Source organism: Barbatula barbatula (genome assembly GCF_947034865.1).
Source record: "Barbatula barbatula genome assembly, chromosome: 15".
Lineage (NCBI taxonomy): Eukaryota > Metazoa > Chordata > Actinopteri > Cypriniformes > Nemacheilidae > Barbatula > Barbatula barbatula.
Genome location: NC_136778.1, coordinates 10529396 through 10673574, shown reverse-complemented (window position 1 = coordinate 10673574; position 144179 = coordinate 10529396). Strand labels below are relative to the sequence as shown.

Sequence of the window (144179 nt, the reverse complement as noted above, 5' to 3'; positions counted from 1 at the left end):
TAGTCAAGCAATTTCATGCATTTTTGAAAAACATCTTACAACAGTACAGTTACTAATAAAATACACATGAACCAGTGCCTTCCACTTGCCGGCCTTGACGATGGTCAACTTTGCTGGACTGACCCCAGCTAAGATCTCTCACACTTCCAGCTGCAGCTCCAGTGCCCCTCTCTATCCCTGCAATGCTGTCCTCATCATTAACACACAAAGCATCCATCTGCCGGTGAGCCTGCAGGGATGTGAGGCAGGAGGCCACTGTACGCAGATGCTGCAGTGTTAAAAGCTGCCCTACAGCAGGTGACACGGAAGACCAGGACTCTACAGATGCCAGAGCACAGAAACCTCTAAAATGTGTTTTAAATGAGCTGGGCTGCAGATATGTGTATGCTGTGCTAGTGAATGGGATTGCAGATTCCTAACAGATTTAAGAACGTGTTGAAATGAGAAGAAGGATAAGGACAAACTTTCTTATGTTGTTAACAGACAGTAAAAAGGTCTTTTGAATGCCAGGTTACATCACTAAATATTGTCGCTCAATGACTTTACTTGCAGTACATATTTGTGAGAATGGGGTGTCAGATTTGATTAATTAACATTGTGTCATACCATCACTCTATTCGACAATTGGTGATGATATATTGACATCCCTTAAAAACTGTAAATGTCTTTGCATTAAAAACAATAGATATTTCATTCAAATTTAAAGTTACCTCCCAAAAATGAAAATTCTGTCATCATTTACTCAAAGTCGAGTTGTTCCAAATGTGTAAACATTTATTTGTTCTGATGAACACAGAGAGAGAGATTTGGAAGAATCCTTATAACCAAATAGAACTCAACACCCATTGACTCACATAGTAGGAAAAAAATTGTTACTCATACTCTGTTTAACACAAAAGAAGACATTTTGAAGAATGTCGGACAGCAAACAGTTCTGGGGCACTTTGACTACCATTGGATTTTTCGTTGTCAACGGGTGTTAAGATGTGTTTGATAATAATAATTCTTCCAAATATATTTCTCTGTGTTCATCAGAACAAATACATTTATACACATTTAGAACAACTCGAAGGTGAGTAAATAATAAATGATGACAGAACTTTCCTTTTTGTGTTAAGCATCCCTTTATATCTAAAAACTTTTAGGTGGGCCTGGTGAAACTTTGCTATTTTTAGCTATTGTAATGAAATACACATGGGTTTGGTGACTTTGCTAGGATGCCTGTGTGAAAATAATTAAAAAGCCATTTTATTAAAATAATTGGCGGAAAATGGAAAAATCTTAATAAAATTTGCAATAACAATCAGACATCTTTCGATGTTGGCAATGTTCAAAATTGTCCTAATGTTTTTTGGGTCTTATTGGGCATATTTTAGTTTGATTTGTGTACGTAATGTGTCATTCCTTGGCAGTCTTTCTGGTAGAAACACTTTCTATAAGGTAAGGACATGAAAACGAGCAAACACTTTTGGACTGCAGCTTTGAAAAATGGATGAGATCATTCAGTCATATGTGATATTGGATTAGGATTCTCTTCTGTGTAAAACTGCGGGGATTCGAGATTAAGGTTCATCCTCTCATTGTAAGACATAAACCAGGTATTGAATAGACTTCAGGCTCGTGTGATCTGATACCTGACCCAATCTCATTTATTTTTCTCTCCTTTCCCTTTCACTTTCTCAAAACAAATTGTCACTCAGCCCTATGGAATCCATGGTCAAATTTGAGATTTTCATAAACAAACAATGTCCAAAACCCACAGGTCATTAATTCTTGCTGTCACCCGTTTCTCTGTCTAACATCAGAGAAACTCTGCTCATATTTCCAGTAGTTGCTTAATTTGTCAGGCATACATTAATCATAATCGCGATGGCACTTTTGACTTAGAACGGTGGAAGGTTTCAGAGGAACACACGTCTGTGTGCCAAAGTTCGGATTTGTGTCCAAGATTCAAACCCTCCTGATCCTCTCAGCAGATCTGGACCCTTACATTTTAAACCAATAAGGGGTTGAGAAAGATTATGAGTAATGATAAATGGTAGAAGAGTGATCCCCCTGGATGTGTCCCAAGAATTTTGAAAATTGGCAAAACATAAATAAGAATTAAATGTCCCCAGCTGCTGGAATTCTGCTTGTGGTAAATTTCCTTTCCTCGGGTTTCATGGTGAGTTGGTCGCAGCAGCCAGTTCTTAACAAAGTCCAGTTGTGTTTATGAAACGGCAAACCCAAGCTGCAGGTCAGAGAACGCGGAGGCATGATGGATTGGATCCAATGAGAGAGGAAGCTCGGTGATGTCTTCAGGCCAAACTGAGTTCAGAGCGGCCTGCTGTGATTATACGGATGACCAATCGACAGGGATGTGTTTATGTGACACAGGTTGGGTCACTGCGAAAGAGACCAAAAAACCATCGGCGAGCTTCATGCGCAGTTCCGCTCGAACTGAGAGAAACGTTGAACATTTCAGATGGAGGTCATTCTTGAGAAACTGACTAACACGGTTTACGAATTTAGTCCTCAAATTCCCCACGAGCTTCACCGGTGATGCGCAATGTGCTGAATCGACTGTCCCTGCTTCTGCGAAGTCATGGATATGTGCATGAAGGAAGTTTAATCAATGTCACCCTAATCAAATATATTGTCATTGCGGTATTAAATTTGAACAGATACGTTCTGACCGCCCGCCCTTCGTTTCTCGAGGAGCGCTCGGGATGAATTGAGGTATCCCTCGCAAAAGAAGCAAATGCGTCCAGGTTTCGCCTGGGAAAGAGAAACAGGCTTTAGTTCTGCTCTCCGTGTGAGAGAAAATCGGTGAGACCCTGTATCCGCACTATGCTGATTTTATCAAACCAGTCATTTCCTCTAAACCTTTCAGTAATTGAGAAAGACCGGTGCCTATAGGAGACCTCTTTGCTGCTAAAACATATTTTATAAACAAATGCGAGCGATATTTGATTAGTGAATAGTCTGTTGTTGATATAATGAGCTGATCTAATCTCAAAGGCACTTGCACACACACACACACACACACACACACACACACAGACGAGACGCAAACTCATCAGGTTCATAAATCAAATGCAAAACTAATATGACATGCTCACCTGCTATAAACAACTGCTATCAAATATTAGGTCTCAGATGTGGATGTGAGTGAAATATTGAAGTGGACCCACAGAGGCTTCAGATAAGAAGAAAATGATTATGTACTTGATCGAGAAACATTGCTTGGTCACGAGGAACGGGGTTATTTGTCTGAGATGGAAAATGAAACACTTTGTCTCATTTATTTTTAGTTGTTTCCTTTTTGTGACATTTTAATTGACATTTTGTGTGTATACAGTCGTGGCCGAGAGTGCTGTCCAATGAATGTGTATGCTTTTTATTTAGTTGTATTATCAAAGATGAATTAAAAACATTGCATTCATACGGTGCAGATGTAAAGCACAGCTATGGGAGGAATTAAATTTTCTTCACTCAACACATGTAGAAAGTTTATTGAGTCATGACAAATGGCTACAAAATATTTGTACAAAAGAGGACCAACTAAATATAAATGTATAATGTATGAATGTTATTTTTTAGCTTTTTATTTTTCTGTAAATTTTTTTGTTAAATATTCTAATTTAAAATCCCTAATATGCAGTTGTTTGCCTTTTACTAAAACATTGTGTGTAATATAAACCTGAGTGTATTTTGCTGTACCATCGTCGAGTGATCAAAACAAAACACAAACACAACTTTGTTTACTCGTGGGAAAGGTGGTCGAATGAGCTGCCAGGAGCCTATGATTTTCACATCATCTGGGCCTCTCCAAATCTGCTTGCGAGATCATTTGCAAATAATTCAATCCATCAGCAAGTTTATTTCACTCATGCAGAGGTTTTTAATTAAATAACATAGTGAAATTAATTAAGATTACATCCCTTAGCCACGCTGAATGAAACTACTGCATCTTCCTCAGCGCGCGTGTCCTGGAAGCGCAATTTTCCGAAAACAAGAGGAGGTGGGGGTCATGGACAGGCTTCCGGATTCTAACCTTGAACCGGGCAGATTTGCAGTGTGTGTGTGTGTGTTTGTGTCTGTCAGGCCACTCATGTTGTTCTGGTCGTAATTTGCTTTTTAATCCTTCATGGATGATAAGGCCTTATGAAAGTGTAGGGGATGAGCAGAGAAGTTTAAAGATTTATCGATTCAGTAAGGTCAACAAGAGTGTGCAAAAGATCTAAGAGAAGTATCTAAGATCAAAAATATAAAGTATGGAATATGAAAAATTAAACGAGATTTTTAGGCGTGTGATGAATTCCAAAGGTGTTTCATCATGATATTGCATTCTAGCACTCTAATCACAGGAGACTGTAAAATATAATAACCTTTAAGTATAATAGTATGCTGAATAAAGGGTTATCAGGCAGATTGTGGCACAGAGGGTCTGCAGAGAGATGATTAATAAACATTGGGTCTGGTTTTTGTTCATTAATATGCCTGCCTCTGATTTTGATGAAGGAGCATAAGCTGAACTTTTAATTTGCGTGTGTGGAGGGAGAGAAAGAATGAAAAAAGAAAGAAAGAAAGATAAGTGTGTGTGAGTGTGTATGTGAATGTATTTGTGTACGTGTGTGTGTGTGGAGAGAGAGAGTTTGGCATTGTCAGCTTTGTGCTCAGTGCTCAGCCTGTCTGTTAGTTTCAGATGGCTGCTTACACTTCATCTTTCATCACCGTGATCTCCATCTAGAGACGCGCTTCGCTCCTGACGACTGCCACCAAGTTGGCTACCAGCCTCTCCAATGAGCCTCCGCTGTTTCAACTTCCTGATTCTGGCAACACTACATGAATATGCATTCACCTTCACCACCAAGAATCCGCGTCCCCCTCTCTCATCTGTTCGTCATCTTAATGTGCACTCGGAGGCCTGCCTGTAACCGCTCGGCCTAGCATGCTTCAGTCGAATCAGTGAAGCGAGAAAGTCTATAGACGGCTAAAGAATGATTTCCCAGGTGGTCGGAGGCTTCACGTGGACACCGTAGGATTGTGGTGAAGCGATTGCCCAAATTTATGTTGACTCATCACATATTTTGTTCTCTTTGTTAGCTGGAGAGCTGGGGTGAGGAATACAGTACGACACACTTGTGAGAATCGATTGTTGTGCATTCAGCCTCAAATTAAAACCTGCAATGTCTGTCCTTAAGGAGAGAGTTCACACAGGAATAAAGATTCTGTCACCGTCATGCGGTTTGAACTTCAGCATTATTTTGAGGTATTTTGAGGAATATCTCATTTTTGCTTAACAAAGTAAATGGAGCTTTTAACTTTGAAGATCCTTCAAGGATGTAAAAGTAGAATTACTTATTAGAAAAAAACCGTATTGTATAATAGTGTATTTATAAAAAACTAAATATAAAAATGTCACATTTTGAAATATTGTTTGCAAAACGTAATATAGTCTTATAATGCAATGCAAATATTATTATTTATCATGCAGATGATGTTGTGTTGTATGTACATGCAAAAAGTCAACAACAGGCTGCACAGATATTGACTGACACTATGAATCAAGTTGCACGATGGCTTATCATTTCACGTTTACATCTTAATGTTAGAAAAAAAATGTGTATGTTTTTTACTAAAAGGCCAAATTATGATGTGAAAGCAGATGTATTTGTTCAGAAACAAAAACTTGAGGTAGTAGATGCATTTAAATATTTAGGATTATTATTGGACTCTCAACTTTCTTTTAGAAAACATGTGAAGAAAGTGGTGCATTTTTTGTTTATTAGAAATACTTTGACTTATGAAGTAGCAGTTTTATTCATGAATTCAATGATTATTCACCATACCACAAAGTGCATGACTGGATTCAAACGTGTAGGTCTTTTCTTAAACCAGTTGAAAGAATTTATAAACAAACTCTTAAGGTCTTGCATAAAAACTCAACAGATTTAATCTTTGTAGCATATTAACTAATTTTTCTATCTTGAGTTGGGAACATTTCATTCAATTTGCTGATTCGGTACATATTTTTAAAGATAAGTTTGTTTTTAATGATAACATATATCAGATTACAGGAGGATATGCACGTGCCGGTATTAGTGGTGATTGTAATGTGCCATTAAGAAGAACTACCTTTGGTCAATAATCTTTTGCTTTTAGAGGAACACATGAGTGGAATAGACTCCCAGTGGAGCTAAAAGAACGAAAACATTTAACAGGACCCTATAGTTTCCCGAAATTATGGCTATTGATACATCAAGATTTAAAGTGATTTATGGATATGGTATGGTAGTCTGTAATATTGTTTAAATATTCTTGGTAAATTTTTGGTGTATTCATATTTTGTTTATATTTTCTTTCTGTCCTTAACATCAACCTGCCAAAAAGAGACGGATGAAAATAAGCCAGTGTTGGCTAAATCTGGTGCATTTGACATATTCTATGTGTCATAAATGTGCATTGTCCCTGATTAAATCAAATGAAATGAAAAGGAATCATTATTATTATTGAATTTGTTGCTTGTCTAAGGTTGATCTTGTTGTTTCATAAAACATTTTTTAATAAAAAGAATACTTAAGGGAGATTTTGTCCAGGACACATGGTGCAAAGCCTCTGCTTGTCCAAAACAGCGTTTGCAGGTACTGCTGTATGAACTGCTTTATCTGAAATGATTTTATATTTTCGATGCTTTTAATATTAGATGTGAAATTGACATCATGCAACAAAGAAAGAAAATATTCCCTGCAGCTTCAGTTTGCAGAGGTGTAAAATCTGTTGTTTTGAGGGGTACATTTTTGTTTGTCTTTTCAGCATATAGACACACAAACTTCCTCTTTATGCTGTATGGATGCTTACTGCTCAAATGTAAACCGGACCACCTCCAGAATTTTCCCAGTGGAAAAGTTATTGCTAAAAAGTGTTTTTTTTTCCATAGCTTTGGAGAAATTAGACTTAATAGACACCCACAAATACAATTTGATAGAATTTCTCAATTAATTTCATGCTGACTTCGGCAAATCTCTTCATGTGAGATTACCAGGTGTTTTTTTAAGAGACACATCTGAGAAACAGGAGTCTAAAATGTTTCTCAATTTAATGTCTCCATCTGTTTATGAGAAACAACTGTGATAATAGAACGATTAAATTATTTGTTTCCTGTTGGTTTGTACTTTTCACTGGTAAACACTGAAAGTTTCTGACCCCGTCACACTTCTGGATATGTTATAACTGGAGATGACATGTCAAGTTCCTTCCCATGAGTCTCTCGATGATGGCTCTTTTGATCCTAGTCGTTTTCATTGTATCCAAGGTTCACTGACCACATGTTCTCACATACTTGTGTGAGTACGAGACTCAGGGGAGCAATTACAGTCAGTGAGAGATATGGATTACAGTACAATTGCTTTTTTACCACACCACAGAGTCTGACACATAGCCACTTTGCTCAGACTATCCAGACTGAGGTTTGTAACTGAATGATGTCCTGTAAAATATATACAACACAGTGTATCTCTGTAACTGCATTCAGAGGGCACATCTGTTTCCTGTGCGCATATAATTGCTGATGATTTTCACATTAAAGCAGTTCATCATTTTAATCTGAAACAAGAACCGATCTGGACTCCACTTTCTGTTTTAGAGGACTAGAGTGGATTGTTTTAGAGCCTTCTCACTACAGATGAATTCCAATCCACCTCTATTGGATTTTAAAGTCGTGATTTCATCCATGTTGAAAAGTTCATTGATATGCCTTTTCTGAGAAACTGCCTTAATCAAGGCAAGGTTACCTCTGAGACAACAAATATTGCAATATGATAGGCCTTCAAACAGCCATGATTCCTCTGGCCCGGAGCAGTTAACCCATAGACCTGCATGTGAATTATTTAAAGCTAAATTCATGCAATGTGACCCATTGCTTCACCTGCCCTCATGCCCTGAAAAACTGAGAGAGAAGAAAAAAAGAAATATATAGAGAGAAGAAAGAACGCTTGGATTGTATAGACGTTGTAGAAACCTTGGCAAGAGTTATTGTTAACTGTATTTCATTACACAACCCCTGACAGACATAAACTTACTTCGGAAAGAAATTAGGAAATTCCAGAAGGCTGTGTCCATCACTGGAAGTACTTTTGGAAGGAATTGAATTGCTTACTATACAAGGAATGAATGTGTCACTTTTAATCTAAATAATCTAAAAAAGTTCATGAAACGAATGGCTGCTAGTTTGGAGAAATTGGATAAAAGCAAAACCAAATGATTGCAACCAACGGCACACTCCACCCTTCACTTTCAAAGCACTCAGGTGGCTGACACAGAACTAAGATGTTGTTCCAATGTCGCTTGTTTGCTTAAGGCAGGGGTTGGCAACCTGTGGCTCTCGAGTCGCATGTGACTCTTCTGCCCCCCTGCTGCGGCTCCCTGCAGTCTTTATATGATGTGTTTTGGTCGATCGGATCACAAGGGGACGAAAGAGACACACACCCGTTTACACCTGCTGCTTTAATCCTTCTATTTTGTCCGCTTTTGACCACTTCTGTCCTGATTTCTTCAAGAAATATCTGAAAAAGCATACACGTTTACCCAGCCATACACCTCGATTAGACGAAATAAGTGCATGCAATGTACATCTAAGTGCGTCCGGAGATGACAGAAAAAACGTACAGAAAGCAGCGGTTTTATTTCTGCTTTGACAGATGTTAGACAGCGCCGAACAATGTATGTGTGTATTAGAAATTGATTTGTGAGAAAACCTTCTAGTTGGTATGTTTTTCGTCTTTAAACCAAACGTTTAGGTCCTTAGCCGGCATAGTTTAAATCCTGTCTGGCTAGCGCGCTTCTTATAATGTTTACGCATGATGTCCATATGCGGAGAGGAACCGTCTCTTGTGGCTGTTCATCAAACACGGCAAAAACAAAAGCCAAAACAAAAAGTCTAACTAAAGCAGTGCGTGCATAACCACAACACTACTCTCCTATTGCAACACTCCCACTTATTGCCAGGGATAAAACTTAATAAATTTGCTAAGATCTAAATACAATAATGCACCTAGTGGTGCATCTGGGTAACTACTACCTTACATGTCTTACAACCTGTTATAGTAATTTAAAGGTTACATATATTTTGCAGCTTCGGAAAAAATATATTTGGTGGGAGATGGGCCAAAATGGCTCTTTTGTTCGCAATGGTTGCCGACCCCTGGCTGAAGTAGATTGCATTTTTTATGAAAGGCGCTCTGTAGAGAGGTTTGTCAGTTTACGGCTACAACATGGCCAATTCCATGTAAGGGGACCTGCGGTGTATGTAGATAAAACTAGCTCAATGTCAAATAATAAAAACTTAACACTGCATAAAGTTATACATCTATAAAGATAAAGTTATATCATATTGCATTTCTGTCAATAGATCCTGCAGAAAAATACACATTGTCCCTTTAATAAAGCAGCTATTTCTTCTGATGAAAGTGCTGTCTGTAAATATTTGTTTAAAAATATGGCAGCCTGGGGAGCTGAGCTCCCACCGCAGCGTATGAGTTCTCTTATGATTTCTCACACATCCTATCTAACCACCTTTAGGGGGTTTTTTTTCTAGTCACTGTCGCCTTTCGGTGCTCACCGGAGTTTTTTGTGGCATGTTTATTTGTAAAACCACTTTGGAACCTTGTTTTGTGCAAAGCATAAAATATTACATCAGAGACTTGTGGCGTGATTTGTGATTTATGCTATAAGATCTTACAGCGCGATTGCTGTAAGGTATAGCATCTGTTAATGGCTGAGAGTTGAGCGTTCTTTAAACACAAAACATACACAATTACATTACATAATGAATAAGAAAAAAACAGTGGACTTGCACATAACTACATATATGTCATCCTCTACTGTTTAGCATGAAACTGAGTTTAAGTAACGGAAGAAAATACACATAATGATACAAGATTCAGTTTAAGTGTCCCACTCTACCTCTGCTCACCCCTACAGCCATGAGAGTTTATATATTTTGGCTTAACTTATCCCGAGCTGCTCAGTCAGTTTATATAATACATTTTTTCTTCACGAGAATCATCTGGAGTTCTGCTCTGATCAAGTCAAGCTCTTGTTAATCCCGTCTGCTGAGGTGTTGATTTGTTTACCACCGGAATTCCCGCCGACAACATGTCACTTCTCTTTTGGCAATCAGACAAGGGCAAGCCAGAGAAAACAATCTTTAATGGCTTTCCTGGAAAGGGGCCGACTGTAAATTGAATTTAAATAATTTCTTCTGAAATCACATATTAGCATCTTAGCTTACTTGAATCAACTGTGATTTTCTCTTTCTGTCTGGTAAAGCAGTTTCATCTAGCGCTCGGCGCTTGGAAAATATGAATTTTATCTGTTTTGTTGGTGTTGAGTCAGAGTCTATGAATTAGAGATGCATTTGATAGTGGAGAGATGAAGTATATTAGAGGCCGGCGCAACATTCCAGTTAATTGTCCGTTGAAATTTAGACCCCTAAAAACATTTTTGACCCAGATCCAAAAAGAGTATTAAAGGAAAGGAGAGTCGCTCCCAGCAACTGCCCTTAAGTCATGAGTCAATCAATCATCCATGCTGCTTTCTCGTGCTTCTGATTTATATCCAAAGCATCCATTTTAGGGACATTTGATGAAAGGTCAGTGTACTTCCAAGTAAGGGATTCGGACGCTAGTGTAAGCGAGGTGCATTCAAATTCTCTCAAACTGAAATCGAGCCGGTCTGCTGTAGATTTATAAAATGTATGGCTAGTGAACCCTTAGCTCCTAGATGTTGTAATTGTCTTCATAAATATGGGGAATATGTTTTTTTTGGACTTCTGAGTTTTCCCTAAAACAGAAGCTACCATAGACTCTTTTGATTTTATACACATTCACTTATTGTGCTTATCTGTGTCATGTTGTTTGTTAATGCCTTATACTTGCTTATACTATTAAGTCATACAAGTGATGTTTTGTCAAGTCAGCTCTTTTGATAGGCCTACTGTGTTCAATGCTAGTGGTGTGTGCTAAATACAGCGTAACAAATTGTTGTTTCGCTCGACCTTTTTATAGTTATTGTTCAATTCTGTGGTGCTAATTATTGTGGAAATATTTATTTTCATGTAGCATCAATGTTGTAGTGTATATTTAACCCAAGTACATTTTGAGCATATATCATTCATTACGATATAGTGTATTATTGCAAAAAACTAAAACATTTTCACATATTTTTAAATAAATTCCAAAAAATATTATAATTTTGGAAAATATATTGAGTACCATCAATGGGAAAAAACATAATGGGATGTTTGTATTCAGCATGAAAAACATGAAAAAAATTAAAGTAAAACACAACTTTAAAAAAAATTGTTACATTGTGTTATCATTTTCTCATACTTGGGCTTATGAGATTTTCAAGACCAATTCTTAGTTTTAACATTTACATTTGTTTATTTGGCAGATGCTTTATACCGTACGTGACTTACTCGGTATACAATTTTTTTTTATCAGATTGAGTGTTAGCTTGGAATCGAGCACTTGGATGCCCACATAGAAATGCCATGTCAAACACCCACAGCGCCCCACATTTCATCTTAGTGTAGGGCAGCACTCACTTCAGAATTACTATGAAAAGTAGTTTTAATAAAAGCAACGCATTTAGGATGGCAATAACATGTTCAGAGAAGACATGAACACATTCTAATCTACCATTACCGAGCCAATTCCGTTCAATACAGCTACGTTGATATGGTGCTACAAATCATATAAAACAGACACTCACAAAAACCTCAGCATTATTGAACCCATGTATAGTTTATGTACCAATTAATTGTCTGTGCAATCGGAAAAAAACAACTTGACATTCGTTCCTTCCCTTTATTAATTTGTTCACACCCGTACCATTAAAAACACACGGCACATCTCCTCGAGTCCCATGAAAGAGAGCAGTGAGTGTTCCTGTGCATAGAGAATGAGGAGGGGCTTGAGGTCCTTCTCCATTAGCACCACTTTGCTCTTAATCTCTCTTCCCTGGTGTGTCTGTTACTGCAGGAAGAGATTACAACACTTTGTTTATCTCACATCCCTAATATTAAAGCACAATTAAAGCGCTGCAATGAAAGTTTAATCTTCCTTCTCTAGAGACTGTGTTCAATAACGTGTACATTTACAAAGACACGCATGCAAACACGTGTGTACATAGAGTACATGTAGAAAATAATGCTGCATTTTACTAGTCATTGTATGTGATTCACATTAGTTCATATAATTTATCAAATTTAGCGCATGTCCATTTTCATAGCTTTGAATCTGTGACCCCATGGATGAGTACAGTATGAACAAATTTAGAGATGGACAAATGAACTGCATTCATATGTTGTTTTTATTGTATTCATGATAAATTAGATGAATTTACATACTTAACTACTAACTGGACATTTAATAGTTTAAAACAGTGTTGTGTTTTGGTACTGATTGAAATCATAATGAAAACACATTAGAAAAATAACATGTCCTACAATAATATGCTAGTGGACTGTATTTAACATAGTTTGTACCCACACATACAAAAATGTACATTATGTATGTACTGTGTATTATGTGGCTGAAATATTTCCATCTCTTTCTTCCTCGCTCGCACAGTAACACCACTGTCTGTTTAAACATCTTCGGCCGAACCCCTGTATCCAACAGTTTAAACATATCTCAAATGGAGGATTTACATACGATCCATAGCAGCAGTTTGCATTATTTTACATTATCTGCAACATTTGTTCCATGTGAAGGGTGTGTTTTGACCCAAAAAAGGAGGTTTTATCTTTTCATTCAAAATCATTTAATCACCAACTCACAAAATGTATTTCGTGGCAAATTAGGTTAGAAATAGTTTATTTCTCTGTGTGTAGAACCCTGACCTTGTGTAACGTGTGTGTGTGTGTGTGTGCGTGTGTGTGTGTGTGTGTGTGTGTGTGTATATGCCTGCATGTGTGCGTGCGTGTACTGTGGCCATCAGTACCTCTGAGTTTCATCACAGCTGACCACGAGGCCATTCGCCACCTCTCCATGCAGGTGTGGAATAGGCCAATGAAATTAGTATGATATGAATGTTGATATCAGGACTTTTGGACACACTCCAAGCTAAGGTGTCCACTGCTTCCATCTGTCAATTTTCGGTTCTTACTGATACTGATCATACACACACACGCACACAAAGAGCCCAAACACCTATTATAAAATGACGTATTTAGTTTAAGTGTGTATTTTGGAGTTAACAATTTACAACAATTTATTTTGGACCAGTTCAAATGCACAATGTCATTAAATAAATGGACCAAAAGACTAGTTTAAGTCTAGTTAACCTGGAGATGCTAAATTGCCCTTTCCCAGCTTGTGTGTAGATAAACTTGTATTAACTTTTACAGTATCATTCACAGTATATACAGTATATTTTGCAGTATAGACTAGGATAGAAAGGGTATTTTACACTATACTGTAGGTACAGTATTTTACACTAGATACAGTGTCTTGTAAAAGTATAAAAACATTGTTCAACTACCTGTGACAGATTTTTGGACCCCACTGTTACACGGGTCAGAAGAGGCGTACGAATTTGTTTAGTGCAAGCTACTTCAGTCCCCAGGGACACACATCAATAAAAACACAGTTTACATGCTTATCCGATCAATCTTAATTCAGTTATTGAATGTTCCTGTACAGAAGAACCGCTGTTATGAAGCGCCATGTCCTCGAAAGCGAAAACAAAACCCCATAATTGTATTTCTCTTGATCTGACCAATGGAATATTAAACACTTTTCCCAATTACAATACCATCAGCTAATTTTACAAGCTTACAGTAGACCATTAGCAAACATGACCACAGGGCCTCAACAGTACGTGGCTGTTGTACGTCCTGTCAAACACAGTGACACATTTGTATTCCGCTCACCACTTTAGCCCTTTGTTGCCCACATAAAGTCATTCGGATTCCTTTCGCTCTTTTGATCAGGCCTCGTTTCTCTGCGTTACAATGTGGAATTAATAATTAATGTTCCCCTGGTTCGCTTATCATTTTAAAGGAACAAACAATGGTCTTGAATCGAGGGAAAATGCACAACCTTCTCAGGGAACCAAAGCGATGAGAGTGTCTAACAAGAGGAAATAACAGAATAATCTCCCCTGAAATAATCTTGTGCTCAACATTTTTCTTCCAGATGACTTGTTTATTTTCCTCATTTAGAACATAAGGTGAGAAAGAATTCCACTGAGAAAATAATTTTGGATATGTCTGGTTGGCTCATCGCAGTATGAGATGGAGGGATGGCAGTATGGCATTTATCAAATGGCTGGCTTGACAGCACATGGGAAATTGTAGTTTGATTGCTGGCAGAATGCAGATATCAAGATGGCGTCTCTCTCATTGGATAGACATGTCAAAAGGAGACTTGTCAGTAAGTCACTCAGGAAGGGACGGCTGCACCTGGTCCTGAAGGGGTCTGTCTCAGAGTAAAACTGAGTCAAATGCAGAGATGCAAAGGGCAGCTGTATATAAGGTGACGAAGCTTTTATACATTTTATACATTTATATTTTGTTTTATTTTTGATAATACATAATATCTCAGTTGGATACTACTAGTATGTTGTTCATAAACTATGCTATGTTTTGCCTAGCCGGGGGGGCTGCTAGAATTTGGTAGTCTTATTTAATTAACACTGCATATAGGAATTTATTGTGTGTCTGATATTTGACCTGAATTCCATAACCTTTTATGTTTTACTTATAGTCATTTTTTCTTGTACAGCTGCTTTGTAACAATGAAAATTGTAAAAAGCGCTATATAAATAAAGCTGACTTGACTTGACTTGACTGGATTGTTTGCATTCCTCAAATGTTATCTATGATGAGGAAAACAATTAAAAATGTTTATACAGTATATACAAATACAAAATACAAAAACAGATTATACGAACTCCAAATACTGCTAATACTGCAAATCCCCAACAGTGACCATCAATTAACTGAAAATGATGTATTAAAGCATAATGATATAATTTCCCTAAAGTGTCTCTAATATTCGAATGAAGGAGGATGTGTAACATAAATCCTATTAGATTTGCTTAATCCATGAACCCAAGCATTTATCAGAGTTCAAACATTCACTGGTGTGAACTGAAATGCACAAGTAACAGGATTAAAATAGCTGAAATACATTGTGCTCGACTTTCTCTCACTGAATGAGGCAAAAAAAGCAGATTACAACAAATTCAAAATATGTTTTTAATTAATAAGAAATGAAAGCATGAATGTGGGTAGGGACGGCTTTATTAAAGGATAGGTCACCCGAAATAAAAATGTTTTACCCTCACGTCATTCAAAACCTGCACGTGACTCTTTTTTGTATGCAAAAGAAGATATTTTGAGAAACGTCTCTGTGGTTTTGTGTCCATAGAATGGAAGTCAATGACCTAATTGAAAATGATGACAACATTTTTATCTACAGTCCACAGTGGATCACAGTATATTTGTTGTTGAAAGTTGGGAACATGTTTTGAATGCAGTGAACATCCATTGAACTGGCGAGGAACAGGAAATAAACAAGTCCATTTTTCATCATCCACCGCCTCTTCCACTTGTATCACAAGGTCCAACATCAATCTTTATGAGTCCAGTGCAGTAGGGGCTGTATACGTAGGTAAACATGCTCCATGATGAAAAGGAATACAAGGCACGTAATGATGTCAGTATTGTTGTGGGAGAGTTCTTACTTGCTCTGCCTTTTGGTTTCTTTTTTCTCTCAGTTTACCTTGTTCTCTCTCTCTCTCTCTCTCTCTCTCTCCACATAAATATTTCATATCAATATACTGATACACTGGCATTACAAGATCAAAGGCGAAACAAATTTCCGCAATGAGACATGTTCTCGTGTGTCCTTGGTTGCATTTCCTGCAAGTCATTTTTTTCGAACATTCAATACATGTTCAAAGAATTATGTTTAATCTTTACATTTTGCTGAGGATTTTCTAGCTGCCATCTTTGTCTAGAATCATCTGCCAAGCTTTGAACTTCAGTAAAGTGAGTCTGCAGAACTTCTGTGAGTAAATGTTTTTTGATCCTACACATTTCAGAGATAAACTTCAGGAAGACCCTACAGGCATACTGCGAAACTGTGCGCCACGGATGAAACAAGAATGAGTAGTGAAACCAGAATATGATGACCTTACTTTGGCTCCGAGCAAGAGGAATGAGCATCACTTACAGTTAAACATATAATAAGCTGCTTCACTGTGTAAAAAGGCCAGTGAACCAGAGATGGGAAGGCCAGATCACTGTTTAATGTATATCAACGAATGGATGCTGTATTATTGATCCTTTGCTAATCTATTTCTTACATTTTAAAGCCTGTTAGAGGTCGCATGCATACAAATACACAAATACATCCAATTTTCTTGCTTGTTCAATCGTATTATATATTGTGTGTTTGAGACCTGTTTGAGTTCTGACCAGAACTCATGTTTTTTTGTTACAGATGCTCACCTTGACAGCACATGGCTCTCCTGAGACCCTTAGGCAGGTTCTCGTGCCCAAGGCGAAGCTGAAAGTGATAATTCACCCTGAAAAGCATTTTAGGACGTACATTACTGGACTGCAAAGATTGCTACGTCTGTCTCTGGGTCCAGTGCACCAAGACAATTACTAAAGTAAGCCATGCATATCAGTCATCTATTGGCCTGGAATAAAAGTGAATCCTCACCTCTAATACATGCTACCAATAACCTTCTAACTAATTTGGGTGTACATGAAACATTGGCATTGCCCTTATTGTGGTTTCGATGCTTGTCTTTCAAAGTAGGCCTTATGAACGTAATGCTCCAAAAATTATATAATTGTAAATTTCTTTTGGCTGGCTGTTTTTATGTGTACGTGCACCTTCATCCTAAGCAGCAAAAAACGTAACGCTCACTGTCACTCGTGTTGCTGGAAGTTGATAAGAGTGGAAAACAGTGGGATCATGTTGCTGTCACGAGTCAAATAGGTTTAAATGTGAGAAATATACAGAGCTAATTGTGTCAGTCATTGAGTGATCTTATAAAACTGAGGATTGTTGTTGCAATGCACAGGCTTGTGTCAACCCTGCCACATTTTGGCGAATGGGAGTAATTGTTGTCCCCACTCATTTCCAGAACAAAACACCAGTGGATTGAGGCTAATTACCAGATATTATGATGAGAAAATCAAAGGGCTCAAAAACCCCTCGTCACCAGTCATGAACGATTTATGCAAGTTACACCAGAGAAATTCGGCACAGTTGGAGCTCTGCTTTGAGTTTCCACGGAAAATAGCGGGAGAAAGGAAGGGTTTTACATTTGATTTATCTGACTTTGGAATTACTTGGGCAATAAGATCCCAAATTCTGTCCAGATACATGACTTGGTTTATGGGATGCATTAATCTACAACCGCAAGAATAGTTGACATGCCATACTTTAAGTCTAAGACTACAGTCTTTTTTAAAATTGAATAAGTCTAATTGAATAAAGTAATTTTTGAAGAGTAACTGATGTTGAAATGTCTGAAATGAGTGCTACTTTAAACGTGAAGTGTGTCATTTTATACGACGTTAAAATACGTTTTCCTGTCTGAGCTTATTTTATAACATCGGCTATTCAGATTCAAGTCTGCCTTTAGTAAATGTCTGAAAACGAAAAACAAGTAAGTATTCTTTTTATGTACTGTACAGAACTTTTCATCAATATACTGTATATATACTGTATAAGTGTATTTCGCCTACTTGTACTTAATCTTTAAATATTTTTTTATTATAATTAAGATTTGTAAATATACTTGCCTTGTAGTCAAGGTGTACATTCATAAACTAAAACGTGTGGATCACATATGATCTAGAAAATTATTAGTATATCCTGTAGTTACTTGAAGTATAGTTACAGTACAAATGTAAAACATACATTGTAAACTAGTCGCATACTCAAGTATACTTGTAGAAGCCAATAAGTACAGTAAGCCAATTTAGTAGAACTTAGTACACCTACAAGTATACGACTAGTACAAATTAGTATACTTACTACCAAAAGTTAGAGTTAAGGTTGAGTATGCTTACTATTTTACTAAAGTAGTATACTGTGGTGTACTTAATGAAATGAGCTTGAAATATACTTACTGTATGTGAAAGCCTGGACATTTTACTGAAAACATTTACTCCCTCTCTCTCTTTCACCCAATAAAAGCTCATCTGAAGCTTTCTAGTATTCCCTTTGGCTGCATATAGGCTGCAAAATCTTTCACAACATCGGCCAGAGGGGAATATCCTCTAGTCTAGCATTGAGACCGGAATGGTCAATGGGGACGTAAGTACCAACTAATTAGGATTAATATCTCACTCCATTCTGGCCCTCAATAAAAATATCAGATGTCAGGGGACATGAACCAAATCCAACATGACCAGATAGCAATTCGGGTCACGTTGACCCAAAAGTATCAAGACAATTGCAGGGTTGTCATTTTTTGCCCTTCTGTGCATGGCAACAAATGACTCTTGGAGGTCTAAGCAAGGACAGCTGTGCACACAATTAAATAAGCTAATGGTTAATCTCAGTTACCTCTCTGTCCTGTCACGCTTTCTCTGGACAACCGTGGGATGGGGCAAAAGTTCATCTTACGGCCCAACTCAATGTGTCTTGTTTGAGCTGCGTGTTCCCAGAATGGGGGACCGAGGGAGTTTGCCATGAATACTTGGCATGCTGAGCGAGGAGCTGGCAGGGACCCTGCTGAAAGCAAATAGCAAGGAAAAGACAGGTTAGTCTTTATTTTCTGTTATCTGGCTGGATCTTCACACACATTCCCTTACCCATTTGTACAGCTGGGTATTGACCTGGATGAGGACCAGATTGGGCCTTGTTGCTAAAGGGGCTGGTCCACAACCACAGGGAAGACTGCCAGGACTCGGACACCAAGACCTTGTGATCTCATTTGATCTGGTGGGTCCCACACTTGTTCCTCACTGCCTGTTTTAGTAATCCCAGTAGCAGAATAATGGAACGTGCATAGTGTTGACCACAGATTTGGAAAATGGGCTTTGCATCAGCTTCAAATAATTCTGGAGAAAAATCCAGGAAAGGGGTGTGAACTATGCTGGGAAGGTTTCAGACGGTAGATAAAAGCCCAAAGTTTTTGCCATAGTGTGCTAACATTAGTGGAAGTTTCATAAACAGTGAAGTGCATTAATTGTAAACCCATTCGGGAAAGTTAATTATAAACACCCGGGGCGAGTCAACGTCGATCACGCCCCTTTTCTCCAACTCCGAAGTGTCACCTCTCATTTCATTCTCCCAAACATTAAATAGTGCACCGCACTTGTTGTCTTCGCAACTCTGCGTCAATGTCAGCGTGCACATTACAAGTGCTCAGCTTTCCCCCATGTTCAGGCCAGACCTGGCTGTGCATCACATCCCCACAAACTTAATTATGGGTCGTAATTACCAAGATCTCGGGGAGCTTGACTGAAAGTCAAATTACAAAGGCAACAAAACACGAGCTGAATCGAGGGAGTACTTGACAGGAGTCATTAAACCGTCATTCACATTCAAATGTCCGGAGCGTTTCGACATCAGTGTTTAGGTTTCGGCACTTTGACTCCATCTTCTCGGGTTGTTTGCTCAAGGCCTTTCTGATGGGATTGAAAAAAAGCCGTGTGGCCTTTCTCTGCAGGTCATGAGAAAAACAGAAGTTAGTCCAGCAAACCAGGAGCGCAATTATCATATCAGTTTATTTGTTATGAGAGAACAGCAATTTAAATTGTATCATAGACTTTAAGGGGGTAGGCATCCTTCCAAGAAATATACGGAAACATAATACAGTGTAGATTAGGTTGGATCAAAAGTTAGAGTTGGTAAAAATCCATAGGCGTTTTTAGATTAACCCCACTCGGTTTTACAGAATACATTTAACGTAATTATCTTTTTAAAACATATTGTAAATGGGTACCATCATTATTAGTGGTTTACAGCTATTGCCTATATTGCTTTAAACTCTTCAGGCATGTTTTACATTAAGAAGAAATCATCTTCAAAAGAAGCTGCAAGCCAGCTATGTGATGATTGAGCCATTATGCTTTAATTGGAGGAATATTAATAATGAAAAACATTCATGCCCATAGGGACCAATTCGCTGTGGAATATTCGAAAAACAACATCTCTGTTCCATAATTCTCAATCGGTTCCTTCTTTGCTATAGTTTTCATATGGATACAAAGTTTTAAAAACAAAAGGTGACGATAAAAGGGAGTAGATATTGCATATTAGCATTTCGTTTTAATTACACACCCAGAACAAAGCTACAAAAACTGTCACTAGGACGGTACCTATTTAAAAAGGTAATAATATGCTCCCTTTAGGACCAAAACTATACTTTTTGAAAGGGCCCCGCCCCTGATCTTTTTAATTAGAGTATTTCAGTCGTCTATTGTGTATTTCAATTATGTTGTTATGTTTGAACCTCTTCTAATGTAAATGTACAATATTCCACTTAAATCAAAACTAATAAATGCAAGTTAAACCATGCAATTATATGATTTGTGTCTTAACCTTAGATTAATGGCAAACTCTGTGATCGGAAATCTCTAAACTGATATGTGAAAATATAACTTTATATTTTGAATTCAAATATGAGTCAGAGTTTAACATATTTAATCTGAGGTGACAGGCGTGACACACACGTAAAATAATAATTTGAATGCATCTCATAATATTATAGTAGATACAACATTTTATTTAGTTTTATATCATGTTTCATATAATACATTAAATACACAACACACAATTCTGACATTTATTTAATCAAAACACCATGTATACAACACACATTATACTGTATATGAACTTGCTATCAAAATAGGCTTTCTACATTTATTTACATTTAAAGCTGTCCTGTCTTTCTTTTGGGCACAAATGCACTTGGAACTAATTCCTCTCGTAACCCTCAATGCCCGTAAAACAATTCTGATGCAAGAATGTAAGAACAAACCCATTAAAGACCCATCTCATGAGGGGAAACAGAGATGCATACTGTAGCACAAAAACATCAGTTAGGCCCATTTTGCTGCAATAATTGGCGCTGGAATTTATTGTGCTGTGACTGTTGTGGTGGGCTGACAGGCTGACGACTTTGGTCAGAGAAAAATAAACCATGTAGAGTTAAGCAGTTTGGAAACTCTTAGATGTGGCATGTAGCATTCCTTCACAGTGACTGCGCCCTTATTCTGCAGTCTGTTCTTAAACTAACTAACAGTCTCATTTGGGACTTACAGCACACCACATCCTTCCCACTGCCAAACAGACGCAAGAATTTTATGAAGCAGAGCTTGTGGTAAATTCATTATTCTTTCAATAAAAAAAATCTCTTAAGTGCACTGGGAAAGATAAACTGATACTGGGAGTTTTACACATTTTCGGCCCCTTTCTGTCTTGCCAGGTGTCACTTTTGAAAGTAAATGTGATCTCATGAACCAATCTGATGTTTTCTTCTGCGCAGCTGTTTCCTCTCTGTTGTAGGTACAGTACGCTCACCTATAATATCTTGCTGGGCCACCAGGGACCGGATGGCTTATCACCTTATGTTTTTTACATATAATTTAGGTGTTTTCTGCAGTAACAGCTTTTAATAAGACACACATACAGGTGTTCCCAAAGGGCTGCAGTAATCTGATTTATATGCAGCACGCTGGGTCATTACCGCATGCTAACCGCCGCAGGACTCGAGAGGAAAGTTGCGGCCCGTGTAGACGTACATGAACATGCAAAATGCATAGATCTGCCTGCAGCATGTCGACCTTGGGGTGAACGTTGCTGCTGCAGCACTTCTTATGCATGCTTTTTCAGACTGCAGAGATGCATGCAGCAGCAGCTGGCTGACCCAGTTTCACAGCTCCGGCAGAGCATCTGAGTTTTTGCTGAGCACTTCTCGGGTGGCCGAGGGGCAGGAGCCAAACTCCTTTGAGACCCATCCCTCTCTCGTCCATTCTGCGTCTTTGCGTTAGTGAGAGTGAGCTGTCATTCTCACGAGCCGGGCAGAAGTTAGTCTGGCTCTCTGAGACCGCGGGCCATCATCACTGTTGTTTTTTGCTGTAGGTAGGATTCCAGGGCCCTTTATAAAAATAAAATGCATGAATTGTCGGGAGTTAGGTTTAGTGTTCATTCCCACATTTCACCACTTCTCTGTTTGTACTATTTCTCTGTATTTCTCCAATGTTGCTTGTCATTTCCCCATGTAGAATCCAGTGTTGGGTTTCTGTGCTTAGTAATGAGTAAAGAGGGAGTAGGGGGAGGGTTTCATTATTGTCAGATCCTAATTAGTTTTTAATTAAAAGCTAGGGGATATTAAGTGTAGTTGAATCGGTTAGCTAAAGTTGTTTGCTAAGGTTCCGTAGTTCTTAGATGCAAAGCCTCAGATAAAAGACTGTGGAGGTTTTGGCACTTGAAAAATGTCCGAGCAGAAATTTTTCCTCCCTACTCAATAAATTTCGTAATCACTTTTTTATTGCATTGTTTAATGTATTTTTTGTAATACATCTCACAAAATTAACATTCAATTGATAGCTGGGATTGATTTCTAATATCAGGGCAAAAGAATCATTAAGTGAAGAGAGTGACGTATCACTTTTCTTAGATGGGAAACATGATAAAGCATTTATTTTATAACACATAAATAAATTTTTTTGGATCCACAAACCACGACTAATGATTTGGTCTTTGTTTTTCAATAATATTTTACATTTACATTTGTGCATTTGGCAAACACTTTGATCCAAAGCGACTTACAGGTTATCTAGTGCATGGTTTTCAAACTAGGGGCCGTGGCCCACTGGGGGCCCCAAGATGGATTCTATATTTTTATGAAGTATAGAAATGTATCATATATTGTATGCAATTAAACATCAGGAAGAATAAGCCCACCAACCAAAATAGTTGATTTTTCAGCATCGTACAACTGAATATGTTATTGGTTTAATTACATTTTAAATTTTAAGATTATAAGTCTTTATTTGGGGGCCGAAAATCGATGCACCCTCCGCAAAGGAGACCTTACAACAAAAACAATTTAAGAACCACTGATCTAGCGTGTACATGTCTTTAACAGTATGCGTGTTTCTGTCCTTATCTTTGCATCTCAAATGAGGGCATATTGACATGTACGTTAAAATCTGACAGCTGGATTTATAATCAGTTTAGACTGTTTTCAACACAGGTTTGTTTTGTACTTGCAGATTTTTTAACACGATCCGTAACTATTTTACGACGTGGCTGATTCACATAAATTTGTAAGATCTATTTAATGCGTTGTATTACAATTTGCTTATATGCATTAAAAAACCCTCGTAAAATAGTTACAAATTCCTGTGAGATTAGGTTGGATTCCTTTTTAATTTTACCCAAAAAGATTTATAACGCTACTTACAAAATTTAATGCATTTAGTGAATCCTAACTTCTTAGAGTATATTTTTGATGTTACTCATTCACATCTATTATTTTCGCAATTGAACCATATTTAAGCAATCCTGAGCGAGAGATAAAATGTCAAAAAAAGATTGCCTCAGGCATAAATCACACTCCACATCGCACACACTCTGGCTAAGGCATTTAATTCATTTTAAGCTTCTGGGCCAAGCTAAACTATGATTGAATAATGTCCAAGAAATAATTAAATGAAGTCGTCCCAAGGATTACACAGAGGCATGTTTTTAAAAAGAGCCCCGCCCTTTGCCTTAAACCTATTGTGAGGTGGGGGGCCTCCGCAGGGAAAAACAAGGCTGTGTAATTATGTTTCCTGCAGGCAGGGTGAGTGTGCCTTTGACAAAGGGCTGATTCTCTTGGAGACATGTGAGGAACGTCGGGGATCAGAGAAATCCTGGGCTAATTATCTCAGTTCTGCCTGGTTGTTGGGGCTCTGGGATGGACTCTCTCATTGGTCAGCTCAGTCAGCACAGCCTGAGATTAGAGCGAGGTGAGAGGGAGGTGGAGTCTGCCCCTGCGGTGGAGAAGACCCTCGGAGCATCGTAATTGAGGACATTCCAAATATTTCCAAGGAATCATGCACAAATGTTCGGGTGGCAGACAATGGAGCTGTCGGTTTGTCTCCACACACGGGTCCAAAATCTTCTATGCCATTGTTACCCTCGCCTGCATTAAATTTCCCAGCAGTCCCCTTTAGATCACAGTGTCTAAGTCTTTAGATGTGTGTCTGAAAAGGCTATTGTGGAAAGAGGTGCATGCTGGGAGCAGGGACCCTGGGTCCTGTCTATGGTCAGCTATTATCCTCTCTTTTGTTGACAGCATTAGGAAAGAAGGTGGTTGCGGTGTGGGCAGCTTTGGATTTCATATTTTAATAATTTTGGTTATGGCTGATTTAAAATGGGTTTGGAATCCTTCAGTGCACTTGACATCTTCATTCAACAAACTCGGCAAGACTTACAGATCTCCAGCGGCCGACAGCAACAGGTCATGCAGCGCTGGTGCTGAGCTCAATGGCTTTGCCAAGTCTGACCTGCTAAGCTGTACAGCGGTAATGAGCTGGGAGCTCATGCAAGCAGGGTAATGTGCTTTTATTGTCATGGTGCACCTATTAGAGCTGTGATGCCTTTCAACCCACCTCCAACCTTTAATGGAGGTTGACAGAAAAAAAGTCACAGTGAATTCCCCCCCAGAGGAAGAGAGGTTGTCATTGGACTAAAATGTACCTGACTGATGAAGCAATCTGACAGAGATATACAGCTAAATACTATCCGAATTTAAATTCAAATCTTTTTTTATTTGTTTCATCCAGCTTATTTCTGGACTGTTGGTAAATTTAACATAGCTCAAGGAGAGAGTGCTGAGAAAACGGAGAAATGGCACCTCGATACATCACCACCCCCATTGCAAACGTTTTATTAATGATTTAGCCCATTCTGGAGCTCGGAGACCAAACTCCCACTCACTCGAGCACACTGAACTTTACTCTAATGCACTATTGATTTATCATAATGATTTGCATCAGTTGGATCACAAATATATGCTTTTCTCAAGCCAGTTAATGGGATTTACGCGAAAACTGCAACAGCTCATCAAATAAACAACTTTTGAAACATTCCAGAGGCGCATTTCACATCAGTAAGTGTATTAGCTTAAATTCAGTCAAGCTGATAGACCGTTGATTATTTATGTTAGTTTGCATGAGATTTAAGAGCGCTTCTTAAGACCAATCTACAGGAGCCACAACAATCTGACAGCAGGGTTATTAATGATAAATGCAGGTTTGTGGAACCTCATGTGAAAATACAGGGCTATAGTTCAGGGCATATTTGATATTTTTTAGCCCATATAGGTAGAAAATGGCCCTTTTTGTATGTACAAATGGTTGACTTTCAATGCAATTTCATAAATAACATAATTATCGTGTTATCCCCATCCCCAATTTCACCCGAAATTCAGTTTCCACACTATTCCCCCATTTCCAGTCTTCGTGCTATGAGGTAACAATACAAACACACCCAAAAATATGTGATAATGCAATTTGCATGTGGTATTTGCTTATCTTGTGAGACGGTTCTGAATCCCACATCACGGATAGTAGTAAACTTTCAATCAGGGACTATACAGCATTTCTCCAGTACTGCCATACCCACACTTGTATGAGCTTCTTAAATCATACTTATATAGACATAATCAAACCAGGTAACAAGACACACCTGGGAGAAAATCAACAGGGAAACAATGAATAAAAAGAAAGACAAGGTACCATACAGGAAACAGGAAGTGACAAAATAACTTGAAAACTTAAAGTCCACATCAGACAGGGAAAACAATGACCGGATCGTGACAGCGAGGTTATTTTAGTTTACTAAAATACACATTTTGAAAAGTTCTTTCTGTTTCTATTCAATGTTATTAAATAAAATTGACCTAAAACTTATTTGGAAAAACTTCAATTAAAAATGAAAAATTTAAATGTTGCCTTAAAATTAACTGAAATAAATTTGATATTGCTGTGTTTAAAAATATAAACAAATCAATTACAAAATGAAAAAAAGAACGCAGAAATTGTTCACTAAAATGAACATAAACTGTAAATCTTCAAAACTATATAATAATAATGGTTGGGTGTAAAGAACTATGAAAAACAATATTTTACGGTATTTTTCTTGTGCCCCAGCTGCCGTGATTTTACCGTTTTTATACGCAATTCTTTACACGTGTGTAAGACGCATGAAAAATTGCCACAACTGTTTTATGAATTCATCCAAACATGTCCCTTTTCACCCCTAGAGCGCTCGCAGATGTCCAACAGAAACAAAATGAGTTAGTTCGAAAATATGTGTTTTAACCATTGACATATCCATCCAAATTACTCTTTGATTGGTTTCAGCAAAAGATGCATGCGACGATTTTCAAGTAATACTGCAGTGCTTTTTGTTGTTGTAATCAGATTGGAATGCGTTTAATTTGAGGCTCACAGGGTGAGGCGTAATATGTATTCGTATAATTAAAGCAGCTCCCGCCAAGCAGGGCAGCGTTGTGCATACCGCATCCAGCTGTCTTCAAATGTGTGTCCATAAAACCATGGTTCTTTCGCACACTTATCCACCCTAGGCAAAAATGCATGGAATATTTAAGGGACATTTGCATTCCCAGCCACTCACCCAGAGACTGATCCCCAAAAACGCTCTAATTTGATCAGAAACCCAAACCGTTTGAGTTGTGTCCACACCTGGTTCCTCTTCCAACTACCCTGATGATCAATTCAATAGGCGTGTACTTCTATATTCACATGCATGTTTCCATGTCCGTGCTAAGCTGTGCGGAGGTTAAATCTGACATTTGTGTTGTGCAATCCATGAATGAAACTTGAGTGTTTGTTTTGAAACAATCCTCCAACCTACTGTTAAATTCTCATTGCAGTTATAGTCCCAAAGCAGCAAAATGTTTCATTCACTTTGCATTCTGACACCTTGGCTTCGCTCTGCAGTACCCATGTTTCAATCTTCTGAGGAATTCCTCTCCACTAGTGGCACTGAAAGTGGTAATTGTGAGAAGAGAAAAAAAGGAGAGAAAAAAACTAAATCTGTTTCTCTCATGTTTGCCAGAGGTCTCCTGCTCCCTTCCATGCACTCCTGTCCAGAAAAGTAGGATTACGTCTCCACTGAGGCCAGTAAATCTCTAACCCCCAATTAAGGCACTATTTTGTGATTTATGGGTTTATTTTAATGACACATTAAAATGCAATTAGTATTTGTATCCTGAACAAACTGTGTGCATCCAATGAAAATCCAGCAGTGTAAACGACAGTCTCTCTCTCTCTCTCTCTCTCTCTCTCTCTCTCTCTCTCTCTCTCTCTCTCTCTCTCTCTCTCTCTTCTCTCCCCATGTTGAGTGGCTGCTTGGCAGGGTGGATGGTGGTGCTATGCCTGTTGGCTTCAGTCTAACAATACTTAATGGCTGATCTCTTAAGCCTACTGGGTTTGTACTTTGTTGATGTTCCATGGAGAGAAATTTGAGCCATGTTAAGTTTTTGTTACATTTCGGTTTTAGGTCACATTTCACAGATTACCATGGGAATGAAATTGTGATTGCAACCTTAAAGGGATAGTTCACAGCAGAAGGAAATCCTGTCGTTATTTGCTTATTTCTTTCAGAGACGAAATGGTCAAGGGGGATTGAAATGAGACGAGGGTGAACAAATAATAGATTTTTCAGGTTTGGGTGAACTGTGCCTTTAAAAGGAACTGGGGAACATTTTAAAAAAAACATATTTTAATCACACATTGCTACGCAGAGGCAGAGACGTCCTGTGGCACTGACCTCTGAAATCGAGGAATTTACTCTGCTTATGTGTGAGGAAACATTTTCTGTCGATACCTACCGTGACCTACAGATGCCAAACCAAAGACTGTCTCCCCGCAGAACGATAGACATCTTTACACACGGCACATACAGAAATAGCTCAGAGATCGGCCGATTACATTCTGAGATGCCCCACAGCATACTGAATACTATTCCTCTCTGAGATCAGCGACTTCCCTCACTGTAAACACAAGACTGTGAAATTAAAAAAACTGTATGTGATGCATATTTTCTGCTATAATATCTGTTCACCGCGGATATTGCATTGATTTTGCAATGTGTGAACATGCACACGAGAACGTGTTTATGTAGAGGCTAATGGGAGTTGTGAATGCCACAAAACAGATATACGTATATCAATGATGCAAAAGACCTCTGGCGGGACCCATTCAGGGGCAGTCGCCCGGGGCGGCATTTTATCATGTCACATGAGGGGCGGCACCGGCACGAGCAGTAAAAAAAAACACTGGGCCGCCGCGAAGGGGTTTTCTATTATCTATTATTCATTCATTGTGTGGGGAATTGGCAAATTGGCGCCCCTGCATACTGCAGGTGCCGTGTGTTTGAGAAAGGGATAGTTCACCTCTGGGTGTGTTCACACCGAACGCAAATGAAGCGTTAAGCGCGAGTGATTTACATGTAAAGTCAATGCAAAGATGCTCAATTCAATGTAGAACCGCCACTGGTTTCCCTTACCAACATTATAAAAAATATCTTCTTTTGTGTTCTGCAGCAGAGTAAATAACCACAGAATTTTCATTTTTGTATGAACTATCCCTTTAAGACACTTTGTGGTGTCTACCAGAAACCACTGGAATACTAATACATTTTCATATGAGTATTCCAGCGAGCAGCCGAGGAAAGCAAAAGTTTATGAAGAATGCATCTACCCACTGGGTTAAAGGCAGTCGGGTCAAGGTTTCTTTAGAAGGACGGATAAATCCAGAACAGACAAATGAAACAGGACACGAGAGAGTCAACTACAGAAGGCAAGAGACGAATCAGACACCCAGCATCAGAGATCAGCTTGCTTATGGTGACAGCCTGGATGAGAGAGATGACCCATCAGCCAACAACCAGACTCACTTTGACACATCCATCGGACTGACCACAGATAAAGCACCAGCAACAGCGTCTAATCTCATTTCCTTTCATTTTAGATTGGCTGGCGAGTGACTTTTAACCCCCCCCCGTCTACATGTTTATGTTAGAAAGGTTTCTTGGACAGCCAACTGTTCCCTTGCAGCAGTTTTCCCTCACCATCTCTCTCCCATAAACTAATTAACACGCGTAGAACATATGGCCGCAAGCACGGGGAAGTAATCATATGCAAATCTCCGAGATGTATTATAGGGGCTTCATTTTGCCTGGGATGCATGCCATGAAAACTGTCAGGACAATGCGGTGAGAAAATATCCCACTCTGTGGTTTTTGTGTCCATGGAGACCGAAGACGAAGAATATCAAATTATGCTTCTCTCTTTCATGGATGGTAAGTCTTTGGATCATATGCTTTATTTAGTGAGAAAGGGAAACTATTTCACCAGCCACTGCACTTCAACGTCACATATTATATAGTCCTGTGGAACAAAAAGTGTCTGGTTTGTTTCGGAGGATAATGAATATGAAGGTAAGAAGTGCGATGTTCTCAATGATCTCACTCAGTGCTTTGATAAAAAGTCGTTAATCTTAACCATATGAGCTGTTTAGAGTCGCCTCAAAACCATTTGTATTATTTTTCAGAACATTCCTTCACGGATGCCCATGCACTTACTGTGCCCCGTGTCAACCCCGTCTCCAGCAGATGTACAAAACAGCTGACAGCTGTGTTACTCGCCAGTACCGCATCAACAGTCGCAACTGAAATCAAGATTTCTCCTGAACAATTACGTCTGAATGGAGACCAAGAGGTTAATTTAGTAATCACGGAATCTGCATAAATTGGAGATGGATGAATTACGTAAACTGTTGGTGATGTTCAACGCATTAAAACACCCGGAATGTGTTTCAAGAGGGAATATTGGGAGATGTTGGCCCGTTTGCATATAGACATAGATTTGGCAAGAAAAATAACCAAGTAATGGTTGAGCTCTTTTAACGTAATTGCCTTGTTCCAAACTCTAGTCTGCAGAAGCAACATTTCCAAACATCGCATAAGAGGCTCACAAACAGTTTTTTTCATTATTGACTCACCAGCTTGTCATCCAAGCCTGTATGACTTTCTTTCTTCCGTAGAACACAAAATAAGATATTTTGAAGAACATTAGTAACCAAATAACTAGGGCTGTGTATTGGCAAGGGCCTTGCGATATGGTATATATCACGCTCGTCACTGTACGGTAATATATTGTAATATATTTCGGTACGCTACATATTGCAATACTTCTTTTAACAAAAATGTAAAAAGGAAATAGAGCTGAAAATACAACTCGCTGTGGCCCACAAAATATCTTCATTGACTTGTTGTTTTTTATTGACTATTTATTCAACTTTTTCTAAATGTATTCTGGTGGGTTTCATGAAAAAAAAAATTTGGCTAACAAAAATATTGCTTGACAAAAATAGACGAGTGTATTAAAACATACTTTTTCTGCGTACTGTTATTCAACCATGGTGCTGTGAACACACTGTCAAATTTTATATCTAGTTTTCCAAAGGAGGACAATACACCGGAGGTCGACAAAGCACAATGCAGAAAGGACTTTCATGTTGTCGTGGAAGCGTGGAAATGTCGTGGAAAAAGTTTCTGCAATACTTCATTTGCATTTAATTTAATAATATTATTATTATAAATTTGATTTTAGATTTTATTGCATAATCTTTATAACATTTTTACATGGGATGTCACCCAAATTTCAAAATGTAATCAAATAAAGATTTCAGAAAAATGTCTTTTAAATATAAGTACAGATTAATGAATTTCTCATGAATAAATTATGTTTGTATCGACGCCTAGGTACAGATTGATGTTAATACGTCATAGTATTAGAGCATACGGGTCACATGACAGAAAACATGGCGACTGCAGTACGTCCGAAATCTATTCATACTACCCCACACACAGCGAGAGTTTTATCGTCATAATTGAAATCAGATGCTATTTAAGGTTTGGATTCTTACAAGGAAGCTGCATATAAAGGCTTTAGGCAGCGTTGGTAGCTCACTAAGATTTGGAAGAGAGTTAATGAGTCATAGCCAAATCATGAGCTGAGAGTTTGCCTTCTTATAGCTTCCACAGTGATACTGAATGGTGAACAGCATTGCTGGAAAATGTCTTCTCTGTGTCTGTATCTCCCAAAGGTCCAAGCGGAGCATGTATTCACTGATCTGTTATATGTACTGTAACTGTATTGCTTAGGTCAGGTTTTAATGCTAGACCCAGAACATCATGAGCTATGGTCAAGGGGGACGTGATTTCCCATGATCCTTATCACCGAGAACAATACGCCACAGGTACAGGTGACAGTAAGCTAACCTAGTTTACAATGAACACACTACATAAGGTTAGAAGGGGCTATGTACCCCATACATCATCAAGGCAGTTTTCCAAAGGAGGACAATACACCGGAGGTCGACAAAGCACAATGCAGAAAGGACTTTCATGTTGTCGTGGAAGCGTGGAAATGTCGTAGTTTCTGCAATACTTCATTTACATTTAATTTAATAATATTATTATTATAAATTTGATTTTAGATTTTATTGCATAATCTTTATAACATTTTTACATGGGATGTCACCCAGGCTTCATGAGCACTTCGGCCCAACGTTTTTGAAAAGCTAGCTTTAAGCAACGTAATGTTGAAGTGTGTTTTAAGTATACTTCTAAAAACAAAAATAACTTTTTCTACTCTTTTGTAAAACGTACCTAAGATTACATTTCAAATACTTGACTTTTCAAGAAACATGCAAAGCCGCTTTCCAGTAAATACATATTAATACAAATAGCGACAGAAAGAAAATGTTAACACACCTTAAGGTGTATTATACGTATATAACAAACATAAAGGTGCTGTCACACCCACAAATCACATTTGTGCTTAAAGCATCACTACAGCAGAACCAGCACACAGTAACATGCTCAAAATCACATGATAAAAAGTTTGAAGTGACACCTTCAAAATGACAATTATGTCATCATTTACTCACCCTCTTGTCATATCAAACCCGAATGGTTTTCTTTCTTCCACAGAAGACAAACTTAACTTGCATTGATTACAAAAACTGAGTGGGGGGCTGTGCTGTTCTGTTACCACCATTTTCCAAAATATCTTCTTTTGTGTTCTGCAAAAGAAAGAAAGTCATACAGGTTTGAAATGACAAGAGGGCATGTAAATGATGACAGCTTTTTCATTTTGAAGGTGAACTGCTCCTTTAAAGGATGAAGCGATTTATCATGCTACTGCGGCATATTGAATAGCCAACATGCTCCCATACTTATTAACCAGGAAAACATACATCACTGATAACAATGAGCTGCATTTATAGCATGACACTTCAATCCCTACGAGCTATAATAGTCCAGCCTTGATCTTGAAGATAGCTCAATTTAAGAGAATGTTATAGAGAATTCCCTCGTGCTGAGGTGGGATTACACTGCCTCATACCCCTGGGAGCAATCAATAGAGAATATCTGTTGTTGCCTCTTAGAACTCGGTTTCCTTTCTTAAAGTTTAGCTGTGTTCCCATTTAAACACATCAGTAACACACTGGGACCCAATCAATAGCGTCAGTATCATCACCCCCTACAGAGGCATCAGGGTATCGACCCAATCTGCGCAATGGGTGATGTACCAGCATCTGCTTTTTCTTTCTTTCTTCCATTCTTCCATTGTTTCTTTCATTTTGTCTTTCTTCATAACACTGGCGTTATTACCGTCTGATTAGGTGACTGTTACATTACAGTTAGCTGTGAATATTTGCTGCGGTTGAGTTGTTATCAGAGCAGCGGCTAAAAATCTGTTAGCACCTTTGTTACTACTATAGATAAATAGTTTCATATTCAAGAGTCTCTCCGTTGTTTTCCAGCATGTCATTCATTCAGGCTTATTGTTGTGTGGTTTGTTGAGCGACGTGTAATTATTGAGATGGCTTAAAACAAGGCAAATTGCACCGGGATGGGAACAGCAGTAAGAGCTTGTCAAACTGTTATGTGTCAATGTACCAGATGTCTTTTCATGACTGCCATCCAGTACGAATGAAATGAATCAGATTGGGTTTTACATTGCACTTTACATGGCCGATTGGTCAAATACAGGAACTGTGAACATTTTGAATCAAAGAAATGAATTGATCGACATATATTTCGGAATATGTGAACAGTGTATTAAAATGTCGGGTTATGTGTCTAAAAATATAGATGACTAAAATTCATATTAACGTACCTTAACATAACATAAATATGTGTTTTACAGTGCTAGAAAACTCGACTGTGAGTTTAGAAGTGAAATAAATGAGAAAACAATCCAGTCTTGCATACTTATTACAGACCTTATATAATAAAGTTTAGGTGATGGATAAGTGTACTTATATGAAAGAAAAACAATAAAGTATTATTTTGGTCTTATTTCTATGTAGTTGTCAGAAATATAGTTACGATGACACTTAAGTATACTGAAAGAAAAGTCTATATTTGGCCTAAACTTTTACTTTTTTAATATATCTTGATCAAAAGATTGGGTCACACTTCAGTATAGCGGCAATTCTCGCTATTAACAAACCATTAACTACGACTTTTCTCCCAATAAACTGTTAATTTGTTGCTTATTAATAGTAAGTAAGGTAGTTGTTAGGTTAAGGTATTGCGTAGGATTAGGGATGTAGAGTTTGGTCATGCAGAATAAATGCTTTATAAGTACTAATATACAGTCAATGTGCCGATAAAAGCCATACTAATAACAACTAGTTAATAGTGAGAATAGTGAGAGGTGTTACCAAAGATTGATAGGACATTCACAATAGTATTACAACTCTTTTGACTTAGTAGCTTTTTATATACTTTATAAGTATATACTTCAGTTAAAATTAATACTTAAATAGAGGAACATAGAAGTATACGCAAGGTACATAAATAACACAACATAAATAAACTATAAGTATCCAAACTATTAAACTGCTAGTGTCTGCTTCTAGTTGTACGCAAAGTAGTGTTAATAAAGTTTATTACTGTTACACTTATGTTATACTTACACTAAAGCATACTCTTATACATGCAATTTAGTCCCACGTTTTTAAATAGTACACAACAAATAACTTCTAGGTAGTACATTGATATTAGTATACTAAAACTCCAAGTTAATCAAAAATAATGATTATGCTCAGGAACTTAAAATATTTAAGTTTACATTACTTAATCAATTTGATCACTTTGAGCATTTGGGTTGTACAATGTGTATCGATGGTTTCAGCGGCACCAAAACAGTTACGTGGCCCAGCGTAACTTCTGGTTGACCTCTGCAAAGAATCAATAACCGTTGGTTAGTTTTAGATGAATTTAATATAATTAATATACAATGAAATATTAATGTAAATTAAATAGAAAATACATTTTTATATTACTAGCCAGACCGATAAACAAACACGGACCAGAAGGTAACTTCAGGTCTGGCGTGTATGTCTGATGAAGCCCTCTATGGTCACACCTCACATTGCCAAATGGAAAACATGTTTGCAATACGTAATCATTTACTTGAATTTTTTATTTTTTACTTATTTACTTATTATATCACAAAATGTAAAGTGTACTCAAGTTTTTTATTATCTACATTATTAATTTATCCGTTCATATGTGATCAAATGGTACTGAGACTGACAGATCTTCTCTATTCATCTCATATCCACGACCATCAAAGCCTCCGGGATTCTCCATGCTCTGCCTATTATTATGAGTAATATCCCACATCTTTCGCGAGATGAACTGATAATGGTGTCACAATGCTGTCACACATCTCCACAATGGGCTATTCTCCCATCTGTTGAGTATTTCGTGCCTTGCATTATTGTCTGCTGAAGTCTTATGCGGAGCAGACACTTGCATGTCCCCCATATCTGACCCTCCTCGTTCAGAGAGCCCACGCAGATCCAGCCGCTCGACCTGTGCATATCGTTGAGGTCAGATCTGCCAGATATCTTTTGCTGTCCAGCTACTGCTATTTTGTCCCCCAAAATGGGTTTCTTACAATGTTTAATTATGAATCCAACTTATATCACTTAATAATCCTTTTTAATTTCTTGAATAGAACTTAAACTATCACTCGACTGCATTGTGGTAGAATTTCAAAGAGAGGAAATCAAATATTTCGAATGAAAACCACTTCCCGCAGTCGAAAATTATTTTGGAAATAAAATGCTAATACAGTACATCTTTCTTGCTGACCTTTCAAGCCTCTTCGGGTCTCAGATGCAAGTGCCATTGTTGTGGCGGCCATTTCACATCCAGCCACACCTGCAGTCATTTCACTATCATAAATGAAATCTCTGTCCTTCCAAAGATGAGCTGTCCATGCCACAGGCCGGATAATGCTGGCAACCCCATTACTCATCCCGGTCTTGCATGCCTTTGAGGGAACCATCACATCTGGCAGATCCATCAGTGAAGGCATCAGGCAGCCTGTGAAATTGATCATCTGCTCAGGAGATGGGAGAAGAGAGGCGAGGGGATATATTTTACTGGTTCCTTTAAATACTTAATGCCAGAAGGTGCCACGAGAAAAAGGAAACTTGCAGACCTACGACAGCAAAAACGCTTGGACTAAAAGCCTTTAGGTGTAGTGGCAATACGATAAGAGCATCTAAAAGGTTTTTAGTAAACATACAACAGTTAGTAACGGTTCTTGAATCTGATTCGATGCGAAGCGTTTCAAGAATACTGACGCTTTACTGTTCTGTTTCATTCAACGACAGTGAAACAATACTATGAGAAAGTTGCTATCAGTAGTCATTGTTCCTCCTTGCAGTATGACATATATGACTTTTTTCAGATTTTCTTTTTTTACCGTAACCAGTGAATGTTCTCCCAAAAATGAAAATTCTGTCATCTTTTAGTCACCCTCTTGTCATATCAAACCCGTAGGACATTCTTTCTTCTGCAGAACACAAAAGACGATATTTTGAAGAATGTGGGTAACAGAACGACAGATTTATATTGTATGGACACAAACCAATGCAAGTGAATGGTTAAGGTCATTTGTTTAACATTATTCTTCCAAATATCTTATTTTGTGGTCTGCAGAAGAAAGACTGAATATAAAAGACCGAAACCATAACATTGACTAATACCACAGGGAGAAACATCCCGTTTGCATGGTTAATGGATATGTCTGTCATCTTTGCACGTGCCTCAAGATGAGTGGCTTGGTCCGGCACATGACAGTGGGGAAAGATGCTTCTTTTTATAGGAATGATATTATAACATGCGCTCTGGATCCCTTGGCAAAAAAGAGCAGTCACTATCATTATTGCATCATAGTGCATGGGGACGGTAATTACTACCCAGAAACTTTTCTGCACCTTGCCAATTATACGCTACATCACATTCCCATGGGTATTGTATAACCAGCGCAGAATGAGTATATTAAAAGGGAAAACATTATAAAAGAAGAGAGGACAAAACACACACTGCATCAAACCGTATTAGTGTAGTTGGACCTTTAGGGTTTCACATGACAATGACATTAAGGAAACTGAATGACTGATGATTAATTTAATTGTGCTCCTTGAAATGTATGATCAACTGCTCTTTGTATACTATAACTTTAAATGTCTTTGTGCTGTGTTGTAGCGCCAAGTTGGTTTGATTCTCTTGGGAAACTTTCAGCAGGTTTCACGCCGAGTTGTTTTCATTAGTTGAATCTGACATCTGAATGCGTTAAAGCCGTGTAGCTCTTGTACACCTGACAGAATGAACAGTTTACGTCAGCTAGCCAGTTCATTAATGTCAAACACACACGTACCCTTATGTCTAAGCTTCAGCGCTGTAAACTGTTTCAATTACCTGCCCTTCTCTTTCTTACGGGTATATACATTAGATGTCACAACACTAAAATATTTTAAGAACAGAAGTCCCACAGACATAATGGTAAAATAAGTCCAGAGTTGGCACTTTTGAAGTTTCTTACTATTTTCCTCTATAATGGACAAGAAGTAAAATGTTCCTAAATGCCCACTATTGTCAGACCAGCAGAGCAATGTTTTGATAATGTGTATACGCTTTTAGTGGCGAGTAAGGCTATCAATGGATTATTTCAAGTTTACCCAAAAATAAAATTTGTATTATTTTTCACCCCATTCAAAAGCTGTGTGACTTTCTTTAAAGGAAAAGTGGTTGCGTGTCCAATGGACAATCAATGGGCACCAATGTTGATGGTTACCAAAGTTCTTCAAAATATCTTATTTTGTGTTCTGGAGAAGAAGGAGAATCAAGTTTAGAAAGAGGTTTTCTATTTTTAACCTCAGATGTCTTCAAGTGTTTTCTTTTTGTATTTTCATACAGTATTGTTCAATGGCTTTATCCCCTCCTACAAAATAGACAAACTACAATACAATAAAAAGCAGCAATGTGTCATTCCATTCACATTGTTTGAGAGACTTCAGTTACTTTTCTATGCCAGTTTTGCCCAAATACCAAATACACAGGCCAATGTGCATTTTGTTATCTATACCGAGGATTGCGATCTGTTCTTTAAAAGACTCGATAAAAAGCAAGGAGTAGTGTTTTCTCTTCCACGATTTTCAATTTTAGCTTCTAAAATTATATCTAATTTCTGAGGGTTTTATTAGATGTAAATTGCAGGCTAATTATTTGATTGTTGAAGGGTTAATAGTGTTGTTTTGTCCATCTATTCTTCCCTCCCATTATCGTTTTGTTTGGAAATGTTGTTCTCAACCGCAATCGCAGTTTTACATGATAAGCCTTGATCCGCGGGTCCCCTGAAGGTACGTGAAGATGTGGAAGTAAAATCTTGACTCGAATTCTACATTTGGAGTGTCACGAAATCATGTGCTCTGTTGTGTTCACATCAGAAGAGTAAAACAGAGTCTGGTAATGTTTAATGGAAGAAGGATTAGGGTTAGATCTTGGTCAGAAAAACAGCGCAAGGATCTGCCAAAGCAACCATGTATAGCCTACAGTGAGTTTCGGCTGTGTGTTTTCAACAAGATGAGGTTAAGATTCACCCAAGTTAATAAAATAAATATCAGACTATCTGCTGAGATATAATCTTTGTAAATCCATTAGGGCCTCTTTGTTTAACTCCCAAAGGAGGCGCAGCTTAATCTTCCCACGTCGGGGGCTTTGGATAATGTCTTTATAATGACACAATCCAGGATACTGTCATGAGCAGGGTCATCAAACTCTCTCTCTCTTCTCTCTTTCTCTCGTCAATACGTAATGTTAATATTCAAAAAGGCTGTAGCAGGGGAGCATAAAAATCCCATGCGGTATATGAGCTCTTTGAAATGTTCTTGAATATTTGATAAATTGCACAACGGGGAACTTGTACTCAAGTTATTGTACTCAAATCATAGGGGCCCTATGAAATCCAGTACAGAGCACTAACGAAATCATTCAGAGAAATGAAACACACAGACACAGCCATAGAGATTGCATTATATTTCCAAAAATATATGTACAGTCTATTACAAAGGTTACAAAGCAACAAAAAAAAGGTAACAAGAAATCGTCTAGGTAAATGACCATTCAGTTTCTCAGCTGGGGAAAATACTTTTTTGACCAATGAATACTCTCCATTCTCTTGCCACGGAAAAATAAATAATAAATCGACAATTCAATTTCAACTGTACAATTTTAACCTAAAGAGAAAACCGTAAAGCAAAAAGATCATTCTAAAATGGAAACCTATTAACTCTCTTTGGTCCTAAATGAGAAATTATGTACAACTGAAATAGTGAGGGTAACAATAATCAGCTGCGTGTGAGATAGAAAAATATAGTGCATTTTCAATGAGCTCACTACAGAGTACTTGAGTGAAAAAAGAAACGGCAATTATAAATAAAATATACAAGTTTTACAGTTAGAACATACACAAATTGTCCTCTGGTTTCGTGATTACTCCGACACAATCAACAGTGCTGAACTCTTTGGAATATTCCATTTCATTTTTTCTCAATGTGGGGTCTCTCTATACCTCTTTCTCTTCAACTTCATAACAGGATACCCTGGTGCACCGTGAACTCAATCAATCCACTGCACCGACTGTCATGACAAAACCTCCGCTACCGTCAAACCAAAAAAGTCTAAAATGGCATGAAGCGCTAAAGAAGAAAAAGTTGACAGATTTGTCATTGACCCGTACGATGGCCTCAATGTGGGATTGATTGAATCCAGGCGATAATCTCAAATTGGCTCAAATTGTTGTCACTACAGGGGCCCGGATCCATCCGGAGAGGGTAAGGGCCCGCGAGGGGCCCCGGAGTGTGAGATCAGAGCGTGGGGAGAGTGAACTGAGTGACTGCAGCAACTGCTGAAGCTCGGGAGGTTTGTGCTGACCAAGAGCCTTTCCGCTTGCGTTCAATTCAAAGGCCTGGCACGGGCTCAGTGCTGAGGTTAGCGAGATAGAGCGGATGGGAGATGGGCCCCTGAGCAGGGCATGGTATGAGCCACGGGGGACACGCGCGCACACACATAGGCACACACGAACCAGCTGGATCTTAACGCTGGCGTTAAATGAAAATAGCCAAACATTCAGTTAAATCCTCTAGGACGCTGTGTCTTCTTACAGTCGAATACAACATGGCAGGTTCGCACAGCTGTTAAACACGGGTCAAAATAATGAGAAACATTCCACTGTGTTGTGTACATTTCAAATGGCACATATTCCTTATTTCAAAATAAATAAAATACTTTTGTGCTCCAAGCTGAGTAAAACGGATAAACATTACAAAATGTATTGTGTGAAGTAAAATGCAAATGAATGAACTCTGGACGCAATTCAATGCTCATTTGTTAAAGTGGAAGGCAGTTATGGCACTAAAAGAAAAGATTAAACCTCTTGAGCTCAGAACATCAGGGAGGTGGAAGAAACAGGAAGAGAACATATAAAGTCAGCATTCAACTTCATAAGAACAACTTATTAAATTGTACAGTACTGCCGTTGATAAGTGACTTTCAAGCAGTACATAATAAAAGTCTGTACAGCACCTCAAATGTCTCAGCCTTGAGTAATTATTGCTCATATTGGTCAGTCTCTCCCCAACCTAGCCATGATCTCACAAAACATCCTAATACCTTAAAATTAGAGCGATAGTTGACTTTTTTAAGGCAGTATCACTCCTTTCTAACCAGTCAGCCACTAGGTATAAAACAGAATAATAAAGAAAAAAACCGAAATACTTCTTGCTGAAAAAGATTTTGTTTCTAAATTAAAACAGCCTAATTTTTTTGCTTGTTTTTTCTTTATGGAAACTTGAATTCATGGTAAATAATATCAATATTAAAAAGTACACATTCAACAACAGCACTGATAAGATCAACTCCATTCATGTGGTAGATATAAACTTAGAAAGAATATTGCCACTGTAATAGTTGTTCTTACACTTACAAAAATCCACCTGAAGTGGTTCTCAATTGTCTTTGTACTAATTCACATCTGAATTGTCAGTTAGGATCGTAAAATAAACTCTCCGCTCGGGCTATGCTTAAATGCAACCAGTGGGGAAAAAACACCCTCGGGAGCTTCATATAACCGTAAATGTAAAAAGAAGTGGGATATTTTCATTCAATATAAAAAAACTACTGCAGGTCAGATGGACTCACAGCCAATGCAATTCAGTCTGGAGAGAGCTTCATGTAAATAGTGCTAAAACCTCCTCGGCTGACTTTCAGCCTCTGGTTGCGTCTCTTTTCCCTCCGATGAGGCATTTTACCCTGTTGTCAAGTCCGTAACACAATCCAAAAAACAAGCTGACACGATATGAGCCACATCGTCCAAATGTGGTTATTCCAAAACAAATCAAATCTCTCCAAATTCACTTCAGATATTATCTATAAGAATTAGATTTGCTTATTTTTATATTCTCCCTTTTCGATATAAAAAAAACAGAAATCTGTGAAATCTATATCAACTATGAGCAAATTTGCAAACGTTTGTGACGGTGAAGTGAGGACAGTCCGTACAAAGCATAACAATCCCCTCAAAAGCTCCGTCTCAATGTAATGCGAGTTCTTTGGAGCTTTGAGAGTTCATGTAGGATTCTCCTTTGTCTGTCTGCTGCGTCCTCTCCGTTTCTCGGTTTCCAGCACCCTTGCCAAAAATCCTTCGCCAAAAACAAAGGAATGATTCTGTTCTGTTGGTTCTGGAAGGTTAATTGCACCCGGAAGGATGCGGCAAGTGTTTTCTTAGTCGTCGATTTGTCTTCTAGTGTTTTTTTCCTGTGATTATCACCGTTCACGTGCTCTGCGGTGCTGTCCTGGAGAGTTCCGATTGGTCGGAGCGGGCGGGGGGAGGGGCCGTCCACGCCCATTACACCTGAATGCCTGTGCCGTGAAGATGAAACATCTGGGCTCTCATAGTCTGTATACTGCTCAAGATCTTCTTCTGATGGCCCACCAAGGAGATTCCCAAACTCATTACATCCCTAAAGCAGAAACACAACGTTCATAAATCACAGCAATGGAGCATGAAGCGCCTTAGAGGTATTTCATTAATGGAGCAAAAGGAAATGGAAAAAAGGCCCATATTAAGTACAACATGACAAGGCTGAGTATGAGTCAAGTGCTCTGATTAAAATTCAGCGTGATGCCAGATTCATATTGTGAACGAGAGCTGAAATGACTCTTAGAAGGTTCTCTAGAGGTGAGAGTGGGAAAGATTGTTCTCTTACTCGATAGTCATTCTAGCGACGGATTCCAGAGAGCTGTATCCGGCAGCTGTGAAGTTGTCCACGTATCTCTCCATCTTGATGGCTTCCAACCACTCGCTGACCAGTCGGAAAGAGGTGAAATCTGGAGTGTTCTGGTCTAGCAGTGGGCTTATGGGTCTGAAGAGCAGAAAGAGACAATGGTTGTTATAAAGGAACGCTGCCAACATATAAGCACTGGTACAGTATGTAGAACTAGGAATGCGTCAAAACAGACTGTCCCACTAGTTAAATCATGAGTCTTTGCTTACATTTTTTAATTATTTTTAGTTATGATATTTTTTCTGGCTGTATTTTGCAGTACAAACTGATGGATCTTTTAAAATTGGCAGTTTTTTTATACATACTGTCTATCTGTAATGTAATGTCACAAGTCGGTCGGTTCTGATGGCATCTGCATAAATGTTAGTTATTATAGTTTTTTTTATTTATTAATATTTTAAATGGGCTTTTATATTTAGATTTTTAGTTTGCATGTTAATTTCAGGTATTTTTTTGCAATTTTGTTATATGCTTTCGTAATTGTATTCTTTATTTTTTTTGTTGCTATATAATAATAATTCATTTTTATTTAGTTTTTGTCTATTATTAAAATTTTTGTGCCTTAAAATTATTTCAGTATATTTCTGAGGCATTTACATTTTTTTCGCTTAGTTTAAGTAATTTGATATCAATAAACAGAAACATTTTCAAAGTTTTGTTTTTAGTAAACTAATATAACCTTGATTTAAATGTAGAAAATACATTTATACATTTATTGTATGCGTCAAAATATCACGGTTATTGTTGATTCTGGCATATTAAAAACATTATCATTTATATTGTGTTTATGCTACACATTGGAAATATCGCCAAAAAGAAAGAAAAAACACAAAATAAACAAAATTAAAGATAGCATTATTCATTTATAGAAACATTTTAATGGACATCGCAAGAATAAACTTATCGCATATTATTTTTTCATGATAACTGTAACGTGAAAATCTGATATTGTGCCAGCACTAATACTGACAATGAGACATAATTATTGTAATCACAGTTCAGTGATTTAGGAAACTGTAACTTTTACATCTTTTACTGTTCATCAAGTGATGAAAAGTAGACCAAAACTTTCCATTTTTATGTTAAATATTTTTCTTAAATGTGACGCATTCTGTGTTTTAAAGGTAAATAACCTCGCGTACAAGGTGCTGAAGTTCCCACAAGGCTTTAACATCTTAAACACTCATTTATTTTAAAGTCCTTGTTATTGAACATAAGGGCATGGAAGCCATTGATTCTCTGAGATTCTTTTTTCATCTGTAAACCCTAATAAATAAATAAAATGCCAGACAGATATACATTAATTTATTTATATTATCTTAAAACAAATTTGCTCACAACCCTATAAAAGGCCTGTAAGAAATTATAGCCAGGTGTATAAAGTAAAAACCGTACCAAGCAACATCCAAACCATAAAAGCAAATCTGTGCCGTAAACAGCGTCGTTTTCCTTTAGAGGAGATAGATAATAGCTGGGTGTAAAATCGAATGGCCGTCCTCACCGTGTACACGTCCCCATTGGCGTCTTTAAAGTGTTGGGATTGCGGATCATTTTGTCGAGGATGCCTACGATCTGGTCAAATTTGGGTCGGTCGGCTCTGTCTTTCTGCCAGCAGTCAAGCATGAGCTGATGGAGGCCAGGAGGGCAGTCCATGGGGGCTGGAAGACGATATCCCTCCTCTATAGCCTTTATGACCTGCGAGATCACAGCGAGAGATGGAAAAATGAGTAAAAGTGTAGACAAAGAGTAGAAAGGAAAGAACCAAAGACAGGGTCGAAGTTGCTAAGAATGAATTACACCCAGTAATTTTCCTGAATCCGCACAGCTGCATGCAAAAGCGGCACAAACGTTTTCAGAATCCGCCCCGGAGAAAAGGCACAAATACAAAGAGAAATGGGAGCTCGCCATTAGTATCCAGATTGAAATATACACAAAGACGAATCCTTTCCTGCACCTCAAGCTCTCTCTTTACATCCTCTCTCCATTTTGCTCATCCTTTAATCAGGATTCTGTAAACAGCAGCTTTACTGGCTAAATCTTTCTGCGGTTTACCTCCAGCATTACCAACTTCAACAGAGGGAAAGTAGGCTAACCAGATGTGATTATTCTTGCTCCGGTTATTAGACTTGCCTGAGCACACGGAAAGGGCACAGACTGCTGAAATTCTATAAGAGTGAGGTGCCAGTGAGACGGGTCTGTCGAACAGCTGTCCGTGACCGTCATACCACCACGAGCCCGTGTAATTAAGCAAGATAACAAGGGTACGTCTAAACCAGGGATGATTGCATCGGATGCTTGGATGTCTGTGTAGTTGACTAGCTCCACATGTGTGGGTTTACGAATGCAACGGGACCATGAAGTAATAAATCCACCTGCTTTTTCACTCAACTGATTAAACAATCTGAGTCAACTAAACTGGGAATTGGGTTGTCCAGAGCCATGCTTTCTTTCTCGTCTACTCCCGAGGTATAGCAGACTGTTTATTTTCCCCGAATCCTCATCTGCTATTCTTGTCTTGTCTCGCCAAACAGGGCTTGAGCTATGGAAAGAAAAGTGTCAAAACAGAAAAAGTTGAAGAAATGTAAACATTTCTTTCTGGAGCCCTCGAGGAGTTCTTCGAATCCCCCCGACGGGATAGAAAAACCGGCGCTGAGGCGAGACGAGTATCAACACTTCTCAAAGGCGCGTGTTCCAACGCAACACAATAACACTTACATTTATTAGCGAATTACAATGCTCTGACTGCACATCAGGTCTTGTCCAGTTTTGTAAAAAATGTGCGGTTTCTGAATGTAGCTCGAATTCATCATCAGTCCCACCGAGAAGGGTTGTTTACCTTCTCTGAGGTTGTTTAAGCCTGTGTAATTTTGACAAAGAATCACAAGAGCAGCGTACACAAGACGAGTGCCAACATCCAGCGACGGATTAACAACACTTCTCCTCATACATCTCATTAACCCAAACAGTATCTGAATTTCAATCCAGTTCGAGTGGAACACCCCGGACGGCTGTGATAGGAATGATGAACAGCGCTCCGCTGTACCAATTTCTTCCAGACAAAAGCTTGGCCTACAGATCATTCGGAAGGTTTTGCATGGCTAAGCAGATATCTTTGAATTGATTGAGTTCTGCTAATGATGAATTTGGCTCACATAATCATTTCTCATTAGAAAGGTTGAAGGTGTACCGGAATACAAAAAAGAACTGTACAAGCAAAACACTATTCTTTTTCCGAAACCCATTAAACCGTTTTATCCTCAAAATGTACGAGTTCATCGCTGACAGTGTTGACATCTACCTTGAAAAACGTGTAAAAATTATTGTCTTAATACCTTAAAACCATTAGATTACCTCCTTGTTAAGGTGATTTGAATTTTAAGACTACCCTTAGTTTTACAAGGCTATAAAGTAGAACGAACTAACAAGAGACTTCTTAAAACTGCTTCAGTTGCCTTGATGATTTGAAAAGGAGCTGAAATAGATGTAAGTTTTCAACATTTTGTTTAAACAAAATGTAAGAGAGACTTAAAATGAATTTAATACAAATAAGAAAAAAGTACATGCAACAATATACAGATCCTCACATGCCTTCAATAGTCATTTTAAGTAATACAGCCGTGATCTGATGAACCTGGTTTGACACAGGCATGATGTTATAAAACACGTATAGCCTTCTTTTCATTTTCGTTCGCTATGAAACTGTGACTTACATCCTGGTTGGACATGTCCCAGTAAGGTCGTTCTCCATAGGACATGACCTCCCACATGACAATCCCGTAGCTCCACACATCGTTGGCAGATGTGAATTTACGGTATTGGATGGCTTCCATTGCTGTCCACCGAACTGGGATCTTGCCCCCCTGAAAAATGCAAATCAGAAGGATGAGTAAACTGAGATTCTGTTAAAACTGAGATTCTGTTTCAGTTATATTTAAAATCTATTCTTTATAGTCTTTTAAATTGGGGAGATTAATGGACAAAAAAAAATTATTATCTTACATGGTGCTGTAATAAATAGTTATATTTATTATATAGAAAATATATAAACACTTTGATGTATGTTTTTTGGACAACCTTGGTCAGGAACTTTTTCATTGCCCTTAGGGCATGTAAAACAAGATTTAACATTACTTTATGTACGCTGTGTTCATATGTTCACGCACATTTTGTTGACCTCTATGTTTAAAAGTTTAATATATATATATATATTAATATAGCTATATAAACGTACTCATACCCTGACATAAAAATTTCGCTCAGAAGTATAGATGTTCAATACCGTTCTTAGCATTTCTACCACAGACAGCCACAGGCAGCATCTATATTTGCTCTCCTCTGATGCATGAGTTGATTTGTTTATTCTGACAGCGCAGTGGGTTTTTAAGACAGGTATGCCGAGACAACGGCGGCTTAATTGACTCACCGTCGTTGTGTAGACAGCCTCGGGATCGTCGTCAATCACTCTGGACAGGCCGAAGTCGGACACTTTACATACGAGATTGCTGTTGACGAGGATGTTCCGTGCCGCTAGATCGCGATGGACGTAGCCCATGTCAGAGAGGTACCTCATCCCCGCCGCGATGCCTCGCAGCATTCCCACCAGCTGGATGACGGTGAACTGCCCGTCATGCTTCTGCATGAGAAGATAAACACGATTGACTATCCATCTCAGCCGCGCCTCCGTTGCGAGCGGAGGAATGGTAAAACGCGGTGGGTGTAATGAACAGAACAGAAAAGATATTGTGTTCGCTGACCAGATTGTCTAGGGTGGTTTATACGTACCCTGAGGAAGGCGTCTAATGAGCCGTTTTCCATGTATTCAATTATTATCATGACTGGTTTTCCTGAAAGAGCAAAGAACAGACTCTATTAAAATGAAGCGCGGCCAACACATGCTGTATGAAAGCGGTAATGAGAAACAATTCTGAGACCATTCTACAACTGGGGAGTTTTTATTAACGTTTTTGTGAAGGACATACGGTCGCTTTAAAACTAAGATTTTATATTATTATGAAGGAGCCTTGAGTCAAAAACAACACAATCCTAATTGAAACAGAATTCAGAAAAGCTGCATTCACACTAGATTTACATATACTAACCTGTCGATCTGTATAGCAAAAAGCCACTTGACCGAAAGAAGATCTTAAGAAATAATTTTATAATCTTAAAAACCTAACGTTACCACATCATGAAAACTGAAGTATATAAACTGCTCACCTCTGGTGACCACGCCCTCTAAATGAACCACATTTGGATGATCGAACTGTCCCATTATGCTGGCCTCGCACAGGAACTCCCGCCTCTGTTTCTCGGTGTAGCCTACTTTCAGCGTTTTAATTGCCACGGAGACGTCCCTCTTTCCGGGCAGCTTCAGCCGTCCGCTGCACACCTCTCCAAACTCTCCTGTGACACACACAACCACCCACAAGCTGAGTTGCAGCTCTCCGCATCGACTTTAACACTGTTACCTGCGCCGCGTTACCTAATGCGTATCAGTCAAGCTGGCGGCAGGACTCTGCATTATATGATGCTCTGCATCAGTACACAGGGGAGTGCAACCGAGAGAGCAGGTAATTGGATATGCTATATAGAGGACACGCTAACGTACTTATAGGGTACGTAACTAAAAGGAATGCGGTGGCAATTTATCAACGGTGATACATTTATGTGCACGCTGGCCTTAAGAGAAGACATATTAATTATAAACCAATCCTACAGCGGCGCTATCAATAACCAGAGGCCAGAAAGATGTCCTGCCTGCTATCGAGAGTGTAAATATTTGCCTGTCATTGTGATGAATGACAGAGGTGTGTGACTAAAGTGAGGCGGCGAAGAAGACAAGAGGAGCTCACCTGCACCGATAACCCGCTCGATCTTAATGCAAGATGCATCTAGCTCCTTGGCGAACTGATGGACAGCCCGGTTCGGGTCCTCGTACGTTTCAGGGTCGATGTAGGTTTTGGTGCCTGGAAATTTAACTGTAGAAGGGTAAGAGGATTACTGTTACGATTAAATATGCATGCAGCACACACACAGACGCCGTGATGGACGGATGCGATTACCGCAGGGTAGAAACACAGGGGCTAAAGAGCCCGGTGTGATGGAAGACAGCATGTCAAAAGGTCTCTTTGGTCAGATGCTTTCTGCACATATTTTAGAAAAGCCACGTTACATTTTCTCGTTAGCGTTCTCGGAATTGAGCTGAAAGATATTAGCTGTATTGCATGGCAACAGAATTTGTAGCTGTCACTCAACGTGTAATGGGTTTTATGAGCCGCAGCTATTGTTTGAATGTGACGAAACTTCGGTTCGGGTATTTTACTCTGAGTCGAAGAGTGAGAAAATATCCATATGCGACATCGTGACTTCACTCTAGACCCAATTAATGTGTTCACCCAGTCTTACTATCTAATCAAATCCTATAATTACATCGCTACCTGTCAACTTCAGCGTTAAGCCCCATTTAATGAGATGCAAAAACTAATAGGCTACATCACGCTGCGATGAAAACGACTAAAACGGACTGTTGTTAACGCGTAATTAAATTACTAATTTGCAACAAAAGCCACGCTAAAGAACAGAGAGAGAGCATTCGCCTCATATCTCCCCGCTCTCGCTTTCATGACCTACGTAAGCAGACGGGTGGCATTGTGCTCCAGTCACATGCGGTGGCATCTCATATTTGCTTTTTTCCTCACATGCTATAATTGCTTCGTCCATCTAAGCCGTCGGTGAATCTGATACGACACGTGTTTGTATCGGACGCGACCGACAAATTGGGCTTACGAGGCAGGTGTGCGCCCCTTATCTGCCTTTGGTCAACCCAGCTAGAATATCACGGCTTTGCGTCTTAGACGAGATTCCCTTTCTAAGCTCTGACAGATGTTATTTGGAGCTTCTGGTGCTGTTTTTGGCTATGTTTTACCACAGCGGAGATATGGCCAGAAGAGGTGCTCGCCGGGCAAGGAAGCAAGCGAGGTTGCACTGCCCCGTACAGGCAAGCTGTGCCTCCTTGAACCTTTGTTTCCAAATCAGCACTTTGCCTACAGCGCTGATCATTAGCACAGCAAGTGTGGGAAGGCCATCGCCGGCTCTATCTCCAGGGGCTTCATTAGGGACTGCTGAGAGGAAACATCATACTGGCCGAGAGGCCTGGGTGAAGGGGTTTAGAATCCGGAGGAGTCGAACACCTCGAAGAACGTCTGAGAGGTCTGAGGGCTCTCTTTAGATCTTAAGCGCGGGGACTTTGCGGTTCGATATCTGCTAATGGCCCGTTTTTATGAGGGTTGTGACCTAGCTTTTCACCACAGGCGAGTCTATATCCTTTTCGGAGGCGATTCATTCCCCCTTTCGCCTCCCCTCCTCTAAAAATTACGTAACAGTTTCCACCGTAGCAAATGTTGTATGGCGCACTGTATAATAGTAGTTTAATCATTTTCTAACTATAAGAAACTGTATGTTAATAAAATCCATTTACTAAGGAACCTTTTGACACGTCACCAAAAGGTGAAGCTGCAGACTTTCTTTTTTATATTTATATAATTTAAAGTTTTACATTTGTATACCATTTGGTAATTGATTCTAAAATACATTTCTAAAAAATAAAAGGTGTGTTTCTATAATATACATGTATGCGTGTTTTATGCAAAAGGAACAGCCATACATATATACGTAACAAATTTTGTACAAACATTTATTTTGGAATCGATTAATTGCGATCCATCGATTTGACAGCCCTAATTCTGTATTGTTTGATAACTTGCTTAAAGTGCTCTATAGGCATGATTCAACGACGTTATTTTAGATACTGCATTTAGACTGGAGCTTATTAGAGAGTGTTAAACAGTTACAGTTGATCTGAACACTGGTCAGTGCTTTACAGCATGACTGCGTCCACACTTCTGTGCAGTTCAGTTCCAGCTCTGCTCCAACACACCTGCCCGTAATTCAAGTGTGAACCCAAAGACCCTGATTAGGTGGTTCAGGTGTTTGATTAGAGTTGGCACTAAACTCGGCAGGACGGCGGGTCTCCGGGAGCTTCGCCTGAGCGTGTATGTGTATGTGTATAATGAGCTGATGAAAACTGGCACTCACATTGAAAGTAAAGCTCTTCGTCTCCTTCCTGATCTGCCTTACTGTAGCCACAGTGTCTGTACGTGAAACAAAAAGAAGCTAATTAATGACACGCAGTGACCAGGAGAATGATTTCATACATCACAGGGCTACGGAGGGCAATGTATTTCTGCTCAAACTCAACCTGAAATGGCCAGAAAATATGGATACTTGGAGTCGCGGAACAGAAATGCTGCTAATTTATTTCTGTTCTGTGAGCTTTGGGACAAATCGTTCAATTAAATGCAAAAATATTTGTGTTGGCTCATTGTGTTTCAGAAAGACTGTTTGAAAGTCTTGGGGAGAACTTCAGGAATATATAAATAATCTTGCATTTGCCTACAGCTGGAAATGATCTATCCATCTGAACATTGAGAATAACTCAGTAATGAATTAAACTGACATGGAAAACCAAAGCATTCGGAGCATTTGTGTTGACGGACATGCAGGGAAGCGATGTGCGTGTCCGTGACCATTTAATGTGTATTAGTTTACTTCAATAATATGACGAACAGCATGAGTGATGAGATTTTTTACATGACAAAAGGCAGTTTTGGTTTATCCACATGCACTGCGAACCATTCTTTTCTTATTCAGTGTTGTTGTTTTGTGCATTAATATCTAAACATCCATACTTTATAAAAATATCTGTGTAACACAGTGTAAAAAATTAACTAAATAATTTTAAATAAAAAATATCTTAAGATTATAGATTGATCTGAAATAATAGTTTTTTACTGTAATGTAACCAAATTTACTGAGGTTTTTTTTTTAACTCACACCCACACACACGAATTACCAATAGACTTGAAAAAAAATTGTAATACAAGATAATACACTTCTCAGAGAACAAATCGTATTATTTAACATAATTTTGGGTCTAGTACATTTATCTTGTAAATGATTGTACATTCATCTTGCTTGGGGATGTTTAGATATTTTTACTGGAAAAACAAAAATTCATACACACAAAAATATTTCCTCTATGGCAAGTAACAGGTAAACAGGTGTGATTATTTGTGAAGGGAGAATTCACAGTTCTGAATCTCATCCTAGGCAAACAGCATGAGCGTGTGACAGGGGAAAATGCATCAGGGGTCATTCCCACAGCGTATGACATGATGTTGGGTGTGATAACACGCAGTGGGACGAGGGTGTGACACGTGAACTCCACCGCTATGGTGGCCTTTAAGGGACAGAAAGTCAAACCGAGAGGGCGTATGAGACTCACAGTAGCGGAGAGTCAATGGGGGCCGCGAGAGCGTACCTTCTCCCTATGATGAAACCGAAAACCATGAAGACCAGGATGATGGTGCCGGCCACCGCAACCACGGCGATGATGATGACCGGATTCTGCTCGCTCGATATGACTGTGGCTGCGATTGAAGCACAAACACAACACAGAATATGGAGTGAATGAGAACAAGCTGTCAAAGGTAATCCTATGATCTTAGTTTAGAAAACACAAGACGAGAGGAGACAGCAGGATAGCTTTGTTGCGAAGCATAAAACAAACATTTTCAATTTTTACTGTGTGCTCTACTGAAACCAGTAATACAGGCGTTTGAAAGGCACAGGGCAATGCGGCAGGGAGGGGCCGGCTCTATTTTAGGGTCTCGCTGAGCGCACGGTTCTACTGTTTCTGAAAGTGGGCTTAATAGTCCCCGATGGTAATACAGTTCCCTGCATTTGAAACAATGACACATTCAGGTTGGATTGTTTCTTGTTAACAGAACAGAACATCTTATCGCATAAAATACACAGTGCCTTAGTGTTTAGACGGCTTGGTTTGTCAGCCATAGTTAATAAGAAACATTTAAGACACGGAAACCATTTTAAAATGATATAAAGTACCTTAAAAATAGCATTTTACATACTCTTTTGCTCACCAGATCCAGCTGACTCTTCTTTGGTGGTGACCTCTAGTCTGGGACCGAAGGTGCCGTACCCGGCTGCCGTAAACGCCCGGATCTGAAAGATGTACGCTGTGCTGGGTTTCAGATTATTGACTGTGGCTGAAGTGGACTTTGACTTCACCGTGGAGTAAATGCGATCCTTCTGGTCCTTCAGGTTAAAAAAAGCAAAACAAAATGAAAACTTAGTCCCAGGATATCAAAAGAGCAAATTCTTCTGACAATGGCGGATACGGCGAAGTGCTTGGCAGCGAATACCGCAGCATTTGGCCCTTTTCACACGCAAAGAGTTCAAGCGGAGGCAATATCACAGTATTTCATCCGTAACCAAGGTAACCGGAAGCAAGCTGTTTCAGAGGAGCTGGTGCTTCATTTACAATTGGAATGTCAAAGAGAGCTTGAGGAAACGCAAACATGCGGCGTAAGGCTGCATCTCAAATTGCATACCGTCCGTTTTTATAAACTGGGCAAGATTAGGCGATTCACAAATCATAATGTGTTAGAAATAATTTGCGAGTGGGTTCACTTTGACAATTTCCAGGAGGAAGCGGCTAAGCTGCAGTTGTTTTTAAAAGTAATTGAAATAATTAATATTTCTAATAATTAGCAGTTGCATGTTCATTGCATCACAAGTGCTTCGAACCTGCATCAACCGCGGATCATGTATTTATCCCTCGATCTGTAAATTATCTCCTTGGACTCTGAGCAGGAAAAAGTCTCAAATGAAATGCCACAGGCTGTTAGAAGTGAAGTCAAGCTTGTTCCTAATTTCCAAACTGGACCAAGCTCAGGAAGACAGAGAGCTGCTCTCGAGACCGGTTCAGAGCAGAACCCAACAGGCCAAGCGCTGAGACCCGGTGAGCAAACGATCTGGACCTTTCTGCTCATGCTTGGCTAGTTGACGTATGAATTTGAGCATTGTTTACACTATGAAGCTCTGCTTTATAATGGATGGAGTGGAAAGAAAATGCATGGCTGATGTGAAGGAAATTAAGCGAGTGTGTGTGTGTGGGTGTGTTTTGAGACTACACTTCTGATTAATGTTTTAGTGACAGTGTGTGTGTGCCTGCAAGGGATTGTTGGTTGTTTTTCATTGAACAGATGCTCGGGTACAATCCCAGGCATTAAGAGGTACGTGCGGCAGTCTGCGTGTGCGTTATAAAGTGGTCTCAGACTTGTGGCTGCGGTCCTGAAGAAGATCTTGTGTACGTTATTGTGTATGTTTGTGAAAGACCTCAGTCTAATTAAAGTCTTTTGAGTGGCTCATTCATTAAAGCAATTAGGCTGGAAGAGTCCACTCATGCCAGAGCGTTTGACTGCGAGCTACGTGCGCGGAAACGCGAATCATAAAAAAGATGAAAAAATCAGGAGGTTGCATGGGAAATGAAAACCTGACAGACACACGGTCTCTGTTTCTTTTCCAGTTCTGTCTATCATTTCCGGAACACACACACACGGATTGATTAATAGCTTGTGTTGTGGAGCAGGTGGTGTGCACTCACTTTCTCATAGTACTTGATCTCATATTCGGTGATGACGCCGTTGGGCTGCTCTGGTTCCTGCCAGGAGAGCTGAACGCTGTGCTGCTGTACTCGCTCCTTTATCACCTCGCTCACCTGAGACGGTGCTGAAAGAAACACACAGAAAGAAGTCGCTTTTTTACTTTATTTCATTTTGTTTTTTATATATCTTTTTTATATTTGCACTACTGGGATTTTGTATTATTTGCTAATATTACGTGGGCGTTTGCTCTATTGTTGCAACATCCGTGCTGCAAAGGCTTTGGGAGAAAATATAAAATGAAAAAAAGAAATATAAATGGCTTGAAAATTGAGTTTTTTATAAAATACTTTTTCTAAAAATATTTGTATGTGCATTGCATCAAAACTGTGTACTACGTTGTCTTTTTTTAATTACAATATATCTGCTCATTTTCATTTATCAGATCATTTTCTGTATTAACATTGTCTAAACCTGTATTAACGAAACACATAAATACATAATTTCAACAAACAATAATATTGGATGTATTTGCATGAAGTATATAAAAAACCACACTAAGCCAACAAGAAGATAATATATTCATAAACGCATTACAAAAACAAAATAAAAAACTATTCCCTTGCAGTAATGCAAATTCAGTACCTGTACGCATGCACACACACACACACGGATAATGTTGTGTCTCTCAGTCACTACTCCAGCTCTGATGAATATTCACTTGGTGGCTCCTAAATGTTTACACCTCATAATGGAAATTTCAATTACTGAGCAAACAACAGAATACAGCCTTTTCCCAGCCAGAGTAAAACCGCAATGTCTGGCTTATGAATGTCAATTAAGTCAAATTAATTCTGCCGACGCGTGCGGAAAGCATCGCTCAAATCTCCCACATGAGTGAGCCCATCCGAGTACTTTTCACAACATTACACGCGTTCAACGCCGCCATCCACTTTCCGCCATCTCCTTTATTCTCTGCCTTTTGCGTTTCTTCGCCAACAGTGCCTGTGTTTTTTTCAGTGTGCTGTAATTGTCTTTAAATTACAAAGTTATTGCACACTTTGTACGTTGACTCGCTATAGCTGCCATTTCCAAATGCTGTATGAATTCGAAATGAGAGGCTTGTGGGTAACCCAAATTAAATTTCTTGTTTTTAATAACCTCAGAAATAAGATCCATCTCAAATCTCAGAAGGTAACCTTTGGCTGAGGACATATTGGAATGAGCGGATGGAAATGTAGCACTCATGCATACACCATTAATGAGATGTGTCCACTCTCGACGGACATCTGTTAAAGTAAGAAAAGACAGAATTCCCACAAGTAGATGGAATGGAAAAAGAGAATTAGTCTTTGAGAGGAATTTAACCGATGTGTGCGTGTGAGAGAGAGACAGTCGGCGAAGAAAATGAGTGAGAGATCTGGTAATGTGTCCATATCGTGCTCAGTGAACCATCGTGGGCAAGGATCTGAGGTCGCGACCCCGTTTGACCCTGGATTTTGTTGGGCACTGACCTTGTGGTAATGAGCGGTTAAGGATTAAAACCTCATTATGGGTTATCCGTGCCTCTGATGGCACCAGGGATGGCGATGCAGATCCAAAGCCACAACAACGATTTGTGTTTTGACATATTTAGTGTAATCCAACTAAAACAATCTGATTTACCATCTAGATCAGCCACACCACACACATGTCTGGTTTATTATCTCTGTGGGGACAGTTTATAGGTGTAAGGATTTTATACTGTACAAACTGTATATTTTATCCCCAACCCTACCCCAATCCTAAAGATCATAGAAAACTTTTAGCATTTTTGGATTAAAAAAAGATATCATTATGTACAATTTATACACTTTTTTTGCCCACAATTTTGGTCCCCACTGTGACACGAGTCCCCCCCAAACACACATGCTTCTTATAAGTCTTTACACAATTCCTCCCCTCAACTAAAAACTACAGCATCATGACCGACTACTCAAACAGGAGCGATTTTCCACATTCAGCAGCAGTCAAAGTAGTCTGAACTTCTCAGAATCTGTGTTTGTTTTTCGCCTCTGTCCACATTCATTTTATGCATAGTGTCAATTACCCATGAGGAGTGGGGCAACGCAGTCAGGACACAGCAATTTAAAGCGCACACTTTTACGCCACCGAACCGGTTGTACTGGAGTAATTGGATCTTTTGGCCCTTTCAACCGATAGTTGGTTTGTAGGAGATGCAGAACTGTTTCTGGGAGTAATAGTGTCAGTCCTTTTAACCCGATCTGGGAAATGAAAGTTGCGAGTATGTCCGTTGCTGTTACTTTTCCAAAAGAGGTTCGCGAGTGAAGTGTTTTCTTGTTATTTCTGTATATCTATTTCCATATCTGAGTCTAGTTGTGCTATATAACCACACTGCGCTCAGCATCTGTAAATTCCAGCCATACTTATCATTACCATTTACTAGTTTGGAGAAGTCATAGAAGCTTCTTGTATTACTGTAGGTACACTGAAAAATCAACTAGTAGGATTGACTATTTTGCACAAAGTTTTAAATTTAAATTTAGTTTGTCAGGTTTTTGTACACATTTTTTTAAGTAAATTTTACTTTATTTCTATAAAAACTTTTTTCTATAAAAACTTTTTTGCACACATTGTTTTGATTAAATTTTACTTTAGAATATGTGTCATGTTTTTGCCCACAGTTTGGGCAAAAATTATGAAAATCAATAAAAGAAAATTAAGTTAATCCTACTAGTTGTTTTGTAGTGTAGAGGAACCAAAATAAAAATTGTGTGCTGTCAAATTAATTTGATTCCAAAATAAAAGTTTGTGTTTATATAATATACGTATGTATGTGCCACATAAACAAATATTAAGGTATATATAAAATGTATTTATTTAAATATAGTTTACATTATAAATATAAATACATATTACTTATATTTTTTAATATACAGTATGCATGCATTTTTGTGTGTTTATATACTGTACATATAAATATACACACAACACACATACTGTTTATTATATAAAAATAAACATTTATTTTAGAATCGATTCATCATAATTAATGACTAATAAAATTCACTAATTCGACAGGTATTCAAATTCTTCCAAACATCTTATTTTTCACTCCATGTAAGCAATTCAGATTGTGACAACATGTACAATTCCTTTGTAAAGAATTCTTTGACAATACGTCTTTTAAACATGTGCTACTTTCAATGTGGAAGTGTTCACAGACCACCTGCACTTGTACCACAAAATCTGCATGTTTCCGGTCTCATCTGTGCTGTAAAGCCTCATTGAGATTAACTGTTTAATGAGACAACGTTCCACTTTCCAGATGTTCCTCGGGTCCTTCTTTAATATATCACAGATCTTAGTGTAGAATCTATGGCGGCAGAAAGACGTTTTAAAGCAGACCACAGAAGGAACGTTTACAGTTCAGATTTGTAGCTTCCTTTTAGATTCCTAAAGTGATAGTGACCTTACAAAAAAAGGAACTTTAACAAGGCCAGATTTACCCATAAAAATGTATTGATCTGGTCTGGAAAATGTAAAATACAAACATCTAACCACCGTTCACATTAAACACACCTGACAACATTTAATACCAAACTTTCATTATAAACCTCTGTCTCTCACTGCAGCGAAAAAGAAACGGCCGGTGCCCTCTTCTCCACTGAGAACTAACCGGGTAATTGCGAATCGAGCGTGGTGACAGCCCTCATATCGACTCAAATCTGCGAGCTGCAAGAGAGACCCTGAGTTCAGTGTTAATATGGAGGAAATGTGTCCCTCACTCCCTCTCCGTGCCACTTTCCCCGTGGTATGTTTAACCACTGCCCTATAACAGCCATTAATGACATGCTTACTTCAGATCGAGTCGACTCCCGTATTTATCGCATGTAAGGGCCCAAGCACAGCAGAAAATCGCATAATTGTTTCGTCTTCTAACGTGACGTGTAAGGCCGTTTTCATATTTGGTGGCCGGAAGATATAAAAGCAGATATTAGTGACCTTCTAGAGCTTCTTAATGCATAAGTTAATTCAAGCAGAAGCAAGCTTCTATCATGTTCTGCATTAGAATACATTAGGGATACATTATGCATGTTTTTATATACTCTTGCCTCCTTTTCTCTCTCTCTCTCTCTCTCTCTCTCTCGCTCTCTTCGTCTGCTGTTGGCTGGCTGAGTATCTAGAGCATCTGAAAGCGAAAAGCACTAGAATGTCATTTCATTATAAAAGACAAATCGTTTCCCACTCTGCTTTGCTTGCGTGGCATTAGCTTTGAAGTATTTTAATTATCGAGCCACTTAAGTCAAGGTTGTCACACTCAGGACCACCACTTTTTTTATCCATCTCAAAATGATCGTATTACAGTGGCGCCGAGCGTCGGCTGAAATGAAACCACAGGCGAAACCGAACTCGAAGGCGCTCCGCTGCCTTTCTTTGACAGAATCCAGGTGAAGGACAGGTACAATTTTTGGTTTAGCTGCATGATGTGTGATGCAGATTATGCAGTTTGATGCATGGCTAAAGACACGCCGCAGACACGCAGGGTGGGCCCGTGGGGGGATAGGGTTGTCCTCTGTGCGGATTCCAGTCATCAGGTGGATTTTCTATTTTAACGGACATCACTCGGCTGGAGCACAATATTTTAATAGAGCTGGGCCTCCCACAGACACTTTTCCAGAGGCCTATGAAAACATCAAGATGGGCGACGGAGCCCTCGCCGGACGCGCACTAACGAGGGCTGACGTATTCCAAGCTCCATAGCTTGACATTTTGACTCCGAGGCAAAGAAAGAAGGGTTTCGATTCAATGTTCGCCGTTTCCCATGAAAGAGACGGGGAAACAATATTGCGAGTGTGTGTAAATGAATATGCGAGCAGGAAGACAGACAGCGTGGGTGTTAGACCTGCCTCATTATTGCCTGTGGCTACCAAAGACTATTTGAGTGCGTGTATCTGTGTGCGCATGAACGTCCTCTTGTTCCTCCTGACTGCTTCTGCTTGCTTCACAAGTGTTTGTGCATCTATTTAGACTAACCAACAAAATGAATCTCAGCTATGGGACTGCGTGTATGTGTGTTATCTACATCCAGTGTTGTTTTCATCGTTAACTGAAAGTAAAAACATTTTTGGTAACTGAAAAACAAAAACTTGCAACGCAAGTATTTTGTTTTGATTTAAGAAGTAGCGCTGTCAAACGATCTATCGAAATGAATCGCATCAAGAGTAAAAGTTTGTGTTTACATAATAATGTTTCCTATGTGTCTGTGCACTGTGCATATTAATGTTGTATTTATAAACACATACACATACATGCATATATAGAAAAATGTTAATTACAAAATGAATAAACATTTATCCATCATTTGAATTATTTGTAAATATAAACAAACACATGTAAATATTTCCTAAATATGTATACATGTACGTGTTTATAAATACAAATCTAATATGCACATATACACATTATGTAAACAAAAACTTTTATTCTGTATGTGATTAATCACGATTAATCGATTTACAGCCATATTGGGAACCTAATTGATCAAATGTGTGCTATAGAAAGCACTGTTGCATTGAAAACTGCAAAAAAGAACTTCAAAGAAAAGAAGAAAAAAATGTCCAGACTCCAAAGCTGATCACAAATCTACTTGGTTATCTTATTTTAAAGGAACATTTTTTTAACACAATTTACAGAAATAATTAAATTGAAATATACTGAAAAGTGAAAACACAGGCTGAACTAAGAAAAACAGCCACTGGCTGAGACACAAAACATATAATAAAATAATAATACCATATAATAAACTTGACTATATGATCTTTAGCAAAACTTTACTCAATCAACGAACAATTTGGTTTAATGCAAATAGTACAAGGTGAGAAAAACGGTAAATAGAAAACAAGGCCGAAATGAAAAGAAGGAAAACGATGGCTAAAAAAGGAAGTAAGCAAGTGGAGAAAATAATTCAGTCCGTCAGAGTAAAGGCTCAGTGATTCAGAAAATAAAGTAGGCAGAAGATGATGGCCGGGCGTTCTGATCAATGTTGAGGGAACCGGTAGAATTGCCGTGACAACCTTTTCTCTTTTGCTGTCTATCTCTCTTTCTCTCACTTTCCCTGCGTGTCGCTCCACCCGCTGCCCTGGCGTCCTCCCGCTGCATGCTACCAAACAGAAATGTGCTTTTCCAAGCACCGTTACTGAGAGCTTTGTCACTTTCGGTTAGAGGGGGGGCAGGGGACGCTCCGATCCAGCGTTCCGCGCGGGAACCGCTCAAGCTGCTAAGTAACGCTTTCATTTCTCTCAGGGATCAAAGCCCGGGCTTTTCGGCGCACCGCTAGACGCTTTAAAAGTGAAAAGGCCACTGCAGCTCGCACTTACAGCTAAATCTGAAAATATAGTTAGATCAAGTCGGTACTGGTTTGCCTGGCGTTTCCTTTAAACAATGTAAATGTAAAGAACAGCAGCATGCTGGTTTGTGCCTCGCGGCCTTTATAAATCCTCTGCAATGTTTTTGCTGTATTATCTGACAAGCTGAACGATTTCTCCCACAACGCAGATTGTGTAATATTAATGGCAAGGATCCCTGAAGCCCCTTTTGACACATTGTGATTTAAAAGGGTGTTTTTGCTATTAGGGAAATGTCTCAGGATTTGAAACTCTCTAAGCGGGCTTTGGAGAAGAGAGGAGCACTTCAAAAGCAGCAAGCCGTGCAGCGAAGTCTGGTCATCCTGGAATATGCTGTTGGCAGGTTTGACTGAAAAAATTATACATCGAAATGAACTGACATCCTCTCAAACCTAACCACGTGAAGCTGTCTTTTCTTATTGTTCATACACACACACATGTTGTGAAAAATGCTTCACTCGAACACAAAACAAATCTAAAAATTCTACTCAACTTTTTACTTCTCAAAACGGTCTGTCCTGAAAAATGCACCAACTTCTTTCACTCTTGTTACTGCCCCCTTGATCGCATATCAACATCTCTAGGTTCGTAAAAAACTAACCAGCTGTCCCGTGCACAAAACCCTCTCTTAAATTTGGAATGGAATTCACTTATGTAGCAGACGCACAAACGGGAAGCAAGTGCAGACCTACTCCAAACATCCTCACACAAGTCCAACAATGGCAGCCCATTATAAGCCATTACCACTCGCACAGCACCCTCCAAACGCAGAGCTTCCTGACCCTACATCAGACTCATTCATTTTCTTATGTATTGCTACAGAGAATGTATTGCTTAAAGATTTCTTTGCATCGGATGTTCATAAGTTGGGTAGAAGGAAATAAAAATAGACGCAAATATAACAATTTTCAACATACAGTAAGAGTATAGACAGAGCTGTACAATTAATATAGCTGGAATAAAACAGATGGGTTCTTTTTCTCAGAAGGAAAATCTGAGATGCAAAAACTTAAAGAGAAAGACTTTCACGGAAGTCTCAATGCCATCTGGGAGATAAAACTGACAAATTAAGCTGATCTAAATGTGTTTTATTTTTCTGTACGTATAAAATGTATGCAAAAGCACCCTGAGTACCCCCATTATTTTTTCCCTTTGTAAGAACAGCAGCAGTAGTTTGACTTCATTGGTCTTTTTTGATACGTTACTATTACAAAGAAGATATTTTTCAAACACTTGGACATCTGATCGATACAGACTTACAAGAAAGCAAAAAGATCAGGAAGATTATGTACAAAATCATGATGTGAACCATTACCAACAAAGAGACGATACGAAACAAGCAAAATTATGTTCTCATTTCCAGAGATGAGTAATCGTTAAGGGAGACAATGAGAGACATCTTCGGGCATCCCTGAGTCTCTGCTGTGGGTGAAGAGAGGACAAACAGAAATCATGCGATTATGACTTTACTCCCATGTGCTGAAAAAGACAGCGTTCTGGATTTTAACAGCCCCTCCACTCAAGCGTGATGGCCACGGCCATAAGCACCTCATCATCTCCACAATACACACATCAGCGCTCCACGTCCAATTCCCAACTCCGCCACAGCCTCCGTTCGAGAAACCCTCAGACCGCTTCTGACATTATACGGCCCACCTGCGGCCAAGAGCCGCCCACGTTATCTACCAGCGAGACACCATTCAACATCTAACTGCCAATAAACAGGACCACGGTTGAGGCGGCTTAAATGTGAGTTTGTGTTAGATCTAACCATGATTTCTGCAGAAATAAAAAATGACTTATTGTGAGTTTCTTTTAAGAATCAGTTTTTTTAAACTACACTTCACTGGAAGTTCGCTCATGTTGGAACTGGCTTCACATTAGACAGATAAACACGCACAAAGTGCCTCTTTCGAATTGCTAACTTTTCGGAGAAAAACAAACCGTGACGGTGAGGTGAGATGTTGCAATGTCATCCTAAAAGTATGTCGGTGCATTCGCACAATAATTCTCACCCGCAATCCTGAGCAAGGCTCAACCTAAATGAGGGTTGAACATCCCGGGACAGAGGCCAATTTCCCCCTGGTCCTCCAGCTTTCTGCTGCCAATCTAACCTTTGGCTACACAAGAAGCAACAAGTTCTCAGCCGCACGGAGGCTCGTGTTAACACGAGCTGTGTTTTTATCGTTTGTCTTTATAAAACAAGGGCTGTGTGACGATTCGCATTTGAAAGGCTCACTAAACAGGCTGAAGGACCTCAACCTTCTCATCTCAGCGAAATGTCAAAGTAATGCCTCGGGCCGGCGCGTCATATCCACACCCGCACAGAGCTGATTGCATATCTGAGCAACGGCGGAACGGGAAAGCTGCGATTATTCGCGAAACAAGCTGCGCTTTAAACTGATGGGTTTTTCCAGGGTCAGAAGCACATAGCAAAAGCTATTATTTTAGATTTTGCATGCGTTCAAGGCCACTTATCTCACTTTTACCCACAGTTCAGTTCAGTTCCACAGACTCTCTATTTTTCTCAATTTCTAGGTCTCTTTGAGATATAGTTCCCAAAGAAGTCAAAATTCTGGCACCATTTACAGAATTTTCTCTCATGTTCAATTAAATAATCCAGTTTACAAATTTCTTCACCAGTTCTCTCGTTCTCGCTCTCTCTCATGCACGCGTTCTTTCTCTATTTTATATATATATATATATATATATATATATATATATATATATATATATATATATATATATATATATATATATAGCACCAGTCACATGTTTGTAAATACTTGTTCTCTCTTCACATATTTCACAGATAATAGTAGCTGTTAAAACTGTAACAATTTTAAATTGTTGTAACAAAATGATCGAAATTAAATAAAAACTGTTATATTTTAGCATCTTCAAAGCAATCACCCTTTGACTAGAATTTGCTAAATTGTTTTCTTGACAATCTATTAGGAATATCAGCTGATTGATCCAAGTCATCCATTTAAAAAAAATTTGAACAAAATTGGTTATAAATTAAATGTGTTCAAATTGACAGATTTTGATATGTTGGCACAAATTATATTTTTGTCTACACCAGTAATTGCAAACATTTAAGCATACACCTAGAGATGAAACAATTTTGAAGATTATTTCAACCATTTTAGCCAAGTGCTACTGTGTAAAGCTGCAGATGCAGAAAAAATCTAGATACATGTTCTGTTTTCCTGAATTTATTATTTATAGGTAAAAATTTGAGGACTAACAATATTTCTCACACATTTTCAAATAAAACTATTGTTTCTATTTGCATTTATTTGCAGAAAGGGGAGAAATTGAGAAACAGGTCAAAATAAATGAAAACCTGCTCTGTATTTTTCCAGACCTCAATTACTGCAAAGAAAAACGAGTTAATAGAGAGAGAGAGAGAGAGAGAGAGAGAGAGAGAGAGAGAGAGAGAGAGAGAGAGAGAAAGAAAGAAAGAGTTAACCAATATATACTATACTAGCTGCAGCTGCAACTTTATAAACGTCATATACTTATTTATACAATACTATAGGTGGAATTGTGGCATTTGAGTGATCTGGGAAGACCCATCGTAAACAACCACTTATAATCCCAAACTGTCTGTCGTGAGGAATCTGATCATATTAATCAGCTCTCATATGCTCTTTAATCACAGGTTTGGATGCCGTCCACACGGGTGGAACTGAATCCAGCTTACCGGGGGGGAACAGGTCTCACTGTATTTGCGCTGGTTACATGCATTCCTCTGATTAAGGCTTGTGTTAGAGCCAAGGTTTAGTCACTCATCGAAGGCTGACTAAACTGAAAATCAGGGTCGTTGATCTTACTTAAGAGAACACGCAGAGAGACTTGACATGAGAAAAATTGTCTTGGACACAAAATCACGCACACCCGAATACGATCATGTGTTCTGATCAGACCATATCACACGCACAGATGCTCGCGCTCCCCGATGGGAGGCGAAATTACTAACATGGAACACGCGTGTGCAATTAATAGATGCTTTGTCATTTTTTTTAACATGACTGCTTTCTGAGACGCCGAGTGATGAAGAGGAAATAAGAGGGAGAGAGAGAGAGAGTGAGATATGCCTGTATCCTGTACGTGATGTTTTATTTGGCCTGAACACAGCAATCAGAGGCAGGGAGAGGGACACATCTGCAAAGGCCTGGACATGCTCCGTTACAGCCAAATTGGCATCAAAGCGAGCGAGCGAGGTAAGGAAAATGAGAGAGAGAGAGGGAGAGACAGATGAGAGATTGAGGGGTAAGAGAGAGCTGCTCTTGTTCAACAAACACTCCACTTTTGCTTGTGGCCAGAGAAAATATGAAATGAAAAACAGAGAAGGCTGCCTGGGCCTTAAAGCCAAATAAAGAAAAGACTTTTTTCCTTTCACAAAGTGGCCAAATTTATTTTCCAACCTATGGTCTTCGACCCCCCTCCACTCGTGTCCATTCTCTCTCTCTTTTTAATGACCCCTTATTATCTTGCAAGTGACAGAGGGAACATTTGCTCAGGTTGTCACGGTTATTTCACACAGAAATGCACCGACGTACTCGCTCGGGTCTCGTGGTTAACATGCACATGGGCATGCAATACGGGCACTCGTTCATGCAAACACACCAGGACGCGCCTGTGTGTCTCCGGCACAGCGTGTGTGTGTGTGTGTTCAGCTGGTTTTAAACAAACAAAGAACAGCTATTAGTAAATGTTTTGTTTTTGTACCCAACACTCACTAAACATAAATACAGCCGTGGAAAAAGTTAAGAGACTGTTCCGAATTTTAATTTAATGAGCATTTCTAGAGGTTTTGTGGCCTTTCCAGTCCACTGTCTGTTGAATTTCAACAGAATCAAACCTCAGGAATGACAAAAATCTAAATTTTACTTTTCCTAAATACAAATATTACTTCTGTATTGTTTAAAAGTGAATATGAGCTTGTTTTCTTTGCAGTGTTTGAGCATCAGAGCATCTTTTCTGTAATGTTGACCTGTTTCTCCAGTTTTCATTTTCTTCAAATAAATGCAAGTACAAACAATATTTCTATGCAAACTATAGGAGAAATGCTGTAGTAGTTCACAAAATGAAACAAAGATGATCATTTTACTTATATATTTTGTTTTTCAACAGCTTTTTAAATAGATTATGCAGAACATACGGACTAAGAAGCTATAACATTTTATTACTCAAACCAAACAAATATGCATAAGAACAGGAACATTGCCCACAGCAAGCGATTTCAAGGCCGACAGCAATTTCCTTGAAATGTATTGTTGAAGGTGGGGGATGTTACACAAGTGGTGTTTTGATGGATACGGCAGTGTTTTACAGGGCATCCATTTAAAGACAACTTCACAGAGAATATTTTACAGTCCTTACAATTAAACAACACTTTAAAACTCTCAGCAAGCTAAAATCCTCTCTGAGCGGTTTCGTCTGTAAATGTATCCTCTTTCAAGTACCATAACAAAAATACTAAAGGTAAAATAAATATTTTGATACTCATTTATCCACTAGATTCATCCCTCTATTGACAACCGCCTTGACTTGTGATGGAATTTCATGTTCAACTTCATCCCATTCTTTCCCTGGGACTCAAACCCATGACCTTAGCGTTGCTAGCACCGCGCAATCGTCCTACAGGAACGCTCCTTAGATGCGTCTGGCTTTGTTCATCCTAACTCTAGTGAACAGGCTCTGATGGAGGTCATTTGGACTAACGCTAAACTAATTCCAGACACGCTCGCACACAACCGCCAGCTGTTCGTCTGTCACTGCGGCTAACATTGCGCAAGACTTCTGCCTGAGTCATGCGGATGTGAATCGTGTTTGTTTGCATGTATCTGTCATTGCAGGTGTGCAGCCCTGTCATTTTGATGGCTCATCTGGTCTTGACGTCTTCGTAGACTCATCCTCACAAAAAAGGTGTGAAGAAATCCCCTTTATGACACACAGCTGTGTACGAAACACGCCGTGTTTTCTCATGAATGAAAGTAAGACAAAGGGCGGTTAGGAGCTTGAATGTATAGCTTTTTGGAATTTATTCCAAACGATCTTGCTTCTGTTGGCCTGTGACATTACTCAACGGTGACAGTCCATCGGATTACAAATAATGAGGCCCGGGAAGACGCGCTGCTCTGTTCTGTTAGCGTAGAGAAATTGTGCGTTGATTGTGATTAATGTTGAGTTGAAATGGAACTAGAAACAAACAGATTTGTTAATCAGACTTTCGGACTGGAAAACAGATACTACGCGAGTTTTCGTTGGATGGTCAGTAGATCGTGATTCTCGCACCTGTAATGATGATTTGTTATCAATTAACGGGATGTATACAATATCCTAAATGAGATGATTCATAGCCCAATTCATTCGGGCGGTGGGAAACAGACGTCTGAGGGAACTGCGCTGCGCAACGGTGGCTTAAAGTTCAAGCTGATTTCAGTGGTTTTATTCTTCCTGGTTTGAGAATAGGGTGATCATAGTGAGAAAGAGCTGATTATTGTCTCTGTCTAAAAGAGAAGAGGATTCGAGTATCCATCTGGCTCTTTTTACTGTGAGAACCCGAGGACTGCTGACGGATTCTCTGCAAGCTAAAACAAAGCTCTCTCTCTTACTCAGCCGTGGTTTACTGAACCTCTCCTCTTTCATTCTTTCCCAGTAAATGAGTCAAAGCAAAAACATGAAAGCCAAAACTTTGTTGCGTTTTAACTTTTTCTTCGATAACCTGGAAAATTAGGTGTGACCCCACAGGTGAAATTGGTTGTATTCTATATTGCACCTTTCATACAGTATGTAAACCTGTGTATATGTAAGCAATGCTATTAAAGGAATAGTTTATTAAAAAATTTAAATTTAATTGTTTATCATTTACTCACCCTCATGCCATTTTATCGTTCTTCTGCAGAACATAAAAGAGATTTTGAAGAATGTCGGTAACCAAACAACATCAGCCCCCCCCCATTGACTTCCATTATATGGACACAAAACCACGGAGGCAATTCTAAAAATGTTGTCTTTTGTGTTCCCCAGAAGAAAGAGTCACATAAAGGTTTTGTACAACATGAGGGAAAATAGATATGACAGAATTCAAATTTTGGGGTGAACTAGCCCTTTAAGAATCTGAAGATTTCTACTATTTCTAGTATTTTAATATCAGCACATGATCCTTGTTATCTAAATACGATTCAAGATATTAAACTTGATTTCAAGGACATCTTGCTGACATCTGAGTTTTTGTACAAAGGCACTGTCAATTTGGTTAGTGACGTCAAAACAGCACGAACCCTAAAATATTTCCTCCTCGTTTTACGTCATAGTCCATAAATCCATAAACTTTGTTTATTTCCCATTTCCAACTAGATTTGTCGTCCCAGATTTTCACTGTGGTCTCAAATGCGTGTATAAACCAAAGATCTTTTTCTCTCCCTTTCATGTATCTTACCATTCTCTTTTCTAGGCCAAAACCATAATACTAAAAAACCAAACCTGGCTTACAGTCGGCACACAGTAAAGTATGTTCCCCTGCTTTTCTCTCTCTCGATTCCTTCATATATCCATATCTCTCTCTGTACATTGCAGATTCTGAAGACTTAATCGCTCCAATTCAAAGTGCCTGTGAGCAGTCCAAGCTCCCTACACACAGTACAGAGATAAAAGAAAGGGCCAGTTGACTCTCATCCCCAGAATTGCTGGCCCTAATCCTATTTGCTGTACCTTTATGAAATGAGAATAACAATTGTGATAGATAAAACAGTGGCAACTGTTTTAGACTGAATTGGATGACCTGAACTTTGACTTGTCTATGATTTAAGTTCACCCAAAAATTTACATTTTGTCATTTATTCGCCCTCATGTCATTTAAAACCTGTGTATGGCTATTTCTTGCGTGGAACAAAAACAAGATATTTTGGCTGTTTTGGGACACCAACATTCTTCAAAATATCTTGTGTTCTGCAGAAGAAAGCAAGTCTTACATGTTTGGAATGACATGAGGACGAGTAAATAATAATAGTTTTTTGGGGGGGTGTTAACTATCTATTCATGTTTTCTCTTTTTGCTATTGCTGCTGTATTTGGGAAAATATGTGCATTATTGTTTCTGGTTGTACAACATTTTGTAGTGACGCTACCAGAACTTTGCTTATAAAAACCTTATCTTGACACAAAGAGAATCTTCTCGCAAAAATGTATTTTCCCCCCGCCGGTCTGTTTTTAGCACACAGGCTCTGCAAACAGCCGTCGCATCAGTTTTCCATAATGCAGCGGAACGCCGAGTAGGTTTTCTGACATTTTTAATGGTTCAAGACATGAAAGCCTTTAGTGTCAAATTTCACTAGCATCATTATTGTATAATAACTCTAAGCGCCGTATTAACAAAGCAGTCAGAGTCAAGGAAGACAATAAACGTAAGCTTTTAAAGCCTGTCGCCGCTAATGGACTAGATACTAAGTCTAATTTTCAAGTACATTTATGTTTTTCATTATCATTAGTTTCTTTTATAAGGACTGAAACAGAGAGACCCTTTTTAAACTGTCAGGGAGCCCAGCAGACTTCACACGACAGGTACAATGAGGTACGATCAACCGCCCCATGTGTGACATAGTACAAACTGGCTGAACTGACACCAGGTAATGACTGGCCTTAGCACGTCTAAAGCACAAAACTCGCCCAGGGTCAGCAGTGACCGGCTTTCAGCTCGTCCACTTAATAGTCCACAAAGAGTACTATAAATATGGTGGCCTCTAGATAACATACTTGGTGTCATTAAGTAATTATTGGAGGTACTTGCTGAAATTGCTCCATTAAATAGATAATGCTTTCTAATTTAAGATCAAAGCCAGCCTCTCTTACTGGACGGCGCAGGGCGTTAGTGCGAGATCCTTAAAAAGTCAAATGCAGGGAGAAGTTAAATAAAACTTGTCCCAGACAAAAAAATCTTTCTTCAACCCCTTCCTAGTCATTCTTCCTTCTCCTCCCTTCTGCGTTCCCTTCGATCTCTTTGACTTTCTTGCTTCATCTATAATTTCTGGAAGACAGTAAGTAGAAAGTATTGAGATGTAGGTGGAAAAACAGAGAAGATCCTTTGAAGTCCCCATGGCTGATTAAAGTCTGGAGTCTCGCCAGATAAAAACAAATTCAATTTAACTGTTCAAAAAGCTTTACTTTATATTTTTAGCAAGTAAAACATAAAAATGCAGAGACCACGGCGCACGCATTACAAAGATGTTTTCTGAATTTCCGGTCAAGTGAACTCTCCATCCATATGGAACTAATAAGTATCCGAAGCCTTGAATCACTCTTAATGGTGCTGTCTTTTAAAGTGGTCGGCGTTACACAAGCACCATTAATCAAAGTACACATCTTTAACAAAAGCCGCTCTTGTCTGCTCTTTGTTTATTGTCCTGGATTGCTATAATCCTTCACTATTAAACCGGACCAATAGCCATTCAAATCTATAATCCTGCCCGATTCCAGAATGGGCCAATCAGGGGGGAGTCTGTGATGGGAGAAGTGGAGGACCACCATCACAGTAGCTCCTGTGTAACAATAGACACTGGCTGGATAAAGGGTCAGCGTTCGGGCTACTCCAAAGGGCAACAATCAATAAACAGGTGTTTTCCTTTTTTAAGGAACTGAACAGCTTTAGAGATTTACTGTAATTGGCGATTTTACATGTCGGAGGACATAGCCGGGTCGTAAGTGGGGACCAGCACCACTGTTTGCTTTTAAGAAGCTGAATAAATTGTCACCAAGCCCACCCCCGACTTCTCCGAGCACAATGATGGTTACGACGAAGCTTTGGCCTGCCTTTATGCTCTCGACTTGTTTTCTTAAGGGAACAAAATCGACATTGTCAGCAGTTAATTGGGAGGATGCTGCTTTTGTATTATGCAAATGAAAAAGTTTTCACTGCTTTTTAAAGTGAGCCACCTCTTCCATTAGTGAAGGGTGAAAACACCATTAATGTGAACCTCTGTTCCTACACCTGCCCACGGAGGCATTGAGGCTTTCTATTTCTAATAACGAATATCAGTCTGGGTGGTCACAATGTACTGTCAGGTTCAGGCAAACATGGAATTTGTACTGAGGCACTGAAACGTTGACAAGATTTCTTATTTGCTGCCATCACTTTGAGAGTTTGGAATGGAGGATTCTGGGGAAAAGAAACATGTTTATGACATTATGGGAGCTGGAAGCCTGCAGCCTGACAGATTGTTTCAGCCCATCTTTTGAAATGACATGGCGTTTATCACACTTTCTGCCTTGAAAGGAGAATTTGTGGTTGAGTGATAGTGGGTAATGGTTGATGCTGATGTCTGAAATACAGGATTACGTATGGCTGATATAATGCTGATATTTATATAGAACTTAAATGATGTATTACATTTTATAATAAACAAATGAAAAATAAAGGAACCTTATTTTTTTCTTAGAATTTATGTATGTTAAATAAATAAATAATTAATTAATTTCTATGATTTTTTTATACTATGATATTATAATAAATTGTAATATTATATTTATATGTATATCATATTATATCGTGTTTAATATTATAATGACAATATATTCTATACATTATTTAATATGATAGTCCAATATAACATTTAATTCTAAAATCTTTTCAAAAATTGTAAACCAAAGACAAAAAGAAAAAAAGTCCCATCTAAAAAATTAACAGAGTATTATCTGAACTAGTATGTCTTGTCCATGTCTGGCACAGGGCTATGGTGAGGGCTTAACCTGTTTACCGTTTGATCTCTGAAAGAGGACACACACCTGTCTAGACCACGCCGAATCTCTTTTTCTTCCCCACAGAGAAAGAGGAAAAGGTCAGCAAAAACAGACAAAGCAACACAAAGGCGGCAGTTTGTGTTTTGTTTTGTTTTAACAGCACGTGAAAACGGACGCCTACTCAAGCAAGAACAAACTAATGCTCTACATTTTCGCAATTTCAGGTGTTTTCCTCTGAACTGTCAAAGAAAAAAAGATCACATTCTTCACGGCAAAAGAAAGTATCAAAGAAAAGAGGCCTATAAATAAACCGGATAGCTATAGAGCAAGCAACCGAACATTCCCTTGAGCCAGAAATTGTTCTTTTGCTAGGATCTGCACAGGTAATTTCCAACCATCTGTCAGCAGAATCTGGTTTCTTTATCTGGTACTATTGACCAACGAAGCATAATGCTTAATGCATAATAACCTTTATTCATTATTTATGTCCCAAAGAAGAAAGTCACACAATAACAACATGAGCGTGAAAAATGAGTTTTCATTTTGGATGAACTATCACTTCAAAAGGAAAACATTCTGGTTTTAATCAAGTACAAAAGACACCAATCTAAAAGATGAGCCTTCTGGCATATATCAAAACTAACAGATGATTTTCATATCAAAGTTTGTCCGAAACGCAAAGGGGCACGTTCATCTGTCCACTGCGATGACAGGACACCTGATGTTGGATAAGATTGCAGTAAGTTTTTCATAGCTGGTGGTCACTACCCGCCCAGCATCCCCTCTGCCTCCTGTTAACACTTTTACAGTGTCCACTCCAGCTGTTTTCCCCATCTGGCATTAGTAAAGATCTCTATCTCTGTCTCAGTTCGTGGATGCTTACATTTTTTTATTATTGTTTTATACTACAAACCTTAAAAGTCAGGAGACCAGATGGCCCTCATATCACCCTACGGCTTTGATGAAAAAATGGCTGAAAGGGAAGGTGTTTGTGCACCTGTGTGTGTTATAATATAAAGAATAGCTTACAGCAGGTGTGGCTTGATGAAAATCAAGTTAAGGGTCACGCGATGCTTATGAAACAGCTAAAAGTTGTCCGAAAAGTGGCAAATTCCACACAGGTGCCAAATGTTTTCCCTTTTCTTTTCTTTTTCTCATTCGCTTATTCCCATGCCAAAAGTAGTTGGTCTAAAACTCATTAGAATTTCTATGGCTAACTGAGAGAATAAGAGGAGGTGTGAGCAGGAAGAGATGAAGACATAATTAGTTTCCTTCTCCACAGGAGACGGTGCGTTGATGAGACAATGAACAACAGAATAATGAGAGAAAAGAAAGAACTTTCCATCATCTTCTGGCCTTTCATCACGCAAAAAATAGCCCAGCGCCATAAAAAACGAAAGCATGACATGGTTCTTCTTGCCACATCAGTAACCAAAAATGCCAAATGCATGTTAACAGATAATATGCAGAAAGCCAGCCATTCGGTTTATTTAGCAAAAATTACTAGACAACGGCACTCACAGAATACATAGAATACATTTTCTCATTATTACGTGAGAGAATACCGAAATCCGACCAATCAGAACCAAGTATTCCTAAAAGCCACATAACATGGAAAACCAGACTTACTTCAGCCAAAAGAAGTGTGTTTATAAGTCTGGCGCCTTGACTGTGAGTGTTTCTTATGTGATTGAAAAGATTGCTTTCGAGAGGAATGATATCAGATGGGCCCAACATCAGCAGACTAGAGAAGCTGTCCTGTTTGGCACTTAGATATGCACTTGTCACACGAGCGAAAGACTGGGTTCAAGGACTTCAGCGCTACATCTGTATTTTACATCCAAACACACAGCCGGCACACACTCGCTCTGACACTTACTATAAACAGGCGCGTGCTCCCCTCTCCCCTTAACACGCACATGCACACAATTTGTGAGCTGTTAAGGTGTTGAGTTGGCTCTTGAGTGGTAGGTGTGGCAGCTGGTCTCGGGGATGGCTGACATGTATTTCGATTTAGTCTCACTTTGCCATGTACCTCCCCTTTATGTCAAACCTTCCGCCGCAGGAAATGAAACACTCTAACCTCAGAACAGCACGTAAACAGGAGAAACAAGCAGCACAGGTGTATTTGTAGGTATCTGTGAACGTGTGTCTATGATTGGGAAAAATGCTTGGAATCTGGTTACTTTCCCAAAACTGTTTCCCAATATCTCTAACATTTCATAGTCTACTACCATTTGTTACACGTTTTTATGTCATGTTTCATAAGTAATGAAAATAAAGTATATAATAATAAAGTAATTCTATAAGAAATGTCCAAAATGATTGTTTAAAAAATTAACAACCTACATATCAAGGCACTTCCATTTAGGCTAGAAAACCACATGTGGTACTATATGGAAAAAGCTTGTAATGCAACTGACTGTATCTGGGTTAAAAAAATATCTGCATAAAATCCTTAACAAAACAATGTAAGACTATTTAATTAAGAACTGACCCACCATCGTAGCCATCGGCATTGTGGGACAATTTCAGTTTTGTTCCAATTTTAATTTCTCTGCTGGAATCAAATCTGTTTACATTGAGGTGAAAGGCCCTTAAGAGTTCAGTAGCTAGTGACAATTAAAGGGAGACTAAGAAAGTCTGTCTTTTACACATGGTCGGCACCTGGAACTCGAAAAGGATTGATGGTCTTTTAAAAACCGCATCTGATGCTCAGTTTTCTGAGAGACAACAGATTTCAAGGCAAAAGCAGGGGGAAGAACTTTGTCTGAAAACTTTCACAGCCTCACAGGAATCTAAATAATTGAACGAGTTGGTATCCGCTCTTTTGATAGAGAAAAAAGAGGAGTGGTAGAGAAAGAAGGGGTGGAAGGGAGGGGGTTTAAATAGGAGACAACGAAGAAGGGAATGTAAGTGAATATACGCTGTAAAAGTTTTATCAAATTGTTTGTAAAGTCACTTCTTCAGAGAATGCTTCTACAAGAATGCTTGTAGCTAAACAGTTCTTGGTCACCATTGTTTACAATACTAGGAAAACTGTCTTTGTTCTGATGAACATAAAAGAAGATATTTTTAAGAATGTAGGAAAGCAAACAGTTCCGGGGCATATACTACCATATAAATGTTTCCTACTATGGTAGTCCATGTTGGCCTTTTAGCATCAGTAGCTTCTTTCCACAACAGGTATTACAGTATAGCAAATAACATTGTATTGTATCATCCTCAAAAATAATGTAAGAAAAACATTATCTAACTTAACAATAACAAATAACCCTCACTCAGTCCTGGATGTTGCTTGGTCAATACAGCATTCTCAACATGCTGCAATTCAAGATATAGCAACAGCTTTAGCACGACACCTGTTCACCTTATCACAGCACTTATATTGTTATTTTTAGTTGCATAGCAACGTTGTGTTATGTCAGTGACTATCTACTAAAGCCATGAATCTCAGCTGGTGGGTCTGATCTTGACAGGGTTATGGATGGCAGGAGAGAAGCAATGCTAAAAAGACAATAATAAAATGCAATCATATAATCCAACATACTTAAAATAAATCGGTTCATTAACTTCTAAAAAGGAGGATAAAACGATTTCCATTTTGTTGTCAAAGTCTTTGCATCCATTAGCACTCCACAGTTAAATCTACAAACAGGCCACCAGTCGGTACGGTTCCATTTGGTGGACATTAAAAGTCACGCTTCCGCACAATCCAACAGGTTTCCTTCAAGGTGACTGGCAAACATCCTCGCCTTCTCCTCGCTCATGTCAAGAGACAAGTGTAGATCTCTTTCTCTCCCTCTTCCATGACACAGCGGCCAGTACAGGAGGATACGGCGGAGCAGTGGCTGCTGGGAGTCTGCACTCAGTCAAGCAGAGAAGATTCTGGGGGATTTGGGGGGCTTCGTTTGTCAGCAATAAAAGGCTTGCAACAGGATCCCGCTGAGATTAATGACCTAGATAGGCCACCGCAATGCCATTTAAATGGGAAAGTAATTAAAGTGCACCTTCCATGAAAATTATTCATTGCTGACGGATTGGGTGACGGACGAATCGTGAGGCATTCCTTAACAATGCCACAGGTTAAGTGCCCACCGAGGCCACCGCGAGCCAGACCACCAGCGATTTAACCACAGCTGTTGAATCGCAGCAACCGGTCCAGCTCTTATCAAATTACTGCAGATGGAATTACCAAAAGGAGGAAGAGAGAATGAGAGAGAGAGAGAGAGGCAAGGGAGGGAGAAAGGGCTCTCAGGTAACATAAAACGACATACAAATGCTACAAAAGAGTCTTGCGGGATCCGCTTAACTAGAAAATTACACCACCAAGCATCGGCCGACTGGGAAACCCGGGAATCAATCAATCCATTCTGTTTAACGTCCCTGCCACAGATTAGGACTTTGCGGAGATCAATCAATGGCTTTATTGTTCCCCAAAGTGTGATTCTTCTCAGGGGTATAGAACGAGATCCATTTTGCAGTGATAACGTGTCGAAAAAGTGGCCGTATTAATTACCAAAGACTTGCTGGGGGATCATCTTTCAGTCTAGGGCATGAGAATGGTTTCTCGCACTTTATAACGCTTTGTGTGACACATTTAGACATCGGCTGAAACGTTTCTAATCTGAAATGTGAGATGAAAACAGGCGCACTTGTATGCTCCGAGCTCGGCTTCATTTAAAATGCCATCAAGGAGTCCCTGTTAACACCAACCAGACTGCCCTGAAGACGAAAATGATTCTTCACGTTGTTTACCTCACAACACAAAGGTTTACCAGATCAATGTTTGACGTTCGCTACAAAGCGATCCTCTCTATGGGATAAGAAAGAATAGACCATATACGGGTCCGCAAATCTCAAGCACTCAGCTAAAAATAGTCACAAAGTGTCTCATCTCAATGAATCTGCTTCTGCAAATCTCACAAAATGGGTCTACATATACTAAACTATGCACGCTAAGGACGAAATTTAGCCTATTTTCTTGCTCGCTCTCTCCAAAGCAGAAGATAAAGCCAGCACGGCATAGTACTGGGTTAATGGGCTTCCCTCTCAAACACTTAAACAACTTTCTAGACGGAACGGGCCGCAGTCAAAGGCGGCTATCAGCGGGCAACGCGCAAATGGCGCACCTCTGACATGTAACCTAAGCATTAAAAATCCATTTCCACAGCTTCACGTCCTCCCTCGCTTTGATTCTGTTTACCGCACAAGCTGTTTGCATCTAAACCACCCGTCTCCGTGCACTCACGTCTGCTGCAAATTCTACGCCATGAAGGGTATGTTGAGCACCCGATTCCACACTGTTCTCCTCAGAAGCACTCTGCTGAATAAATATTAATGATTATTCCTTGAGCTATTTCCACTCAGGAGCATCAGGAAGAACAATGGGTGTTGTTTAGACACAAAGAGAGAGAGGGACAGAATCAGAAAGGGAAGAAAGAACGACAGATCTGAGAGCATCTCTACAGAGATGTCAAGTGACAATAGAATGCTGATTGAAATGCTCTTCACCCAAACGTCAGCAGTCCTCTAGAAAGAGAGAAAGAATGAATACAGAGAAAAAGAGAGAGGAATTTACAATCGCCTGTGGGGAACTACAAAGGTGGAGAAGAGAACGAATGGAGAAAGAAGAATGTTGATTATGAACCTGCCGATACAAAAGCGCAGTGGCTGTTCAAACCCATTTCAGACAGTCAGGAAAGAAATTAGGCTTTGGAGGAACAATGAGGACTTCAAATAGCCCCTCTCTCATACGCATTAGTTTTTTTGTTACTTTCTGTGTCTTTCTTCCTCTCAGTAGTGGAAGGATAATTAAGGAGAGGTGTGGATTTCTCATCAGATGTGTAGCCATCTGGATTCAGGCGCCGCACCTTTGCTTTCTGCTCTGCTTACTGTTTCTACTCCTACGCTGGGTGCCTAGAGCAGCGACTTATTCACATGCAGATGGAGACGAACGACGAGAGAATCTCGCCTCCTTTCTCTCTTTTCTTCTTTCATCTGTGCCCTTTTTTCTCTCAGCGTTGCCTCCCGTTGCTGTTTTAGTGCACCATATATTTATCATTATAAATCCTCTTAGATGCCTAATAGACCCAATCTTTTCCAAAACCACCTTCTCATTTTAAAATCAACATGAAACCACATTCGCAACCTATTTAACCGAGAACCGAATACTTGGGAAGTACCGTAGGGACTTGATATGACTATCTCCTTAGGCTGCTCCTTGGGTGTAATAGAGCCATATTATTGGTAAATATTATTTTTCCAATCCATGTGGCTGAGGAGCCTTGAAAAAAAACTTGGACTTTGGAGCCCAAAAGACGTTGTTTTTCAAACTTTAAGTCTGGATGAAGTCATCAGTGGTAATGAGTGTCCTGCTCTGTTTGACCGACCGGCAGCTTATTGTTTCAGGAAGCTCCATTTTCACCTATTATGAGGTAGTCAGCCATTGCCGTGGTAACCCAGGGGTAAAATTAGGCCCGTAAGGCTCCGGTGAGCAGAGAATTGAGGGCGCTCAGATAGGGTTAAATTCTTCCATCTCAGTTCTAAACAAGGGCCTGATTGTCCAGAGGTCCTATCAGCTTGCCCTCATACTCAACATGTTGTGTTCAACTAGATTCCGGGCTTAATTATTAAAAGTGAATTATTAAATCTATTAGGAGTTCAAAAATGCATACACTTGCAATGCTATCTTCATGTCTCCTCTTATATGAGTGATATTTTAGTATGTCCCCCATTTTCCGCCTCTGTGGCTCAAACCAGCAACTACAGACACTACAAAAAAAGAAGGGCCATACAGTATATTTTCTCAATCTGACAAAAACTAATGAGTAAATATTGCCCAGGGTGGCTGGTGTAATTGTCTGTTGTCAGTATGCCAGACACAATTACTTATGGCTCTCTCTCCGAGACAAGGGTCTTTTCCTTTTTCTCTCTTTTCCTATCTCTCCCACTTACTAGTTCACTCCTAACCTACCGTGTGTCCTTGTGGCTTCTTGCGCCAACGTGTGTCTCTGCCATGATCCCTGTCATAAAACATATATCATGTTTTCTCCCCTTCCTCCTCAGCTCCATTTCTCCCTCGTTTTCCTGCCTGTCGGTCATTATCCTTTTTCCCCTGGATTTTTTATCTCTCTGACACGTGGACTTGTGCACCGCTCTCATTATCCTGTCACCGACCTTGTTTTATTTGCCAACCATAGAAACAACAGCATGCAAATGAGAGATGGAGTTTTGAATGCAGGTGGGGTGACATGTCAGTTACGGTGGGATCTGATTTTTTTAGAAGTAGTCAAATTGTGCACAGCTCTGTTCCAAAAACTACCGCTACTGTTACAATCCACACAGGTAGCATCTTACGTGACTGAAATTTGTGATGTTTATAATAAAATATTCTCTCGCATTTCACAACTGGATGCTTTAAAATGGTGCCTACATAGGCAGTTCACTATAGGTTTTAGAGAAGAGAGACCTGTTTTTGTTTGCTAAGAGGACACCATCACTGCAGTCTAAGCCCTAGGTCACTAAAGTGCTAAGCATTCAGTGTCTACTAACCTCCTGTTAATGACCACAGCCAGTATTCATTCTAAAGCAAATTGTTTTTCATGGATGCTTGGGCATGAAAAATAAATCTTGTTTTGCAGATCCATTAAAAAAAATTCATTAAAATCAAACAAATAAAGAGCTCTCGCATGGCGTTTCTCCAGCATGTGCAGTCTTTGAAATAGTTCTTAAATTACAACCAATCCCGAGAGAAAACGTAAGAGATGGAGAGAGAAAGAGACAAAAAGAGGGACACACTCTATTTCCGATTCCCCAACCACGAAAGCCCGTCGAGCTAATAATGTTTGTGGCTATGACTTCAGCGCCGATGTAAGCATTTGCCACCCATTTAATTTTAGAGGATAAAGTGAGAGCTCATATCATTTATCACAAATTCAACAAAGACTCTTGCAGAAATGTCAACCTTGGTGACTGTAAGTGATATTTAAAGGTGGCGGTTCTCCTGGCAGGCAATAAAAATGAAAGCGGAAACACGAGAGGTATTCTTGTGCGTGACTTCTGTTATTTATCATGCGATGCTGTTCGGCGCTCTATCCCCACCACAAACAACAAAAATGAACTGCAGGAAAACTGTTGCCAGATAATTTGTTAAAATTATCCCAATGGCGGGAACTACAGTGGGGGTGTTCTGTGAATGCGACTTCTGGAAATTATGCAGGCTTGAGTTGAGAACGTTGTCCACCTAAGCAGCACAGTAAAATATTGCCTGGAACTTCATTGAAGCCTCAAATTTGCTACCGAGGCACCTAGTACAATGCCAAAAAACCAAAGCACCAAATAGTTGAAAGGCAGCTTTGGATATGCAGTTCAATATTAGCCTCAACATTTATATTTAAATTTTCCCGCATTTCATTCGTACATAAATTTGTTGGGAATCATACACCCACTGTTAGCACTACGCGCTATCAAATGTGCTACAGGAAGGTCAAACCTCTCACCTGCTTGGCTGGTGGCGATGCTGACGGCAGCAAACAGTCGCTGGGTCCGGCTGAGGTCGGACACACCGTTCACAGCCTCGACCTCGAAGGTGTAGTTTGCGTGGGCTAACAGGTCGGTGATGGTGACGTAGGTGTCCGTTAATCCACTCTGCTGTGGAAAATAAGCAACGTTGCTCCCGCATGGAAAGCACTCCTCAGGCTCCCAGGTGCAGCGGCGGCATATAATCCGGTAGGTAACGTCATTGCGGCCGCCCGTGTCGGCTGGTGGTGTCCACTCCAGGCTCACGGTGGTGTGGTTGATGTTGTAGAGCAGGTTCTGAGGAGCTGATGGTGGCCCTGTAAGTAAGATAAGAGAGAACGTTTAAATAAATATGTGGCCGGTACACTAACTTTATGTGGATTCTGCTCACTTCTCTCCTCAGACAAAACACCAATGAGATTCGAGCAACCCAGAGCGCTGGCAAATCCTGACATGCAATTATACTGTAACCTAGATACATGGATATGTTATGCTTAAGAATGCAGGGGAGTTGAACCAGAGTGCTGCCAAGGTCAATGTAGACCAGCGAGCGATCGCAAAAATGAACAACGAAGTGCTGTTTCAAACCACAACAAGGTAGAACAAGATAACACTATCTTCCTCCTACTGTTGGGAGTCATCTTCACAGAAGCATTTCATTAGAGGGCCGGGGGTAATGAGTTTCCTGTGGAAACAATTGAGGTGATATTTTATCAAAACCAATGTTTTCGACAGCCAGAGTGACAAGCAGTCTTAGCCATGAGGACAAGCAGTACCTTTCAGATTTTAAGAGTCAGATCATGAGCAAGTTATCACCCTTGACAATAGGAACAGCACAGGATTCCACTCAGCCAGCTCACAGACGGATGACCACAGTGGAAAACAACCCATCATCCCCTAATCCCTGCCAGTGCCAAAGAATCTGGTGTGTCTCATAAAGCAATGATTTATACTTTGCTACTTTTATCCAACCACCAAGCTCTTGCTTTTATCACCCTAATGTTTTTATAACTGCACCACTGCCTGTTCAATATCCCTTTTATTAGAACTTGGCTTTGTGGTCGTCTTGCATCGTAGGTTTGCCGTTTTGGAGAGGTTCGATTTTGGTCCCTCGAAATGAAACAAATAAAGCCAGGCGTCTTTTATGATCGTTACTCGTCAGATTGTCAGATATGAGCCTGGCAAGCGTTTGGCAGACTCTGCAACATTATTGGTCCTTTGTCTGACAATTTACAGCTTAGCTAAGACCTCAGTCAAGATGGACAATATTAACTGGGTGTTATACATCATCAATCCATGTCACGTCTTAACATCGCCACTGACACGCAAAATTAAAATGGTACCGGATAAACCCAAGATAACCTTGTGATGATGGTGGCACTGTAAAAGAAGGGGGGAAATGGTCACAAATTCTCTTTTTTGTCCAAAGCAAACTACATATAATTTTTCTACGCTCATTACGTGAAAGAAAACTAAATAACTGGATGCGTATGTTATAGACATAAAGACAAGTTAGTATAAACATTTTAGGAAATATTTTAGCCTCTCTTTCTCACACACACACCCCACATAATCAATTGTTTTGCTCTATTTGGTTCTTCACTAGACGGCTGTCAGAATTGTGTTGGAAGCTAATATTCAAGACAAGGATGCCACACGTGAAGTGAAGACAGAAATGAAGACGTTTGAATGAAAAGTTTTGTCCTACCATGAAAAACAGCAGACTTAAGTCGCTTACCTTCCTGCGTTGTCAGTGACGTGGCGGTCTGCTTAACCAGAGATGTTTACTAACAAAACACTTGATGCATATGCATGAGGGGAAAGAGCGAGCATTAGAATTGTGCGAATGCTTAATGTGACACTTAAAATTTGCTCATCATTAAGGCTAATGGCAGACACACATCGATCCATATTCATCAAGGTAGGAGGGAAACGAGTGAGAGGACATGAAAGGGCCACCTGTGGCAGGCGAAGAGACACTGTCTGTCTTTCTCTCTTTCCTCGCCGTTATCTCCCAAGCTAGAAGCGCAACTTCAACTTCTGATGCTAATGAGGTCCCTCCTACTCCATTCCCCTCAGGGAGATGCCTTGCACACACACACACACACACACACACACAAAGCATCCTTCTAGGGATTTAGCTTTCTATTTCCACGGCTACCTTTAAGGATAATAATAATAATAACACTAATGGCTCCATTTGGCTTCCCTGATTTATTCTGCCTTGAGTGGCAGAGATCAAGGGATTGTTTATCTTTAAATGGACAACTGAGACAGAGAAGGGACTTAAGTCAAGTTGTCATTGAGCAGACCTATTCACCGACTCTGGTAGCCCTGAGATGAATCACTACTCAACGCTGGCTACAAAGAGGTCCCATTGATTAAATTTTCACAAAACATTGAATAAAAGTGCTGTATCTAATAACAATGTATGATGTTATTCCAATTTCATGAATAGCTACAGTCGCTAACATAAAAACTAAGAGCGAGCTCACGCAGTGTGGAATGATCCCGAGGGACTAGTGCGGCTAAAGCAACATTTTCACACCGTCGAGTCGGCCGACATCCAACTAATAGCTTTCAACGTATTTTTCCATATTTTATTTGCATTACAAAAAAATTCCAGTGTAACAGGATTGAAACCTCTACAACTGTATCCGAAATGTCTGTATAAAAAGAAAACAAAACTGAAGCTTCTGTTACCGGTCTCAGTATAAAGACTCGGTTTCTTTTAGTGCAGTGGACGGTACACACTCTTGAGATAAGCATTTATATATAAAATGTGATAATTCAATGAAAAAAAGTTATATATATTTTCATGCAGCCAATCAGAGGATGTTTGATCTTTAAAGGGACAGTTCCCCTGAAAATTAAAAGTCCGTAAAAATGAACTCACCCTCTTGTCAATTCAAACTTGTATGATTGTATGATTGCAGAACACAAAAGAAGATATTTTGAACAAAAGCGACAACCTTTCACTTCTACTGTATGGACACAAAACCAACGCAAGTGAATGGATGCCAATTACCAACATTCTTCATTTTCCAACATTGGTGTTCTGAGGAAGAAAGAAACTCATAAAGGTTTGAAATGACAAGAGGGTGATTAAATGAGGACCGAATTTTCATTTTTGGCTAAACAATCACTTTAATGTTCAATAATGTCTACTGGGACTTTAGGCCAATGCAATTTCACTGTAATCGGGGATACGCAACACGCCTCATCTGGTTGGTTCACCTCATCTGGTATAGCTCAGCCTTTTATTTCCACTGGTCGTTGTGGGCGTCATCAGCTGTCAGTCAACAAAAACAAACGCCTTCTGAGTTTACAGCTCCAGTGTGCTCGTTCACATACGAGAATATATGTTTTTCTATATATGTAATCTGTCACCTCCTCTGCAGTCTGCTGCGAGACGGTTCTGCAGGGACGCTGGAGGAAGGCTGGGGGAAACTGGGATAAATATCTGCCACAGTCAGTTTCGTTCTCGCCACCGCAAACCAAACTATTCTTTTAATGGATATGGAGTTTGCTTAAAGCCCAAACCCACTCCTCCCCCTTCACGCTTTCTTTTGCTTTCCCACTCAATGTTATCTTAAAATACACCCTCATTCCTAGATATATACGCTGTATTGATACTAGTATAGGAAATGACAATCTCAATCTCAAACAGTCTATGATCTGATATTGTGATTGATATAAAACTGTTAAACTCTAATCTGATTGGCTAGCTTTATGCAACTACCCGCGGTACTAGCACATAATTTTTTTAAACAATACACATGAAAACATTCTTCTCAAAACATTCTTCTCAAACATTCAAACCCAAAATGTGACCAAATATGTTATACCCGGCCCGAATCTCCAAACAAAAACCATGAAAATGTGATCACGACTCCTCTAGCACCACTTCTCCTATGAGAGAATGTTAATTAGGTCAACCTGCTGATCTTGTGTGTGTGTGTGTGTGTGTGTGTGTGTGTGTGTGTGTGTGTGTGTGTGTGTGTGTGTGTGTGTGTGTGTGTGTGTGTGTGTGTGTGTGTGTGTGTGTGTGTGTGTGTGTGTGTGTGTGTGTGTGTGTGTGTGTGTGTGTGTGTGTGTGTGTGTGTGTGTGTGCGCGTATGTGGGGGGGTGAGGGCCTGTATGAATGTGTGTGTAAAGCCTGAAGTCTCAGGCCAAGTAGCGCGGCAGCTTAACTCAGGAATCCAGTTCTTATCTGCACTTTGAGAAGCTCTTGGCTGTCTTAGTGCTACTCCACCTATTAAGATTCTTACCGGTAATGAGGCTGACTCAGAGCTGCTACTGGTGAGCCATGTTCAAACAGTCTAGCCACTAATCCCTAATCTACAAACATGGTTCCTGAACTTTGACCCCGCTCATACCAAGGATAGAACAAGGGGCCGAACCGGAGAGAAGGGCGAGAGATGCTGGTTTCTTTACTGTACTCATGTCCCTTAGCAGCTGTGGGAAGAAAGGAAGTCTCACACAGGGACACGTCAACAAATGGAGGTGATGATTCCAGGGGGCTGAGGGTTGGAGTTGAAATGTAGTATGTGGGTTATTCACCATCACTTTCAATTTCTTCCTTGATCTGTCTTACCTACACAAAAATAGTATGGTAATGTAATTTATTCTGTATTTTTAGAAGTACTTTTTGGAAGAACAACGCGAAAACTATTGTACACTACATTTTATACCACTTAAATGCAACATGATATAACATGATATCTGATATCATGATTCCAACATTGTTGTATTGTATATACTGTGGGTATATATTCAAAGGGATATTTCACCCAAAAATAAAAATTCTGTCATCATTTACTCCCCCTCTTCTTATTTCAAATCTGTATGACTTTCTCTCTTCTGCAGAACACGTTTTAATTTTTCATTTGTGGGTGAACAATCCCTCCAAGTATTATAGTATTACCATCTGATAGTATCAGTGTACTATACCACCCTACCAATTTTTTTTTCAGGGCTCTTTACCTTTCTCCTTGCATTTCTCTATACCGTCTACCACTTTGCCTTCCCTCTTTTCTTTCTGTGACAAAGTCCCACGCTTCTCCCACCCCTCCAGACCCTCACTTGTGCAGACACCTCGCACAGCTGTCTATTGATTGATGTCATTCCCGAAACCCGTCAAGAACACTCTTCTTTCGCTCTATCTCAAGAGGAAGAAAACGTCCAGTAAGTCCCCCCCCTCATTCACAGCAGGCTCACCTAAGTATCGGCCATTTATCTTAGTGGCATACACATTCTGGTAAACCGAATTTACGCTGCATTATCAGGATTATTCGTGCTATACAGAAATAATCATAAAACCAAATCTTTCTCAACAACTACACTTCTTTCATTCGATCAGCAATGACAGACACGCTACAAGTGAATATTAATTCCATTCACTCTTGAAATCTGAATTTCATTAAGGCCGCTCTTAATCCATGTTCTGAAGAGCTGAGTGCGTATTGACAGAGTTTAAGATTCTGTAGGTTTACACCTCGCTCATTTAAAAAGCTGTCCATCAGGGTGTTTATTCAGCGAATGTAAATTCACCCCCAATTACCATTCAGTTCCATGCGGCTGTAAATCCCGAAAAGAAATCTTCATCTCAGACAATTCAGATGGCCACAATAACTTAATCCTGAGATAATTAAGACAAGTCTGCCAAGGACAGTATTTCGATTGTTCTACGCTGTGGCACGACTTCAAAAGCGAAGCAATTTATGTTTGTTAGGAGGTTTTCTTTACCCACTTGATTTACATTGCTTTAACGTCTGTAGCAAACTTTCAAAAGTTGTCCAAGTTTTTAACCGAAAAAAGCACACTTTTCCCATGTTTTGTAAAATCCCCCTTGTCATTTAACATAATCTAAAAAGAAAAGATTTTGCCGACAAAAACGTGCGTTAAGGGGTCTTGTGACACCTTGATCCGGCCCCCAGTGCCGAATTCTTCAAATATCGCTCAAGTTCAGTGTTAAATTGTACAGATTTCCTGTAAAACGCTTGCCGTAAAACATCAAACCTCATCAGTTTTAACCTATTCAGGCAACACTTCCCCAATCTGTGAGGGATTATAAAAAATATAAACATTCACCTCATAATATTATTTCAACAGGAACAGAATTATGTCATCTTTGGAAACAATTTTTCCACAGGGAAATCTCTTATAATCTAGTTAACGTGTAAAAAATATATCACAAATTACCTTCATGGTCAGCGAATGTCACATGGTTGCCATGTTACTTTTAGACAATGATGATGAGTTCATGGCAAACATTTTATACCAATTAACTTCATCGGCAGAGACCTCCTTTTCTATATTTTTCTAAGAAATATATCCCCCACCCTGCTTCTCAAATGTCTGGGTTAATTCACTGTGTATCCTTTTTAATGTTACGCCTCTCTGGCCTCGTGATGTCAACATCGCATGCAACTGTATAAAACGATGTCGCTCTATATCATCTCTGCAGTATTTCTGCATCACCTCTGTTACGTATTGTGGTTTTTGTCAAATCCATAACGCATTGTGTTTCTAAAAAACCTTTGTACTAAGTCCTAATGCGTTTCAACATCGCATGACTTCTCTATTATTTGCCCTCAATAAGCTACAGAGAAAAACAAGATGATTCCTAATCCCTCCCTTCTGTGGCATTTTGCCCTTGATCAACAAAAGACGCAATTGTGGAATAGTAAGTCAACGTTTTCGTGCCCAGACAGAGTAACCACAGCCAGACCACGGTCAGGGTAGTGACAGATCGCTTGTGTGTTTGGAGGGAGAAAGAAGGAAAGCAGAGAAGACCAAAGCAACATTGTGCGGCAAATTTAAAGCCGGTGTTTTCTCTGTTCTTTGATTGGAGGGCATTGGGCAACAATTAAACTTAATCACTTGTAGTGTGATCTTCTCTTTTGGAAGGCAGCGGTGAGGCTAATTCCTGGAGTTACAGCAATGGAAAAAAGAAGAAAGAGAAAATATGGGTGGTGACAGGATGGAAAGCAGAGGTGGATTGTAGCAAATCATTCATGCAGGATGTGCGTGTCATCACAGAATAGACTGTTCAGTGGTAGCCTGTATATTTGCCTGCTTCACAAACAACAGAACAGCCCTGGTCTATGTCAGTGCCATACCCTAGTCTTTTTGTTTGTTTTATGTCTGATTTGCTCTTTTATCCCATTTGTTTTCATTATGTGCTGACCCTCAGCAGTAGTACTGCCTTTGACATTAATTCACTGTCTGTGAATCAATTACAGAATATAAGATTTCATAATATTTGTTTTTGGTAGGTTCAGTTTGACTCTTTAAGTGTGCACGATTAAAAAGAAAATCTACTGACAAGAGTATTTCCTGTTGAAAGCACAACATTAATTTAACATGTCCAAAGACAAAAAAGATTTTCTTTGGTGCCAGATGCTCTTTGTAATTTGCCGTTTTGTTCTTTGGCCTCGATATCTAAGGAGAATCATTGTTTCCAAGTAAACTTACCAATACTTTCTTGAACAAAATTCATAAACTGTTCTCCTTTCTCTTGAAGCAAAGGCTATACTGGGATTCTGGTCTATTGAACCCATATTTGAGCATATTTCCAGGTAGTTCAAACTCACCCTAAAGAAGAACTTCCCTCCCTGCCTTCACTCTAGTCTGGCCTGTGTAAATAAGTCATCAATGGCATAGCTGTAATATTCAAGGAGAAACGGCCGAGGAAGCGAGGGGAGAGGTGTAAATTAGAGGGAAGGGGAGGAGAACATAAAGAAGTGATGGAGAGGGGGGGATGAAAGTGCTTCTGTGACCTGCTTCCGTAACTACTGACTGTAATTATGGTCTCGTTTTACAGGAAAGACACAATTGCTTGGCTGATCATGAGCTACTGGAGTCGGAATAAGTTGTGTCAACATGCCAATCATAAAGACGTACAGGCTATGAGGATATACAAGAGAATATACAGATCAGTTCTGGATTTGAGTGCTTAATCCGGTTTCGCACCCGTAGTGTAGTTATAAAAAACTATAAATGACTCCATTACATCAAAACAAAAAAGGGGCTTGACCTCAATTATGAATTATTAGTATTCACATATTCATACCACTGCTGTATGAACAGAATAAATCAAGAATCACTGATGTTCACAAAACTGACTGTGTGAGCATACTGAGGAAAATTCTCAGGTCTGGAAGACAAAAGGGAGGGTGTGTAATACAAATAGTTGACTTACTAGTGCAGGCGACTGAAGGAGGATCGGAGAGGGCTCTGTAGTAGCCGTCCTCGCAGTCACATCTCCAAGAGCCCTCTCTGTCGTTATAACTGTGTGCGGGACACCGGGAACACTGAAGATCCTGTGATGAAGATTTGTAGAATCCACGACCACAGGCTGAATGGTGATGGGAAAAAAGAGAAAATGTAAGAATTGTCATTAAGCAACGGTCGTAACAACTTAGCAACTGTGTTCAGCTACTATAAAAAGAAATGCTTTCTACTTTTTATAAAACAAAAATGATTGAATATGTTTTAAACAAGTGTAAATGCCCACTTAAAACAACAATTTTAAGATCAAGCAGAAACAGGTTGCATTAAGTCGACTCAATGTACCTGCCTTTGAGCGAGGATTAAAGTATGTCATGTAATTAATATTCATGATTCAAGTAGGTAATCCCTACAACTTTTTAAATTGTTCCTACGATCCTCAACACATAGGAAAACATAACAGGGGAAACTAAAGAGAAAGTACTGAAAGCATGTTCGCATTTTGTGCATCTGGTGTTTGTATCAAACTGTCATTACAAGCAGACACACAAACACACATTCGCATTCCTATGTTGCATCAACCAGAAGCAGATGCATATGTTTGCTCTGGTCAAATATTCCTGATCTTTCATAAGCACGAGCATGCCTGCCTTCACATCACCTCTAGCAGTCAAAAATGTCCTAGAGGCAAGGTTACTGTGGAAAATAGGAAACTTAAATGGATTATTTCAGTATTTCACCTTTTATAAGGGAAAAAAGGACATCCCACAGGCAGCCGGGGATCATAGACAAAGCAGAAATTAGGGCCGGATGGCTTTAGGCTATGCACAAGAATCACCCTCGCACGTTCCAATGACAACGAGTCATTTATTCCCCACGCTTTATTATATATATGCCCATATGGGCTGAATTTCCAATGAAGCGCTAGCGTCATATATTACTCTTTGCATTATAATTAGACGATCACATATTTTTCTGTGTATTTACAATATTTTATTATCTCCCAACTCTGTGGCTGGTTGTGTTAAATCGACCAAGCAGAAAAAGAGAAATTTCAAAAAGGACGTTGTTAAAGAAACAGTTTAGGGCGAGACATTTTTCTCATTCACTTTTAGTTTGTAAGCGGAGAGAAATAAGCTATTTTAAGTTTGGCCTTTTGGTCCGCACTGCTGAGAGACACTAATCCACACTTAGCAGCTGTTTTCTTAAAACCCCCTTCAGCCTAAACAGGGAACCAGCCCCACATGATTTTTCTCAAACGGCAACCACGCCCGCATCCCCGGGAAAAATATTACTTTGTTCACTGCTAGGCATTTTAAAGATCATTACGGGGGACAAAGCGCTACTGATTTTCAATTCCAAATTGCACTTTTTAGATCTCGGTAGTTCCATCACTTCATGCTTCCGTGACAAGACTAAAATGGAGATCGCACAGAAGGCTGTGCCGGTTTTACCATTTTAAGCGCCACCTTGTTGAGGCGGGGGGCGGCTGAGGGATATGGTATCCCCATTTCAGATACATGAAAGCCCTGTCACTGTGTATTTAGCTCAGAACCCCAGTAGGGCTGTGCGACACACAGAACAAGAGCCTTTCTGAGGCTGGGACGAGGAGGAAAGGGATGTGATTTTATCTGGGATTTTTCTTTACCAGTGAGGACTTGTAATTGAAAGCAGCAAGACTAGTTTTGCACTGAAACCAGCGCCTGCAAAGTGTACTGTGTAATAGCCGTGGTTCAGAAAATAATTATCAAAAGTTTTTATTTAATACCTTTGTTTAATTACCTGTTACTTGACAAGCTCAACGCAAACACAACCGTCCTGTAGCTGCAATGAGATTTGATAAGGCTCTGAAACATTCCCATATGTTTATTCACAGCGGGTTTCTTGGAAAAAAGTGAAAGGAAAAGAGAAAAAAAATGCCAAAGAAAAAAGACGTGAAACATCTTCACTGGAAAGCTAGTGTGCCTGTTAGCTTTGTGTTCAGCTCTGAGCTGATCTGTATGGGGAAAAGATCCCGTTTGAGCCTGAGAGCTCAAGACAGGCCACCAGCACCCAGCGGCTCCTCGCTAACACCCTAAGATTAGCGCTATCACAAATCACCAAAACAGGAGGACTCTCGACTGCCGACGCGCTGGCTTTTTACGTCTCTGAAGCAGGGACGGTTTATTTTTACATCCGTGTGATCGGGATTTGTTTATTGTGGCATCTGAGAAGCCCAAGTATCCCTGAGTTGTTTACACAAGCAACCAACCAGCAAATTAGGCCTCAAATCAAACGGAGCGCTGACACGGGGGCCCTTTTGAGAACCTGTCTCCACTCTACCTCACTGCTTTTACCACGAGTGACATGCACAAACTGAGCCATTTCTAGGACCCCGAAATTTTGCCCCCCCCAAAAGTAACGGCTAAACATTGGTGCTGCGCTAGCCAAAAAACATGCTACTATTGTGCTAATGCACTAACCGGCCGCCGAGGAGATAAATGATAGCTTTGTTTTCCCCTTCCTGACAGCTTTATTTCTGCGAGAGGAAAAAGATGAGGCTTGCCCAATTATGCCTCCTTCTGCCATGCTGCATAATGTCTGCTAGCATGTAATCATGACTAAATTAGCGCTACATGACCTTGTGTGCCAGCAGTTCTGGAGAGCACGCTAACCAATCTATGAAACTGACATTGAGACAATATCCTCCACTTAACTGCCTATTTCGACTCTGAATTGAAAACATGTCCTGCCAACACAACTGCTTCATTGCTTAATTGCCAAACGGAAAGGAAAAACAGTAGCTTAGGCGGTTTAAAAAGTTAGCTGAAGGACTTGTTACGACGGCTTTGTTTGAGCTGCTGCTAGCATGAAGGCGAGCTAATGGGATGTGCTTGTTGACACGGGCAACGCCAACCTCATTTAATGCACAAAGAAATTAGTCGGCCCCTTAGAAACACAAGCTGGGGTTAAACAGAACAACAGAGAGAGATTAAAACAGGCTGACGTCCCTCGCAGGCTTTTTAGTAGGCAGCGGGCGCTACAGCATTTGTAATTTACCTTTCAGTGGTCAACTCTATCTTTCACTAAGAGAGAGAAAAAAAGAAACCGGTTGAGGTTTCTCATACAGTATTGATAATATAGGAGGGCGCTGCTTAGGAAACCAGAGGTGGATTTTAAAACGTCCCAGTGAAAATCTGTATTCTGTGAGTCTAGACACAAAACAACAGAGACTCTGAAGGGTTTAGATACTGGCTTTCCGTTCTTTCTCCTGTGTTTAACCTCTCAACATTTTTGTCCAAACACTTTAAATGAATGATGAAGCGCTGAGAGAAAAATGACCAGCCCAAAACAAAACTCTGTCTTTAGACACGCTGTCTTTGCAACACCAATTTTAACCATATGTATTATTACACAATCTGCGCTTTAAGCTATAGTATGATTGTTGTGTTGTTGTCACGTGACATCACGCTTCATTAAGTATAAACTTTTCATTTCATTTCCAAGATTTATAGCCTTGTATAACTTGTAATAAGTTTACAATGCTAAAGGTCAATGATAAATATTATATTAAAATTGTCATTTAAACATCTCTGATGTCCGGCTGTAAAAAAATGTATCTATAGCTACCACTACATTATTATTTATACCACAGATGAAAGCAGCCTGAAAGAGCCCAGAGTCCGTTTCCATGCTGTCAGTCATTGAGTGGCAAGCATTTTAATCTTTCCCCCTAAGAGGCCAATAAATCTACCCAACTCCAGGAAGCAGGCAATGGAAGGGGAACGAATCAAAAGGCAACAAGAAAGCAACAAACCAGGATGGTGTCCAGTTTTGGACCTTCCCAGCAAGCACTTGCGATACAACAGCTAGACTGAGACAAGAGGCGTAAACGTTACAGACTAAAGAAACTTGGATTAGAAAGTTGTGAAAATGGCAGATTAAAATAGATCTTGTTCTTAGCTATTCGCATAGTGCCCCACGCATTACTCGGAGCGAACAGGTTGGATTAGGGCTGTGTTTCTTACATACAGACAAGCATCTCATTCATGGCAGCTACCTGTGTGGAGGAGAGATAAGTAGCTTTCCATCAGAAACAAAGAGAAGATTAGCATTCTCTTACACTGTGTTGAAGGACACACCGGGATGCCCTCGGAGGCAACAAGAAAGACTTGTAAAAAAAAGCAGATCAAAACCCATCAGGGTCCTCTCCTAAATATAGTTAAAATGTTAACATCATGAATCGCGCCAAAATCCAGCTGCTCCTTCTTGCCGCCAGTTACACTCCATGTAAAAATAGGTTCCGTTTTGGTGAATTTGCCAATGGAGTTTTCTGGAACATTAGGTCTATGAATAGAGTGCTAACATAAAAAAGCTAATTATGAAAGACATTATAGAAAAACCCAGCAGGGTTAAAAGAAACGCTGAGGAAAAAAGCTGCGGCTGGCGTAGTAGTCAAACCGCAAACCTTCAGGAAAGCAGCTGTTAAAATAATTTGCATGTAGCTAGGCTAAATACATTACACTTAAATTAAGCCAAATTTCTAATGGGATCCATTATCCACTGGACAATAGAAAAACAATACTCTGGCTGTCTTTTAAGCATGCATTTGAAAAAAGCAGAGGCGGACAGAGGCATTATATATCCGCAATTATGCTCAATGCGTTGTGCTTTGTCAGTCACATTTGTGTTGGCCAGATCCGGTCATCCTCCATTGCCAAGAACAGATCATTCAACTAGCTCCTCATTTTACAAAAAGAGGCAATCGCGCTCAGATATTGGATGGACAGAACATTGTGCCAAAATAGGGAAAAAATGCATAAAGATGTTATTGCTGTTAAATTGACCTAAAAGAACGCTATCTGTTAAATACAGCAGTGCGACACATCCCCGCTGCATCTGCCCAGATGGCATTCTTGGAATATGAGCTGTTCTGTGATACTGGAAAAAAATGAAACACAAAATGTAACTTTAACAGAAAAAGGAATGTTTTTAGAACAAAGCACACTTTTAAGAAAAAAAGGTCCTGGCTTTTAATGGAATTTCAAATGCCTGCTTTCGAGTATAAATGCTGGTCTGATGTTTTTGTCTGATTTCAAAATCGGAAAATAAGCGTATCCCGAGGCACCTGCGTTTGCTGTTTTGGATCATTCGGCTTGACTTATTGCATAGATTGGCAAATGGAAAACAAAGACGATTTTACCATTAAATAAATAAAAGGGGCCACGCGTCATTTACAGAAACGATCTGCCTCGGCGGATAACGCTTCTGCCTAGATGCAAAACAACATAACAATGTGCGTTCGGTTATTGCATCTACGACATCACCATAACCATTTATCACCTTGAGTTAGCTCCTCCCCCATAAACTTGTTCCATACCCTGCCTAATCGTATTTTATGTCTGTGTGTGTTTACAAATACCACTGAAATGGAGTAGAGCGGTCCCCTCGAAAGAGAGGGATGGAAAACAGCCACAAAATTTGAGAAGACAAAAGCCTTTGCAAGATAAAAAGTGAAAAGTCCTAAAGATCAAATCTCCTAAAGGACTCTACAACCACAGCTAATCAGATCTACAAAAACCTTTACCATCAGCAAGTTATCCCACACACAACCGGGAGACTGCAGCTATAACAAAGGTGACTATGTGAGACACTATGGTAAACCAGCAGAGGTCCGTTACTATAAAGCCAGGCACGGCTCTGACCTGTTCAAACATGCATGAACGCACACGAATTTGAACGAACACACATCCACGGCCACGCTGTCCCAGAGCCACCCACACATGCTCTTCAATGCCCATCTATATCCCCACACGGGGCCTGAAGACTAATATAGCACTCAATCAAGTCCCAGCATCAGTCCTGGCGATCCATGAAACACTAACATACATCACACATTTATAGCTTTCAATAATCAAGCCTTCAGAAGAATGATCCTTTCATGTGGTCTTGATCACTGTGTTGCTTGTAGCTATCCGCGCAAAAATAAAGAAAAACATTACTTTCTAATTTTATTGATTCTCCTTTGGCATGACGCGTTCGCTTCAAGTTACATTCGGTAATAACTTGGCAGAAAGACAACAGTCTGTCTGTGTGTGACATTTCTTCTCCATAATCTCATTTTATGAGCAAGAGAGAATTTAGTCTGCTTCTCATTAACAAACTGCATCTCTGCCCCCACAGCGCGATCAGAGCACAACGAATGTGGAACGATTCCGAATGTGATTTTGGAAAGCTATTTGTTTAAATGTCGGAAATAAGAGAATTCTACAGGGGGAAAAAACACAGTGATTTCCTAAAACATAAAATTTGTTTTGTTTGTATCTTTGGATACAAAAAACGCCTCGCATACAGACTTTTTTACGTTTATTTTTACAATTTTATGGAATGCATTACAAATAGTTTTCCTGTAGCTCAGTAGTAAGAGCATTGCGTTAACAACGCAAAGTTGTGGCTTCGATCCCAGGGGATTGCAGATACCTATGTAAAATGTATAGGATAATACAATGTAAGTCGCTTTGGACAAAATGTAAATACTCTTCTTTTCCCTGAATGTTGCTGTTGGTCATATTATTATTATAAACCGCTGAAGCAAATATTTATAGGCCAGTACTAAAAAATAGACTATTAAAATTGAGCAGAAATATGGTGTATATAACTAAACGGCAAAAAGTGTGTACTTACAATCTAATTTCAAACAATGAGTAAACAATATTTCCCATGTAACCGCATTTAAATCCTTATTGTCAACTATTTCTTCCAGTTTGAGCCTAGGAAATTGGATTCGTGCAAAAATTCTGCATCTAAGTCTTATTTACACAATCACAAAGAATTTGAGAACAAATAAACACTTTCAAACACATAAACACTCCACCGCCTTTCGCATGGGAAAGCATAAAGTACTCTCAGCACGAACTAGTTCACGCCAGCTGATGACAGCACTGGTTGCACAATATTTCTGTCCTGCTTAAAGCAGAAAAAGGTGCACCGATCTGCGAGCGTTGACAAAAAACTCAACTAAGCCGAATGTGAAAGAGAATGTGACTCAGCGGCAGTATCAAACGCACATGTTCAGACAAAACAAATGAAAACATTTAAGCAATGCGAAATAAATAGCCGACTTGAATGGACCTGGATCTTTGTCGTTTTGCTAGCAATGCCGTGATTTCCACGGAGTCACCGGGGTCGCTAGCGGGCTGAGCACGAGGTCAGTGAATATTAACTTCATTTACACATGGTTGCAAACAGAGCAGCTTGCACAATGCAGGCCTGCCTGCTCTGCTTAGTAACGTGAGCAGCCGGGCTGACAGGTCACTGCCAGGCTGGAAGATGGATGAGCCAAGCAGTTGACCCTTGGCTTGCCTGAGGAGCCAATTCTATGGCTTCTTCCCCCTCCAAACAAAGACCTCCTACCAGTAACCGCCCTGCTTGCAACTCCGGCAACACTAACAGGTCCCGACATCTCCATCGACCCTCACACACGCACTGATTTTGATAGGCTTAGTCTTCTAAAGCTGGGGAAAAGCCTGACACACCCTGCAAAACGCTCTTTTTGTGTACGGAGGCACGCAAATGGGCCTCTGCTATGGGCCAGCTTGCTCTCTTTAACCGTCTAAACACTTGCACACACGTTTCTTTTTTCGGACTGCTCTCTCTGCTCATCCGTACTAATGGATGCAATTGGACTAAAGGACATTGTGTTAAAAGCAACAAAGCAACTGTGTGTGTGTGTGTGTGTGTGTGTGTGTGTGGAGCAGCTTTGGACCCTGAGCGACCGGGTGAAAGTGATATGTGACCAGGTTGAAGGCCTTAACACTGAGTGAACATCCGGGAGGGTCGTGTTTTCAGAGAGACGCTCCTCTGGGAAACCGGCAAAGCAGGAGACTCAGCAGCTCAATCTCTCCCTAAGAGCAAAATCAATAACTTATTACATAACTGCAGACTTTTCTCCTTTACAGAGAGAGAGACAGACAGAAAGAGAGTGAGAGAGAGACAGGAACGTGTGCTCTTTTATCTAAAATGTCCCTTTCTTATTGAAAACAGCACTAAAGGACGATGCTGTCTGTTTAAGTCTGTCATGTTTTCCACATTAAAAATACTTTACAATAATTATATAAAGAAAACCAAAACTAATAGGATTTTAATATAAAAAGCAAAATTGCAAGCACATGAGCTGAAGTGAAGTAAGTTGAAGTTTTTATGTCTGTGACAAATTATTTTTCAGAAAATGGAAAAACACTTCTTAAAAACTGTGTTGTCAAAGATGACAAGTACTTTTTAAAGCTTCTATTGGTTAGATATGTGCAAAACCCAGTGACAAACGGAAAGCGTGACTAATAATAATGATTTATTGCAAAATATAAAAATCACGAAATATGGAGATACGAGGTCTCAGAAGGAGAGCAGCGAAATTTGAAATGAAGGGAAATATATTGGCCAGCACAACATAAAAAATTGCAACCTCATGTCATAAAATATTCTTCCTTTACCAATTTTTTTATTAGATCAACTAAAGTGACTGTAAACATGAAGCCACCACAACACATCAATAACTGGAGTGCTGCTAACTGACAGTCCTGCTTTAGCTGACTAACAAAACAACCGAATGACAACTCCTCTCCTGTTCAAAGCCACCGTCCATCTGACAAAACCAATGGGCAAAAACAAACAGTTCTACGGAAGCACGCCGCTGTCCTCTGAGACCCTGACCAGGCGAGAAGACCGTGATCCATCAGCAGATGATTCTAACCCTGACAGCTTCGGACCCAAAGGGGTTGCCAGAGGAACTTACCTCTGTTTGAATAATTAAGCTCACTTACAGTTCTCTAACGGATGACCGTTTGTAGCCTTTACTTTCACACCTTATCAATCACTCGAGTGTCGGGCCTTTATGCAATCTGCCCACCCCCAGCTCCTGGTGCCATCGTTTGAAATGCAAAGCACGCTCTTTTCCCTGAGCTTGGACCTGGCTCTGGGGCCAATCTTCCAGCTAGCTTCCCTCCACCCTGGCTACTTTAGTGGCTTGTCTCCACAGCTAGCTCCCTCCTTCTGTGTTCTGGCAATCCATCAGGCTTTGACTAACTTCTGTCCAACTATTTGACATCTGGGAGATGGATGGTGTTAGCGCCTGCCTTTGCCAGAACCTCCGCCCGCTTGCATGTTAGCTAGTGATTAGTATAGATCCATTTTGATCTATAAACACAACAGCTTGCTTTGTAAAAAAACACAGAGACAGATCCACCATTTTATATATTGTTTTGGATTGAGATATGGTTTTTAATGTGATGTGTTCAAATTGAGCAACATACATTCCACGGATTGTCTGAAAAAGCTCAACGAATACAAAGAGATCCATGTCTGTCTACAAGGACTCTTTTCAGCCACCAAAGGACTTAGTGTGTCCCTTTTCTCTAAGTAGCCACTGAGTTTTGCAAATGAATGGCGACTATTTTTACTTGAGCTCTATGTAAATAAACTCTGGCATGCTGCTGAACATTTCACATTGCTTTTTTTCCAACACTCAAAACACTGATTCTTGAATGTGAGGAGCAGAATGGAAAAGCAGAAAGGACTGAAGCCTCCTACTGAGACTAGCTGGAGTGAGAGACAGAAAGTCAAAGTTAGGAGCCGTTCAAACAGGAGAAAGGTCGCAAAGGAATGGAAGGAAAAATACAGGTGTTTTGAGAAAAAATGTAAAAATTGGTCTGTTTCTTCCTAGATGCAATAACCCACCAATACCGTGGATAAAACAACAGAGAAACAGTCATGCGCTTAGCGAATATTTTCACATAAAAACAAATAAAAACCGCTGTGGACGGACGCAAGGACACGTCCTGTGAAAACGGCCCCTTAGAGGAAGAGGAAAAGACAAAAAGTAGGAAGAAATGAAAGACGCACAATGCCCATAAGGCATTTGATGAATGACACCGTCAAAACACACATTTTGGTGGCCCTCCTCAGGTTTCCCTGCTCAATTATTAATGCCAGACATTTTAGACTCGATTCTGTATGCATGAGCGTCTATTTGTGCATATATATGTACATATACCGCACATCAACATGGTGTAAAAAATGAACTTTCGAATGCATAAGGGTCACAGAGTCTTAGCAGACCCCTGAGGAAAGGAGAGCGAGAGCAAGAGAGAAAAAGGAACCGAAACATGAGCTGTGTGCTCCTGGAAAGATCAGCCCTCCATACTAAAGAGACCTCTGTCACTCACAGGCCATCCACCCCAGATACCGCGCACTGCACCACTGTTTTCTCTGACAGACGGGGAAAAAACTCCAGTATTTTTCAGTCTGGTTGGTGCTCGGGGGGAAACTCTGTACAGGCAATTTAATATCGGTCGAATCGCTAAGAGGAAGTGCTGATGCTGCAGTCTCACGCACATTTTATTTAGATTAACTACGGCGGTAATATCACAGCCACTCATGCCAGGAGCGACGCACAACTCATAAAGTGACAATGGAAGGGGCAGAAATCTAAATGTCTGACAGTGTTTGTTTGTTTGTTGTTGGCTATGAGAAAAACAAGCCATGTTGTTTCTATGGAATGTAAAATGGACGGGGATTCATTCGAAGTATGTGAAACGTCCCAAGCGTTCACATCGGGACATGTCCGAGTCGCATGGTAGTTTTACCGCTATTAAAGATATTTTTGTGACAATAGGTTGAAAACTAAAAAATCTGAAACACATCCATTTATTACATTCAACGTGTGCCAAATCACCTGTATTATATAGAAGTACCATCAACTTTCTCCTTTGCTCCCTCTTTTGATTTTAAAACGGCTTTTAGCTTTGCAACAACCTCTCAGCCTGAAGCAGCCTGTCCCGGACGGCTTGCCCATTTTAGCTTTTGATAACGTAATAGTGTTCTGAAGTACCCTTTACATGATAACTTAATGATGTGGACGTGTATGCGTGTGGGATAAAAGCTATCCAAACCTCCTGGTCCGCACGCTTAAGTTGAGGCTGAGACAACCCACACTGGCAGACAAAACTGTGTGGACGGCTAAACCAGTCCACTTTATCTGTGCAAAACCAAACGGTCCTCTTCCCAAAGCGTAATCACCAGAGTCAGGTGACTGCCAAAAAACAACGCTTAGCACCATTAGTGAAGCTGATGGGACTGGAAGTGTCTTAGTCGTAATTGTAGGCACAGCTAGAGTAACCAGAACGATGCAGAAGCAACTGTAATTGCGTTTCCTGTACGGACACTTCCTAAATAACCCCAGGCCTAAATGTAACAGAATGTCCGTTGTTTGTTTTTTCTTTTTGTCTGGGTCATTTCAAAGGTCTAAATTGAGACTGAGCGACTGCTGAACCTTTGCATGACTTGGTGTCGTTTGCAAATGATTGGCTTGGCCCGGTGCCAGTTGGAAAGAGAAGAAATGAGACCAAATAGAGGGAAGTTGGACTCGTACTAAAGAACGGTGAGCTAAGCTGAAGTGCTAGTTATCATTTAATTCCTGTGTCAACACGACTAGGGCTATAAATTAAGAGCCCACAAATCAGGGATTCCAATTACTGTGCCAAGGATTTTGGCCCCCACATTTAATCCATCATTATTATCTCCGCCCAATAAGCATTTTTGTTAACTTGGCTTTTCTTTTTGATTTATTCGTTGGCTGCGTTGTATTTTTCAGCATGGTTTGTTTGGCTATTGTATCGGTTCGCTTTAATTCATATGAATTACCTCGCGCAGAAATAGTTCTATGCTTGGACACCCAGTCAAACAATTGGAACAAGAATTGTCCCAGTAAATGGACACATAAGTGCAAATAATAACGTAATAAAACCTTAATAATTGCACCACAGCTTTTTGAAAAATTGCACGTGGTTAATGCAATCCGTGAGTGAACACACCAACAGATGTTGAGTGAGTGTAGAGGATGGCAGATGTAAATGAAATAGCTAACTCACGTTCACATGCATCTCCCTTCTGGTGAAATCCAGCTTTGCATATACATTTCCCAATGGGTACCAGCCACTCTCCTTCTGCGCTGCAATGCATTTTGGGAGCGTTGTCAGCCTCCTCTTCGGCGTCGCTGACGCACGTGCCCTCCACTTCCACCAAAGATGAAAATTCTGACCCTGTCACTGTATCTGGGAAGGTGGCCAGGTTCTCAATAATCGACCAACACTTCTTGTAATAAACTTTGACGGAGACCAAAGCGATGCAGGCCCCTACATCCTGAAAGGCCAGGTAGAAGCCTCTGCGGGAGAGAGGCCCGATTATACGCACCTCCGTGTTCAGCTTCATCTTTCTTTCCCCCAGGTCACCCTGAGTAAAACTCTCGTCCGCAGCTATAGTGTCAATTTTCACATACTGACTTTCCCTTATATTCCTCCCCACCTCCACGTCGGATTCTTGGTAGTATAAGTTGAACGTCTCCTTGCAAGAGCCAACCACCCCTGGAAGGCTGTTACAATCCCTCAAGGTAAACTTCAGCTCCACAAAAATCCTCTGGGCATCGCCCTTTTCAATCCAGTTAGACCGTAGCCAGTTGTTCTGATTTGGTTCCATGACCTGGCAGACCTGGTATGTGCGAATGGGTGTGTAGTTTTCATCCAACCCACTTATCTCTTCCCACTGAAAAAAAGGAAAACACAGTTAATCACCAGATTATATTGTGTGCAACGCTAAAATGTTCAGAACTAACCTCAAGGGAGAATGTTACTGCATGTTAAAACTGGCCTCTGTGTGAATAAAAACCAAACACCCAAAAAATCTATACAATTTCATTGGCAGGTCCTGCATTCCTAATTATTATTTATTAAAATATTGGCATGAATTGAAAATTAATATGTTTTAAGTGTTAAGAGAATAATTAGGAAAAAAAATAGTTTTCAGTGATTTGCTATTATGTTTGCTTTTAATAATTATAGGAAGAATTTTAACTTAAATTATTGCAAAATAAGAAACACTAGGAAATTGAACTGGCCTCATAAGCACGTTGCTGCAATAACAGCAGCCTCAAATGTTATATACAATACCAGTCAAAAGCTGTAAAACACCTACTCTTTAATATTCATAATTGTCAGGTTTTAAAATCCATAAAGACAAATGAAAAAACAAATCTATATAGTGACTAACTTTAAAAACTATCCGAAAAATCCTATAATTTAGCTTCTTCGAAGCAGGCGCCTTATGCCTACAGTAGATTACAGCTCTGCACGACATTCTCTAAACTTTATGAAGTGTGTTTTAACCAGCAATCATAAAGTTGTGTATGCTGAGCACTGGCTGACTGCTTTTTATTAAACAAAAAACACTTCTTAAATAATTTAATATTAAATTGAAGCAATATATACGTATGCCTACAATTACTTTGAAATATTTAACCAGAAGCCACCGTTTTTTGTTATTAAAGAAAGTAAAATGTTATCCGTCAAAAAAAATGTGTGTGTGTGAACATCTAAGTAAATAACATTTATTGTTACCAAACTCAAACAAAAAAAGTTTGTTTTCTAAACTTCTACAATGAAGTTACTGCTGCACTTCTGGTTTTAGGTAGGCCTACTTTTAAAATAGTTAAGAGGTGGTTTTACATTGAACCTTTGAAAAAGCAAACACAGAGTGCGTCCTCAAGCTTGGCGTTTTTCAGCAGAAGGCCACTTCTGTTCGGGCCTTCCCCAACAAACGCGTGTGTATTTTACTTGCCTTAACCTTCTCAAACCATTAAAATGAGTTCAAGACTCGCAAACAACTATTTCAGCTTAAAATATTTAGGCCTCTCAATCGCTTATTGTTTAAGAGAATGAAGCCTATACAACTTAGCGTTGTTATGTGATTCGAAGACCGACAATTAAAAACAACAATTATACGGGACGCTAAAGAACACAACTAGCAGCCAGCGAATTACAGAAGAGGTGAAAATTATAAATGTTTGTCAGTAATGAGAACTTATAAAGTTTTCATCTTACCCCGCTTGGAGGAGACGATATCCATTCCAGCTCTGTCTGCTGCGCCTTTGAATCCAACAGGGTCACTGCCGACGAGACATAAAGCGCATACTTAAAATAATGCATCTTTAATTGAGATTAATATATGTAACCACTTACATACCGCAATCCTAACGTTACTCCAGTGGAAGTCTAAAAAAATCGTGAATGAGCGCAAAGACAGTGTACGTGAGAGAGCGAGTTTGACCCATTTTTTCAGACGACAGCGGTTGAGATTAATGACAATAAGCACCTCGCACCTCTGAAAGCCGCGCGACACCTGTTCCTTGTGCCAATATAACTGACTGACATGTGTTATTTCAAGCCTTTGCTTTTGGTGGACCGTGATGAAGTTCATTTGTCCGCATCGAATATTTCACAGATACGCACGCGAGCGCGCAGGTTAAAACCGACTTCATCACGTGTGAAATTAAAAGCTACGTTTCCATTCAGAGGCCTTTTATTGAAGCGTTAGCAGATATCGCACGATCGTGACTAAACAAGAGATCCCTAACATTTAAAATAATTCGAGGAAACAGAATTATCTCAAAATAAAAAATACCTATAATAAGTTACACGTTAGCTATTATGTGTATTGACATTTGACTGAACTACAGTAAACAGCCCTAATACCCACTAGACGTATGAATTTACAAGAAATTATTTTAGGCAGTCTACTGTGTGTGCTAAACTATTACATATTCCGATGAGAATGCATTATGCGTTTTACGGACCTCTCGGGTCAGACTGCACACTATATGTTGATGATAGATTTGCAGTCGGCTAGACATGTATTGGTATACAAAAGCAGCGTTAATACATTGTAAATATATCCAACGTAGACTCGATAACTTGGTTAGAATACATAAACACTTCGATCGCTTATTGATTGCCGAAGGTTTTCCTCCAGGACAATTTCTTTACCACTTAATTGAAGATGATCGCTCCCAGGAGCATTTGCTGTTAAAATAATCCTGCCTTCACGTATTTTGCAAAAAACGGATGATATATCAATTCTGCAGCTGGATTTGCTCTATGCTGTCCGTTTGGTTAAATAGGCATCAAGTAGATATTTTCAAGTTTGGTGTTAAATCTGTCCGAGCGCGTCGTGTGTTACCGTTATCTCTTTGCAGTACAGAGAACGCACGTTATGTTTTTTGATAAAATGAGCACATGATGGCCATTATGGGATTTAGGGTCATGACAATATGGAGCTTAACCAGATTAAACGTGGTTATCAAGTCTTCATTGCTGTTGTAAATCACTCATTTTGGTATCCGAATCGCGAAAATCTGTGCGTCAAATAAATGAGACATTCCGGCGTGAGTACCGGATCCGTAACGATGCCGTCTAACGTGGATAAAACTGCGCGAGCGCTCGGTCTGTTTGACGGCGCAGACTGAAGTAACACAACACCGCACTGTCACAGCGATTCTGCTGTAATTGTGTTTTTTTTACCTCATGGCAACAATGTTACGATATTTTACTTTGGACAACTGGTCTGTTCGCTACTTCTGAACACATCGCGCTCCGCTGTCAGGATGCATCGGTCGGACTGCAACGAAGGAAACTTTCCTACTCACCCTCTCGTGTGTTCTGTGCTATTCCAGTGTTCACGTAAAAACATAAATGAAGGCAAAATATAGTCCACAAGCACGAAACTGAAGCGCAAACCATGGTGCAGTTAAAAGTTGGCTAAACACTGTGCGCTTTTTCCAACGCGGCGTTCCCTTCCCATTGACGAAGCTCGGGCACCAGCTCTGGGTGAATGAAACAGCCGTCTCTCACTCAAATAGCATCGGCAGCTGAGGGGCGGGGCATGGAGCATTCGGAGTGTCACTCATGTAGACTGACAGAGAGCACACCCACAGCTGGAGCGCGAAAAGCCATCGGCTCGTAGGTGAGGACGAATCATCTTGTAGCGAAGGCGGTCCTTCAGTTTTGCACGAAAACACAGAAGTGTGTGCATTTACAAACTTTCGGATTATACGCAGTTATGACCTTTTCGGAGAATGTTGGAAAATGCATACGGTAAGTAAGTCGTTTAAATTATTTTTGTTGCTTTTATACATTTTCTTTCATTTTAAACTGAAACAGTCTACCTCTTTTGACTAGAGGTAAATATTCTAACTATATTGGAAATATTGTGAATTCAATGTTGATAAAAACAAACTTTAAGAGAGGCAGATGGTGGTTTGAGAGGGAACCACTTGCTAAATTCAAAAGCGTACTCTATCAAGATAAGACTTGAACCGTGGGTAGGGCACTCGAGCATGTCACGACATCCACGCAAAACGTTTATATTTTTCCCAAGTCATTGGAGAGTATTACATCATCATAAATGCATAAAGCCTTAGCAGACTTTAGTGTCGTTGTGTCTGGAAGCTGTTTTTGAAAAAGTAGCACATATAGTCTGCACTTTAAAAGGTTTAGCCACAAAACATAAACTGTATTATGTTCCCCATATAGCAACATCTAAATAAACTGGTTTTGCATAACCATGTAAAATAATAATATATTATTTCAAAAAGAAACATAAACCTGACTATATAAGTTTTGTAGGCCTGGTTAAGTCAAATTTAAGTTTTCCAGACTTAATAATAATAATAATCAAAATAATATGTAGTCATACTACATAAATGCAAGATGCAAAAATGCAGTGTAGTTTTTTTGTTTCTTGGTTTATTTTTTGTATTGACTATTGAACTATGTTTACATAATATAGTAAAAAAACCTCTCTAGACATTTTTATTTGTTTTCATATGTTTGTAAGATAAAACAACCTGGATTTATTAAAAAATATTACACAGGAACAACTAAATTAAATAAAATAACAATAAAAATGACAAACTTAGACAAACAGATTTTTTTGTTTCATGTATTTCACTTTAAAACTACTGACGGAAAATAAGTTTAATTTCATTGGCAAAGACACAAAACAAAACATATGGTTTTCTTTTTAGGAAAAAAAGTGTAATAAAAGAAAATAACGTTGTGTCCACAGACGAAGGGCAGGTGGTCTGTTGTGTAGGCATAAAGACGTAGAAACAGATAAGAGAGGGATAAACATTCACTGCTGTGTTTTCAGAAGGTCATCTAATGAAGGGAAGTACCCCGCTGGTTCACTGGGCAATGGGCGTGAATGCATTGATTCATTATATTTATGCTCAAGAAAACTTGAAGTGAAGATTGAACTGCTGGGGTTTTAAGCGGCGCCTAGGAATCGAGATAAACACAAAACACAATTAAAAAGTGTAAAGTAAATTTCCTGCTGCTCAGATGACTTGCCAAATCACTGAAAAAATGAGAGCATGAAAGCGACCTCATTAGCCCTGAACGTATAATGCATCTGTTACAGGTCACTTATGAATCTCCATTTCCTAGAATGAGTAAAACAACTGTAATTATGGCCCACAAATATTGATTAATAAACTCTGTACATCACAAATGGATGCAGGTAGACAAAGACTCATTTCAAGGTTTATTTACTTCTGTTTCCTTATTCATTTTTTTGTTGTTTGGCCTGTTTATTATGCAAATGATTTCTAATCCTCTTTACCCTTTTGATAAAGGCTCCTGTTGCATATTTCAATGTAGCTCATTATTAACGTATTAAACTAGCTGCGAGCTACATTCAATAATTAATGTTTTTGATTGGTATTATTTACTTACCAGTCTCTTAAATAGTCCCAGATTCGATCGCATGGGTCGAAGTGGCACATTGGTCGAAACGCAGCAAAAGCGACAAGGTATTCAACAATTGTTTGCTTATTGTCGATCCTGAATAAACAGACCCAAGTAAACATGTATGAATTCATGCTTGAATATTTATAACCAACAAAATGCATGCTCATTAACATTCTCATTCAAATGAATCTCGAGCGACGGTAGGCTTTCCAGGTCCCCTCTTGCACTTTTACGAAAACTTATTGTTTAGTATATGCAAAACATTTTTGTTTTGTGTTAATCCGCAAATCTTTAAACTGAAATGAAGAATTCACATTAAGCTACTATAAGCGATGCCACATTAAATCCTCGTGGGCTTAATGTTGCCATGGCATCAGTTAATTGAATTCCATTGTGCTGAATTGAGATTAGTATGTAGTAGTCATGTGGAGATGACAGTTTGTGCAAGCAAAGTCGTACCTGATTCCACCCGGAGCTTCAAGCTGAGCCCTCACAAAAAGCGAATCATTTCTGAGGGTACTTCATTCCAAGTAGGTCTTTAGTGCGTCTTTCCTGAAAATAAACGCGACTCTTCAGAGATAAAACTGAGAGTTATTGTAATTTTACCAAAATTTGTTTTAAATGAAATCAGAAGGGAGAGGCTGAGTGTACTAGACAACCGCAATACTGTAAAAAATTGCTGCATTCTTTGAAGTAGTGATCATGCACAAGGGGTTATACAAATGTTTATTACTGACTAAGAAAGCAATTGTGCTCCAAAAACAATCACAAACACTGTGACCCCAGATGGCTAACTCTCAAAGTGAGTGAACTGCCCACACTTGCACATGTCTGCCATCTAACTACCAGAAGACTTGTTCTTCTCTTTAATCTTTGTGGCGTCTGTTTTCTGCATTTTTCACAGTAGAATGACTTTTGTTTTTGGACCACATCTCTTCATAAGCAAACAAGCACATGCTGTTGTATTGAGGTGATTTCCCTTCAGGACTACACGTCTTTTCTTTATATTTTCTCACTCGCTGTGAAGAGCGTGAACTACGCAACCGAGCCGAAATGAATGGAGGGATAGGCCAAGAGTACTTTTTAAATAGTACGTGTTTTTAATCTCCTTCCACCCTCGCTCGTTCATAATGAGAGCGGTACATCTTCAGAGCAGCAGGCTGTCAGCCTGATCTCTCCATTCAGGCAGGGTGGAGCACTGTCGGCCTGTTTGAATTCTGTAAGGGCCTGAAGGGAAAACCACCCAGAGCTTTAATATCCATCGGGACGGAAACCCTGGTGGACGGCTGGAGAGACATGGGCTTGGTGAGCGCTCGCAGGCAATTTGGTATTACAGCATCCCAAATGACTCCAACGGGTGTTGGAATATTACTCAGAGGTCGGTGTGGGCTGAATAGCATTTGTTTGCACCTGACACTGTCTGTTGGTGTAATCACAGATGTAGACGAGCACCGACATCTGTGTCTGTAAAAGGGATTATAAAACGTTAAACAATTAGGTAAGTATCCCTCGGATGCCAAGCAGACCCGTGGCTCGAATTCTGGCCAGCAGGGAAAACAATATGCATTTGTCTAAGCAGCTGTATCTTCTAAAGGAAAAGTCTGTCTTAAAAGTTCACACTGTAATCTTTTAAACATGGCCAGTTTAACCCCTAAAATTAGCCCTTTAATTTTTACCATATGGGCCAGCATTTAGTCACAAGTACACATGGGATATATACTGTATGAGATCTGGCCTACTACTATATCGAACACATTTTCAACAACTAGGCAAAATCAAACTAGAGGAATCGAATCATATCTCACTTTGCCCTTTTCAAACATACAATTAATGAAACTAAACACGTGCATCGATTTAAAACTTCTATCGTGGCAGGTCATTCCCAAAGCGTTCGTCTGAGGGAAAGACAATGACACCTCATTTATGTGCGGTGAATGCAAGTGATCTGTCAGTTCAGACGGCAGGCATGTTTAGCTTCACTAATTGTCAGACTTACATGAAAAACAAAGCTCTTTTATCTGTAATTCAATTATGTACAGAGCATCAGTCGCCATGCAGTACAAATCATAGACAGAAGAGGGACCGCATGAATCTTGAGCTCTGCGAGTCTGTCACCAGAGGCGGCAATAAACCCCATGCATTGATTGATCTGCGCTCATTATAGAAGAACTAAAGCCTGCTCATGTCTCTTATGTGACCATTATTATCACTCAAACGAAATTGATTCAAGCTCTTAACCATAGCTTGCGCAAAAAACGGGTGAAATGAAATCTACTGTTTGGGGGAATGGAGGGATGGGTGTCATTCAGAACGCAGAGACTGTCTGCATCTGATTGACTAAAATGTTTGTACTTGTTTGACAAAGTATACCTAGATATGTCTGATTCCTGCGTGACTGTGTTAAATGGCTTTTTATTGGGGGGCTATTTTATATACTTATATATAATGTGTGTCAATAGAAAGATTGATATAGTAGAGCATAGCAAAGGTAAGATCACGCATTTAAAAAAAAGTAAACTGCAAATGCGCCGTACTCGCTTTGGATAAAAGCTTCAGCCAAATGCATGAATTAAAACTCCACATGGACCACACATGATTATCGTGTCAACAACATGACTGTCTTTATTTCCATTTGTGTCATTTTCCTGGTTTGTATGGACTATAGGGACACTTGTGTAGTAGTACACTGATTTTGAAGTTGACAGATGAAGACATCCAGATGGCCACGAGGAGTTAGTCACTCTAGCCTGATACACTAGAGCAGTATGTAGTACTAAGCAGGGGTATGGCTATTCCGTAATGTCTGTTTTGGCCAGAAAAAAGGGTCCTAAAACATTTCCCTGTCCGTCTGCAAGCTCAGTGTGCTACGTTACAACTTAGTCCCAGAATAAACAGACAAATCGCATTTTGCATTGCAAGTGTGGGGGCGCCTGACACGCACATATGGTGATGAATAGTTTTAATGCTCATGTGAAAGCACGTCAGTGAGGCTTTCAAAATCACAAGCAGAAATCTGGACTTTCATCAAGGTGATTTATAAAAAAAACTGTTTTATTCCCATCCATGTGCCGTGTCTTGCTCCCTTCAGGATCAATGGAAATGAAAAAGAGGAATGGAAAGTAAAATCGGCTGACTGATTTACAGTTGATCAGATATGGGACCTTATTCACATATATCGTTCTGAGTAGATCTACACAAATTCCTTGTAAGTTTAATGGTAATTGCCAGAACTGATGCACAGGGAATGTAACAAGTCAGTTCAATGATACTTTATAATGAACTTTCCAACAACAGTTTAATAAAAAAAAAATGTTAATCCTTAAAAATCATACACACTCACAGCATTGTGACTCTGTGGTTTCACATAAAGCAGGTAGACTGCCATTAAGACAATTTGACCTTGGCTTGGCTGTATTGTTGGACAATTTCACAGAGAAAATGAATAAATTGACCGCATTAGTGCCTTTCTACAATGCCATTGTGTAGTGGAAAGCATTAAAAGCAAAATGCTACCAAATGGTTATCTCTTAAAAATAAGATTTGTTTGAAAAGTTTTGGTTAAATCCATTGGGATATGATTTGTTTCCTTAGCAAGTACAAAGAATCTCAGTGCGGCCTTTGAGATAACGTGGATGGGGCTCGTATTTGTAACCAAGGTAACATTTTTTGTTGATACCGGAATAAAATGAAATGTATGATTTTTTTGAATGAATTGTCTGTTATAAAACACATTGAAATGTTTAATCCTTTTAGATATAAAATCATATAAGAGTGGCAGTACAGCGTAGATTATCATGTTATCATGCCGTGACAAGCTAAAAAATTCCATATCCCACATACAACGTCAGTGTGCACAAACAAAAGTGCATTTACACGTGAATTATTACTTTTTTACAAAATACATTACATTCCATCGTGTCAACACGTGGCACGATGCGAAAAAACACATTCGAACGCATTACGCCCCATTCAGACCGCCAGTGACACACAGCGAAAAAGCAAGGCGATGTCATTCAGTGACCGTTGACGACTAGAAGTGGCCGTCTATAGCGGCACGACGAATCTGAGATTTGCTCAACTTTATGCAAATGATGAGCGAATTTCGGGAGCGACTACCAATAGTAAAGCAGCGAAGCTCACCTCATCCGTCTCTCATCAGTTACTACAGAGTTTGTTAATAAATGTTGCTAGAGCAACCAAAGCTAGTAACCCCTTCTAACGACCTCGTGGCAAGAGATTAGCGATACACAGCGACATAGTCGCTGACGGTCTGAACCCACAGTCATAACCCCTTATAATTTTTCTTTTGTCCAAACTGGATGCAGCGTGACGCGACAATCGCGTTAGAACAAGCCATGTGACGTGTCGCATCACGCCAGGCACGTCTGCTGTAGATTGTCATGACAACAAGGTTTACGGCTGCCGCATATGGCAGAACAAACCCACTGCTGCAAATGATGAGTAAAACTGGATTTCACTTTAACTGGACTTTCTTCAAATAAATATCTGAAACTTTTTTGCGTCCAGATGCTTTAAGGCTTCAATTTGAAATGGTTAACCCATTAGGCTCCAAGAGAACTAAGTATAAATTGTGTGCATTTTACTATACTGTTGGGAATGTAAGTGGAAAGTATCAATCTCAATTTAAGCACATTCATTTAGCTCTGTTGGTTCGTTATTCACATTTGAAGCAATTTGGTATGGATGTGATATTAAAACCAGTGATTGAAGATCTGAAACAGCTTTCGGCTGACGGCTTCACTGTAAGTGTCTGTGGATCAGAACACAAAGTTTATGCTGCTTTAGCAACTTTTTCTGTTGACAACCTGTCAGCTCATATAATTGGAGGCTTCCGCATGTGTTTTAATTCGGGTCGGATTTGTTGTTACTGTATGGCAACCCATTCAGAAATAAATCAGAAACTCCAGAAAGATAGTTTTGGTTTGAGAACGACTGAAGTCCACAAATACCATCTCCAGTGCGTTCATCATGATAAGGGAAATGCTTCTTTGTATGGTGTATGTGGCACGAGTGAAGTCTTTGCCTCCAGACATAATGCATGACATGTTGGAGGGAGATTTTCCACTGACAATGAAGCTTGTCATTTGTGAAACTCATAAACAAAAGCAAAAAATAAAATTAATAAATAAAATTATTAAATAAATTAAATAAATGAAGAGCTTAAAAAATTCAGTTTTGGTCAAAATGACAAGTCAAACAAGCCTGTGCTGTTGTCTGAACGACTTTTACAAGCTTCGGGATAATAGGAACTGCTTCTCAAAAATTGTGTTTTTTTAGGCTGTTGCCATTTCTGATGGGCCATCGTATTCCTCCTGACAGTAGATACTGACATGTGTTCTTATTGTGCAGAGAGATTGCAGATATTGTCATGGCCGTTAAATTAAGGGAAGAAGAACTACCATATCTAGAATTACTTGTACATACATTTTTTTTCCGAGATGACAGAAGTATTTGGAAATGTTTTAACACCTAAATGTCACTACCTCATTGATTATCCAAGATTCATTTTAATGTATGGTCCTCTTCGTTCTCATTGGTGTATGAGATTCGAAGGTAATCATCAATACTTTAAAAAATTGACTAGTAACTGCCGAAGTTTTGTAAACATAACAATGACACTTGGCATTCGTCATCAGTTCAAACAGTGCTGGGAATTAATATTTTGGGTGATTCTGATAAGGTGCCAAGCAGAAGTGCCAGGACACCATTTTTGTGGATGGATCTTCAGACTGCCCTTAGAGAAAGTAGCTTTAGAGATGCAGAGAGCAAAGAAATTAAACGTGTGTCTCAAATGACTGCACATAACATCAGTATGCTGTTGGAGATGTGTTGGTAATAGACCTTTTACATGCTGAAAAAATTCCTGTGTTTGGGCAGATCAAATACATTCTTAATATTGACAGTGTGTGGGTGCTTTGCAGCAAAATCTTGCTTCCATTGTCTTTTGACTCACATTTTCATGCATATCGTGTAAAAGAAGAAAGTAACTGGATTTTGCTCAAATCTGGAGATGAGTTGGATCACACATCAATTGACACATATACAGTTGATGATAATCTGTATGTTGGATTAAGACATTTATTTTAGATACCTGTTTGTTTTTAGAAATAGCAGATGACTTGAATGCGTAGTGTGTATTAATTAACACCCTTTACAATTGCCATGCAAGCCTCCTGTCCAGACTACTGCCGGATATGTGGTGAAATGTCCATAATATATCCAGAACGTTTTTGCGGGTTGTGTTAAACTCCTTTAGAATTTAGCAACTGATTAATGAAGTGCACATTGTGCCTGATGCTTTCAGTTTTTAATTTAAGCTCTAAAGGTATTTAAACACATCTTGCGTGTTTATTTCGAAATGTGTTTTACCACTAATATGAATTCAACTGCGTTGGTAATTTTATGCTAAGAATGTTATTTGGTTTTATCAATTTTGAAACGCTATACTTATTAAAAAAATTAATCGCATTTAAAATACATTTAAAACGTTCAAAATGAACAAGTATTACATTATGCTAACATTCCAAAAATGTTGCTTCCTTCTATAAACAAACCCTACTTAGTTCACTTGTAATTCGTAACCTTTGACACTATTTCTGTTTTCTTTGTATGAAACATAAAAGCTGCACTTTTACATATTTGTCTTGTTTAAGTTAATTGATGTCCCTCTCAAATTATAAAAAATATTTTAAGTTTACAATTGAGATGATGAGTATTTTCTTAAAAAGCAGTATCTCGCCACTGTGGTTTTGTTAGCATGCCTTGAATTGAACAATAAATTGTTGTCTCAGAGGTTAATTTGCACTAATTCATTGTACCATTGATGTTTTTCAGATGCTTAACACCATGCAGCTGTTCACCATTGAGGAAAGCCTGCTTGGCTGCCAAAAACAAGAAGGTGTTTAGCTTACCATTCAGACAAGCACCCTGCCCAGGTACAGCAGACAGGCATGATCCAAATGTAGTAACAGTCTAACGTTACTCAGCTGACTAATAAATCAAACAGCCATGAGAGAGAAAAACAGCCTGTGTGGGTTTTCCATGGTGGGAAATGGTAGAAGGTGGCCCGGTTTGAATGTGAAGGATAGGTAGCTGAAAGGTGTATAATTTCAGTGTTACTCCAGCTGCCAGAGGCAGCCCTTAAATGCTGACGGTAGTCAATTTGCTGATCCGTGACCCGCCAGCCGGCATTGCATCACCTTACCATGCAACAATCTGTATATGTGTGTGTTAGCAAGACATCGCTTCTTTGGAATAAATGTAAATTCGTTTTTTTGCAAATATGCTGCATGGAAGACATTAAAGCCTCTAAATAATCATCCCCATCCCAATAAGTTTCACTTTATGACTACAATTATTAACAAAATGTATAATGTGTGAACGTAATAACTTCAAATCATGTAATAAGAACAGCTGCCATTATCAGGCGGAGTGGGAGGAAATAGGTGTGAATTTGTCCTTGAGGCGCATAGCAAATATGAAGTATATTGATTTTTAATTTCAAAAGAGCACCACCAATAGTGATCCAGAAACCTTCAGCAATTATTGTTCAATCAGGAGGCTAATGACATAAAACACAGGCTCAAATGAGTTCACTTTAGGGAAAGCCATTGAACACACACACACACACACACACACTTTAATGATATCCGCTGAAGCATCTGTTGTGATGAAGCCAAGCAACATGAAGTTGGTTCCCAGCAATCCAGGTTTCAGAGACTGTCGGATACGTAAGCGTTATGATCACATGGGGCTATTGCAAATAAATATCTGCTTGTATCTTCATGCATTTTGGACCAATGTGTAATGTTGGTTAGCACTTGTTCAGCATTTGTACTCAAATCAGCCTTAACATTGATAATGTTTCACAAAACATGATATCATATGAACTCTGAGCTGTTTTTCTGAGGACCGCAGTTAGTTTTATGGTCAGCCTTATGTCTTTATTATATGCCAATGTTCACTGTGACTATGTCAGGAATTTTATTGTAACAATCAAAATATATGGCATGTTTTTTGTATTATAAAATGCAACTAAATTTACTTTTCACTTGTTAATGTCTTTTCCTTATATACATTATGTCTGTTTTGCAGAAGACAATTAGTGTATGTGCATTTGTAAAAACAAATATTTGTGTATATTTATATTGTAATCTCATTAATAGTTAATGAGACTACATTATGTAGTTTTAAAATAGCCATTTACCATTTAAAAATAAACTGTTGTGCATCAATTGTGAGATGCAAGGTTATGTTGGCTATTTTTATTCATTTTTGCTACAAAATCTTTATTATAATGCAAAGATTTAAGAAAATAACTTCCCAACTGATCAACAATACTTCAAATATGCTTGAAGTGACAGAATCATCCCGCTTGTTGATTTTATTGCTAGATGTCCTCCTGTCTGTGATAAAATAACCTAAGATGACAGGAAAATAGATTTCTACAACATTTGTGATAGTGTACAGAAGGACTTTGTCATATTATAAAGTGCTGTACAGCCAAAGATGGATTATAGTCCTGTAGGCCATGAGGAATCAGCCTCAGTGGAGGCTTTTTACAAAGGTAAGATGTAAACATCCCAAATACAAAAAAGCAATATCGCAAATTTGCAAAGTTGCAAAAATAAAACATAGACTTGCCAATATGCAAACAATTTCTTCTTTTACATTGTGTTCAGTAAGCACTGCTTAGGAGTGGTCGTGAACAGTTAACATTACTTATTCCTTTATTTTACATTGTGGCAATCTATGTACATTTTTTTAACATTTTAAAATGCAAGATATCAGTTCACTTTCTTTTTTCCTCATAACGTTCTATTCAAACGTGAGCAATGAAAAAACACAGTATATTCTTGGATTAAAAATGAACACATGACAGGAAGGCAAGGGAGAGGGGAGGAGAACATCTTTCACTCATGCTGATAGCCCGAGCTGCAATAATGAGATGCCAGCGAAGTTTGAAGTCATCGTCATCATTAAAGTACCCACATGGACTTTTGACTTTAAGCATAGGTAAATTTTCCTTGAGGGAATGAAAAGAGGGATTATGTAAGCTTTAAGGGGATCGGAGGACGTATAGCCCAGTTCCTTCGCCTTGTTTCATCTTTTGATTCAGTTAATTCTTTGTGGGGTGGTGAAAGCGCTGACTGTTGCCTGACTCTCTTTCATTTGTGCCCTTCTTTTTCTTCCTGTGCTTAAATCTTTCCTTCACGCTTTAATATTTTAACTTATCATGCAGCAAAAAAATATATATTATTTAGTTTAATGTAAATTACCTTTTATGGTGAAATGAGATATTACAGACAGACAGATACACTGTTATGTAGGCATACTGTTGTGTTGAACTAGTTTTTTTAGAAAATCAAAAATCACATATTTTCATTTTAAAAATTGTTGTTTGTTTGTTTGCTTGATTCTTTTTCTTTTTTTACTAAACCCCTGATGATAGAGTCCAGACATCAGAAAATACCAGTCTACGCATGAGTTTTTTTTTTATCAATGCGTTATGGATGTGATGAAAATGGAGACATGTTTTTAAGAGACAACATATACATTTACATTTATCCATTTGGCAGACGCTTTTATCCAAAGCGACTTACATTGCATTATACAATACAACTGTTTCTACGTATGTGCAATCCCTGGGATCGAAACCATGACCTTGGTGTTGCTAGCGCCAAGCCCGAACCACTGAGCAACAGGAAAGACAACATACTTTCTTTGAGTTAAAATGTACAAACCAAAAGCAACAATTACTTAACAATTGGAGAAGCGATGGCTTTTAATAAAACATAAAATCATTACTATATTTCTTTTATATATTTCCATGCGCCCATTTATGAGGAAAATGGACCGATTTGGATGTGACAGTTCTGATATGTTTTGTGACAATTTTCTTGACTAGCAAACTATGCATTAAACACTGTTAAATTGAACATGTGTGCGTAAACCACCAAATACTGACATCTGACCTATCAGTATGGTGAAAACCTTTTTTATTATGTGAATTGTTGTGGTGGTTATCAGTATATTCTAAAGTAAGCAGACTCAAGTACTGTATGTTTATAAAATTACCAGCATTTTTTGTTTTGCATTTCCATTTCAATACTGTGTTTAGTTATCATTGCGTATCTCTGCATCCTCTGTATTCAGCAGGCGTTTGTGTTTTTAAATGACAGGGTGGTACTCTATGACATTAAATTAGCAGAGACAGTCTTTTGTCGATGGAAACCTTGTGTTTACCTCTACATCATTCAAACTAGTTTATACACTTTAAAGAGTTTGGTATGATGAGTCATAAAAGATGTAGCAAATATGATATGCTTCACAGCTAAATTATTAATATCTTATTTTTGCACTTGCAGGCAGCAATGCAGGCAAACATTGTCTATTTACATACAGAGTGAGCTGCAGGTGATTTACTGGCACACGTTGGTCAGTTGCACTACTATTATTATACAAACATACAAAGTGTTCCTGTATTGCGTTTCAGTATGACGATGTCATGGGTTCGACTCCCACGGAATGAACACTGATATAAATCTATAACATAAAAGCATTGCTTTGGATAAAAGTGTCTGCAAAATATAAATCACTTTTATTAGGATAGCAAAACACGACCAAACTACTTTTAAATTCAACAAATTTTCAAAGCTTGGCCTTGGGTGGGATTCTGATCTAAAAGCAGGTTTGTATTACATGACAAGAAAAATATTCAAGACATTTGTCAGTGATGGGAAGCACAGCAAAGTAATAATCTGCCCGACCTTGAAATCTAAAGTGATTTATAGGAATGGAAAAAAAGATTTTGGTTCTGACCATGAGTGGCAAAGCCTGCTTTAAAACATGGATTTAATTGCAGTATTATAACCCACACAATGATATCAGATAATTAAATCGAGAAACAATTGTGCTTTATGTTTTCTTAAAATGTCAGATTTAACATGTGAAATGTGAAACCGCCACTCAAGGAGACACAAAGCCGATGCTAAAATCGTTTTAATTCCCGCAGACAGCTTAGCATCAGAGGATCGGAGAACACACCTGTATGGAGGGCAAGATTAGCAATTATTCCTCATTCTGAGAGCGCCTTACCCCAGCTAGCCGCATATAACAAGGGCACTCCAAGTATGCACTTTGCCTCTGAATAGGTATAAAATCTTTTTTGCTATTAAATTGAAATCCAGTTCCCCTGACATAACAAATGCGGCATCTGAAAACTTAATAAGTCATTTTCACAGCTCATCAGTCGTTCCCGTTCCTCAAGCTTCGTCCTAGCTCGGTGGACGCCGCGAGCCTCGGAGGGCAGCGGGATAATGTACTTTCTGTCAAATCTTGACACTTGATTGACATTCGGAGACAGGTATTAGGCCTCATTTTCCCCCCATACATCCCTGAGTTAATATCTCCAGATAGCTGTGAGAAAAAAAGGATGAAAATAGACCTGTTTGGATAAGTGTTTACTCCCCTGGATGCTTTAGAAACAAAGCCCCTTACAACATCCCATCAGAGATGAATGTGTAAGCGTATTAAGCATTTGATAGCGTGCAGTGGAATATCTGACCCTAAGGTTACTTTTACATTATGAATACAATCATTTCACGAAAATAAATAACTAACTAAAACAGTAGTTCATGTAGTTATTTGAGTCTCTGTATATATTTAGCATACTTACGTATCTTATAAATAAACAAGCTCTATTATGGGTCTGGTTCAAGGGGAAACTACACAAAATAAAACGTGAAACAACCTTGTGGCTTTGTTTTTTTCTCATCTTTCAGGTCCCGATAAGCATCTCTTTCAGCATTCATTGCATTCGCTCATGAACAACGGTGGTTAAGAAGGCGCGGCTCAAGTTTGTCCTGTGATGTATTGAAGTCACATACCGACATACCATTCTATGAGTTTTTTCGGCAACTGTAAGGTTCTATGACAGTGCACGGATCATGTGCAAAGAACATGTATAATCACTCCAAATAGACGCCAACTACACATAACATCATCTTTGTCCCTTTTGACAGTTTTGGATTCTAGATAACATTAGATTTATGAGGATGTTGATTGACTGCAGAAAAGGAGCAAATACAATTAGAAATGGTGTGTGAATAGAGACAGAGAAAAGTTAGTGCAGGGCTGTGTTGGGAACGTTACCTTAATAAAGCAATTTGTTATAGTTACTAGTTACTTCTCACGAATAGTAATTGAGTTAGTAACTGAGTTACATCATTATAAAAGTAACTAATTACCAGGGAATGTAACTATTGTCTTACCTTTAAAAAAAAGTTTGAATATGTCAAATAAATTGGATGCCCCAATATTAAATATGTTAAATGAATGAAATCGAAACTAAATAAAATCAATTATTTGTATTAAACATTGTACACTAGTCTTCACTATTTTAATGATGCGGATCAATGTGAGAGACATCTTTTAAATATATTACTATTGAAAATATTATCATTACTATTCACAATAAAACACAATAGAATAGTCCGGAACTTAGACAATTTATTGCACAGACAGCAACTGTTCAACACATAAGTCTAAAAATAACTTACGCTTAAAGACATGTACCAATTTCACAACTGCTAGACACACTGTGTGATACTTATTATTCATAGTTTCTTACAAAAGTAAACAGTTTAATAACAAGAAGTGCTCTTAATGTTTAGCTTGATAGCGGGAATATTATTTCGTGATTACTTGTTACTGTTAGTAACGCCGTTTATATAAAATGCTATTATTCCCATCACTGGTGCAGAGTGTGTGTGGCATGTGACACAATAAAAAATAAAATATATATTTATATATACATTTCTTATGTAGAACACAAAAGAAGATATTTTTTAAAAAGGTTGGTAACCGAACAGTGGCAGTACCCATTCACTTGCATTTGTTTTGTTTATATACAATAGAAGTAAATAGGAACCGTGTTTGACAGAAGAAATAAAGTCATACAGGCTCGAAATGACAAGAGGGTGAGTAGATGGTGACAGAATTTTCATTTTTGATTGAACTATCCTTCAAGTGAACCTACTGAACCCATGAGGAAAAGTTTCAGGTTTAAATTGATTTTCTGTCAGGTCGACTTAAGCTTATTTAAAAAAAAACAATACTGATCTGTGGAGAAATTTGATTTGTTAAAAATATACAACAGAAACTTTCAGCAAGTACATTTCACATTATGAAAGAACCTGCATCATTCCAATTGGATGACAGCAGCTAATCCTAGTTATGGACATGACATTGTTCCCGGACCATCTCTAGAAACTTGACAGTTCTGTTCAAACATTAATATATTAGTATAACTCCAAGAAATTGTAATACTGGCTATTCAAAAAATACTTTTCTACAATCACACTTCCTTGTCTTTATTACAAACCACCAAAGACAAGGTTTCAACAATTCCCTGATTTATCAATCCTTACAGTCTCCTCTGCTCACTCCACACCCAACAATTAACTCTCCATTAGCTGCTTGCCCTGGAAACCCAGAAGAACGTGGCTGTAGCATAACAAATGTAAACAGTAAATAATATGCAGTCCTGCTGGCAAATATGATAATTCAGTCTTGGCAGAGAGCGCTGTCCTGTTGGAAAGTAGCCACAGTCTTGCAGGTTGTGGACGGTGCAGAAGCTGATAAGGTTTAAAAAAGGAGGAGGACATTTAGCAGGTAATTCATCCAGAAATAATCTTTAAGTTTTAGCTCAGCACTGGAATGCATCTTCCAGCTCTGCCCCGCTCCCTGTGGCCACAGCAGGCCGGCTCTAGCCACATGCAGGACTGAGACTATACATAACAACGTCCCACCTGTGATTTTGTAGTTTAGGGAGTCCTGCTGGTTCTGGGAAAGTTGAAAGCAAACTGCAGAAACAGAGCTTTTTCTGCCAACTGACCCAGCAGGTAGAAATCGCTGAGGTACAGCGTCTCATGCAAGGGTCCACATCCGTATCCCAACCCCAGGGATCCTTGAGCTCTGTGCTCGGCTCACCCGGGTAAATACTTTTAGCTCAAAGTTTCATTCGCGTTTTCCATCGTATACGTTGTGTCGATTTATGAGGGATGGTGCAGAATGGAAGCTGTTATTTTCGTTTGGCTCATATGACTGTGGTTTTACAACTGCGCTAGTAAAGCGGTTATCGTTCATGGTTTCCCAATTCTCGCTGACATTTTACGATGGAAAATCCATTTTTTTGAATGACCGAATTTGAAAATTAGAAGGCTGTCAAGGCCATGGCGAGAGATTTCAGCGCTCTTTGCTTCTTTTTCATTTTTATTGAGAATATTTTCTCAACATTAAATTCTTTAAATTAATTATGCTATGGATCCCACATCAATCTGGCTGGAAATATTATGGGTCCTCCTGGACCCCTAGAATTATTTCCACCTCTCAGCCCTGTAGCTAAAGCAGTGCTTACATTATAATTTAGATAGAACCGCCGAGAGTCCCGCTGTTGCTCTGTCTATCTAAACTCAGATATGTGTGCTTACAGGTAGAGATGCAGACCTGTCGGCGACGCTAGATTGTTATTTCAGGCACATGTCCTGGCTTTCGTTCAAACCCATCAATGCATTTCATTTTCCTGAGGATGTGAATTCCTGAGCATTTGCGGAATAGTGCATTTACCCTCCGTGCTTTGTTTACTCCTTTCAGGAGATTTGTTTTTCTTGACTTTAATCTTGTTTTACGAAACGTGTCACATAGTTATAAACAGGACGTTAGTCTGATAAACCGGCAGTACATTATACCGCATGTGAAACTAAAATCCCTTGCGCGTGAACACAAAAGCCGCTAAATCTAGAGTTCAAAATAACAAAGAGCATGTTTACAAGAAGTTCGTCTTGGAAGCGCGATAAAACATGGCGAGGAAACTGATATTAGTTTTGAGACCAGATGGAGTATTGAAGTTCTCCTTGCTTCAGGTGATTAGTGATCTCATTATAGCGGTGGAGAAGATAATCATTAACCTTTGCAGCCTCTGCAACCCCTTTCCAACCTGACCATCCCATCGTAGCTATGCAATACTCACCTCCTTTAATTAGCCCATAGTAGCACCTTTCCCAGAAGACCAGTGAGTCATTTAAGAAAATCACACACATGAATCTATTATCGGCCACTACATGGCCAGTGGACAATGAACTGTTTGCACAAATGAAGTATATTGTTTGTGTTATAAAATAGTAAGAGTAGCGGTTTATTGGAAGGCTTTTGTAATTACTGTAAGCTTGTACTCAGGTAGAAAATAGCAGTGTGCTACCACGAGGATTACTTTCACTACAAAAATGAAATTTTTCTAATGATGAAAAAAACAATCACGGTAGTTTGCATCCTCTCACGGGTGGTCAGATTCTTAGATGTATTCCTTTCATTCAGTTCAGATTGTGGTAAAAAGCTGCAGTATGTTTATTTTTAATGCTGTACCAGGTTTCTTAAAATAATAGTTCACTCAAAAATGAGAATTCTGTCATCGTTCACCCTGCATGAATGACTTTCTTTCATCAACAGAACACAGAAGAAGATATTTTGAAGAATGTTGGCAACCAACAATATCAGTACTTAAAGCCAATAAATGGGTACAGCCGTTGTTCGGTTCTTCAAAATATCTGCTTTTGTGTTCTGCTGAAGAAAGAGTCATAAACAGGTTTTAAATGACACGAAGGTTAAAAAAATGGTGACTGTATTTTTATTTTTGGGTGACCTATCCTTTTAAAACACCAACAAACATTTCAATGTTTTTCAACTACGGCTTGATCTTGCTGATATAAGGTTGACTGTTGGCCAGAGGTTGCACGAGACAGTAACCTGAATTCTCTTGGTCTCTTGCTTAAATTTTTGCCACCTGTCTCTGTCTGGGCTTGTGTGGAGGTTTTGCGAACAGCATGGGACTGGCACGTGTGTGTCTGACTCTAGATTGATTCTGACACATTCTTTACCAACTATCTCCCTGTGATAGAAACCAATGAATAAAAATCAGAAGCTATTTGTTGGCTGGTGAAGAGGCGTATGTGAGAGGTAGGGTCTCCTTTAATCCATGTAATAGGTTATTGACTCTGACCCTTCGAGAGCTGGGCCTGAGCCATTTGGTCGGATTTAACTTACATTACTGTTTAGCCTGTGGGATTATCAAACTTCTTTTTATTTCTGTTATTTTGGACTGCGGCTCGCCCTCAGAAAGCTTTAAAGAGTTCTCATCCATGTTGTTTTTAAGAAGTTGTTTCACGACTTCATTTGTAGCCCGCAGAAGATAAGTCCTGTGGTTTAAGTGCTAACATGTTATTTTTTGTATTGGAGTGTCATCTAAAATACCTTCAAACTTTTTTACAGAAGTTATTTTTAATCTTGATTAATAAAGAGACTCGTATTTCTTACTCAATTCAAGCTTATATGGAGTAAAAAAACACACAAAGGTTAAAAAACACATGGCGACCTTAACAATGTGGAATTAAACATAAACATTTTAATTTAGAGTCAATACATCCAAAATGAAATATGTACTTATTCCTGCGTTCTGTTGTGGAAAATAAAAAAAATGGTTTGATTTCATTTAGATGTTTAACGCCCATCATTGAATCAATTCTTATTTCATTAAATACTCAGTTTTACTCAAAAGCCCTTCAGATAACAAAAACAAAATCGATTGGGAATGGAAAATCATTTTTTATCTTGTTAATTTCTCGGTTTATTAAATTTTTTGCCACATATTTACAAAAATCAACACTAAATGGACTAAATGGTAAATCGAAATGTTTTATAAACCAGCAACTTGTGAATCATTGTCTGTGAATGCTTATTCTATGTATCTTGGTGCCTAAGGTTAAAAAATACTTAATCATTAAAGGAGTGGTTCACCTCCAGAATGAAAATTCTGTCATCATCAAGACGCACTCTTGTAATTTCGAGCCTTTATGACTTTCTTTCTTCTGCAGAACAAAAGAAGATATTTTGAAATGACAAGAGGGTGCGTAAACGATGACAACATTTTAATTTTGAAGGGGAACACCTCTTAGCTTGCCAGAGAAAATGTTGTAAAACTCATTCTGGTAAAGCCAGAAGTCAACTACGTTGTCTAAATTTGCAAACGTACATTTGTAACATCATCTTTGGGCAGCCATTACACCATCATTATCCGGTTTTGAGTGTACATTAAGATTGTCTTGATTGCCACAATCAAAACCGCATGTCAAAGTTTGTATTAATTACACCAAACAGGTGTTGCTAAGCAAGAGACAGATAACGGAATCATCAGTCACATTTGTAAAACAATGATCGTGAAGCAACAGATTTAACTGTCATTTAAAACAACTTTGCATAATCATGCGTCTCTTGAATAACTTTGCATAATAATTCACGTGTTAATGTTCCCTATGAGATCTAAACCATGGATCGTAAACCTGGAAAACCGAGTGGGTTTGTGTATAAATGCTGTCCATTCTCTTTAACCTGTGCCAGTGACGGGACAAACATATTAAAACTGTAAAAATATATCGAAGCAATAAAAGCCGTACGCAATTTGTACTGTATATACAGACGTAATGGTTAAAAAAAAGTAAACTGTGGTTGCCAGAGAAAATACAGTTTCAGAGTTTCGAGCATTACAAAATGACATTTTCATGCCAATATATTCACAGGCACAGATTTATGATTTTGTTATCTGCTGCTTTTCCTAATAACCTCTGCCTGTCATGCACTGGAGAGAACATTACTGATGACAATATAATATAATACAATATTGCTGATAAGCAATAAGCAAATCTTCTTATTTTTCAGTGGGGCACAATGATATTATTATTGTTTAAATATGATAGAAAATTCAAAAATAGTTTTAATGTAAGGATTCAAATTATTAAAACCCAACACTGTCTCGATGTTAGACAAAATACATCCTTTTATCAAATGCAGCACATAGTCAGTCTCAAATGACCTGTGGTCAGTAGGTATGCACTTCTCTCAGTTTTTGTAAGAGCTGGGGGACCCGCAGGGTGAGGCGAGGTGCTCCAACCCCCCTCTTCCATGTCAATTCCAGCCTCCAGCTCTGGCCAGCCAGTCAAAACTCTGTGTTTGTCCGGGTGCCAACTTCTGAAGGTAAACAACATGCACAAGGGCGCAGAGGTCAGACTGCCGGACCGTCTGGACAGAGGCGGCTTTTCCCCTAAAGACAGATCCTGTCAGGGGCTGAGCTCAGCCTGTCTGTAGCCCGCAGAGGCTCGGAACCCTCCTGTCACTGTGGCTGACATAACGTCAAGCGCTGGGCCTGCAGTTGTCATGGCATAGTACTGCTTCCCGTCTCAGACAAGCATCTTAGAATTCCATAGTCGTATCCTGGTGTGTGTGCGTGCGTGTGAGGCTGGAGAATCTCGATGCAATTTAAAGGCATGCTGTCAGTGGAACGCTAGCGTAAATGCTGAACATGCTGAAGGCTTGAATACAGAGTCTTCCTACATAAGGATTTGTGTAGAAACAATGACAAGAGACTGTAAATTAAGAAATAAGGCCTACCCTGCTGGAAATCCAGATGGAAGTTGTATTTTGGAACAGTTCTTGGCGACTATTGACTAGTAGGAAGTCCAATAGGAGTTCAAAGTGGCCCAGAACGGTTTGCTTTCCTACATTCTTCAAAACATTTTCTTTTGGGTTCAACAGAACAATGAAATTACAAATACATTTTTCCTACTATGGTAGTCAATGGCGGCCAAGAACCAGGGGCTATTCTAGGATTATTTTTTATTAAAATAAGCATTTAAAATAAGCAATACACAGTGATACCAGTGTTAAAAAAACAAAAAAACACTGTTAAAAAAAAGAAAAACACTGTATGAGATGTGAACGACCAAACACGTCCGTCTAGCAAGTTTAAATGGAAAAACAATGGACAAGTTGCACCACCCCCGCGGAATTAAAAACGTGTTCTCTGTAAATAAAGAGTTCACTGTAGCTCACAGCATGCACATACTGGGCCTCATTCGTGAATATATGAGTAAATTCAGAGGAATTTGTGAAGTTTCGTGAAAACATTTCTCCGGCTTCACAAATAGTTCGTGAACTATTCACAATTGCAATGTGCTCATTCACAATTAGCATAAACCTCGCCTATGAATTACAGATACGCAAATTACGTATCTATGCCAGAATCCTCTGGACTTCATTCTCTGGTTTGGCTAAATTATATTACATAAATGCATAAGATACACGCTTACCAATGAATTTATCAATTATACTTTCTTCACCAATACGTTTTTAGCCACCCTAAAAAAATCTTATGATGCTCTTCTGAAAACGACCAGCTGGTGGTGCCTGAGAACGCTTTGGAGACACTGCGCGTTATTCAGGAGTTGCGTTGGTTGCTGTGATTTAGAATATCCGCAACAGTTAGCCTACTTGTTACTATTATCTTATTTGAAAAAATATTACTTAATACGAAAATTGTTGTGTATGATGGTTGGTCAATGTAGTGTTTGTCCCGCCTCTTCTACACCGTGATTGGATGGCTGTGTAAAAAGAGACAGTTCCGAGCTCTGCGTTTTAACCACATTTAAAAAGTAAAAAATTATAAAAGAACTTGCGACATATCATTACGATACATAGTGCATCAAAATGCATTGTCATCAGTTTGTCTAAAATAATACAGAACGTTATGTGCAGTTTTACTCACTATTTACACGGGGTATGGAGCTTTTGTACCCACAAATATTTAGAAAATACGAACATTGTCATGAATCCAAAAATTTATATAAGAATGACTTTACGAAAGATTTACACATAAAAAAATCTGCTTGTGTTTCATGAGGCCCAGGGTATGCAGTAAAAAGTAGATAAACTAAGCGTGTTATTTATACAAACATAATCTGATTCATTTTATTTGAATTAGTGATCAAGGCAGGCAATTTAAGAGGTGGGGGCACACTGAGGGCAATCTCTTTTTATCAAAGGGGGTCCGTGGCCCCATCCCTGGATACGCCGCTGCCAAGAACTGTTTGATAACAAGTATTCTTCCAAATATCTTTCCCTGTGTGAATTTATACAGAGCAACTTGAGAGTAAATGAAGACAGAATTTTCATGTTTGGGTGAACTGTTTCTTTAAGATTGATACTCCAGCAGACTAAAGTGCCAAAGGGAAATCTGAATAGCATATGCAAATGTGCCTGAAACAGCTCGCCTGTGATCTTATCTATGAGATGACAGGTTGCTCCTTGTCCTGATATATCTGATGGTGGAAAGAGGAAATGAGACATCTGCGTGTTTCCTGCCAAGGTTACAATTGAACAACTGAATGTGATTGAATAATGCAAGGCAGGTAACTATCGCAGACAAAAAATAGAAAGCATCTATTCTGAAAATTCCAGTTTTTCCCAAAAACAACATTAAAAGCATTTCAGTTTCAAACAGAAAAATGCTAAAAGACTACTACCAAAACTAATTGTAATACATTTAATGATAAGAAAACCCCAAACAATCATAATTGTCTATCACATCTGTACCCATAACTGCACATGAAACATTTTAAATGATATACTGTACACCTGCAAATAACCGCTGTAAATTGATAGTTAACAGACTCCTATGCAAATTGGTCCTTGGTGTGACTCAAATATTTAGTAAAAAAAAACTAACAATGAAGATAAATCTTATTGCAGTTATTTTATATGATAAATATAAATATTATTTTAATATAATATTAACAGTTTGTTTTCTAAATGTGGCTATGTCACACCATAGGACACATGTATAATCTCTTTTTCTTTGAATTCATTTCCTATTATTCCTATATTTTCTTTCACTATTTTAATAGGAGACTTCTGACACCAAAACTAATTCCTTGAACTGTATGTGTAAACATACTTGGAAATAAAGCTCTTTTTGATATTCTGGTTTGTTGTTCCTAAATGGTCTCCCTGACTAGACTGTATGCTGGTTTTAAAAAGTGTTTTGTACAAGTGAACAGCTGCAACAACTAGCTCATTGCTAAACCCGCCTAAGACCAGTTTTACCAGACTGGAAGGAAGTTTAAATCAACTTAGACCAGAAAACCAGCTCTGGCCAGTTTGAAATGTTTGTTTGTAGTCACATTGAAAGTACTGATTACTGATTTATCGTCTCCGACCAAAACATGAACACACCCTTGTGTGTGTCAACAATTGGATATTTTGTGCCCTGGGACACGCTCAAGTGCTGTTACCGTCAGACTGTGGAGATGAGTCTGCAGAGCTCTAAATCAGAATATAATTTACCCTGTTTGATTCCTAGCCCTCCGTAACTCTACAGCCATCAATTAAACTGCCACAATCGTGCCATGCTCTTAGAGGTGCCAGGAGAGAGACATTCGGTCCAGCCGTGTAACTTGACGTGACACCTGACGACCTGCACTGCAAAAAACAGATACTCGCCCACATACGCGCTTTCACGCATTTACGTTCAGCTCTGAATGCTGCGTTCTCAGAGGTCTGAGGTCTTAAGCTGATTTGAATACTTGTGAATGAGCTTAAAACAGAAGGGGAACGAGACAAGCACTCTTGCCCGACCTCCGCTGCTCCTTCTAGTTCTGCCTTTGTCCTGGAAAGCTCCAACACGGTGAGGTGCATGTTTGTGCAAGAGCTCACAGGCTCAAGGAGGCAGCTGGGTTACAAATGATAAGTTATTAAAAAAGGAGAAAATACCCAAACTAGGTGACGACATAAAGAGGGAGAGAGAGGCAATTTTCGTTTCGTTATTAAAGCAGAACAAAAGGCCAGATGTTCCAAGGTAGCCAGGGACGATCTCATTGTGGGGAGAAATATTTATTCATAGCTCAGGAATTTGGGTTCTTAGTCATTTCATCTATGTATTCATTTTGTCTCAGATGTTTCTTTTAAAATGAAATGAAAATAGAAATAAATGTGGAGATTGACACAGCGCAAGAGTACAGAGCTAAAAAAATGTTGTGGGTAGCATTGGCCAGATCATTATGGGTTGAAATGACAGACATTTGATAATAGACTTGATAAATATAAGCACAGATTGTCATTTTGTATCGTTTTTTATCTTTTCTATAGAAGACACGTGAAATATGTCCCGAGTCTTAGAATAAAAATATAATAGTTATGTTTAGGAGACACAACTGAGATATACGTAAATAAAATCTATATTTTCCTTTGCAAAGGCACTGGAATTTTAAAAATGGTTGCATCGTGCTACAGAATGTTGTATTGCTACGCCACAGCATATTTAAACACTACATACACCAAAAAGCCCCAGGAAACTCATTTGGGTGATCAGATTGAACCATTCCCTTGCTTTAATGCATCCTCAGTGATTTTCAGTGCATGTTTTGCTACCCGGCAGCATCCCGACTCTCAGCGGACACCATCGGCTCCAATCCTCCCATCTGCAGGTCACATTTGCAGTGGCACTTTGGGAGCGGGAGCTGGAGCTCATCTGAGTAGCTCTCTTCAGAACTAAAGCATCGCTGTTTTGCTGTAGGTGGTGGACCACTTGGCAGAGGATGAGAAGTGAGTTTATTTTGCCTGCAGAGGGGGGATAATTAAAATGCAAGCAAGCTGCGCCTGTTTCTCTTCTTAATTTAACCATAGCGGCAGATACTAAATAATAACCCGGCTTTAAAGGAGGGTACGTGGTTACATTCATGGTAGATTAATTAAATGTGCGTTTGTGATTTGTGTTGTTTGCCTCGAGGGGCTTCGTGAACTTTGGCCGAACCCGATCAATTCAAAGTTTTCCACTTGAGAGTAACTTGTGAGGTGACCAATATACGGGTTGGTAACATGTTTATGTTAAAATGTCTGTGCATTTGTGTGTGCGCGTATCAGTTGGGGCAAAACAGACCAAAGTTATTAATAATGCACTCACTCATTCTGCCCAGCTATTCCCCCAATACTAACTCAGTCTTCTCAGTATACTTCAGTATTGTCAACTTACTGACTTTATCGGTACATGTAGCAACTTTTGTAAATTCAAAAAACTACTTGGTAACAAATCTAGCGACTTTTTGGACAAACCTTTGCTTCTAAAGGGTCGCATTCAGTCGCTATTTTAAATGTTTCCGTTGCCTAACATAAACAGCTGTATCGGTTATTTGGCTATTTTATGATACAGTATGTGAGCACAAAGTGGAGGAAAGAAGCAAAACAGGTGTAAAGAGCCAAAACTAGACAAAAAGATGTCATCTGACAACGTTTAGCAACTTTTCAAGATTTGCAATATTGAATACTTCTGAATTTCAGAAGCCTAGCAAGTAGCAAATTGTATTCATGAACGGACATTTGTACACTGATTTTGTTTTAAATTTTTGTCTTGATTTGCAGTACAACTATGTAAAAATATCTATACATAATATTTTTTATAAAAAAATATCCTAAAATTAAACATGATTCAAGTTATTTCAATAAACTGATTATTGCATAATTTTTTTTGTTTTGGTTTGTTTTAAATATCTACATATTAAATGATTTCTTTTTTGACCTAAATCATTATTATTAGTCACCTGTTATGTTTGTCAATCGTTTTTTGTGCAAATATCCAACTATTGTCTACATTGACAATAAACTATTTAATCATTTAAATAGTAAAATGTTTTTTCCGTTTTCTGAAAAACATTTACGGTTTCTAAATGTGGCGACAAGACAAGAAATGTATAACTTTAATAACACTCTAAACTGTTTTATAATGGAAAATACACTAAGAAATCTAAAAAGCTTTTTAATCACACTGGGTCTTTAAGACAAACATACAGTACAATCATACAGATGTTACCTGAAAACTGTGATGCTGTGTGCTGAAGTTTAAGCTAAGCTTAGTGATAAGCATATTCGGTTATCCTCAAGTGAGCTCTTTATACCTGCCAGTATCAGATTTGCAGTTAAAAGTCCTTTAAAAAAGATACAATGGGCAAAAATGTTTACAAAAAAAGAAAGGCAAAAATAGCCACAGCATTTCTGAGTGACATCCCCGCACAGAGGCCCTGAATATCTGCCAAGAGACTTTGAGCAGACATAAAGAACATAAAGAATGTTGACATTGAGCAACATAAAGAAGAAACATGTCCAGAGGTGCTGCGCTGTTTTGCACGTCACCTGTCCAGATTAGTTTTGGGATGAGGCCTCCCCGCTGTGCCAGCTGCACATTTAGCGGCTTTAGGGGACTTCCTGGAGTGTCAGTATCACTGGTGAGGTGAGAGAGTGTGTGAGGTGTTTTTATGTGGGAGGCTGAGATAGGCTGTTGTGTTTGTTAGTATAAGGCATCTGTTCTGGATGTCAAAAAAGAGACGAGCCTCTGGGATCGCATCCCGTCCCCAAGGCCACGATACTGCAGCAGGTTTCCATAGATAGAGACACAAGAAAGCAAGCATATGAAGGAATTGTTAGAATGGAGGATAGAGAGAGAGAGAAACAGAGTTGTGTGAGACAGAAACAAGATAAGCGGCGCTCAGAGAGTGAAACAGTGAAAGGCTGTATTGATCATTGAAAGATTAGTATGTTTGCTTACCTGCCGCATCAATATTACACTTCCCTTGAGCCACTGTGGAAAAAACAGACATTAGAATTGTTTTCAGACACCCTCAGGTAAAATGTATTGGTCACAGGTTGCTCTTTCGCAGCTAGAAAGACTTATTAAAGATCTCAGTTTAACTATCTACGTTGACAGATGTTTCGCTTTAAAACTCCCAGGAGAGATAAAAAGACAAATAAGACATGTGTACTTTTACAGATACTGTACCATATACTGTACCAGAAGTGAATAGCATGGATCAGACATGGGCTTTAATAAGAAATGTTTTCATTAAAATTGAAATATTAGATTTTTGATTGCAAACTTTCATGTCTTGATGCGGTGCAAAAATAAATGTAGTAACTTGAACAAAACATTTTAGCAGAGCGAGAAGAAATGTATTGTTCTGCATATACTGAATAAGATAAGTCGAAACATGTTGCTAACAAATTAGAGTCACAATTTTATATTAAACTACATTTCCCAGCATGCCTTGCAGCATGTTCAATTCTGTGGTCAATTCTTTCAAAACAGCAAATCATCTAAAAATATGACAAAGTTTATAAAAAAGTAATATTTTTTTTGCAGAGCCTTGTCAACAAAATCAGCATTGTACGAATGAACAGAAAAAAGTTATCTAAATGTTAAAACAACGGTTGAAACAACTAAAAATAAAATACTGCAGTGGTTTGCCTCATTTTTTTTCTATTTTTCCATTTCCAATTTGTTTTCTTGTGGATGCAATCTCAAATACTGAAATGTTTAGTTTTTATCTTAACTGTGCAATTGTTAAAGCTTTTTACAGATTGACAGATTTTGTGACTTTTCATAAAAAAACAGTTTTTTTACAGTTTTTAAAACACAAAGTAGCCAGATCTTCAACAACAGATGTTTCAAGTCATTCGCATTTTCTGTCGTCTTGCAGAAGGCTGAATCAACAATTACATTTTCCCTAGAGGAGTTTCAGACGATTGTCGTAATTCTTGATATGAAACGCTTGAAAATAGCTGAAAGGCAGTGAGACTATGTGATGCCTGTGTGTTACTAGCTCAGGCCACCGTAAACATGAAAAACTCAGTTTAGACTGGTAGACCATCATGTTTCACACCAGATACTGTTGATCTGCCGTGCAGCAATTTCACTGCTTCCCCTCCCGCAGTTAGCCGGGCCCGGGGGTCCGCTGCAGACCCTGTTTGTCACCCACACACACAGAAAACCCCCTTTCACATCCATTCAGCGATTGTTCTCACTGCACACATTCAACTGAATAAACTGAAGACAAACAGAATCTCATTTTTGGCTTCTATTGTCCACACGACTGTCACAACTGTCAGTCTCAATTTACTCATTTAGCTACAAACATTGATGCCAGTTGATTGAAGTATTTGAATTAGTGGACGAAACTGAGGCACTGAATTATAAAAGAATCATCCACACAAGACTATTCACTCGCTTGAAAAAATACGAAAAATAAAATCTTGTTTGTTATTTACACAAGTTCTTCCATTAGCGGTGTAGAGGAAAACAGTGTTGAGTTGGCGGGTAAGCATTGTGAATCAAATCGAAGCTGACTGCTCCAGGTTGGCTTACGGTGTGAGCGAGATTGATTCGCTCACAAGGACGCCGTCCTGGAAACGTTCTCCAAGTTATTCCAAACGCACAGCGCTTTACAGATCAATGGCAATCCTCCGATTTTCCGTACGGTGCAGTAAGTTTGTGGAAGACCCACAGAGTTTGTTCCTGCCCTTCCCGCTGTTCCTTTAGACTGCAACAATGGATGTTACAGACGCGTTGAGACAGAGTAAAACAGAAACCATTTCTCTGCCACGGCAGTGTCATCTCCAGTCGATTTTAGTTCTCGGGCACATCAGCGGGGTGGAGGAATGACCCGCTAAGAAATGAGATGAGCCCTGCGTTTTCTGTCAGGTAGTGATGCCTGTGGTCACCAGAGACTAATCTTGGGTGTCCTTTACCTTGTCAAATGTCAGAGATAAAATCTGTTGTGGCGTAGGGTTCAGATCAGCAGGGACAAGCGCGCACACATAACACGCACAATCGCACAGCGTATCTTTGCTTTTCTTGTTAGTTTGTTTTGATTTATGTGTTGTCAGGTACTTTACATATGTTTGGAGCGTTAAACACACAGAGTCGATCCCATTTACTTCTGTTACTTCTTTACATTTACATTTATTATGTAAATGTAAATGTTATAATAAAGCATAAACATTAAGGTGTTTTTTGTAATATTTACGAGCATCTACTGACAGAAATGCAATATAAAAATGTCTTCAGGGGTGTATTAAGAACTTACATAATTTATTGTTATGTTTTTTTACCTTAGAATGAGCTATTTCTATCCACATACATCACAGGTCTCCTTGCATTGAATTCGCCCTGTTGTTTCTACAGTAGCCCTAAACGGACAAACTGCTCTGCAGATCGCATTTCGTAAATAGATTATCTCCTTTGTCAAAGAAGCGAAAATGTGGCGACATCTTAGTTCTACGAGAACCGCCGTAGTGCTTCGAAAGGGAGGGGGATGGAGCGAGCCATTTGTTGCAATTCACAACCTCACCGCTAGATGCTGCTAAAACCTCCACATTGCTCCGTGTCTTGAATCAGTCTTCAATCAGTCTTGAAATACGCATTCAATATGTTGACGTAATTTAGCGTTTGGTTCACCTCACAGCTTGGAATTTAATGAGAAGCTGAAGGGCAGAACGATGTCATCAAGAACGATTACTTTTTTTCATCTTAATTGTTTTACAGCATATTGTTTACAGACATTCTTAAGGCTAACATACTGTAGGCCTATTTACAGTAAAAGCAAAAAAGCAAAAACATTCCCATCTCATGTGACTTTAAAGTGCTACTTCACCTGAAAAATGTCATCATGGTGATAATCAAACAATGGTGGGACCCAATCACTTCGTTTGTATGGACACAATACCAATGCAAGTCAATGGGAACAATTGTTCAATTACCCAAATTCTCCAAAATATCTTCTTTTGTGTTCTACAGAAGAAAGAAAGTCATACAGGTTTGAAATGACAAGAAGGTCAGTAAATGATGACAGAATTTTTGTGTGAACTATCCCTTTAAATTCCTAATGTTGAAACAAATATGGTGAAGCGGAAGCATTTTCGTACTGATAATCTTTTTTGATGTTCTGTAATTATAGTTTGTGTACATAATTTGGAAAGTGGACTTAGATTTACATGGATGTGTAATATTGGTAGTCATCTCGCTTACTGGTGCTTGCCTAATACAGAATTACATTATGATAAAATGTACAGTTTGTCGTGATAACCAGGTTAATATCAGGAAATAAGCAGACAAATTATAGACAGGGGATTCATGAGCTGAATTCAAAATGTGTTCTCAGTTTATGTTGACAATTAGTTGTTCTACCTCAATATGTTGTATTCTGAAAAGTCTTTGCTTTAATGAGGTGTTTATCATTATCCGGGAATTTTGCAGTTCAGTGGGTTTTACTTTGAAATCATTGCCATGTGTTTTACTTCTGTTGTTACATCAATGTAATATCCAATTCCTGACCCCTGCAAACAACACCGAATTAAATTAGCAGCAACATCCGTTCGATGTTTGAGGAAGTATGATGTGCCACTGACAAGCACATACATTTCTTCCCCTCTCTCTCTCTCTCTCTCTCTCTCACACTCACTTCCTCTGTCATCGTCCAGTCACACTGCCCTAACAATCACATTTGCTAAAAGAGTCTTAGCCTTTGTTGTTTCTGAAGGGAGTAACTACGGCTCTGATTTCAGCCCGATAGGCAACCCCCCCACCAGACAATTAATATTTCACCTGATAGGCTAAGGGGACAGGCTTTGAAAACAGATTAGAATGGAGGCAATTTAAACATGCAAAATGAAACCGTTTTACCTCAGTGCAAGGGTAAGTCATCTCAGGCCAGCTGTAAAGGCCAGGCGGCGTGCTCATTTCTCAATTATAATAAAAGCGTCTCTTTTTGCAGCCTACTGTTTGTTCTCGGGCTGCACCGGTCCTTTGTGAACTCGGCCTGCTCATATTGGTTCCCCGGGAGAATAATGCTCACGGTGTGCTATTTCATATCAGTGCTCAGGTATAGCCCGAGTTGCCACCTTCACTTTACATACCCTTGTTGTTTGTAAATATGTGAGTTATGAGTGATGTGTCCTCAAATGGATTATTACCCTTCAAAACACCCTATGACCTGAACCTAACGGGTGAAACTCAACCTTGTGTCCAAATTATTCTTGGAAGGACCCCTGGAGAGTGTGACTTTCTGCCCTCGCGCTGCCAGAAAGAACTGGCCTCAAACATTCTTGCATGTGAGAGCGCAGCATTCCACGAAGGCTGTCACATGAAAACAGGCCCTGGGAGGAACCCCGTTTTTCGGGCAGGGAAGACAAACTTCAAATTGAGATATCTTTAATATAAACTCAATCCACCGATCTGAGAACTCTATGACAGAGCTACCTCCAAGCAACTCTTTTCCCCAGTGAAGCCATGACACGTAGAGGAAAATGTATTTAAACTGAAGTTATGAAATGAATTAAGCGGGCATATTTGATGAATTACGACCGTTTCACATTACCTTTCAATTACGAGCCAATTTCTTATAAATAATACCCAATTACCGACCTGTTACATGAAACCCGGATCACAACACATCCATGCCAAGTCTTAATCCGACGTGGTGTGTGGCAGAAGGTTAAAGACTTTGGATATTGTAATTAGGGGATTTACATACAAATGAAGAAAAGGTCACCAGAATGCCAGACCCTAAATACGTTTTTTTTAAGATCGGGGTGAATGGATTTGCTAATGTGTTTCTATGTCAATATTTGAGTCTGCTGATATAGTCTTTCCCCTCACTGCCTCCATTGTGTGCCTGTCAGAAGGCGACGCTTTTTTTATGATGTTTCAATTGAGCCCCATTTGAAAAGCAATGTGGCGATATAGCGGCCATTTACCTCTGAAAGGAGACGTTTTAAACATTACTTTAGGGCCATTTCGCCTTGGGTCGGCCGTTGACGGAAAATTAATCAGCTTCGACTGTTTCTTCGGATAGGCATTAAAAGGACAGTTTTTGCTTACTAATGCAATCTCAGAACGTTGTGTCCCGGGTTAAGGATACTATATAGATCTACACAGAAAATCAATTTCCCCTCAATGAAATCTGAAATATTAATATTCCCCGTCCCCGCGGAGTCCGTTTAATGCTCAAAGTGTAAAAATCTTTTTGTTCCAAAGCAGTTTGGAGTTATGGCTGTGTGAGGGATTTTGTTCTTGATTTTTCTGACTCTCTTTGGCCTTACGTCCTGTCGTTCTTGCCAAATTGCTCGAGAAATGTATAAACATCTTCTGAAAGCCGGTGCGCACATTCAAACTGTCAAGTCTGAGAATATTTCTGGTGCTGAAGGTCTAAAAATACACGCAGGCAGACTGGGGAGACTTCAGCCCCTCACGGAGACGTCTGCCTTGACTGGAAGCTCGGGGAGAGAGAGAGACATGTGAACAAGACAGATGAGTACCAGGGTCCGACTGTGAGTGAAAGGCTCGGCTGTGTGCAGATTGTGTATGCCTGTGACGTATCAGTGCAGAGATATCCAGCTATCAAGGAGATGTTTAGAAGGGGCTGTGAGCAGGGCTGCGTTATCCTAATGGGCAACATGGGCTGTAGCCCAGGGCCCCGAACACCAGGGGGCCCCCGAGACAGTTCTCTTTTGAGTTTGAAAACACGGTTTATTGAGGCAATTATGCGTACGTTACATAAAGAGAGCGTCATTGTCACACCCAAATCAAGAGTCAAAGTGGACACGCAGTACATACAGGACATTGTTGTCACCTCAACACGTTGAACGAAACTGTAAGGAAATATGACAGCAAACGAAGAAACCTGCCGCTAATGGGGCTTTTTAACCCGTCTAAAAGGCATGCCCAAGGAAGAGATGCGCAATGTTGTTTCCCAATGTTGAAATTGCATTAAGAAGAGCAGGAAGAAGCTTATTAGTGAGTGATTTTTAATACATGTTATTTGCTGGGCTGTTTCTGATTTGTAAGATTATTACATTGTTTAATTTATTTACATAATTTCTACTCTACTTTTATGACGTGTTCGCTTTGTGTTTGTTTATTTTTATTTCAGGAGTGTAATGGCCGCATCTTTATATGGTGTTTAACTGCACATTTGGTTTACCAATTCTTTGAATACAACTTGCATATAACTGGGGAGGGGGCCCAAAGCTGCGTTAGCCCAGGGCCCCCGAGAAGGCTTATGCAGCACTGGCTGCCAGAGCCAGCAGACCTTTGAGGGGCTTAACTGAGGGCATAAACATTTAAGAGTACCTTTACACAACATTTTCGCCTAAAACAAAAAAAAACTTTCTATGTGTTTTGGCTGTTTGTTTACATGAACTTTTGAAAACGTGTTTTAGGTGCACGTTTTTGACAGCAATAACATTATTGATACCGTTTAAAACCACAAAACGCAAATCGGCATGTTTATTATAAGATGTGTCAGTTAAACAACAATGACAATACAAGAATGTGTTTGTGCTTCTCAACCTATTTTCAACATTTTTCTAGCAAAATGTAGATTATCTGCACCACTACAACCCGCAGAGACATTATTTACATACGACAAAATCTAAACACACAAAGGCACTTATGTGTACAGGTAAGTAGGTAACTGTGTTTCTTCACACGTTAATATTTCCAACTACTTGCCTGGCTCAGTGGGGGGAAATATAAATATACAGTAGAGTAGTATACAGTATACTGTACATGTATATACTGTATATGTGCATGTGAATATACTATATAACTATTGACTGCAGACTACACACTATGTATACACACATAAATGGTAATTTTACATACAGAATTTGTGTCAAATTAAGGGTTTGAATGAGGTAGAAAATGTTTTATCTTTTCTTTCTAATTTATTTGCTTTGTAAATGTATACATTTGCTATGGCTACGCTGAAATATTTTAATGCATTTTCACAATTGTAGAAAATGTTAAACAAGGGGTTTTCTATCTGGGGTCCAGGGATCCCAGGCGGGCTTTAGAAAGTTGCAAGGGGCCCCCAGACAATTTCACGAGAAAAATATAATGCAAAACATTGTTTACTGAACATTATTTCTGTTTTATTCTAAGTGTATCTTAATGAGTTTCATACTATGGTTCTTTTTTCTCACATATGGTTCTATTTGTTTCTTCACACATAAAAAAATAGATGGAAAAAGTTTGTTTAATTTGGGGGTCCTTGGCATCATAAAGTTTGAAAACCCCCATTTTAAACAACGCCCAAAAACAGGCCAGTGCCAAATTTCAATAGAAAATGTATTAGCATTTTGTACCACTTCTGTAGACTGACTCATATATGACTACACAGTTGTATACTGTGTGTGTGCGTGGCTTGGTCTGTCCGTCTGCTGCTGTATGTGAGTTAATACGCCTTATCAGGATCACTGCTAGGAAAGTAAGGACAGCGTACGGACAATTTAACACATGAGAGACACACTCACCACTGGAATGGGCTACAGATAGAAGAGATGAGAGATCAGCTTGTTTGCAAGCCCCTTTCACTGCACCTGCGTGTGTGTGTGTGTGTGTGCGTGCGTCTGTGGTCAAGGGTATGATAAACAGCAGGCCACGGTCAAGCGTTCATTTCAACAGAGCAAATGCAGTAAGACAAAATTGCTATATAATAAAATCCCACCCACAATAAAGCATCTAACACAACTATATGAATTCATTCATTCTCTCTCTCTTTCTGTCTTTCAACATTCCTTTACATCTTTTAACTCAACTGAGTAACCCTGTTACACAGGTTATCCTCCCTAGACTCAGGTTCATAGTTTTTTGGTTTTTTGTTTATTGATTCCAAGCCGCCTGCTTTCTGCTCTCCCTATTTGTGCAGATTTATGTTCCTTCTTTCTTTCTGTCCCCGTCTGTTCTGTAAGAGGAATAATCCTTCCTCAGTAAAATCTTTAAAAGCCCTGGCTGTTCCCTTATTGAATTACTGCCTGCTGTCCGTCTGTGGGGATGTTTATGTGTGCCGATGGTTTTTATGCCTACTAAAGATTTTATAAGTAACCATAAGGATACTGTGAGTTACAGGCTAAATCATTTTGGAATATTATTCTTTTCCTTAAACACATGAAAATGTTGATGCATTTGCTCATGTTTTGAGGTAGTTTTCTTTGGTTATTTTTATATGGGATGAGTGGTTATAAACAGAGAAATCATCAGAAAAAAAATGGTTGTGTGTTAACTTAACATTTTCAAGTGACACCAGAAGTTTGAGCAGTCCAATAGCTTTCTTTGGGGATGTATATTCTCAGTTTGTGGAGCATTTGATTGGGTAAAAATCTGCGCGGTGCATGAGTCATCAATCTGTTTTCCATAAAGAGAAAGACTGTAAATCTGTCTGATTCTTAGGAATACACAATCATAAACCGTAGATGGCTTCAAAACTATAAATGCTGACTAAACATCTTGAAATAAATAGCGAGACAATTCACAAATCATTAATGTAGATTAGCAATTTAGATCACCTATTTCTTTACGATTTCCAAAACATTATCCAAACGTTGTGTTTATGTTTTTCTTGATCGGTTGTTGTTTTCTTTCTTCGTTTCTCTTTCTTTTATGCAAATGTGTTTCATTTAATTTTTCTATTCTAACTTTGCTAATTAGAGGTGGGATTTATTGTTTGTTTTAAAATTAACTGTCAGAATAATTTACCTGAGAATAAACATTCAGATGAACCTAAACAAACATGAATGAATTTTGATGAGCAGTTATATTTTTTATTGTAATTGTCATGGTAATAGATACCTTTGCATAGAAAAGATTAATTATCGAAAAATAATGAAAAATTATTAAATACTCGCGGGTATACAAATAGTTTTCCTACTTAAAAGTCCACCAGGTGTTTTGCAAACAAGAGATAAAATTCCCTTCTACCAGCTGAACGCAATTTGAAAATCTTACAGCAAAATACTTCTCATCGTCTCTCTTTCTCCCGGTCAATGTCACTGCTCACTGACTTCCATTATTCATCACTGTATACAAACAAGTGGCTGACCTACACTTTACCTCCTCCAACTGCTAAGGTGTGCTCAGGTAACCTGTCCTGTGACGTAGACAGCACTAATAAGAAAAGAAAAAAGGCTTGAAATGTCAAAGGCCACCCTCTTCTTCTCCCTCAGGCTTATTACATCATCTCGTCCAGGTCGTTCTTCATCGTCTCTCTCTTACCTCCTCTCCCTTTTTCTCTAATGGCATTTATGTAAACACAGCTGTGTTGTTGACATTAAAAGGCCTTGTTCTTCAGAAGTCCCTCTACAAAAATGTGTGGTCCTCTTTTCCTCTCCGCACATCAGAGAACGTGCACATCTCGCCCCCCTCTGATACAACAACCAAGAGTGCAACCGTATCTGCTTGAACTGCAGGTGCCGTCCATCATGACAGCTTGTTTCCAACAGCATCAAACAAACACAAGTTCTGCGGTTCGGAGAGAGGGAGGGCCATTAACACTCGCTGCACACGATTGTCATGCGGTTGCCATGTAAACAGATGTGAGGATGCAGTACACTTAAAGAATCATTGGCAATGCTTTTTTTAAACACAATAGGAAGCAAAACTGTTTTTTAAGAAAATATATCTTGAATTAAGTTTATTTTTCTATCCCATTGGCAAAATGTTGTTTCTTTTAAAGCCTAAGTCTAATAAAAAAATCTCTCATGTGGTTAAAACAAGAACAGAAATGCTAAGGGGGAAGAAAAAAATACCTTATTTGGAACACAAATGTATTCTTTGAAGACAAGCTGTTTTATCATAGACTGTTATTTAGAGATGTTTTATTATATTTGTTTTTACGGGATATTTAGATGTTTTACTAGAAAACAAGAGAAAATACTAATGGGGGTGGGGTGTTTCACACCAAACGCGAATTAAAGAGACCATCTTTTTCTATTTTTAGGTGTCCTAATATCGTATTCGAGTCCCCAACAACAGGTTTAAATACACTCAAGGTCAAATAACGTGTCATTTTCTCAAAATATGCATTTAATATCACCCCATTTCTCAAAGATCCTTCAAGCAGTTCAAAGATTCATACATTTCAGCTCTTGGATGCTAGTTAGTAACTTACACAAACATTATTAGGACACATGGATACTACGGTTAAAAAAATGCCATCGATTTGTGCTATAAAGATAATGATACTTATGTAGGCGAAAGGACCCACAGCTAAACAGTAAAAACAGTACAGTAAAGCCACGTTAATGCCTTTGCACAATGCCAACATAACTGATTTTCGAAACATTGCAGCGATTTGCGTTAAGACCACATCGACTCGAATCGGGCGTTGCGATGTCGTCTCTCTGTGCAAGTTGAAAATATTTGACAGATCGCGTCGCAAATAACGAACTTTTCCCGCAAGTAATAAAGAGCGTGGAAACAGTTGTGAACCTATCTAAACGTTTTTTATGCAGTGTAAATAGACCGGTGGTGAGACATACAGTATATGTCCAGTGAATTGTGTGAATTGAGACATTAAGACTCTTACGTTGGTGCTTAGTGAAGCATATAGGCTCAAATTTAACTGAAAAAAGATTTGTGAATTTCAAAAGAGTTTCAAACACTATATATATGGGCTGTGGTGGAGGCCCCTGGTGTAGATTCCCCCCAGGCTGTTACACTCATTAGGGAATCTATTGATTAATAACATCCCTGAAAACCAGTGGTATTAGCCGAATTAGAGGACCGGGGGGAATTCTGAGGGAAAGGAGAAGGGGGATAACCTTGCACCAGCCCATGGATATGTCTTGCGGTATTTCCCTTCTCGCTCAACGAATGAAATCAAGCCTTCTAGGCACCCGGTCTCTGAACCCTAATCTAATGGCATTAGTATTCTCCTGTTTAGCTTTGCCATGCCTGCCATGATTAATGTGGCCACGGAGTTGACGGAGAGAGATCCTGCGTTGTGTTGATGGTCCGCTTCACATAATCAGATGTGGGTTTGTGATTGATTCCTTCACTAATTCCCACAACCTACCTCCAGCATTCTTCCTCTGTTCTTTCTGAAATGACGTCTCTTTCTCTCTTTTATCTGGCTACTGTGTCTTATTATGTGCCTCATTCGCAGTGAAATAGTTCCAGTTGTATAGAGAGTGAAAACCAGGAGTGTTTACAATAAAGCAAGCCTACAGTGAGTGTCTGTGTAGGAGAAATACATAACGTCTTTTTGAGGTTAGGGCATACAGTAGGGCGGCCATACTTGCCATTTTTCCCAGACACGTCCTGGCCAGGATCTCGGCTGTGCCCTCCAAGCTCACATTTGTCCACCGCATACACCCTCGAGGTTCTCACATTTCAGTACATTTTTATTTTTGATTAACATTAATTTCTCTTAAGGCATATAATCATTGTAGTTTCATTCTTACCATGAATTTTAACGGTTGCTTTTCTGAAATGATAGACCTCAATGACATAAGCTGTGTACAAATACAACCTCCTGAGGAAGCACCAGAAATCCTGGTCAGGACGTGTCTGGGAAAAATGGCACGTATGGTCACCCTAGCATACAGTGCATATATCCGAGGGCAGAGAGTGACTTTACACACTGTTTTAAAACAATATAACGCTGTTAAATCTGGAATCTTAATTTGAAGTCTTAAAGTGGATAACGTTTTCATTGAGAATTCAATGTGCCTGCCAAATTGTTTCAACTAATTGGACAAACGAAATTGGTTTCTCAAATTTCTGAATGTTTTCTCTAAATCTAACTTTAACATACTGTATAACCATTCCTGCACCAGCTCAAGGTATTAATCCATCCATCCATTCTCAATACTCGTATCAAAACATATGGATTAGGGGTGTAACAATAGACCGGTATTAACAACAACAACTCAAAATGACTTAATTCTACACTTATGATATATAATGCAGCATCCATTTAATTTCTCTTTAATTCCTACTTGAATTTTAAATTTAATTTGTTGGCCAAAAAACACAAAATATACCAAATTGAAAATGAATTTGATTGATAGAATATTTGTTCATTTTTAGAAAAACACTTAAATAAATGACAAATAGATATTTGTATTTGTAAATAGATACAATCGCCAGTGTTAAAAAAAGGTCAAATTAACTCTCACAGTGTATTTATAATCCACTGCCGATTTTGCTGTGCAGCATTCATTTTTTCAAAAATATATTGTGATAATATAGTTACTGCGAACTCTGTGGCCACGATAACCGTGACGTAAACACCTTGTAAGAGCCCTAATATATATTAGCTTGTATGAATCAATACAGACTAGCAACGTCATAAAATAATTACGAATTGGCATGAGATTGTGTTGGCGATTCCGAAAATTTTTCTACAAGGCAAGTACTATTGCCACTGAATGACAACACAGCGAAAAAAATCTCAAGCCATAACACCACATATCACAGAGATTGGAGGGGTAAACAACCCAACTAGCAACCGCTCAGAACTCTCCAGCAACCACCCAAAACACGTCAACATTATTTTTCAAGAGACTATCATTAACTGACTTTTAACAGCGAAATCAAATCTTTCATCAGCATGGCAGAACTTATAAATGTTGGACTGAGCTGAATGTATGTGGACTTATTAGGTTAGGTATGAGGGCCAGCTGTTGCGGTCGAGTGGGTCTGCTGAGTGGACTCTGATGAATCCTCTCTGATAATGAGCACTAAGCATGCTGGGAATCCGCACACATTTCAATCATTACAACTCAAACTCTGAAGAGAGAGAAATGGCGAAAGAAAAAATAAAGAGAGCTGACGAGGGAAGAAAAGACACAAAGAGCCACCTTGGCGGAGTGAAAATCTTCACAAGTCTTGGCGTAGACGTACTGCAGGTATCGGCTTCCTCCGACCTGGCCCGATGCCGTCTTTTACGCTTGAATGAAACGCTTAACGAAGTCGATGTGTGCGGGAACACCGATACGCCTGTGTGCACACGCGTGTTTACCTACACAACTAATGGCAGAACCAGAAGTTCCTGGAGGAGAACCGCAACTCTGATCCAAGAGCTCGTCTGGGTCTGTTGCGGGCCCAGGAATGCGAGGACACAGGAACGCCGTTATGCTGGACGGTGCCGAATGGACATCTTGTGTGAATTAAAGTTGGTCCATGTCCCTACGTGCGGCGGATCGAATAACAAAGCCAGGCTTGTGAGGGTAACCGATCCTATCACCAGACTCATTCTACAGCTCCACAGGCCTGTCCGCAGGAAAGTTTCTCTGTTTCTCTGCAATGGACACACACACAGAAACAAGCACCTATATAGTCGAAGCTCTGGACACACTGATATACATTCAGCATCACACACATTCACACACTCAACAGGCCGTGAAATGGGCCGTATCAGACTGATGGCAAATGAAATGTAAAAGGTCTTTTCAGGTATGCACATTCTTTTCTGACATCCTCGAGAGCATCATCCGTCTTATATTTCTGTAAAGAAAACTCTAAATGATTTCACTCACATTTTGTCCTTGAGGTGCTGCAAAAGACCTACTGTATAATGTAGCTCTGCACAGATCCACACACACTATAATTCCAATCCTCAGTTTATACTCACTTGAACAATCATTTTAATGTTGTTATAAAACCTATAATAAAGCTGCTATAGATGTGTTTGACCTATATTTGATTATATATAAAGTGGGAACACAGAACATTTGTCTATAATATACTAATATTCTACAATATTCAATGCAGTGCTGTGCTTTAACAGATTGGTGACTACTAAACTGAATTGCTGACTTAAATTATTTATTACTAAAATTACTGTTTTTATTTACCAGTGGTGGTGAGTTGCTGTAACTTTATTTACCGTATTTTGATGAGGTGAAGTTAAGGTCAATAGTCTACATTTAGAATACATTGGTTCGTATCGGATTTTTCTTCAAATAATATATCGTTCTACACTTTAAAAAACTAAACTTTAAAACGTTAAAAATCCGTGTAATTTTTTTTAAGTACAATCAAACTGGCTTAACAAGTCGCTTGAATTGAAATTATTTTAAGGTAATTTTAAAAATCTAATAGTAGTTTGTATAACTTGAAATATAAAGTTAACGTGAATGTTTATGCTAATTTTAACATGTTTTTCCATTGTATAAATATACACGATATAGTCTGCAAATTTACAAAAAACTAAGTTGACGTTGCAGTTTTGATTTAACGTTTTTCATTTCTTTACAGACAACCTATGTTTTTCATAAAGAAAGATGTGTGATTGTAAAAGTGTTTGGGGCAGTTGTGACACTTTTAATCTTAAAAATGTATATATTTCTAAACCTATAAGGAAAATTATTTCATTCCACCCACAGGTTGTTCCAAACCTGTATAAATATATAATATAATATATTTGTTTGAGTTTCAGAAACCAAACAGATCTTGTGTTTAGCAGATCAAAGACATTTATACGGGTTTGACAAGACAAGAGGGTGAGTAAATGATGACAGACTTCTCATTTTTGGGTGAACTATTACTTTAAGTCCTTTTAAGCCTCATTCTAATTTATTTATTTGATGAAGCCAACCACATGCTTATTCATCTTTGACTATTCTTATTAGGGAGAAATAAATTACAAGGCCTTCCAGAACTCCTTTGTAAGAAAACCCTCTTGTAAGTACTGTACGCACACTGATAAAACTATGCTGAACAATCTGATTCTGATCCAGACCTGCACTAACAGCTGGAACAGCAGAAACCATGACAATCCCTCAGCCTTTCTGGTTGTTCACCTCAACTGCTTATTCAGCATTCACGTGGCCAATATTTATCTCCTTCCAAA

General features: G+C 39.0%; 1 protein-coding gene across 2 annotated transcripts; it reads right to left on the bottom strand.

Moving 5' to 3' along the window:
• Positions 1-38451: 38451 nt before the first annotated feature.
• Positions 38452-102920, bottom strand: epha7 (eph receptor A7). Of its 2 annotated transcripts, none has more exons than XM_079475234.1 (17): positions 102714-102920; positions 101113-101177; positions 99109-99778; positions 87177-87332; positions 78952-79287; positions 53301-53425; positions 51775-51949; positions 51153-51261; positions 49868-49923; positions 47626-47751; positions 46991-47176; positions 46556-46617; positions 46197-46406; positions 45484-45633; positions 43275-43468; positions 41696-41851; positions 38452-41449 (listed from the first exon to the last, which is right to left on the bottom strand). In XM_079475234.1, exons 1-17 carry the CDS (start codon positions 102805-102807, stop codon positions 41335-41337), a joined length of 2985 nt encoding a protein of 994 aa, XP_079331360.1. In that variant the 5' UTR covers positions 102808-102920; the 3' UTR covers positions 38452-41334. The 2 variants fall into 2 exon arrangements, with proteins under 2 accessions (XP_079331360.1, XP_079331361.1); XM_079475235.1 differs by having other exon boundaries at positions 47626-47739.
• Positions 102921-144179: the final 41259 nt, after the last annotated feature.

What these genes read in the sequence shown, in the direction of transcription:
- epha7 (XM_079475234.1), bottom strand. Translation starts at nt 102,807, where the DNA reads ATGGTTTGCGCTTCAGTTTCGTGCTTGTGGACTATATTTTGCCTTCAT. An exon ending in TATCGTCTCCTCCAAGCGGG is followed by an intron (nt 99,779 to 101,112) that starts GTAAGATGAAAA and finishes CCTTTTTTTCAG; the next exon opens with TGGGAAGAGATAAGTGGGTT. An exon ending in CGAGCGGGTTATCGGTGCAG is followed by an intron (nt 47,177 to 47,625) that starts GTGAGCTCCTCT and finishes TGTGTGTCACAG; the next exon opens with GAGAGTTTGGAGAGGTGTGC.